At 39.6% G+C, this 144,179-nt stretch overlaps 1 protein-coding gene across 1 annotated transcript; it reads right to left on the reverse strand.

Annotated features, from left to right (window-relative positions):
• Positions 1 to 6,350: 6,350 nt before the first annotated feature.
• On the reverse strand, positions 6,351 to 89,034 carry Sh3bgrl (SH3 domain binding glutamate rich protein like). The gene is made up of 4 exons (XM_075957467.1): positions 88,564 to 89,034; positions 26,173 to 26,358; positions 16,069 to 16,149; positions 6,351 to 8,695 (listed from the first exon to the last, which is right to left on the reverse strand). Exons 1-4 carry the CDS (start codon positions 88,606 to 88,608, stop codon positions 8,663 to 8,665), a joined length of 345 nt encoding a protein of 114 aa, XP_075813582.1. The 5' UTR covers positions 88,609 to 89,034; the 3' UTR covers positions 6,351 to 8,662.
• Between the last annotated feature and the right edge of the window lie 55,145 nt (positions 89,035 to 144,179).

The following is a 144,179-nucleotide window of genomic DNA, read 5'->3' on the forward strand; positions in this document are numbered from 1 at the left end:
CCATTACATGTGCCAATAAAAATACATTAGAAATCAAACAATTACAAACCAAATACATATAGACAATTATTTATATAAATGCATGTATATATATATATATATATATATATATCAGTTGATGGATTCACAAATTCTATTCATTTAGACATATATTTAAGGCCATGATAGATAAAATGGACTCCTTACTGGAGACTGTAACAAGTAAGTTTGGGTTTCTCAAATGGGTTGTAAAAAATAATTCATATTTAAATTAGCTTCTTTATATCCTTAGAGATTGTAGGTGGGAGTAACTAGCAATATACTTGCTCTGTTTTCTTTCAATAAAGGAGATAACACACTAAAGTTAGACTACATTGTAAAAACAGTTCTAGAAAATGACAGTACTGTAACACATCAGTATAAAGCAAATTTACTGTAATAGGAGAAAATTAATAGATCTGGTGTATTCAAAAATCATACCTTATTTGCACGCGTCTATGTTTCAGTAACTTACACCTTAAATAATGATACAGTATTAAGGCTAACAATTAAATCGATCAGAAATAAATCAATAACAAATGTCTATGTATATTACATCATTTAGCTAGCTAGCTCTACCTACCTACCCACCTATCTAATTTAACTATCTAACCATGCATCTCTAGTCAATCGGTTTAATTTGATGGTGTGAATCAAACATCAAACTATCAGCCTTTAAATTAGAAGAAAGCTGTGATATCTGAGAGGGGAAAATGTTTAAAATACTGAATATCAGGGTTTCAGAGAAGGCTGAAAAGTTAAGAACACTTGTTGCATTTGCAAAGGATCTGAAATTGGTTCTCAGCAACACATAACTTCCTGTAACTTCAGGTCCAGGACACAGGACTTGCTCTTCCATCCTCCTCTGGCACACCCATGTTATGTGCACACACACACACACACACACACATAGGAAAATATGTAGCATGTCTTTCTTTGGATCACCCGAATAATGACACTGAGACTTTTTATTAACTTTGAAAGCTTGGCCTTAGCTTAGGTTTGCTTTAAAATAGCTCTTAAAACTTAAATTAACCCATTTATATTAATCTGTTTTCTGCCATGTGACTCATTGCCTCTCCTCAGTACCATATGTCTGAATATCTCAGTGTCTGGCTGACGGATCTCCCGCCTTAGAGTCTTTCTCAGACTTGCCTGGAAATCTCACCTATCCTCTTCCTGCCTAGCTATTCGGCATTCAGCTCTTTATATAAATCAATCAGAAGGCGTCTTAATCCCAACCATCCCATTTCCCCAAGTCCCCCCCCCCCATCCTCCCCTTCTCATTTTTCTCTCTCCATCTCCTCTTACCACCATCCCACCCCACCCCCAAGATTCCAATTTTTTGCCTCGCAAGCGTGTCTACTTCCCATATGCAGGAGGATAACTATATGTTTTTCTTGGGTTCACTTTCTTATTTAGCTTCTTTAGGATCACAAATTATAGATTCAATGTCCTTTATTTATGGCTAGAAACCAATTATGAGTGAGTACATCTCATGTTCATCTTTTTGGGTCTGGCTTACCTCACTCAGGATAGTGTTTTCTATTTCCATCCATTTGCATGCAAAATTCAAGATGTCATTGGTTTTTTACCACTGAGTAGTACTCTAATGTGTATATATTCCACACTTTCTTCATCCATTCTTCCATTGAAGGACATCTAGGTTGTTTCCAGGTTCTGGCTATTACAAATAATGCTGCTATGAACATAGTTGAACAAATGTTTTTGTAATATGATAGGGCAACTCTTGGGTATATTCCCAAAAGTGGTATTGCTGGGTCCTGGGGTAGGTTGATCCCGAATTTCCTGAGAAACCGCCACACTGATTTCCAAAGTGGTTGGACAAGTTTGCATTCCTGATGGAGGAAGGTAATTGGTTAATTAATAAAGAAACTGTTTGGCCTCATAGGTTAGAACATAGGTGGGTGGAGTAAACAGAACAGAATGCTGGGAGGAAGAGGAAGTGAGCTCAGACTCGATAGCTCTCCTCTCTGGGGCAGACGCGATGAAGCTCTGACCCAGGATGGATGTAGGCTAGAATCTTCCCGGTAAGCGCACCTTGGGGTGCTACACACATTAATAGAAATTGGTAATCAAGATGTAATAATTAGACAGTAAGAAGCTAGAGCTAATGGGCCAAGCAGTGCTTAAATGAATACAATTTATGTGTCGTTATTTTGGGGCATAAGCTACCCAGGTGGCCGGGAGCTGGGTGGCAGAAACGCAGGCCGCAGCTCCTTCAACACATTCCCACCAGCAATGGATAAGGGTACCCCTTCCTCCACAACCTCTCCAGCAAAGGCTATCATTGGCGATGTCCCCAGTTAGTTCCTTGAGCAGCTGAGGATAGGGAATGTGAAATGGCCCTATCCTATAGCCATACTAATGAATATCTTGCATATCACCATAGAACCTTCATCTGGCGATGGATGGAGATAGAGACAGAGACCCACATTGGAGCACCGGAATGAGCTCCCAAGGTTCCAATGAGGAGCAGAAAGAGGGAGAACATGAGCAAGGAAGTCAGGACCGTGAGGGGTCACCCACCCACTGAGACAGTGGAGCTGATCTATTGGGAGCTCACCAAGGCCAGCTGGACTGGGACTGAAAAAGCATGGGATAAAACCGGACTCTCTGAACATGGCGAACAATGAGGGCTGATGAGAAGCCAAGGACAATGGCACTGGGTTTTGATCCTACTTCATGTTCTGGCTTTGTGGGAGCCTAGCCTGTTTGGATGCTCACCTTCCTAGACCTAGATGGAGGGGGGAGGACCTTGGACTTTCCACAGGGCATGGAACCCTGACTGCTCTTTGGACTGGAGAGGGCGGGGGAGAGGAGTGGGAGAAGGGGGTAGGAGAAGGAGGAGGGGGAGGGAAATGGGATGCTGGGAGGAGGCAGAAATTTTTTTTCAATAAAAAAAAAGAAGGCGTCTTAGGCAAACGAGATAAAACAGAGATAACTTCACAGTGTACAAAAATATTTTGCCAACAAAAACAAGTATTTTTAAAACTACCTAATATGTGAAATTACCAGATTATTGGCTAATCTTTTGTTACTCAAATACAGTATCTCAGGAGACACTTGCATGGTGTTTTGAAGCAAAACAAACTCCACTATATGTCTTCAACACTAACCTTACCCATCATATTTCTTGAAAGGTTTTTAATGGATCAGGTTTTGAAACCATGACCTACTGATTGCTTCAGTATGGAAACAAACAAACAAACAAACAAAAAACCCGAGGCATGGGAAACTCCCAGGAATCTACAAAAATGACCCCAGCTAAGCCTTCTAGCAATAGCAGATACAGAGCCATCTCCTGTGACCAGGCAAGACATCCAGTGGAGGAATTAGGACACCAACCCAGCTGCATAATCATCAACCTACAGTCTTTCCTACCTATGGAATGTGCTGGGGTAAGAGTGGCTCAGAGTGGGGGTGGCCAACAAATGATTGGCCCAGCCTGAGACCAATGCCAGGACCCAGAGACCTAGGATAGAACCAAACAGAATTGGAGAAAAATGTAAATGCAATGATGCCTAACAATATTCTGCTCTACTCATAGATTGGAACCTATCCCATCAGAGATGCTTCATCCAGTAACTGATGGAAACAGATGCAGAAACTCACAGCCAAACATTAGGCCAAGCTTGGAGAATCCTGCTGAAGAGGGTGGAAGGATTGTAGGAGCCAGAGGTGTCAAAGACATCACAAGAAAACCCACAGAATCAAATAATCTGGGATCATAGGAGCTCACTGAAACTGAACCAACAGCAGGGAGCCTTCATGGGACCAACCTAGGCCCCCTACATATATGTGAAAGCTGGGCAGTTTGGTCTGCCTTGTGGGACTTTTAACAGTGGAAGCAGAAATTGTTCCTAATACTTTGGCTGGCTTTTGGCAACCCACTCCTCATACTGGGTTGCCTTGCTCAGCCTTAATACAAAGGGAGGTACATAGTATGTAGAGGAAGGAGGCAGAGGGGAGGTGGGGAGGGATTGAAAGGAAAGGAGGAAGGGGAAATTGTGGTTGTGATATTAAATTAAAAATGTAATTAATAATAAAATAAAAACCAGGTTGCAATTTGTAATATTTTTCCAGTTACTTCACAAAAAAATCTTTTTAAAAAATAACTGAAAAAGTTAAACTGAGAAAGAAACGCCAAAAATCAAAACAGTGTGGAAGTGTCATATGTACACAAGCAGTACACAGACAGTGAAGAAAGATTAATTGTTCAGAAACATACTATAACATGTAGCATTACTCACAGGAGCCAAGTAATGGGACTGATCTATGCATCCATCCGAGAATAAACAGATTGAGAAAATGTGTTGTGTACACACAATGAAACACTACTCAGTCTTTAAATAGGAGGAAATTCTGTCATTTTCATTAGCACGGATGAACTAAGGGAAATGGGTATGGCATGTTTTCTATTATGTGTGTGATCTAAAACATCAAATGCATAGACATGCGGGAGAATGGCTATTACCAGAGGCTAAGAGGTGGTGCTGGAGGACATGGGAAGAAAGATACTGGAAAAGAGTAAAGTTACATTTATGCTAGAAGAAAGAATATTTAAGGGAATAGTTATATTAATTAGCCTAATAATTCCACACTATAAAGCGTTCTATTTCCTGAACACCATAATAAAACACAATGCTACATAATTATATAATTTGTAGAAATAACTTTTAAAAATATACACTTATTTTATCTCAGCTTTAACAAAAGTCAGGAAAATTCTATAGGGATAAAACGTTTGTGGTTCTTTTAGCAAATGGTACTTGGACAAACTGAAAGTCCACACGCGAAATTAAATGACATTGAATCCTTAACCTATATAATACACAAAAAGTAATTCAAAGCATATCACACGCGTACGAAGCACAACATGAAATTATTCAATTAAAGAATAGGAGTAATGTCAACATAACTTTGGTTTAAGATTGCCTCCCCCTTTAGTTATGATAGCAAAAGTGAAAGAAATAACAGATCAACACGTGTAAGCTGACTTTGTCAAAATGAAAAACTTGAACTTCAAATACCCACCTTCTAGAAAACAAAAATTAAAAACTCATGGAATGGAAAATAACATTTTAGATCATGTCTACAATAATAGACAAGTAATCCTATTATAAAAGAAATTATTATAATCCAAAAACAAAGACATCAAAACTAAACAGAGAACTGGAAAAGAGTTTTTTCCAAAAATGGATTCACAAATGGTCATAACAGCATAAAAATATGCTCCACATATTTAGACACCAAAGAAATGTGAGCCACAGCCATGTAATAGCACCTACAATGCTTATAAATTTTTAAAAAAGATAAAAATAACAAAATTTCCCCAGCACTAGAGAATTTACAAAATGCATACCCTGGTAGTGGGGAAGTAAAATAGTGAAGACAATTTTAAAATATTTGGTAGTTACTCGAATTGTTAAAGAGAAGTACCAATGAACCACATCTGCACATATATGCAAGAGAATTGAAAACAGATATTCAAACAAAACAGTACATTGGCATTCATAGTAGCACTATGCATAATAAACAAAGGTGTATACATGTAAAATTTATACCAAATGACTAATGAAGCAAAAATGGTATTCTTTATATACAATAAATATTATTTGACAATATGAAAATGGATGCTGTATTCACCAGCGACCTACTACAAGATGTGGCACAGATGAAATTCAAAAGCGTGGTAACCAAGAGTAAAATGCTTTATAATTCTATTCATGTGACACGTGCAGAACTGTTAAGTTCATAAAGGTCAAAATTAAATCACTGGTCGGATATAACTGAGGGAATAAGAACTAATAGGTAAGAATGTTAATGTTAGATCCTGAAGTGTTGATGACTGTGCAAATCCCATGGAATTTCACATGTTTAAATGGATAAATTTTAAGGTGTATAAAATACCTCAATGAATCTGTTAAAAAAACACTCATAGCAAAATAATAATTACATTAAGAGGAGGGTTACTCTTTCAAAAATAGCCTTATTTTGTGTGTATAAATGTTTGTTGGTATACTATGTGCATGTCTGGTACCAGCAGAGACCAAGAGAGTTCATCAGATCCCCTGGAACCGTAGTTACTGACAGTTATGAGCTGCCGTGTGTGTTGGAAACAGAACATGATTCCTCTGGGAAAGCCCTAAGTACTCTAAAACACTGAGTCACCTCCCAAATCCCAAGAATGATTACTTTTTATGTAGAAATTCAAAACTCATTTACAATGGGATTGACTAGTAGTATTCAGAAACAGGAATTGAGGAAGGAAGCAGAAGACCAGAAGATTCAAATGAATCAAACATAAATCACTTAATTGATTTTATTGGAATTCATCAGAAGAAAAGAAGTGTCTGTGTTACATAGAAAAGAATTAATGACGAACTTTGTATATTTTAAACACCAATAAGTGGTTAACAAAATACATTTGAATTCTACCTTTTTACATAATGAATGAGATCTGATTTCACTCAAACTCCCTGTATTTACTTAGTCTTTCCCAATCAAAGCAATCTTTGCTTCAAAATTGTCTATTCACCTAGGCTCGAATTCCCAAAGAGGTGTTTACATTTAACAATACAATTAACAATTTATAGTGTTTTGTGAAAATGGAACTTTCTGAGGATCAAAAATTCTAAAAGGCAAATGAGCTCCAAAATATGAAATTACCAAATTACATGGTCTGATTTATAAATGCAAATATTCCAAACATAATGTAAAAAGCATCAAGGATGTTATTTCCCAGGCACATACTGTGGAGTTTCATTCAAAACTCATCTTAATCCTCAGAATTTCATTTGCTTTTCTTTCATCTCTCATCTATCTGGCAAGTTTCTCAGTTAACAGAAATAAAATGCTTCAACTGGAGAAAACTCAATTCAAACTTTTCCATTAAATCTACAGATTTAAGTTGATTTCAGGGTACTAACCGCAGATATAAATATCACCCAATGCATCTGTTTCTTTAATGTCTGTCCAAAACAGTATTATTTAATACAAAAGTTAAATTGTCCACCTAGAATATTGCCAAGTATTACCTGCTGCATTTAGCAATGTTAAGGAAAAAATAATAACTAAAATTATTTTGCTCACTCCAGAATCCATTAAAAAGCACTCTGTTTTCCAGAGTTCTCTGAGAAATAATTTTTGCAAAATGAAGAAACATAAATAAATAAAAATGGAATACTTTTGACTCCAATACATAGTCCAAAATTTAGGTCACTAAAAAAAAAACTGAGAAACTGCCTTCAAGTCGTTTTTTTGTTTGCCTGATGTTTTGTTTTTCTCCTTCCTCACCAACTATAAAAGACAATTACTCATCAAAATTACTGTATATTATTTAGAATCCAGTAACAATGTCAAAACCACTTATTTTAAAAGCATCAAATCAAGTTTGAATTTCAGTAAACAAAGCTATGGCTTCATTATATGTTGGAGTTTTGGAGAGTACAGTCTTGCAAACAGAAGATATGATACAGCAATTTTAAGTAAAAGGTGATTGTTTTAAAAAAATAAAGTAATAAAAGACAAAGGTACAAAATCAGTACCTTCTGGTTGAGTAATGTGGGTCATGCTTATCTTCAAAATATTTCAAAAGTTGTTCCTTTTCTTTGATACTTGTGCTTTCTGACAAAATCAAAGCTTTGTGATTCATTCTACTTGGACGGATGTGTTGACACAATCTGCCCAAACTGAAGCAAAGGGTTCAGCTATCAAGACACAGTGGCATTCATGATCACCAGCTATATTAAAGCAGGAGAAGGGAGCCACTAAGATTTTTTTTAGCAAACACCAAAGAAAAATAATATTTAACAATTAGGGGCAAGATATTGTGTAATGGTTAATTAAAAGCCTGAGCTTTTTGCAAGAAGGGCCAAATTAAAATTAATTGCCATCATCATTCTGTGACTTACACATCCATATTTTTTACTGAGGCAAGCCACTTAGAAGCACGATTACATTGTAACTATATACGTAAACAAGGAACAGTGGAATGCATTTGATACTTTTCTTGTGGGAAGTCAACTATCTTGATCACTGAATGTGCAATGAAATGTTACATGGAGAAACCGGGAAAACTTGAGGTTCAGGGCACACAAGTTGCTCCTATGGGAGAATAAGAATGTCACAATAACCATCACATCGTAAACATAACCTGCAAATACATTTCAGCAACAGGAACATCACACCAAAATATTCATGTTCACTAAAGTTAATGAGGCAATTTTGGAATAAGTTCTCTCTCTCTCTCTCTCTCTCTCTCTCTCTCTCTCTCTCTCTCTCTCTCTCCTCTTTTAATTCCTTGAAGTTGAAATGAAGATATCCTTAAGCAACAGTAATATCAAAAAAGAAGCATATGTTTTTTTTTGTAAAATCCTTACAGAACATAAAGTATCTTGGCAGATAAGAATACTATTCTACGATATCTACTTAAAATTTTAACTTCGTCTCTCATTTTTCTCACCATCATGTTCACATTTTAATTATGCTTGTTTGCATGCGAGAACATCAACTAATCTATTATTGCAACATTTAAGCCTATTTCTTTGAAGCAAAGATTTTTATAAAAGCAATGGAGATTCATTATTTTCCAAGATGTTGAAGGAAGAACGCGTAATATTCAAGCTTGCTGCTTTGCCTGGGCTTCTGCTTCCTGGAATCAAAAACAAACAAAACATACGTTTAAATATCACAAGACAGATACGTCTATGCATCTTTGTTAAAATAAGTTAGCTCAAATTCCTAAGATTATTCAATAGAACAGTAATTATTTCCAGAGGAAAAAAGGCTTTAAAATAATTAGGAGAAGCTTCCATTGTGCCAGAAAGTGCTGTGCAGGCTGCTGGCAGAGAGTAGCTATCAACTTCTTCTTACTCAGATGTGCACTCTGCATACCACACAGCCAAACAGGAGGCAAGATGCTGGTAAAATGATGGTAGGACTTTTACTAGGCTTGGATTTGAAGCCTGCTCCCCAAGAGAAAATTTACATCTGGTTCTGTGATCCTGGTAAAGAGCCCATGGACTGGGAGGTCACAGGTATTAGAAGAAAGGAGCTTTCTATTGTTCTGCTAAATGGTTATATTGTGCTCATCAAACTGCCTTCTAAATGTTTGCCTTTATGAGCAAAGATTAGAGTCGCTTGAAGACTTGGTCAGAGAAGTTTCTTTTAGCAGTGAGCAGCAAGTAATAACTGGCAAATGTACTAGGGAAAGTGACTGTTGAATGCTCAGTCATAAAGGAGACTTCTGTACCACCCTCTCCAAGAATGAAAGGACAATTTGGAAAAAGAGAGTGGGGGAAAAAGGGGCAAGAGGACGGGAATGTTATAGTACATCTGGTAGGCACAACATGACCTTTGCACTCAGCTCATGAACTCACAGGGTGGTTACCTAGTGGAGACGGGACCCTGACAACATTCCCTCGTGGAATTTAGGGAGAGACTTGTCAGGCCCCACTCATCCTTGAGAAGATATTGGCTATTAAAGGTGGCAGTTAACAGTTGCTGGGGGTGGGGGAAGGTAAATTTCCTTAAATGGTGCATATGCTCTGGTAAGAGCCTCCCCATCTATGCTCGCACCAGCAGGCCCTTTTGAAATTCAACGGGTCATGCACAAAGGCACAGAATAGTGGAACTGTATGGAAAGAAGCAGTTCAGGGAGAGGGAGACAAGGTATAGGCTAAATATGATCAAAACACATTATATACACGTATGAAGTTACCAAAATACTCAAAAAAATAAACAAAACTGTGAATAGCAACTAGCAGATGCAGTTGGGGAAGCAGTTATGTAGTAATGCATATGTCCTGGTCATGTGTTTCTTCACATAACTGCACATCACTTGCAAGTGAGCAGTATTGGGAAAGAGCCTAGCTTCCCTTAGTCATACTCTGGCTTTCATAATTAAAGAAATCACTGAGATGGGCATGCAAGCCAAAAGGGTACTCTACGTTCTAGGTCACTGTCCACTAGACTGTGTCACCTTACCAGGCTTGATAGCACGCGGGGGAGGCAGAGGAAGGCAGAGCTCTCTGAGTTCAAGGCCAGCCTGGTCTCTAGAGCAAGTTTGTATTTAATTTTAGGAATAAAATATAATGTAGGACAGTGAGAAAGCTCGGCAGTCAGAACTGTCCATGATTCAAGCCTGATGATCTGAGTTCAAATCCTGGAACTCACTCCTCTTCCCTACACAATGCACTGTGGCACTAGTGGTTCCTGCCCCCCCCCACACACCCTTTGCACACACACACACTGAAAAGTGAAAGAAAGAAAACAAGATCCATAAAATATATTCATTTGTGTAGCAATAGTTGTCCTCTGGTCTCCATAACACATGGGTGCCCGTGCACACACACACAGTAAAAAAATTTAATTTTAAGAAGGATAAAATATGAACTTCACCCTGTACCTGCACAGGTTTTGACTTAATTCAGGATTCAAATTCCATCTGTTGCACTCAATTATGCATTCTTGAACAAAGTTATTTAAGTATTAGTTTCTTCTGTAAAATTATTTACAGATACTTAACTCATAAAGATGATATAAAGATATATCAAAGTGTGTGGCTCAGTGCATGATCCATTATGGGCACCAATTCTTTCTTTTCCTCCTCTCCTCTTTTTTGACTAGAACCAAGTACACAGTTAGATGTTATTAATCTTGGTTAGTAATCTCTTGGGTAGACTATTTTCTATGAAAATAGGATTGTTTCACATACCACAGCTTAGGCAGATTCCATGGCCACTTTCCACCACATAATGATTCACACAAAATTAATGGAAACATTTCTCTAACCATAACTCTCAACTATGTTTGTTAAAAGGCTACTGCAGGAGCCTTTTCTAGGCAAACCATTTTCTCCTTAAAGACAAGCATCACTGGATTTATTTTTCCATCAAAGTACAAACTAGTTTATTATTTCCTATCTTAAAATCATCACTTTCACTACAAAGTAAGAACTGCCTGTGCAAGAACTACTTCTGAATTGATTTAAAAAAAGAAACTAGCAACATTCTTTCCTTCTTAACTCCACCAGGTATGCAGAATTGTCTTCGACAAGAACATGCTTAATGGAAACATTTTCTGGTGTGAGAGGTCCTTCTGTCTACGTGTTTCTTTTATTGGTTAATGAATAAAGAAACTGGCTTGGTCTATAGCAAGCTATAACTTAGGTGGGAAAAACGAAACTGAATGCTGGGAGAAGGAAGGTAGAGTTTAGGAGAAGCCATAGAGCGGCCGCCAGAGACAGATGCCGAAACTTGCCAGTAACGCACAACTACGTGGCGATACACAGGTTAATGGAAATGGGTTAAATTAAGATGTAAGAGTTAGCCAGTAAGAATCTAGAGCTAATGGGCGAAGCAGTTATTTAATTAATACAGTTTCTTTGTGGTTGTTTTGTGTCTGAGCTGCCCAGTAGCCGAAACAACCAAGCAGCTTTCCTACAACAATTTTCAGTACAGTTCTTTTAGGTAGCAAGCTCTCTATTGAATTAGTTTTCAATAATTTTTGTTTCTTTGTTTTTGAGACAGGGTTTCTCTTTAACACCCCTAGTTGTCCTGGAACTAGCTCTTGTTGACTCAAACTCACAGAAATCTGCCTTCCTGAGTGCTGGGATTAAAAGTGTGTGCCAACACTACTTGGATAGTTTTTAATTTTAAAGGGTATGAACTATTAGTTATTTGGAAAATAAGGAATGAGAGAAAGTCATTGCTATTGGCTAGTATTCCTTCTACGCTCTTTTTATCCTATTCTGAAAAGAATTAGAGAATTATCCAGTAAAAAATAAATCTATAGCACAGTTTCATATATTTTTGCCACAAGCTACAATAGTGCCCTTTTTTCAATACGGGAGATATTCCAACTTGCAGTGGACACCTGAAACCATAGACATCCTAGTAGATGTGGATTTTTTTTTCTTATAAAAAAGTTTAGCTCATAAAATAAGCATAGTTAGAAACTACTAAAAATATCTAATAATGATACATTATAACAATAAACTCTAATAAAGGCTATGTGAATGTGTTTGCTTCTTTCTCCACTGCCATTGAGCAGGAGATGAATAGAGACTGGATGAGCTTGGCAAAAGGGCAATTCAGATACTGTATGGAATAGAGTAGGAAAGTGAGGGATTTCATCACACTATTAAGATTGACAAAAACATATACATATACACTGTTTGTTCTAGAATTTTCCATTAGTATTTCCAGACCAGAGTGGACAGACCTTTAGAAAGCGAAACTGTAAAAGATGAAGTCATGATGAAATTTTTTAAATGTCAACATGAGCTCACTAAATATTTTTGTTGGATCTTTTGTTGGACATTTTTCCAACATTATTGATAACAGACATATGCATAAATGAATCTTTAAATTATATTTGACTCTCATACTTTATCCAGAAAGTTTGTTGATGAATTAATTTAGTTAACACTTGTAGTGAGCCGGACAGGATCGCCATTACAAGATGGCGCCGACATCCTGTCTTGTTGGTTATAAACAACTCCATATTTGGCTATGGCTTTGAGAGCTGCGCTCCCCGCTTCCCGCATGCGCGGTGGATGTGGATTCTTGAGCCTATCCCGATGCGGTCTGGTGTCAGCTGTTGGTGGCAGCCAATCACAGGGCGACCCGTGTGCCAATTCCCTATTTAAGCGGCTGCCTAAGTGCACCCCCTTCCCTTCGCTTCCTGCTCTCTCTCTCCCCTTCGCTTCCTGCTGCCTCTCCCCTGTGCTCCCTGCCCCTTTGCTCCCTGTCCCTCGCTTTCCTGCCCCCTCGTTCCCTGCCCCCATCAATCAAGGGCACTCCAGTAAAGCGTGATCTGAGTGGAATCCTGGTGTGGTGGTCGTTCTTCCGTCACCGGTCAAGAAGTCCGCCGCAAACACTCTTTTGAAACATTTAATTTTCTCTAAAGATTTGAGATCTTGGGTTATATTTGGATTTATGCTTTTACCCATAATGTTTCTGTATCTAGGATTACTTCATCAGGCTATGTAATACTCAGTGTGAAATTTCTGGGTGAAGGTGCAGAGTAATATTCTTGAGTTTCTTAACAAATATTTGCTCTTCTCATTTTCAAAGGAAAGTAAGAGCTTCCTCTGCCTAAAGCTCTGCCTGTTTCAACATACTTTCCCAGCACAGAGCCTTAGCATTTTGTCTTACTTTTACTAATTTCACTTATGAAAACTGCATCTCATTTTACCATATTTCATTTACTATCAGTATACTTTTCCAGTATGGATTAACTACTTGAATCTATTTTTTGGCAATATTTATTTTTATTTCTTTTAATTCTAAGTTTAGGGTGTGTGTGGGTGTGGGTGTGTATGTGCGTGCGTGCGTGTGTGTGCATGTATGTGTACCCAAGTGTCACTGCTCTCAGAGGCCAAAGGTGTGGTACTAGAGTACCATCTGCTTGAGAGCCACCTGACAGTGGGTGCTGGGAACCAAACTCAGGTCCTCTGGAAGAGCAGTCAGTATTCCTAAGTGTTCAGCCATCTCTCCAGCCATTATGTGTGAATTTCTTATCTGGTGGACTTTCTGTTCAGCCAAAGTCTAATGCCATAGTGACTGTCACTAAATAAAAGTGACCGGAATAGAAAAATGGTCTTCAGACATCAAATTGATCACTTTTGGTCTTGGCAAAGATGTGTCAACATTCAAAAATCTTTCTTTAATTAATCCACTCCAGATGACTTTTTGTTAACCCAATATATTAATTCCTTTTGCCCAACCCTTCATAACACCCAGTGCTACTGTATTCTACTTTGGGGTTTAAATCAGGACAGAAAAAAGACATTAGAGGCTTATATAACGTATTTCTGCTAATTTGCCTTCTAAATCGATTGTTCTCTTTGTTAAAGCTATTTCACCTTGAGGTCCTCTCAATTGTTTTCATGGGCCCTTAAGACATCCTGAAGTAGAAATCTGGCTAGAAAGTATCATCCCTCTAATGTTCATTGTGCAGAGAACACTCCTATTAAATTTACTTTTTTAAGACAAATTTTTGTACCAAAGTGGACAAGTAATCCCATCATTGGGAAAGCCAGGTGCTAGGATCAAGGCAGAATGAGATAAGATCCTGTCTCAAAGTAAGAATAAAAAATTATAAAGATTAAACTAAACTAAACCATGTCTTAAAATACTGAAACAATCATACCAGTATCTTGGTGTGGTGAGCACGGAAGATCAACGTGAGTTTGAGACCAGCCTGATCTACATAGTGAGTTCCAGACCAGCTAAGGGCAAAGTGAAACAGTGACTAACAAACAACGAAACAAAAATCTCACCATGGCCAAGCGGTGGTGGCACCTTTAATCCCAGCACTCGGGAGGCAGAGGCAGGTGGGTCTCTGTGAGTTCGAGACCAGCCTGGTCTACAAGAGCTAGTTCCAGGACAGGCTCCAAAACCACAGAGAAACCCTGTCTCGAAAAACCAAAAAAAAAATCTCACCACTGCTTGCCCAGATTTTCCATAGTAACTTTTGGGTGCCTAGTGGGTAAAGGTGAAGCTACCAGATAGAGCAATCATCACTTGGTCTTAACCTACCTAGCAGATCTTAAAGCTCCTAACACAGTCCTCTGTTTCACAGTCCCTATTCCGAAGTCATACTGTACTACATTCTCTTCCCTCAAAGGAAACTCAGCATGCGCAACGATATGCCCATGCTTTTCATTGCTGGCCCTGTAAAAAATGACTGTCACCTCAATAGTTTGACATTTCCAGCAGTTTAAATAAGACCCTTCTGTTAAAAACTTCTCTAATATCCTCAATAAAAAATCATGATTATTTTCCTAAATCCCTATAGCACTTTATTTATAATTACACTATAGTTTCATAGAATTTACCATAATATGTCTTCAATTATAATTACTTTAATACATACATTTATTATATAATCTTTTCCACATCTACACTCATTAGGTTTTAAAAAGAATGTAAGGATTATGTCATACTTTGTTTTTCCTCCATTAATTTCAGTGCTTGACAATTGATAAATATTTGGTGAGCAAATGAATTCTAATTTTAATTGCAGGGGCACAGTCATCAGCCACAGGAAATGGTCTGTCCTTTCTTCTGCCCTCCCTCTGATCTGTATTAATGGCTTAACTTGATCTCACCAATTATTTAAACAAAAAAGGCCACTTTACTTTTTACTTGACTCAGGTTTTAAAAAGCCTAAAATACAATGTTTATCCATGGGAAAGGAATGTTTGGCAAGGAAATAGAACGTCATAGTGAGACAAACGTATTTATAAATACCGTTTGGTGAAAACGTAGATGGCATTATGGGTTCTCAAGAGTGAAGAAGGAACTAGAGTTTAAATAAATTACTCAACATAAAATCTATTGTTAAGAGTGGAACACAGATTAGTGCCACGGGGGAAACATATTTTTATTAAATGAGCTGGTATGAAAAGCCCAAATGGAAAAGAAAAAGGTCTACTTAAAGTCCATAGCTTTGGGGCATTTCACTGGACAGGCAATTTCGCTTTTGCTTTCCTGCTTTATTTGGGCTCTCCAGGGAACACTGTCACTTGAAAAATTAATTTATCTTGGCAAGGAACAAAATACCAAATTTAGCTGGCAATTTAGTGACCAGTTTTGTAACTCAAATGTTCCTGTTATACTTGAATAGCTGACTCTATCATTTAATCATTTATTCTCAGACAGCTAATAAATGCTATTAAGGAGATTATCATAAACTAAGATGCTTGATGTCCACGTAGAACTGTGCATGAGAGTTGGCATGATGGAGGCCTACTGCTGACAATCTCTTATTTGAGAATGAATAATTCTATGTCTACTGCCTCAGGCAGTTTGACAGAGAAGTTCCACTTAATACTCTACTTCCTGCGTACATACTTTGTGTTCTATGCACATTAGTCTAACCTACTGAGGATTAAACGTACGTAGAACAAACACGGCTCTAGATTTATTATGAATAGTTTACCGGGAGAACTTTAACTGGTTAAACAACTTAGTCGCAACAAGATAGTCAACAACAAAGTAAATAGAGGGATCATACCTTTGAACCAGGTGGTGCTGTCAAGCCTAAAAAGGCATACACTGCGTTATTTTCTCGGGCTTCAAAGAAGGCATCATAGTCCTTTGTGAAAAGAAGACAAGAAGAATTAACAGTCTGCAACGGAACAAAGGAAAGAGATGTGCTCACAACGACTGGACTGGTTGACAAGATCAGCTGTCTTCTCGGGGGCTAAACTCCATAATGCTGAAATTCTGCATGGAATAATAAAGAGACAGGCAGGCTTCTGAGACTACAAGTGTGTAATACCAACTTCAGAAGCTGAGGCAGAAGGATCACTAGTTCAGGCCAGACTGAGCTACACAGGGAAACAATGTCAGAGAGAGAGAGAGAGAGAGAGAGAGAGAGAGAGAGAGAGAGAGAGAGAGAGAGAGAGAGAGAGAGAGAGAGAGAGTCTTGTAAGATTAGGGGAACAAAAAGAAAGAAAAAGGAAAAAAAGCCCAAAGGAAGCATTATGAGAGAGGCAAAAAGAAAAAATTCCAAAAGTATCAATTAAGTTCTTTTGTGATTGTGTCTGGTTTGACATCTTTAATGAGAGTTCTGAGTGTGAATGTGTATGTCTCTATAGTGATATTTTGTTGATGATCTAACAAACAAAGGTTGCCTGAAGATCAGAGAAGCAAAGCAGCCAACCACTAGAGAGCTCTTACATCTATGAAAAGAGAACGAGTTCCTGTCTCATCCCGCATTATTTTTATGTTAGACAAAAATGGGGAAATATAGTGAAATTTGTGTTTTAATGAATAAAGCTTGCCTGAAGATCAGGGTGCAAAGCAGCCACACTAGTTAGCCATAGAGGCCAGGTGGTGGTGGTACATGCCTTTAATCCCATTGGAGAGGACTATAAGGCTGGATGACACAGGAACCTACTCTCTTTTCAGTCCTCTTTAGTTATTGGCTGTTTTGCTTCCCTGATCTTCAGGAAAGCTTTATTTGTTAGATAAGAAACAAAATATCACAATGTCTCTGCATTTATAAGTGGGTTTTGTGCCTCTTCTTTGACTCTTTCTTGTCATTTGTTTATTTCTTTTAACTTATTCAGGTTTGTTTGCCTTTTATTTAATCATATTTTATTTTACTTTATTTTTTTAGATAACTGTTTGTTTCCTAACAATAGACAGCAAGAAAGGGTGTGGATTTGGGTGAGTAGGGGTGTGGAGATGACATGGGAGGACTCTGCAGGAGGGAAAATTGTAATCATATATTGTTTGAAAAAATACACTTCAATTCAAAACAACAAAATACAAAGGGAAGAGGATGAAGAAAGGGAGAGAGGGAATGTGTTAGAAGGTACATAGGTCTTTGGGGCAGAAAATGAAGAATCGTTTATTGCATATCACATAGGATTTACACCTCTTTGCACCTTCCTCCTTCACCACCCAAAGCAAGCATTTCTCAGCAATAGATAGCTTTTTCCAGTGGGAGACTAATTCCAGTTCTCCATATTTCTCTTCTATTACTGAATTTAATACTGATTTCCTCCGACTGAAATAAAAACAATATTAGGTATATACGCATAAGGCCAGAAGACCAGTGAGACTGTACTCTCTTTGCAAGGAGAATGAAGTGTTTTCAAAACATGAGCGAAAGAAACTTCCAACCTGAGACCACCAGAGAAGAATCTTGACAGGTCTCAATTTGCTTCAGCTTTACTTGCTGTCCCATAAGCCACCAAGCCTTCACCAAAAGTAGCAAGTAGACTTGGCTCCACTTGTAACTCGTAATCAACAGCAAACACAGTTAATTGTTCATTTTCTGTATGTAGCTTTGATTGGTGTGATTTCTAAACCTACACAGGAACTCTGAGATTTTGGCTGATCTGTTAAACCTGAGATTTTCAAAATGTGCTGAATTCTCTAGAAAGTGCTGTGTTACAGCTCTAAGGGGAAAGGTATCCTAACAGTAGGGAGCCAAGATCAACCACAAAGTCATACCACACAACAAACCTCACATGAGAGATTTATTGGGATGGAAAAATGCAGGAGGGTGGCTGCCTCTGCTCAGACAAGAAGTAGCAGAGAAGCAAGAAGAAAGCAGTGTTAATAAAGGATTTCTTTGGCGGCAAGGCTTTTCAGGGTGGAGATTTTTCTAGTGCTATGGAATAATCCTCTTGCACAATGTAAAGATTTGTCACTCAAATTGGTTTACTAAAACACTGACTGGCCAGTAGTCAATCAGGAAGTATAGGTGGGGTGACCAAGCTAAGGATGATGGGAAGAAGGGTGGAGTCAGGAGCTGTCAGCCAGATGCAGAGGGAGCAGGAGATAAACGTGCCATGCTAATAAAGGTACGAACATGTGGCAGAGTGTAAATAAGAAATATGAGTTAACTTAAAATGTAAGAGCATATTAATAACAAGCCTGAGCTATGGGCCAAGCATTGGTAATTAATATAAGCCTCTGTGTGGCAATTTGAGAAATGGCTGCCTGGTATTTGGGAACAGATGGTTGGGACAAGAAACTTCTTTTTACATTCTAGGGTGGAGAATTGGTGGGGTTTCAAGTCCTGAGTTTGGCTGCCTCCACTTGGAGAGGCTGGGTCCAGCTGTTATATCAGTTGGAGTGTCTTGTGGGTGGAACCTGGCAGTTGGAGATCCTCAGGGGAGGGCGCAGGCCACTCATGTGCCTCCAGTGTCTTACAAATGCCTCACCAACAGATTGTCTTTACAAGGTTGCTTTCAAGCACATTACCTTTCCACACTTGGATCTGGACCTAGAAGACACTGATGACACTAACAGTTGGATCTAACCTCAAGAAATACAAGACTACATAGAGCCAGGCATGGTGTCACAATCGGTAATCTACATTTGGAAGGTACAGGAGACAAGAGGATCAAAAGTTCATGGTCATCAGCTACATAGTAATATGTTTTGTTTTGTTTTCCTTTGTTTCTTTTGGGTTTTTTTTTGGGGGGGGGTTGTTTTTGTTTTTGCCAACCCAGACTATGTGAGATTCTGTTTTTAAAACATATACTCTTTTCTTTCCCTCATATTCTGCATAGTCTCAAAAGAAATTTTGCTTTGTGAAGGATAATGCTACGAGAATAAAAAGATGAATTACAACATATAGCAGGCTTTCTTGGACCACCAGCCCCCAAATCATGACATGGAGAGGTATTATTGATTATGAATGCTCAGCCTTATCTTACGCTGTCCCACTAGATCTTAAAACTTATTGTAACCTGTTTCTCTTCATCTACATTTTCCCTTGGGGCTTTTTTTAAACCTTTCTTTCATTCTGAATGTCCTACTTTTCTGTTTTCTCCATGCCTGGCTGCCTGGAAGCTGCATGGCTAACTAGCAGCTGGCTGGATGGCTGGCCCTTGGAGTCTCCTGTTTTCCCTCATTCTCTCTTCTTATTAAGCTTAAATTCCTCCTCCTACTTGTTCTCTCTGATGGTCAGCCCCACCTATCCTTTTACTGCCTAGCTATTGGCTGTTCATCTTTTTATTAGACCAATCAGGTGCCTTAGGCAGGCAAGGTGAAATAAATGTAACACATCTTTACTAGTTAAAGTAATACTCCTTAGCAACAACATGGAAGAAAATAATAGAAAACTGTATATGTGGCAAAATTTCACATATAAAATCTATAAAAATCATAAGGTATAATACTAATAAAACAAAATTAAATATGAGAAAATAACTAAACAAACTCTTAAAGAGGATAAAAGGATGACAAAATGTGCACAAAATGTGTGTTGGTATCATAATTTTGATCATTACATAAATACAAATTAAAATGATCAGAAGGTACCAAAACACAAAGCTACTTTGGATTGATTTAAAAGTCTGACAATAGGGCTATGAAGTAATTCAGGGCTTCAGCATTTGCCTAGCATGTGTGCAATACTGGCTGAAATATGCAGTAACAGTGAAAAAGAACAGACACAAAACTTCTGACAATACCAAGAGCTAAAGAGAAAGGCTGAATATCAGGAACCTTTAAGCAAGAACATGAACAATCAATCCAGAAACACTCCAAATTCTGTATAAATAAAAAATATAATCACTGGGTTAGGCAGTAAATCCAATCCTGGCATTCATCCCTGAGAAATGAAAATTAGTATTCATACAAAAATCAGAAAATAAATGCTCTAAATACTTATAATTACAATGGCTCAGATTTGAAAATGATGAAACTGTCTACCAATGTACAGTGGTTAAATTAAGTACCTGTATAATAATATACCACCACTCAGCTATATGAAGGAGCAGGTGTTGGTGTAGACAACAACCTGGATCTCAAATACATCCAAGTCACTGAAAGAAGCCAGCATTGAAAGACTACATGTGATATGAAGCCATTTACACGAACTTATCAAAAAACAAAACTATCTCGATGATGATAGTGTTTGCCAGGCATTAGGGGTAGGCATAGCATATACCTACAAAGGAGTATCTTGAGAGATTGAGAAATGGTTCTTTATTTTAATTATAGTACTAGTTACAGAAAACAATGCATGTGTTAAAATTCAAAGGAAACTACACATCAAAAAAGTCACTACAATTGTATAAAATTTCAAACATTAAACTTATAAAAAGACAAGTAATATAAGTACATTTTAAGGAAAATGACAAAAATTAAAATCCATAAATGAAACAAAAGTAAGTACTGGAGATGTATGTGTTGGGGGAGGGTAGATGCATGTATTTTCACCAAGCTGATTGTGAGAATTGAAGCTGACAAAGCTAAAAATACAAATAAATGTAAATTCAAGTTAACTCAATTAAAAATGAACTGAAATACCTGACTAAGACATGACTCAAATGAGTATCTACAAAAGGCCATTAGGCTTATGAAAAAAAGTCCATCAAAATGAATTATTGAGGAAGTCTAAATTAAAACCACAGTGAGATGCTATCTTTAATCATGCAAGAATGAGGTTTTTCCAAAGAACAAAAATATTACAAGGGTTGAGAAAGTTGTATAGTAAGTAAAACCTTCCACACTATTGCATGTGAATGCAAATTAGTATGGCAATTATGGAAATTTTTATATATACATGTATATATACATATATATGTATATATATAGCTTCCTCAGAACATTAAAAATAGAACTACCCTAGTCCAGTCTCGCCTACATAGCAAGTTCTGAGACAGCAAGGATTAAATAGAGATGCCATGTCTCAAAAAAAATAACTATCCCATGATCCATCAGTCACCATTGAGGCTATTTTTGACATTTACATTAATTAATTTTCATATAAGGTTAGCATTTTTATGAGCATGCAAAGTAAAAGATTTCATTATGGAATTTGTGGGTGTGTTGTATGTATGTGTTTTGTGTGTATGCATATACTTCTGTACATGTGTGTAGAGGCAAGAGGTCATTCATTGCCAGATGCGCTCTACCTTGTATTTTGGAACGGGGTCTCCCCCTGAACCTGAACATTAAAGACACCATGCTCTGTTTAGCCCCCATTTTAACATGGAAACTGGGGAGCTGGACTCAGGTTCACATGCTTGTGCAGTAAAAACTTAACTGAGTCATTTCCCCAACCTCACATTATGGGATTTTTCAGAGGGAATTTTTGTTGCTTTGCTTCCTCTACTCCCTTCCCCAACCTGCTTGCCCCCTTCCTCCTCCCGCTATTTCTCTTCTGCTTTTATGTCACGTGTATACCATTACCTTTTTTAATTTTTTGCTTTTCTTCTTACCTCCACACATGCCCTTTAAAATGCCTCCTCCCCCCATTGTCTTTTATCTAGTTTATGACCTGTATCTACACACACACACACACATTAAAAAACAGGATCCATATGAGAAGCATGAGTACTCAACTTTCTTTTCTGGATTATTGGTTCAGATAAAAATGTCCAGTCCTAACATAGAAACACACAACTGTACAAATGTACAGAGAGTGAGACCTTGGAACGCTCAGTCCTAAGTGAGATGTCTCCATCAAATCCCTCCCCTCAGGCCTCAAGGAGCTATAATGAAGAGGAGACAGAATGGAAGAGAAAGAGGGGATCGAGGACACCAAGAATACAAAGCCCTCTAAATGAACATGAGAAAAGCTCATATGACTTCAGAGAGACTGGCACAAGCCGGCCTGCACAGGTCTAAGCCAGTTTGGGTCCCAGTGCTGAGAGGGGAAGTGGGCACGGCCCCCATCCCTAAGCCAGAAGCTATCTCCAGCTGACAACAGCTTGCAAAGGAAATATTAGGTCTCCCTAGCATAGTCTCACCGGGTAGATAGACCCCATTTCTGGGCAGGCTTCATGGCCAGCTGTAGAGAGCTAAAACAAATGAACTTGATGGTATTTTTGGAGAGTTTTCTGTGTGTGTCGTAATACTTTGGACATTTTTTTCTTAGTGGTCTTTTGCTTGTATATTGTGGTTCTGGTTTTGTATTTTTATGGTGTGTGTATGTCTGTCTGTCTGTCTGCCTGTTTGTCTGCCTGACTGCCTGTGCGTTTCTAGTGCTTAGTCTCCTATTTGTCTGTTTATTTTCTAAAAGCCAGGAAAAGAAGGTGAAGTCAGATGGAAGGGAAGATGAAGGAGTTGCAGGAGGAGATCAGAAATATGATTGGAGTATACTGCATAAAATTATTATTATTACTATAACTGTTACTATTAATTGGTTTTGAGACAGTTTCTCTGTGCAGCAGTCATGGCTGTCTTGGAACTCATTCTGGAGACCAGGGTGCCCTCAAATTCACAGAGATCCGCTTGCCTCTGCCTCCCAAATGCTGGGATTAAAGGCGTGCGCCACCCAACCCAGCTGAAAAAATTATTTTCAATAGAAAATAATAGTTATTACTAATTCCATCTAGTTTTTTGCAAATGTCATGAATTTGTTTTTTATTATGGCTGGATAAAATTCCATTTTATCCCATTTTTGGTCATGTATCTGTTGATATACATCAACATATATGTTCTCACTCACATGTGAAATTTGAGCCAATGAAGTTTACAAAAGCAGAGAATAGCACCAATGGTACCAATGTATTTTTCTTACCTCTTAGATAAAATTTTGAGTTCCTTCCTCAAAAGTAAAACTATCAGGATTCTTTTTTTTTTTTTTTAACTATCAGGATTCTAACACCAATTCTATGCTGAGACTGGTAAGTAACTCAAGGTTTTAAAAAACATATACAATATCTACACTTAACCAGTTGTAAATAAGCAAAATATAATTTAAAGGAAGCCAGTGTACCAGGCATTGTGGTACATCATATAATCCCAGCACTTGACTGACAGAAGCCTAATCATGAATTCTAGGCCTGCCTGGGGCATAGAGCATCTTCTAGTCACCCTGCACTTCAAAGCGAGATCGTGGAGACCCTGTCTCAAAAGAAAAAAAAATATAGGAGCCACACAGGAAAGTATTCTTATTATCAAAAATTAATAAAAAACCTCATATAAGCCTTTAGATTCATGTGAAATTAAGAAGTTCTTTAATTTGTATAAATAAAATCTGGTAATATGATGCTATGTAGAGGATCTAATTGCCCATTTCAAGTATATCAGGGTCAAGTTATATTATCATTTGTTGGTTCCAGACACAAAAAAAAACAAAAAATGCCTGTGAATCTAAAAAGAAAAAGAATATTTTCTTTCCTAATGAAACCAGAGCCATTCAATTGTTCCACAAATATTTATTAAATATAGAATTATATAAACTAACAAGGGTCTTTTTGTTTGTTTTATTTGGAGAAATGGCTCACTATGTATTCCAGGGTGCATTCAAAGTCCTTATCTTCCAGACTTTATCTCCCAAATGAACTGGGATTACAGGTATATGCCCCCATGCCTAGCATAAGCAGTGTTCTTGGTGTTAAATATACAACGTTAAGCAAGGTAGTTTGCATTCTGGAACAAGTCTCTTAAGGGAGAAAGTGTAAAGAAACTTTAACATTAAACAAGATTGTATGACATCATATTTTGCTACATGTTAATTCTCATTTCATTCTTATGTACAAGACATTCAGAACAAGGATTCTCCTTACAAATTTCCTATCTACTATAGCAGAGTTTCACACATAAAGGTTGGATATTGGCCTCTGTCACCATCTAGTCAGATAATAAGATCCTGTGCTACAGTCCAGTGGCATTCAGGAGCAGGTAATTTCCACACAGGGGCTGACAATGCCTAGAATCATTTTTTGTTACTCAGCAACCGAGTGCCACTGTCATTACAGGGGTTGAAGCCAAGGTTCTTATGAAAGAGCCTACAATGCACAGGGAATCTACACAACAAAAGGTGTCGGCAGTACCAAGCTTGGGAAAGCCTCAGATAAGTAAAAGCAAATTAGCCTGGAAAGCTAATTACTCTATCTCCTAGTTAAAAAAGGCAAACAGGAGATAGAGAGGATCCAGAGATTAGCAACTACAAGATGTTACTAGTAAGAGAAACCCTGTTTCAAAAAACCAAAAAAAAAAAAAAGCTGTTACTAGCAAAGCTGCCTGGCACTCTAAATTGGTATGGGAATTACTATAGCACACAAAGCACAGAGCAGAATCACTAGCGGATACGTTTTTTGTGAATGACTGCTACAAGCTCTTCTCTCTGAGGCTTTATAAAATCAAAATCTTAATTCTCATTGTCATTAAACCCCTGTCTATTAGGCACAGAGCAGCACTAAATAGAAAATGGATTCCTTTTCCACTAACAGATATGTATTTGGTTTACTGAGTCTCACCTTCTGAAGCTTCACTTAAATTCTTAGTGATACTTGCCTTTTTATCCTATAAGATATTTCATTCCCCTGAAATGTAGCTTCCAAGGAAGAGGCAAACCAGACAGATGTGGCTTCTCTATGTACTCTTGTGATCCATGCGGTTTTGTTTTCAAAATCAAACAATAGACATTTCAAAAAGGAGATAGCAATAACATTTTATATTTTCTAAAAACTAGGGGGATTTTGAAAGTGTTCAACACATACAAAAAAAAAGACAAATGGTTGGAGATAGAAGATGTGCTCATCTTTTTGTGGCTGAACACAATGCACACTTGGATCAAAACATCACATGGTAAAATAAGACTATGAACCAACTTCTATGCCACTAAAAAAATAATAGTTCTAAAATGAGCAATCAAAATCACATAATGGATTATACAGGACCAACTAACCATTTTTATTGTTTTATTTTTTTAAATTAAAACATTAATTACATTGTTTTTCCCCCTTTCCATGCACCCCCTTGAATTCATGACCTCTATTTTAATTGATAAATAAATAAATGTGTGTGCATGAGTATGGTGTGTGTGTGTGTTTATGTGTGTGGTGTGTCTGTGTCCTACATATACAAATACAACCTGGGCATGGGCTGGCTGATGTTTGCAGCCCCTTCTAGCTGCTGAGAGTCAATGATTTGCAGAATTTCAAAAGAATAGCCTAAGTACCTTCACCTATCTTAGGATATAATTTACATATTGGCCCTGTGCTTGATAGCATATGAAACCTGCAACAGCACTGACAGAACTTTCCCATTTTGGTCTATACCCTTGCCCTAGACAGCACTAATTAGCAATAAGAGGTTCTTCAAAAAAAGATACCCTTTTCAGTCTTACATAAACCAGGGATGTAGAGGAATTTTACTGGTGCCTCTGAAAACGCTTACTCAAGCCTAGGTGCCGTGGAAAGCCCCTGTAATCCCAGCAATGAGAGATGAAGGCAGAAGGATCAGAAGTACAAATTCATCCTTAGCAACAAAGGAATCTGAAGCCAGTCTCAGCTGTCTCAAAAATAATAGATCTAGAAGGGAAGCCTCAGAGAAGAGAATAGGACTGTTCATAAAAGAGGAAGTCCCATAATGGAGGAACTTCCGGTGGAGAATGTACACCCCAGAAACCAGGAAAGGAGCACAAGAGAGTCCAGATTCCAGCCAACAAGCAGACCATGGTCTGGTTAGAACCAAACTGAAAACATACATCCCGTGTCTGTCCTTATACATTTATATGTTTTGTTTCTTCCTTTGATTTTTGTTTCCGGAAAGCAAAATACTATGTAATACTACAAACTGCTTAGGGTGGCTGCAGAGAGCGAATGACCGTGTGCTGGGAGGTAAAGTTGAAAGGTCTAAGTTTATTTGAGACAATATATTTCAAGACACAAGATTTAAATTGCTTTCTTACCCCACGGTACTGGCTTTCATTGAAAATCTGAGGTGGCAGGGGGTACCCTGTGGCTGGTCTACTGTTCTCAGGCACGTTTTCTCTCATCCACTTCCGATTCTCTTCATTAGCTGCAATATCTTTTTCTTCAAATCCTATTTTGTTGGCTTCTAAGAAACCAAGCACATCTTGCTGTTTCTTCTTAATCTAGAGCCAAAGGGGAGGGGGAAATTGACACTGTTTAGCAAGTAACATTTATTGTTTTTCTTTTCTTTTTTTGGACTCAACAGTTTTTTTAAGAATGCATATGTATATTCAAATCATATAAGCATGCAATAACAATTAATGAACAGAGAGGCCATGAATTGGAAGGAGAGTGGAGGGAATTGTGAGCTTGTTTGGCGTGAGGGAAGGGAAGGAAGCAATGTAAAACAAAAATGACAATGTCTTAAGAAAAAGCAATGATATCATACTAAGAGGCAAAAAAAGTCTACCTTTCAATTCTAGTGAGAGACATTTCAACAAAGTCAATGCTTCTGAGCCCACAGACATGAATTTAGACAGAGATCAAACGTGCAGTGCAGAAGATACACTTGCCGTCAACACTGGCTTGTTGATGCTGTCTCACAAGTGAAGATCCTGCAGGTCCTCTTATCCGTCTAACTTGCTCCTTTTTGCATGGAAACTTCCCATGTCAAATAACACTGATCTAACTCACGCTCTCTGCATATCACAAACTGCACCTTCGTCAGCAGAAATGACTCCATGTGCCTCAGAATCACTCAAGCCTCGCTTTTATGGTTCAGACCAAAATCTATAACACAGAAGACCTAAGCCTGCCTGTATACTAAGTTTATAGCATAACCTGTACTACTCATTAGTTCATAGTCTGTGCTACCTCATTAAATGATTACGTAGAGACTACGTGTTTGTTTTGTCGCCTTATCACACCAAGGTAATACTTCCTAGGTTTCCCCTATGAAATGCATTTGAGAGCCTGACTTCATATACCTATGCTCATACAACTATGTTTAAAGCCACTTCTTAACATACTTGGACTATATAAAGAATATGTAAGAAAAAAGATTTTATGGAATAATACTCAAAGGACACACGAGGTAGAAGCATTTCAAAAACCTCAAATCAATATCTATTATAAAGTAGTCGTCCACGCAATGGAAACGACAATGTGGAAGAAAAAAATCTCACATGCAAAGCCCTTCTCAATTCACATCTCACTCCTGGATGTGTGTGGACATGCAGGGGTTATATTTTGGTCCAAAGTATTTGTGATTATGGCTACATAATTCATTTCAAATAACAAAACCCAAGAAAAGTTTCTCAATTTACTCCAGTAGAAATTAGAATTTCCGGTCCCTATTTAGGTGGATACTAAACGTCCTTTTAAAAAGACCAATTCTTTCCCAATAAAATGTACCACACAATTAATTTTTCTAATAGTACTATTTCTTCACTGATATACAAAATTAAACTTTCATTTCTACATAGAACACTTGAAGAAAAACTATGGCTAAGAGTCAATAAGTACAAGCATCTAGTGCACTAATATACTCGCAGGAAGGCTCAATGTAGTGGCTTCCAACCTTTGCCACATAACTGGGGAGTTCGGGCAACATGAAATGTATCAAGTAATTTGTGAACTCTTAGCTTATTCCTAGATGTCAGTAGATATAAAATGTGGTACTTTCAGGAACCTAGAATGTCAACAATAAGAATTAGCCAGCCCTGGCAGATTATCATCCGAAACTATTCCTAGCAATTACTGAATAGTATGTATTCCTTAGATCCATCTTTAGTGATGAATAAAGCACTTTACCAGAGTCTCTATGTCTAAAGAAAAGCAGCAAAGATAACCCCTGCATATTACAATCTACTGGGAGAGCTAAGACATAGACATAGCTCAACTGTAACACACTGAGCTGCTAAGAGAACAGTACAGGACGGTTAAGTGAGAAGAGGCCAGTGAATGACAAAGCTATGAGAAACCAAGAGCAAACACTAGGAGCTATTATCGGTGCCTTTAGGCAAAATGTAATAACCGCAGCACCAATGAAAGAGTCTCTACCTGGCTTCATGTTTTTAGTCAAAGAAGGTGAACTTAGTAAAGATGAATAGAACTGGAGTTTGGAAGAGCAATTGCCTTGCAAGCACCGGATTCTAAATTTTTACCAAGAAACGGAGTCTTTTTTAAAAAGCTGAGCTTGAAAGAGTTGGCTTTTTGGATGGAGCCTATTCCCTATGGTGGGATGCCTTGCTCAGCCTTGATACAGGGGGGAGGGCCTTGGTCCTGCCTCAACTCTGGATGCCAGACTTTGTTGACTCCCAAAGGGAGGTTTTACCCTTTCCGAGGAGTGGATGGGAGGTTGGGTGGGGGAAGGTGGAGGGAATAGGAGGGGGGAGGGAGGGGGAACTGTAGTTGGTTTGTAAAAAAAACTTTTAAACAAAAATTAAAAAAAATGCTGAGCATGGTGGCACTCACATGTGATCCCTGGGGCTCACTCGTCTATTTGTGAACTATGAGACAGTGTGGGACCGCTCTTAAAAACAAGGCAGACAGGGAAAACACACACACACACTGGACAGCTATGAAAATTTAGCCCCAAAGTGACAACACACTGCACTTAAAACCAAACTGAAGGCTTAGTAGGACAGGATAAGCTTGGTAATGTGCTCCATTTGTGTTACTACATTTCTTACAAATGACTCAAAACTACAAATGAATAACAATGAATAGTTAATAAACAATTGAATAAATAATAAACAAACAATTGTGTGGTTAAATATTTGGTCTTTCTCAAACAAATTCAAATTTGAAACAGTCAACTCCCTCATCTACAAATTTAGATATAAAATTTTCTCTAGTTGGTTTTGTTTGTTCTCAGGAAGGGCAACCCAACAACAAAATGTCTGTCTTTGCCTACCTGTGCTAAGGGTTTAACGGTGCATGGAAATGAAGGAACGGCAGTAAGAGCTCCCTTTCCTTGCTTGGTTCACTGCATTTTCAAAGTACTCAGGTTACAATCAGCCATGTAAATAAAACCCACAATGCATACTGGTTTACAACAATGCAACAATTCTGAGGGAAGGTGAGTAGTAAGAATTCCCCTATGCCAAGAGCAAGCCGATTAGCAAGCTAAGGGTTTCACTGAGCGACTCTGCCTCAGTGACGAGGGTAGAGGAGAACAGATGAGGATGAGTCCCAACAGCCACATCAGGCCTCTACATGCATGCACACACATGTGCATGTGTGCCTACACTCGGCCAAAAATATGCGAAAACACATATGTACCCCACACATAAACATACAAACAAAATAGATGAATATGAGAGCGAGGGAGGGAGGGAGGGAGGGAGGGAGGGAGGGAGGGAGGGAGGGAGGGAGGGAGGGAAAGAAAGAATTCATGTGTTCAGGCAGAGTGGTCCATGCCTATAATCCCATCACTTAAGGATGCTGAGCCAAAGGATCACTGGATTCTGAGGCTAGCCTGGGTTAGCAGTTGGGATTTTTGCCTAGAATTCTCACTGTATAAATTCTAAATGCCATGTGGTAAAGGTACAGAAAATGCTTTGCTATGTAATTCCAAGAAGTAATTCCTAAGTCTTTCTTTATTATTATTCTTTATTGATGGTCATTTAAGATGGGAGACTACTACTTTACTGTGGAACAATCATTGTACACTGTAAATATGTATTGTTCTCATTGTTAATAAAAAGCTGATTGGTTGATAGCTAGGCAGGATTTTGGGGGCACAGAGAATGCTGGGAAGATGGAGGGCAGAGTCACAGAAGTTGCCAGGCAGACGAAAAGAAAGGAGGACATGCGGAAGAGGTAAAAGCCATGAACTTTGGGGCAGCACATGGATTAATAGAAATGGGCTAATTTAAATTGTAAGAGCTAGTTCGTAGTAAGTCTGAGCTATTGGTTGAGCATTTATAATTAATATCAAGTCTCCCTGTCTGTTATTTGGGAACTGGTGGGTGGGAAAGAAAAGTTCGCCTACATTGCTTGCCCCACTAATGCCATTCTAACATATTCATCCAACTCCATTCCCTGTGTGAAGATCTCTCTCAGTAGGATCTCTACAGTCTCCTTCTGACTTCAAGAAGTCTACTTTACCTAACATGGAGCAGTCCCACCATATCCACATAGCATTAGGCTCCTGCTCATCACTAAGACTGTAGATAAGATTGAGTTTTCATATACTTTATTTTTTTCTGGAATGTGCATAACCATAATAAAGTGTAGGTTATACATTAGGCACAGTAAGAGAGCAATAAGAATTAATTATAAAATATAACCATTACAACAATATACTAAAAGTTATATAAATGTGCTCTCTTTCACCTAGCACACCCAAAGGGTAGTGCATAGAGCATGGGTGTGCTGGACAGAGATTGCTCACACCCTGGCTGAGCAAACAGGATGGCATGAGATCTCATCACATTACCCTGGATAGCAATTTAAATTTTATGAGCTATTATTTCTGGATCCGTCAATATTTTGGACTGTGACTTGTCACAAATAGCTAGAAAATAAAGTCATAGAAAATAGGGGGGCTATTGGTGACGGTGTTTGCCAATCATTTCATACATTGATGTTATAGTCCTTTGGTGAGCTGATAAGGCACCTGGACATAGGTGACATGCCTTTAACTTCTCTCTTCCAATGTACTTAGTGCATGGGTTTGGTAATAACAAAGTTAATGGTTTTTTTTCTTTTTTTGTTTTTTGTTTTTTTTTTGATTTTTCGAGACATGGTTTCTCCGTAGCTTTTTGGTTCCTGTCCTGGAACTAGCTCTTGTAGACCAGGCTGGCCTCGAACTCACAGAGATCCGCCTGCCTCTGCCTCCCGAGTGCTGGGATTAAAGGCATGTGCCACCACCGCCCGGCACAAAGTTAATGTTAAGTACTTAATTATCTACTATAATTTTACTCTAGGTTCAAGCACAACCAAACAGCATGCTTTTATTTTTTTTAATTTAAATCAAATTTAATTTGCAAATTATCTTCAATTCACAGAAATAGAGTTCCCATTCATCTGATACTCAGTTTCCACTATTACTGACATCTCACCTTAAAGAAGTACATCGGTCATTAAGTAAAGACTAGTCAGATTAGATATCACCACTTTTTCCTATAATGCCATGTTTCTGCTCCCTTTCAGGACAACATATTATATTCAGTCATCATGTCTCCTTAGTTTCCTTTGTGACAGTTTCTCAGACAATTTTCCCCACTATTGTGGCAATTTTGCAGCACACTGGTCAGATATAAAGGATGAACAACTTTCTCATTCAACCACTCCACAGCACACCTGCTAAGAACATAACTTACTAGGGAGGTACTGACTTTGATTGCTTGGTAAGTCAAATTTTGTGGAGGCCCAAAAATGTGAGTTTATTTCCACCTTGTTTAAAGGCCAGAGAGTTTGAGGTTGCTCAAAGTTGTTGACAACAAGTGTGGCTACGCACCCTGACCTAGGGTGTGGTTACTTGGTGTTTTTGACATTAAGATGGCCCATACAGGTAGATCCACTCCACCCTGATCAAAGATCAGAGAAGGCAAGCATAATTCTAATCCTCCTTTTGAAGAATCAGAGGAGGTTTGACCTAGGGAGTGGCTGCCTTCAGAATACTTGGTCTAGGATGGGTTGACTGCCTAAACAACAGAATACTTTTCTCAAGAATAAATGACTTGATGTCTCACGTTTGAAGCAATTAACTGTTCTAGTTGCATTTTGTATCATGTTAAAGCAGCCTTTTATCTTCTCTCCCTGTTGTATTGGGGTATAAAAGTGTATGAAATATTAAGCGGGGGGGGGGGGGCACTGTTCACTGGAGCTCCCCTCGTACTATCGCATCTGTTTCGTTATTTTCACTCACGCGCTCATTCTCCTATTTTTCTAATCCCCATGGCCTTACCCTGGTAAGTGGTATGCTTGTTGAAGTTGGCTCCCCACAGGTTTCTTCCTGACTTTTTCCTTTTCCATATTGTGTACTTTCCCCCTTTCCATACTATGTATTTGGAAGTTAGTAAGAACAGCCTACACTCGAATAAACAATTCTAAAACTCCAACTTCATAGTGAAAATCTGACAGTACTTCTCAGTCAGAGAGCCTGGGAAATTCGAGAAATATCAGCTGGCTATAATTAGCAACATATAAAAGATTACTGTAAAGTGATATACATCCATCTTTGAGGATAAATATGGTGGCTTTCTCATAATTCAATTTTTATTTGAAAATGTGTCTTCAGCTGGGTAATGGTAGTGCACACCTTTAATCCCAGCACGTGAGATACAGAGGCAGGTGGATTTAAAGTAAGTTTGAGGCCAGCCTGGTCTACAAAGTGAGTTCCAGGACACCTAGGACTATTACACAGAAAAACCCTGTCTCAAAAACAAAAACCAAAAAAAATGTGTGTTCAAAAAAATCCTTGGATTAAATACCTCAGATATCGTATTAATCAAATTAGAGTGACTGGTCTAATTAGAAACATTCGTTTATAATAGCAGAGTTTAGTTATGCCTCAGTCACCTTTTTCAGTATAAGCTACTCCACCTATTCTTGAAGTAGTGCTGCCTGTGAAATGCAAAATATGCCAACCTACATTCCTTTTAAGCCAACATACATTCCTTCTAGCAAGACTTCTTGTACACAGAGAGATACTGGTAATGATCACTTTTTGCATACAGATTTTCCTCCATTCTTATATTTCCCAAAATAACACTTGCAAGTCCTAGAACAAAACTGATGAAAAGTGTGCACCTTCCCACATCCCGAGAGTTCTATAAAGTCCCTAAATTCTAACACAGTCCACATCAAGGAGATTGAAGCTGTTCTAAGCAAAAATACAGAAAGCATAAAGTCCAAAAGCTTTACAAGATTTAGAGCTTCTTGTCTTAAAAGCTATGATTTCACTTGACTAGAGAGAAACTTTGGACTATCAGAAAGTGTTCCCTGCTATTATTCCCAAACTGACCAGATTTCAAGTTGCAGCTATTCAAAAAAGCCTTGGAGAAATGAAAGAAATGGCTCCGTAGTTAGTACTACTGGCTCCTCTTGCAGAGGTCCTGAGTTCATGCCCCAGCACCTATATGGTGACTCAAAACCACAAGTAACTCAAGTTCCAGGTGGAGATCCAACACCTTCTTCTGGACTCCACAGATGCCAGGCAGTCATGTAGTGCACAGACACACATGCACGCAAAAGACCCATACACATAAAATAAACCAAAATAAAAAAGTAAATTGTTTGGAATTGGATTTGGCTTCTTATTCCGAACAATACTAGTCGTCATTGTAAATAGCAATTAAGTGAAAGTTAACATAGCTAGTGCTTCATATGTATTTTTTTGCTAGAGCTTCACACTACCCTGTAGTGTAGATATCCTGATTTTCACATTATGGATTAGATTAGTGAGGTTCAAAGAGGTTAAGAAAATTTACCAAAATTCATAAAACGAGTACATGACAGAACTAAAATTCAAATTTAGGTATCCTTTAACAACAAATCTTACACTATTTCACTACATTTGCCAGTCTGTTGAAGAAGCTGCAGGCTGCGTTCCTGCCGCCCGGCTCCCAGCCACCAGCTAGCTTTACCCGAAATAACAACACACAAACTATATTCATTTAAACTGCTTGGCCCACTAGCTCTAACCTCTAACTGGCTAATTCTCATATTTTGATTAACCCATCTCTAGTAATCTGTGTGGCTTACCCGGAAAGATTCAGCATGTCTGACCTGGCGGCTGGCTACATCATGTCTGCTCTGGAGAGCAGAAGCATGGTGTCTTTTTGAGGCATCTTACCTCACTTCCTCTTCCTCCCAGCATTCTGTTCTGTTTACTCCACCCACCTATGTTCTAACCTATCAGGGCCAAGCAGTTTCTTTATTAATTAACCAATGACCTTCCTCCATCACCAGTCTTCTCTCATTTTACCTTCTACATTTATTTTCTTAAGAAATTCTTAGGCCAGCAATATGACTTATTAGGTAGATACTTGCAGCCACGCCAGACAGACTGAGTTTGATTCTCAGGTCCCACATGGTGGAGAGAATCAATCTCCACATGCTGTTCTCTGATATTTACAGATGCATGATAGGTGGATAGATGGATGTATAGATAGATAGATAGACAGACAGACAGACAGACAGACAGATGACAGATTACACTCAGGGGGCAAAGGCAAGTAGATCTCTATGAGATCAATGAGAGCTACTTCTAGGGCAGGCTTCAAAACTACAGAGAAAACCCTGCCCAGGAAAAAAACAAACAAACAAACAAAAAGAAAAAAAATCTTATAAAGAGTAATACTCCCTGACATAGCGGCATGCAAGTGATAGTCCCAGGTACTTGAGAAACTGAAGGATGACAACCGCGTGAGCCTAGGACTTGAGACCAGCCTGGCAGCATAGTGGGAGAAACTATCCCAAAGGTAACAATTTTTTATGTGTTCTTTTTATATGTTAATTGCAAATTCAATATATAGAGTTTAATTTTATTGTTCAAATGACTATGTGCCAAATGAACAAATTTTCATAGCATGCAAATTTTTTTTTAAAAAAAAATCTGAAATAAACACTTCCAACTCAGGATCCTCTAATGGTAGAAAGGGTTCAACATTTGACCTGTCTGGTAATGTTATAGGATTACCAGTTAATTGAAAATGTTACTCTTAAATACAATTTAGGCCTCAAAGTCACTTACTGCTTTTGTACAATAAAAAATAGCATAGCGTCTGCAGTAGTGGCACAAACCTTTAATCCCAGCACCCGGGAGGCAGAAGCAGGCACATCTCTGATTTGGAAGCCAGCCTGGTTTACAGAGTGAGTTTCAGGACAGCCAGGGCTGTTACACAGAGAACCCTTGTCTCAAAAAATCAAAACCAAAATAAATAAATAAATAAATACAATCAAATAATAATAATAATAACAACAACAATTTTAGAAGCTGAGGGAAATTATAATTATAAAATACAAATCCTAAACTAATCCATGATTTTAAATGATTAAGGGCTCTAACCAGCCCTTAATCCAAGTCTGGCATGATGCTGCTTCAGGGAAGTAGATGAACTAAGACTAGAATGATAAGGGGAAAGCCCAGCTACGCTGAATGAGCTAGCACTAGGCTGTGCGCATCGGGTCCCTTTTGGCACTGCACCACATGTAAGCTCGCTGTAAAGTATAATGTGATAATTACTATTTATCAAGCATTTCCTATGAACCAGGCACTGTGATAAGCTCTTTACATGTTTATTTTATTTTATTCTCACCATAATCTTCTGAAGCAGCTGGTATTATTTTCATTCCAGACAGTCTGACAAAGAAACTAATGCTAAGATGGATTAAGGAACTTGTTCCAAATCACATACTTGTCCAATCTCTGCCAGAGTAAAAATCACCACTTAGAAACTAAGTATACAGAATAACAAATAATGTACTGCCATGCTTGGTGCCTCCCGCTAATTAGATCATCTGTTGACTTACTGAAGTTGTCTTGAGCACAGATGTGGCTCATAATAATGTTTGTATCATTCTTCATTTCAAAGCCTGGTCTAAAGTAACAGCAAGAAAACCTGGAGATCATTCGTCGTGTCATTTTTGTTTATTTTTGAGATTGGAATTTAATTACAACATTTTTCTCTTTAAGATTTTTGTTGTTGCTGCTCTCGTTTTGCAGTGCTGAGGATCCAACTCGGGGTCTCATGGACCATATGCAAGTATTCTATCACTGAAGCACGTCACTATCACTTCCTGCATTTTTTTGAGACAGGGTATCAATACATGGTCCACACTGACCTCCAACGTATGAACTTCATGCCTCAGTCTCCTGAGTCCTGGCATTAGAGACATGTACCACCATTCCCCAGCTCCCCAAGACATTTGTGCACAGTGTTAGTGGCTTGTGCCTATCGGTTTCTGCAGGAAATGGATGTCCTATGAATCATATTGCCTGCATTTAAAGCCATCTCTTGAAATCTTTTTCATGGGCAAGGACAAATGCAAGTGTAAAATGAAGAGCATTGTGACATGCTTCCATAAAAGTGTCACTGACTTATGACTACACCAGACGACAGGAAATGACTAGGCAGAGGAAACAGGGTTAACAGGTGCCCTAGGCTATTCTTGCAACTCTGGGAATATTCTTAAAGAAAAACCCTTCCTTCAAATGAATCACACTGTTAGCAGCAACTATGAAAGCTCAATAATTGGAGCCACTGCTATTCTAACATTACAGATCTTCCCATTCAAAAATTCTGGACTAGTGCTGCACAAAGATTTTTAAAATAAACCTGCTCATCTCAGCTCCCACTCTCCTGCCTTAATCACTATTATTAAGAACTCAGCAGAATGGTTTTCTGTGTAGATTTCAATCCTCTTTAGGAAATAGCATCATGATAATAGAAGAAAGAGAATTTGAATGGTTATAAGGAGCACTAAGAACAACAAAATAATGATCTTCTTTTAAAAAAAAAAGGCTTTTCATCTTATCCCTTTCTCTATGTAACAGATTCCAGCAGCAAGGAAACTGTGTCCTAAGGTCACTTCCTGCTAATGCTGCAGGGCGTCTAACTCCGGTCAGACAAAGTCACCAGGCAGCCTTCCCATATAAGGATAAGCAAAAACACAAATCCTTAACAGCTGATGTGAAGTCACAGGGCAGGCATATGAGGACCAAATATGGTAGCTAAAATCTGCAGCTCACAAGACGCCTTTTTAAAAGAGAAGGCTGGAACCATCAACCCTATCAGCTCTTGAATCACAAGAAAAGCAATATTGTTAACAAGATAACAACTATTACCCAGTCTACAGTGTGTCATATTAGCTGGCCACCTTTGCTTTTTCCTTTTCTACTGGCAGGCTATTGTGAAATGTGTGGCCAAGGGGTATGCATATAACATCAGAATGCTGGATCTGAGTGAGTAATTCATTCAATCTACCTCCTCCGAAAGAAGCAAATAAGATTTCTCAAGTGTCTCAGGAAACTAGCTCTGTCCCACTACAGGAAAAGCTCACTGTGACCAGGGGGAAAAAATCCCCAGATATAGCATAATTCGATAAGACTAAGTCCTGAGGGGATGCATGTTCTCTTCACCTACAGGTAAAGGCAGACTGAGAGAGCTGCTGAATGGCCCTGAAGAGGGCGTAACACCCACATTCCTCTCCAGCAAAGCACGAGGCTGAAAGAGCGCACACAGACATCATCCTGATTTTCAGTGATCGTAGTGTTCCAATTTGTATGAGCAAACGTGCTGCTGGTGCTGAAGGTGGTTAATTCAGAAAAAGTCTAGTGAAATCAAAAGTTTTCTCCCGGTGTGTGGTAAACAGCCATGGAAACATTCATAATTCTTAATCTTGTGATTTTGTGTTCAGATTTCTTGTTTAAGTAAATAAAAGAGGGCAACAGTATGTGCCTGAAGAAACTGGGTGTGATATTCTGGTGAATTTTGGTATGTGTTTCTTTTTAACAGTAAAGATTTGGAAGTTTTCTGCACATATAGCCATTCAGACTTAAGTAAATGGTTGTGATGTGGTTACTTGAAAGAGTACTGTATGCACACTGCAATACACTGCACACAAGCACGTGCTGTATGATTGTGTAGAAACATGGGAAAGCATCAAGAGGAAACTCTAAAAAATTATATATCTTGCAATTTCAATTGTGAGAAGCAAAAAAAAGAAAGAAAAAGAAAAGATTTGTTGTTTGGTTGGTTGGTTGGTTGGTTGGTTGGTTGGTTGGTTGGTTGTTTTGAGACAGGGTTTCTCTGTAGCTTTGGGGCCTGTCCTGAAACTAGCTCTTGTAGACCAAGCTGGCCTCAAACTCACAAAGATATACCTGCCTCTGCCTCCCAAGTGCTAGGATTAAAGGCGTGCACCACCACCACCCAGCTAAAGGTATATTCTTAAAAGACAAGCAAGATTTGAAAGAGTATTTTGTGTTTATTCCCCCAGAAATCGTACAGAGATACGCTCCCTCTGAGGGAGGGCGAACTCCTTGTTTATCATCCAGAGAATATGACAAAGGTGACAGGATGTCACTGGAATGTTTTGCTCGACAAGGTTTTCTTTACAAGACTCACACTGGAGTCTCCTTTGTTTACAATGAAGGAAACAAGTCCCAGAGTCTCAAGAAAATGAATTCTATCAACAAGCACGTGAACATGGAAGTGGATTCAGCCTTAGTGCAGCCTCCCAGTCAGAAGGCAGGACTAGCTCTCACCTGGACTGCAGAGAATTCAACTCAATACTTCAGCCCCACAGGCACCGTCATATAAATGAATAGATGTTGATTTAAGATGAAAATGACAATAATCCACTCTATGGCACAAAAAAAAAAAACAATACAGGACCAAACTAACTTGGCTTTGAATCTCTCAGAGAATGTCTACCTATTGTGTATGTCTGAGCAAGTCGATTAACCCTCTGAGTCTCAAATTCATCATGTTTGTTGATGATGATGATAACAAGAATACCTCTCAGAAATGTTGCAAAAAAATCATACATAAGAAAAGCTATGAGCCTATTTCATTACCTATTAGCTAGGTTGTAAATTACAAGTTGTCACTTAGCTGAGACCTTGTCTATTTTGCTCAGCGTATTTTCAAGAGCTACTTATTTGACTCGAATTATTTTATAAATATGTGATAAGGAATTAATAAATGAATGAAAGTAAGCTCAAATGTGTGTGTGTGAGAGGGGGGGAGAGAGGGAAAGAGATAGAGAATATCTCATCATGTAGCTCTGGCTGTCCTCTGTGTGTGTGTGTGTGTGTGTGTGTGTGTGTGTGTGTGTGTGTGAGGGGGGGGTAGAGACAGACAGAGAGAGAGAGAGAGAGAGAGAGAGAGAGAGAGAGAGAGAGAGAGAGAGAATATCTCATCATGTAGCTCTGGCTGTCCTGTGTGTGTGTGTGTGTGTGTGAGAGAGAGAGAGAGAGAGAGAGAGAGAGAATATGAGAGAATGAGAGAAAATCACTGCCCTTAAGGTTTTAAATATAATGAATGACTCCATGGTGAAAAGGCCACAATACAGGAAAAATCGCATCTAGGGTTTTATATGTGTTGATGAGGAATCAGACTTTGGAACCAAACATAATACGATTTATATGTAGAACTCAATAAAACCTTTCCAAAGATGCTGTCAGTACCAACACAAAAAAACTACGCATGAGGATGTAAGCTGTTAAAAGGGAGCAACGGGGTTGCTAGGAAGCCACTTACTGTAAGGCAAATGATATGTGCCCTGCTGGGTAAATGCCTGAGCTATATCACAGGGCTCTGAGAAGCAAAAGCCCAGGAAAAGTCTGACGGATCACTGTGCAACCAAATTCTCCTTTTGAAGCTTTGAAAAATTACAATGAAACTCCTGAAGTACAAGGGTCAGAAGTTGTATCATTTAAAGAACCATCCACAAGGTAGTTGGAACAAGACTCTATCAGAAAGCTGACTAGAATTTAAATGTTGTCAAACATTACTGTTGATAAACAAAACAATTCTTAAACTTCAAAGTCAATCATCACATAAAAATTATCTAGCCATGTTATAAAATTGCTACATTTTCTTAAATTGGCTGTTTTGTGGCAATTTACTCCAAAAGGAAAAGAACTGCCATTCCCAGCTTGAAGGTAAATAAGCAGCGGTAGAGAGTTCCTAAGTCAATCTGAATGAATCTCCATCCTCAAAGACCACCAGTCAATTTTTCACTGGTAAAATTCCACGAACATTTATGTCTGAGAAGAGGTAACAGAAAATATTGTGAAATAACAAGGAGTTCGAAAGTCATTGCCTTAACCTCAAAAAGTTCCCTAAACCGTTCTGTGAATAATAGAACTAATACCAATAATAGCCACAAAGCCATATACAAATTCTCAGAAATGCAGTTCTGAATGATTGTCCCCTGAAAGGAAATTAGCCACTGTCCCTTTGTCCGGAGGGAAAGGAAGGCACCTTCATAGTTGTCGCACTGCGCTTTATGCCATGTAAGATACTTTTCTATACACGAAATCTGTCCCAATATAATAGCCATAGTTTAAGATATTAACTTTTTCAAACTCAAAAGCAGTATTATGGTAGAAAGAAAATCAGAGGCAAAACAGAATAAGATTGAAGGACATTTGAACAATTGATAATTGAACAATCAAGCCAGGACAGACAGCATCTCAATCAACTCACTCCGGAAAACCATCAAATGTAGGAACAAATTACAGTCTTTTGCCATCATGATTAAATCCCTACAAATGGATCATAATTCCAAATCCATTTTTTTGTTGTTGTTTGGGCTTTTGCTTGTTTGCAAGGCAAGATTTTGGTATCCTTCCCTCGCTGGCCTAGTGATTGCAATGTAAAGCGGGTCGTCTTAAACTCACTAAGATGCTACCTTAGCCTCAGAGAGGAAAAAAAATGCTAGGATTAAAGTTATGCATAAGCTGGCCTGTCTGGCTTTCAGTTCAACTTTTATAATTCAATTTATTTATCCTTGATCATTACTATTTAAATGCCCAATAGGGAGGGACTTCAAATCTCTGTATACATTTTATAATTCGATAATATCTGCAAGTACTTCTTTCTGATTTTGTATATTACGTGTTCAACATTGCCAATAATGAAAACCTTGTCTAGCTAAAAAGCAAGTCATTTTTCATTATTTATTTTCGGTTTTTAATCACAGAATTTTTTTGTACAAGGAAAGATTTAGAAGCTGCTGCCCAAGTCAAAAGTCCTCCTCGGGTGTAGTTGGTTTAAGGTAAAGGAGATCACGTGGCTCTATGCAAACATTTGACAGTGTAATTTGTTTTCCTCTTAAAAGAAACTTGTTAGAAATCTCCACAGGGATATATATATTGATAAATGTTTAACAATCAAATTTTTTATTTCAGTGCTTCTTCAAGACTACACAAGCTGAGTTGGGAACAACTATAGGTCTAGTTGCACACGCACACACACGCGCGCGCGCACGCACACACATGCACCGAGGTATGCACAAACAGGAAAAAAAACGGACTGGAGATCTTATTCAGTTGGCAGAGTGTTTGCCTAGCACTGGAAGGTAAAGGCAAGAGAAGGGGGGCGGGGTTAAGGTCATGCTGAACCACACAACCAATCAGGAGCCAGTTTGGGATACGTGGGATCCTGTCTCAGAGAAGAAAAAAAAGCCCTCAGTATGTCCAAAGTCATTCTCCCTGGGCTTTTCTCCGGAAATAATTGCTAAATACGTACAAACTGGTTCTGAATCTCTGTCATATTTCTCATACTTCAAAGGCTACTCATTTGCGCAGAAAGCACTTTTAAACAAACATAAAATACCAAGTACTCTTTTTTATGACTATCATAGCTACAGTATTGGTGAACTATGTCAACAACTGGTGAGGGACTATCATTTCAAAGCGAATAAAAAGACTTTACTTCCACAGACCAGAAAATACTGTTCTTATGATGGCCCATTCATTTGCTGTAGGAAAAAGGACAAGTCTGAAGCCTGAGCTGAACAGAGTGCCCCGGATGACATTCCAGAGAGCACCACAAATGTTCTCCCACACTCAGGCCAATAAAACATGTTCCAAGCTGTCCAGCTGAGAAGAGCTGCCATACAGCGCCTAGTTAGTTAAGCAAGACCAGCAGCAAATGGTCCAGAAAGTGAGTAAGCTAGTAGATAAAGAGGGCTGAGACAAAGAAGTCCGGGCACTATACCTGCAAACTTTGTACAGTGTAGTGGCTGCCATAGTTATGTGACCTATGACTATCAAAAATGACATCATGTCCAGCCATAAGTACTACTGGCGAAAGTACTGAAGGGTCTGAAACTTTATCCTATTTATTACCAAGTAAGCCTGTAATAATTTTTAAGGTGCTGTAAGAAAACATAGAATGCCCAAGACTACAGTAGTTAGAACACCAGTATTTCCTTGTACCTCTTTCCTGTTCTACAAGTGACAAACACGGTCCATTGAAGAGACCTGTATAGTTTAGAATGAGCAGTAAGCAAACATGCCCTTTGCTCTGGAGGGAATCACAGTATGTTTTAATGGCGTCTGGATGTATAAGAAGAGAATGCTAAAACCAGTGGCTCTGCCCACAAGCTGTGCACCAAAGCAAGAGATCAACAAAGGCTACTGTTGCCAACAACTACCACTTACAATATACTTTGGCTATAAAATAGCTTCTCATTCTTGTCTTACAGGTTTTCCAAGGTGAAGCTAATCTGGGAATCAAATGCTCTGTTGGGTGATGAAAGCCTATAATTTTACCACCTGGTTAAGCAAAAACACTGTGGGAGTTAATTTGTACAACAATTAAATTAAAAAATATAAATCATGAATGCTTCAAAAATTCATGGAGAAGACTTAACTTTTTACCTCCAGACATAACGCATTCACTCAACAGACCCTTGTAAGGTGTTTATTCGTGCAATCAATTCTTGTGAGATATGTTACACTTTAAGTTTTTCTTACTCCTAAACCAAATCTCTGTATGAGCCAAAAGACGAAAGTGAATCATGACCTCACTGAAAGTCTAGACAAGCTGAAAAAGCATTTATTCTCTCTATAAGCACTTCCGTCTTAGGCACTCTGATCCTGGGTCACTGTGGAGTTGCTGAAACAAGTCTAATTTTATTCAAGTTTTTAAATAACTGGCAATTACTAAAAGAAAACCCTTATTAAAAGTAAAGTGCAAGGGGTTAGCAGTGTAGTTCAGTGGTAGAGCGCTTGCATATCCCAGCACTAGAAAGAATAATAATAATAAAGGTTAGGGAAGACAGACTCTAATGACTGGTGTAAGAACTGAAATGTTAACAAACAAACCTTTTTTTGCTTTGTTTAGTTGTTATTTTATCAACAATAAGAATATGCATAATTTAGAGGGAATAAAATTACAGTAATTAAAATATTCATTTTATATTATGTCTTTTAAAAGTGCTCAACTGATTACTATAAATGTACCTCAAATCTTTTAAGGTTGCAATAAGAATCCATATACCCCAAAGACAGAGAGAGGCTGGTTTTATGACAAGACAGTAAGATATATATTAGCTCTCTTCACTAAGAACTACACTAAGGGAGTGGCTTAGAAGGCATCACCCCGTGATCTGATGAGAGCAGATTTGCTGAAATGTATCTAATTGCCCAGTCCAATCACCTGTCTTCCAAAGCATCATACGTATAATTAACCACAGACAGGTACGGAGTCCCTGACAATCACAGCATCCTAAAAATTATGTTGCTTTGTTTCTTGGCAAGTATACAGTTTACTTAAACATATATGGCTCTTTGAAAAGACCTATATAACAAATGTTTGTCAATGATTCAGTAGAGAATACAGTAAGCCTTTAAAACTCTTTGGTGACTTTGTAGGAAAACAGCAAAAGTAACACTCTTCTAGAATGAAGGAAACCCCTAATAAATAACTGTATTTTTGTCTTGATATAAAAACACAGAAAGTATTGAAAGAAAAACTTATTTAACGCTTCCTGTTTTACTGTTCTTACCTAAATTAGGACTTGAAAAATAACTAGCCATTTTCATGGTTTTTCCGCAGTCCATGTTTATATGCAACACCCAGCAATGTGACCACCACCCCCATATTCTGTAAGGAGAATATGAAATGCGAATGCTATTTCTGTTTCATAAACATTTAAAATTTCAATTTGCCATCCTTCAGTAAGACACTTCTAAATACTGCCATGCCTGTTATTACACTAAGCACTTTGCCTGTCTTGTGCGAGTTAATGAGAAAGCAGTTTCCACAGTAGTTATCTCTCTTGCCAAAACAACACAGTCAGAAAATGGTAGAGAAGAGAATTCTAACCAAACAGACCAACATTTAAACACATAATTAAAACAAAGTGTCGTATTTACTTGAAAACCACACAGGAAATAGTTAATCTCACATAATATTCATGTTGTCATATCCATTTTCCAGGATTTGTTTATTTGTAAGTCCAAATCTGAAACTAAAGATAGACTTGAAGTGCATAAAGTCGTGCACCAAACTCTTCTTCTGATAATTAGAAGAGTATTAGGTGCTTCTTGCTTCAGGAAAGTCTTAGGCAATTTCTTTAATTATTTGGTGTTCATTATACCCAATAAGATTTTAAGATCTACATCAGAAACTCCAGACTGGAGCTTGCTATAATGAAATAATATGTTTTTTTCTCTTACCTAATGGTACGCTATTAAATACATTTTTCCCCCTCGGGGCTACCGTAAATCCATCCATTTTCCAAATAAAGACACACATTCCACGCACTCAGAAAATGTTTGCTGAAATAAATCAAATTCTACTGGACAGTTTCTACTCAAAGGCACAGAAGTAGCCATTTGCACTACAAAGTCCTTAGGGACAGCTAAAGCGTATGACATAAGGATGCGATATTCTGTTAGGACTAAAACACAGGCAGAACTTTTTTGCTTTGATTAGTTTTGATTTCATAAGTACTCAGCTCATCTCTAACGGGCACACTCGGTTGAGATAAATAATGCAGATTATTCTGTCGCTGTAACCCTATGGCATTCATTTACATGAAGGTGGAATTCGTGAGGACCTGAGAATTCTGCTTTCTTCCAGCACCCTAGGCAGCCAATTTTTACCAAAAGCTAAGGCACAAATATTTGCTGTAACTGCTACAAGTGTAGGCGTTAATTGGTAATGTTACAATTTTTTCCATGCACAGGACATCTGCAATCATTTTCCTTTTTTTTCTACCAAGACGCCTTGTGTACTGCAGTTAATTTTCCAATTTGGCTTTGCACAGAGGGGAGAGCCACACCTCCCTCAGGACTAAAAATGTATTTCCTTGGAATGGTTGACTCTAGAAAGCAATGTCTCTGGTTTTATCAACATATCCAGTCCCACACACACACACACACAAAAAGCTCTCATGTCCTTTCATCCAACCCAAGAGAAGGGAAAATGTTGGATACATACACTACATGCTTAATGCCAATAAATCTGATACCATTGGGAAGAACATGTTTCCCACCCACTTATGAACACTACTTACCGCAGAAAAAGAAAATGTAAGGACATTCTGCCTCCTTATAAAGAACCAACATTTAGTCCTAAAATTTTGTATCCAGAAAGAAAACAATTTAAATTTTGTAGCCTTTACATAAATCAGGCTTATACATATAAATGAATGATGCTATAATTAATAATTTATTATTAAAGAGGAAGAGAAACTGGGAACCACAGCGCATGTCAGAAGTTAAAGCAGGAGGATCAACACAAGCTCAAGCACAGACTGGTCTACACAGGGAGACTAAAACTAAAGTGGAAACCAAGGGCTAGGGGCATAGCTCACTGGTAAATCATTTATCTAGCAACTATGTGGCCCTGCATTCAATTCCCAACTATAAAAAAAAATTGGGGGGGGGGGACACCAAACTTGAGTTATTTTGTCTGAATCAAGAAGTGAATTTTTTGTCAATTTCTTTTGGCAGGAGGTGAGAGAGGGTTTCTCTCTGTAACAGCCCTGGCTATCCTGGAACTCGCTCTGTTGACCAGACTGGCCTCGAACTCACAGAGCCCCCCCCCCCGCCTGCCTCTGCTCCTGAGTGCTGGGATTAAAGGCATGAGCCACCACCACCCGGATTTTCTGTCATTTCATCCCCTCTCTGCTGCCCCTTCCTTCTCTTGCTGGAATCCTTCTCAGGATATTATAAATGCTCTCCCATGACCCTCTTCTCCCTTTCTGTCTTTTGTGTTTGTGTGTGATCCACTGAGTTTAATTAGAGCTGCTTCTTGAGCTTGGGTGTGAGGTTATCTGCTGGCAACTTATCAGTGTTCATGTCACTGAAGAAATGATAGCCCGTGCCCCAGTAAACATTAACTGCCAGTATGCCCTCAGAAAGAATTGAGTCTTACGAGGTCCCCAGCCTATCCACAATGAAATGTTGATAGGCCTGATACTGTGAAAGTCTTGCCTAAGAAACCACAGCTACAGTAACTTCGTGAGTGCCACAGCCACGTCATGGCCAGAAGATGTCTTTTTGCTCCACATCACCCCGTCCTTCTGCTGCCTTTTGTAAGATGTTCCCTGAGCGTTTGCAAACTTAGCATGCTTCTCTGCACTGTGATTCTAACTTCTTTGTCTCTGTTGGTTACATATACTGCTACCAGCACTACCATCACCACCACCACAGAGCTTACTGGAGTTTATTTAGAAGAATGTCTTTGCTTTTGTCTTACAGGCCTATTTATTCTAGCTCAACTTGTTCCCCCAAGCAACACCAGTTCCAAATACGGACCCTTCTTTCTAAAAGCCACTACTAATTCTCAAAATGATACTGCTTTCAACCTGTAAGACCTGGCCTAGTTTTCCCAAGTCCTCAGCTCTCTCTCTCTCTCTCTCTCTCTCTCTCTCTCTCTCTCTCTCTCTCTCTCTTTCTCTTTCTCTTTCTCTCTCTGTCCCTCCCTCCCTCTCTACCTCCCTTTGTGTGTCTGTGTGTGTGACTAATTTAACTAATATATACTTTTCATGGTGTACCTGTTGTTTAAAATATAACATAGATCCTAATCTATTAAGTCTACACCACTCATGAATAAAATTTTGAATATGGTCTTCCAAGATTTCACAAGCAGATTGCCCTCATATTGCACAGTAAGAGACAATGGAATGTTTACAGGACACTCAACATTGCTCTTCCTGTTACTGCTCTCAGCAATGTCCACTCCCTCCACCTAATAATGAAGGTCTTGCTCAATTTCTTTGCTCCAATTCCAAGACAGCCTCCTGAGCCATTTCTCCCACACCCGGCACATGTGCTCTTTCACAGGAAACAAGATGGAGGCCACTGTCCACATGGGGCACAAAGAAGTAAATACGGGATGATTATAAAGACTATGACCTTGTATAAAGACTGTGACCTTGAGTTGACTACTAATGTTTTAAATCAGATACACTAATATAAGAAACTAATACTGGCCAGATGACTGGTCAGGGTAGAAACCCAGACCACAACAAAAGCGGAAACGACCAGAAGCCAGAAGACTGAGGACAAGAAGATGAAGATGACAGAGGATGCAAAGTAAAGAAATGAAAAAGAAGTATCAGCCCGAAAACTAGATCCCTTCAGTAAGGCAGAGTCATGGATAAGCCTTCAATGAGCTAGAGACAAGCAACGGCTGGCCGCACAACTACATAACTCAGTCTTTACTGTTAATACAGTTTGCATTAAAACACTGAAAAGGTGAGGACAAGTAAGTAGGTAGGAGCAAAGTAGGCCGTGACATAGCAGAAGGACAGAGGCCACAGGCCAGATAAGTGGCCAAATGAATGTTCGGGCCGCGATCAGCATGCTTTCATTACACCAACATATTTCCAAGCCTTAATATGACCAGGAAGTATCAAGCTAGCACTAGGACCTTTTATTTTTTTAAAGAAGTCTTCTAACCGGGCAGTGGTGGTGCATGACTTTAATCCCAGCATTCAGGTGGCAGAGGCAGGAGGATCTCTGTGAGTTCGAGGCCAGCCTGGTCTACAAGAGCTAGTTCCAGGACAGGCTCCAAAGCTACAGAGAAAGCCTGTCTCAAAAAACCAAAGAGGAGGAGGAGGAGGAGGGGGAGGAGGAGGAGGAGGAGGAGGAGGAGGAGGAGGAGGAGGAGGAGGAGGAGGAGGAGGAGGAGAAGGAGAAGGAGAAGGAGAAGGAGAAGGAGAAGGAGAAGAAGAAGAAGAAGAAGAAGAAGAAGAAGAAGAAGAAGAAGAAGAAGAAGAAGAAGAAGAAGAAGAAGAAGAAGAAGAAGAAGAAGAAGAAGAAGAAGAAGAAGAAGCAGCAGCAGAAGCAAAAGCAGCCTTCTGGGTGGTGACAAACAGACAGACAGGCAGTGAATCACATGGAAAATAATGACGACTGTAGCTCATTGCTCACTTAAGACACTGGTCTGCTCCTCATTTCTTCGTAACCTCTGTCAACTAAGGCGAGTTCCAATGCCAGCCCTTCAGTCACACTCAGCCCCCTACAAAGCACAAGACACCAGTCTGCTCCTCATTTCTTCGTAACCTCTGTCAACTAAGGCGAGTGAGTTCCAATGCCAGCCCTTCAGTCACACTCGGCCCCCTACAAAGCACAAGCACTAAAAAGACGCCTTTCCTTTTGTGCCACCTGAGCTCTGATTTCCGATGCCTGAAAACTCTCACGACTTTGTCAACGAGTAAGTGCTTTCTGAGACAGATCAGGAATTAGCAGTCTGTGCCCCAAATTACAAGAATGTAAACTGTGCTGAATTTAAACACTATCACCACCATAATGAAGCTAGTCTTGCATTTATCAAGTAGCTACTATATACTACTCACAGTGTGAAATGTATCACATTACCCTTTAAACTTTAAAAGAGCTCCTTAAGGTTGGTATTAGTGTATCCATTTGGTAAAGAAATAGTATCTAAACCTGGCCTGATGGTGTACATCTGTAATCCTAACACTCAGGAGGAAGAAGTTTTGGATCAGAAGTTCAAGGCTAGCCTGAGCTATGAGTTTGAGGCTTGTGTGGACATTATATAAAATTCTGTATAAAGAGACAGTCTCTAGGATGAAACAAATTAACCACCAGTAAAGAGTAGTTTGAACTACCAAAAGGATCTGAATCCATGTAGCCAAAAACTATGCTCTGAATTTCGCAAATCTACGGTGTGGAAATCTAAATGTCTCGTGACTACTCACCGGCTAAGAGATATCAGCAATAACTACTGGAGTGAACTTAAGGTACTACCACCTAATTATGGTGCATCCATACTCATTTCTGCAGTTTTCATAATAACTAAGAAATATGACCAGTCTAGAGGTTCACCAGTGTATTAGCAGATTAAAAAAATATGGTAGATACACATAATGGAATTATTCATTCATTAAAAAAAACAAATGATAGTCTCAGAAACATGGGTGGAGCTAAGAACATGTTAAGTGAAATACAAAAACCAGGAAGGCAAATGCTGCACATTTTCTCTCACATGTGGAGTAGACATTTAAATTTGTGTGTATGTGCATATGGAGATCAGTTAACTAGAATGGGGACCCTGGGGAGGGAAGATGAGGTAGTAAGAGGGAAAAAGTGGGGGAGAAACGAGGATAGATGTGACATTAGAGCTAAAGACTGGACTGGACTAGCAAGAAGACTACAGGCAGAATGGGATAAGGCAATGAGAAAGAGGGGTGAATATATATTCATACATTATGCATGGAAACATCATAAAGACCAATTATACTGTGTGCTAACTTTAAAGATTAACTTAAAATGTTTAATAAAAATATCTGAAAGGCAACAAAAAGGGACATGGTCCAAAGCCCCAAATTACAATCCTTCATGATATGTGAACATGTCCAGGAAATTAGTATAACTAGGTACTTATGGTCTTGGTCAAACTGTTATTTATATGCCTTAAGTCCAAAAGTGCATTAATGATTTCAAAGGGAAATAGATTTATTTTTCTCAAAATGAAGGGATGAAAAGCTCTACCAGAGCCCCGCTTAAGAACTTTGACTTTACTGTAAAGCCAGCTTTTATGCAATATCATACACCCTCTTGCAGTAAATGAAGTTCATCCATGTGATAGGATTAAAACATCCATTAAGAACATTTTTCTGCTAACATAAATGGTAAAGCAGTATCATTAACAATTACTTCTGCTGGCCATATTTACTACAGGAAAATCAAAATAACACTGGAAGAAGAGAATTATTAAAATCTTAAAAATAGCCAGGTATGGTGGTACATGCCTTTATTTCTACCAGACAGTAGCAGACAGATCTCTGATTTTGAGGGCAACTTGGTCTACACAGTGAGTCCTAGGACAACCAGGGCTACACAGAAAAACCTTGTCTCAAAAAACAAAAAAAATCTCTAAAAAAAAATTACACTTAAATGTTCATAAATGTATTGTGAAAGTCATGAAAGAAAAAGATTGACCCGTGACCTTGCCCTGTAGTCAGATTGATGGCTATCTTAAATGTCACCATGGAACCTTCATCCAGCAACTGATGGAGACAGGGGCAGAGACCCACAGAGGAGCCCTTGGGTGAGCTCCCAAAGTCCAATCAGAGAGTAGGGGGAGTGAGAATATGAGCAAAGAGGTCAAGACCAAGATGAAGATACCCACTGACAGTTTACCTGAGCTAATGGGAGCTCACCAACTCCAGACAGACAGGAAAGGAACCAGTTTAGGACCAAACTAGACCCTCTAAATCATAGGTGACAGTTATATTACAGGAACAAATTGTGGGGCCACTGGCAGTGACATCAGGATTTATCCCTACTGCTTGTACTGGCTTTTTGGGAACCCATTCTCATTGGATGGATACCTTGCTTAGCCTAGATATAGTAGGGAGAGCCTTGAACCTTCCCCAAAGCAATGTGCCTGACCCTCTCTGGGAAGTGGATGGGGAGTGGGATTGGGAGGAATGTGGAGAGGATGGGAGGAGAAGGAGTGGGAACTGGGATTGGTATGTATAATGAAAAAAGACTTCTTTTTAAAAAAAATAAAATAAAATAAAGTGAGGAAAAAAGATGAAAAATACAGAAAAAAAAGGATGGACCAGTGAGATGGCTTAGCAAATAAATAAATAAAGACAATTGGCACAAAACATAATCATCTCAGTTCAATTTTGAACCCACACAGTAGAAAGAGAATTGGTTCCTGCGACTTATCCTCTGACCTCTACACATGTGCTGTGATACATACACACACACACACACACACACACACACACACACACACACACACTACACACTCCATAGACATGCTATCTTAAATGTCACCATTCACATAAATATGAAAATATGTATTTTCATATTTATTCACATTGAATATAAAAACATTTTCTTAAAGATTTAAAAGAATCTGGGCATAGTGGTGACATCTTTAACCCCAGCACTCGGGAGACAGAGGCAGGTGTTATGTACTATCTTATTAGTACATAACACAAAATTGATTTTACATTCTTTCTCAGTTTGTTTAAGTGAGAATATTAAAGCATTTTTAAGTGGCTCAACTATTTGCAATGGGAACCTGCTCTTTCAAATGTAATTTGAATACAGAGAAAGGCCTATCGAGGAACCACCTACATTATTATGACCTGCTTGATACAGCCTGTGGGGAAAAAAAAAGCAGACTGTTCTGGACCGACCACATCAAATCCTAAAAGAGAAATAGACATGATGATGCAGCACTCCAGTTGGAGACATATGGTTGAGTCTACTGTCTTTAAAACCCCAAAAGAATTTAAAAGGGAAGGAGAAGGGTTGCCACGGGTGGTGGCACATGCCTGTAATACCAGCAGTGATTAAAAAGCTGAGGCAGGAGAAATGGGAGTTTAATAAAACTGGCCAAACTGCAGAGTGAGACTACAGGGGGGCAGGCGGTTGGGGGACATAGCTCAGCAACAGATCACTTGTCCAGCAAAGCCTGATATCTTGTATTCAACCCTCGCTAGAGATGTAGAAAGGAGCCTAGGGAGCAGTTAAACATCAACACTGAAGTGGATGGAAGATGAAACAGTCCGTCAAGTGACGGCATAGGAAAAGCAGATGTCTCAATAAGATATTCAAAAAAACACGGAGGCAGTAAGATGTGCCTGCCAAGTGGGGAAATATAAAAGCAAACAATTGCTGCACATTCCAGGCGTATCAGTTCAAAGTAATACTCTATTTACCATCATTAACTATAGCTAACTTCAGCCAAGTGCTAACTTCAACCATGCCAAATCCTAGATATGGATCCTGGCCCTGCTATTGCTGTCTTTAAGACTTTAGGCAACCTAAATGCACTTGAGTTGGTTTTCTTCCGTATAAAATCCATACGGATGTGTGTAAATGAAGGGAAGAATGGGAAACTTCGGGCTTTGTGCCTAGAACTCAAAGGAACTGAGTAAGGAGGAAGTCTTGCCGCACTCATTGCTCTTTTCTTCTACCTGAGCTTCAAGCTTTTGCCAAAGTCCTATTATGCAGGAACATATTTTTCCTTCTGCTGGATTCTTTTTAAAAATACGCTTTTTGACAGCATAATACTATTACATTATTGTCTCCTTTCCTCTCCTCCTTCCAACTCCTCCCATAAACCCCTTACTTGTTATCTTTCAAATTGATGGCCTCTTTTTCGTTAATTTTTGGTGTGTGTATGTGTGTGTGTGCACGTGCGCATGCATGTGTGTGTGTTGTGGTCATTACAGTAGTGGTTGCTAATCTATAATACCAGCATTCTGGAGGCTCTGGCAGCAAAATTAAGAGATTTATCGATAGTAGTCAGGAGCAGGAATGGGGGGAGACAGTAGGGAAACAGAAGTAAGTGATTAAAAGGAGTTTGTGAAGGTTTATAGACACACAAAGTGTATGTTTTTCATTTAAATATACAACTGTTATTTCTAATTTATATATATATACACACGTTATTATATTAATTAAACTCTGAATTCATTAAAAAGCGTTACAAACTTAATGACTGCTTTAATTACTATTTATTCTTTAAATTAATGGATTGTAAAAATTCAATGACTGTGGCAGACTTCCTAAAATAAGAAAAACTGGATCTCAGTATACAGCTGTAGAGATCCTAAGGTGAAAGTTACCTTGAACACAAAATTTAAGAGGGCATCAAATTCAATAATCAGATAAAAATGTCTTAAAGACAGCATCTTGGTTTAGTTTGTGCTGCTATAACATATCACAGGACAGTTTATGAACAACAAATCTATTTCCCTGAAGTTCTGAAGGCTCAAAGATCCACTTTCAAGGCACCAGCATTTGCTAAAGGCCTTTCTGTTGCTTCTGCAAAAAGTATCATAAGGAAGAGAAGAGAGAGGGAGGGAAATGGAATAAGGGAGGAGGAGAAACAAGAAGTCACACAAAAGAGGGCTGAATGTATCCTTTTCTGGAGAATTCACCACTGTAACAGCATCGACCCATGACAAAAAAGCAGAGACCCCATAAGCTCTTGAAAGTCCCCTTCTTAATACGACCATGATAACAAATCTCTACACGAATTTGGAAACTAGCAACTACGGAAGCCACAGAAGGGATAGTCAACGTAAATTTTTAAAGCAAAAGTATATATGGAGCAGAGTTACAAAATCTCAAAGACCTCGCGTGGCAGCGCAGGCAGAGGGATGAGGCTAGAGAGGTGAGCCGTACAATAGAAGGGATCTATTGAGGATGTGACCTCAAATGCCTAGAACAGGATGAAAGGCCGGGTCACATTTCACAATACAAAAACTGTTAAGTAGAATGTCCAGCTGGACCTCCAAAAAGGTAAGCCGATCCACAGCACAGGTGCTTTCACAGAGAAAGGCTTCCCTTGGCAAGAAAGTAAGAACACAAGACAAGAGGCGGCAGGAGGGAGGGCGGGGGACTTACGTTGAGAGCCTGACTTTCCGAAGAGCAAGAGCTCAGGGAGAGTGGCAGTTAAGTAGCAAACTCTTGTGATTCAGAAAGCCCGCCACGTTGCCTACATTTCTTTTTCCGAACATCGTTTTCTCTATCATCACCACCGCCACCCATGGCTAAGAATTGTTAGTGCTGACTGTGTGCAACAGACTACATAGCAAGCTTAACCTTATTTAATCACTGTATTTTCCTGTATTACCTCTATTTTCCTTACTGAGTTTTAGAGGGAATAAAATAACATATAAGATCCCATATCTGGACAAAGATTTTAGGCATAGTACGAATTTTTCAGATAGCCCCATAATAATAACGTAAACAATATCCAGTAACACCATCGAACAGTTATTGCTATGCTAGGCATGTTGTCTGACTTTACTTCTTAACAGTAAGCTATTATAGCCTCATTTTTACTAAGGTTTAGAGTGTAATTCATGCATACAAACAGAAATAAACACATATGAGAATGAATATGAATATTCAGCATTTCTGTATAACAAAGATTAAACACAGTATTGTATACATAGTCGTGTTGAAGTTTACTTGACAGCACCTAGAGAATGCTGCGCCATTTCCCTTCTAGTGTGGTTTCTATTGCTGTGATAAACACCACGATCAAAAGCAACTAGTTCCAGGACAGGCTCCAAAACCACAGAGAAACCCTGTCTCAAAAAACCAAAAAAAAAAAAAAAAAAAGCAACTTGGGGAGAAAAGACTCCATTTCCGTTTACAGCTTATAACACACCATTCAGGGGAGACAGAGCAGGACCTTAAGCAGGAACTGAAGCAGAAACCATAGACAGATTCTGCTTAACGTTAGCTTTCTTATACATCCCAGGTCCTCCTGCCTAGTGGAGGCACTACCCACAATGGGCTGGCCCTTCTTTCATCACTGAGCAATCAAAGAAATGCCACACAGAAACACTCATGGGCCAATCAAATAAAAGGAATCCTCCAATTGAGACTCCCTCTGTTCAATCTAAGCTGTGCCATCAGGTTCACAGCTGAAGTTAGTTCGGAGATACTTTTTATTCCACATCACTACTTTTACGAGGGCCTTCTAGCAGACCTCTAGTAATCACTTCCGCCTTCACTTATCTTTAGAGACATGGACTATAACCTATGGAAGCCAATAAAGGCAAAGCAACCAGGACTGAACAAGACCTTTGGAATTGAAATGCAAAACATTCTTTGGTGGTCCTGGCAGCTCAGGCCCGAAGCAGAAGTATCCAAACTCAAGGACTGCTTATGCTACCAAACGCGAAAATGAGTCCCAGGGCAATTTAGCAAAACCGAAGGCAGGGAGGGAAGGAGGGAGGAAGGGAGGGAGGGAGGGAGGGAGGGAGGGAGGGAGGGAAAGAGGGGTGTAGCTCAGCAATCCAACCCTTGTTTAACTTGTGTGAGTCATTCACCAGTACAGGATGGAAAACCCAATCTCTCCAATTCCAAATTAAAGAATCATAAAGACTGTATGGTTCTTTTCCTAACTCTAAATATGTATTATTTTGCTATATTAGTAAACTCATTTTCTTTTCTTTGCCACCAATTGTGCATCCACTAATCAAATTACACTATTTGAGGTCGATATCTGATTCCAGAAATAGAAAGGCTCAGTCAGGAAAGACTGACTCCGTGGAGGTGCACACCAGCCCAAAGTGTGATCAGATAAACTGTATTTCAGCCTCACAATTACAGATTCAAGGGTTTCCACAGCCTCCATGGCGACATAAATGAGAATGCCCCCTCCTCATAGACTCTGGCATGAATACTAGGTCCCTAGTTGATAGTGCTGCCTTGGGAAGCTTAGCAAGTGTGGCCCTGCTGGAAGAAGGGGTTTGAAGTTTTAAAAGCCAGTATTTCCAGTTTGCTTTCTGCTTCCTATTTATAGGAAGTTCAAGATGTGAGCCCTCAGCATCCTGCTCCAGCCTGTTGCTATGCTCCCTTGCCATGATAGCAATGGACTTTTTTTTTTGAGACAGGGTTTTAATGTGTAGACAGTTCTGCCTGTCCTACAACTCGCTTTGTAAACCAGGCTGGCCTTGAACTCACAGAGATCAACCTACGTCAGCCTCTCAAGAGCTGGGATTAAAGGCGTGTGTATAGCACCGCCCAGTCACTAATAGACTCTTATCTCTCTGGAACCATAAATCCACACAAATACTTCCTTTTATAAATTGCTTTGGTTATGGTGTTTTAGCATAGAAACAGAAAAGTAACTAATACAGCCTCCATTTGGGATCAATAATCCACTATGGCAGCTCACAAAGCTGAGAAAAATGTTCTACTTGCCATTACAATTTGCTATAAGAAACAGGACTGAGCAGCCAGGTGGCTCAGGACAGGAGGCTACCTGTAGAGTCAGTGTACTTTGTCCTCCAAGCATGGGACCCAGTCCTTGTCTGGAGGCCAGCCCCACCTTGAAGCCACACAGCCATAACTCCACCATTTCCTTATTAGCATAAAGTCATAACAATTCAAAGAAAAAACAGTCTAAAGTCTTGCAACTGAGAAATTTTCAAGGATTGTAAGAGCTTTATGTCAGACACCAGGAATGAACACACACACACACACACACACACACTGGTAGTCTAAAGTATAAATAAGTAATTTTGAAACGTGTTAATACACATTAATTTTGCACAAAATAGACACTTTTTTGATTCTTTGAGACAAGGTTTCTCTGTGTAACAGCCCTGGAATTCACTCTGTAGACCAGGCTGGCTTCGAACTCAGAGATTCACCTACCTCTGCCTCCCGAGTACAGATATTAAAGGTGTGTGTCCCATGTCCGGTGACACTTTATTTTTAATGCAATAGAAGACTGTCAGAAAAACCTTGACCGGTTCTTCAAGCAATTGATTATCATCATCTAACACTGCTGTCCAGCCATCTCAAACAGTAAGTTACGTTAGGACTTGCAACTATTTCTTGACTTCAAATTTACAAACAGCTCTGCAATTTAAGTCCATCTTTTAGATAGCAGCCTAGTGAAATGCCAGACTCTTTACTAGAAAATAATTTTTCCTGAGCAACGGAGCTCCCAAAGACTCTGTTGATCGGCTTCTACTCAAAGTTAGAATGTATTTATACATGACAAATTTTCAAAACAACACAATGTGACTTTCCTAACTTCTCCCTGAAGAAACACAGAACAGCAACTAGCGAGAGACTTAGTTCATCACATTAGCATATTGTTCTGAGCAGCAATAACTCAGGAAACTAGTCAGAAATTCCCAAGTGACAAAATTCGTATGGGGGAGGAGTACAGAGTAAATACAGGATACTTTAGAATTTATACCAGTGAGGGAAATTCAGTTTTTCCCTAGTTTGGCTCAGAGTCAAAGTACAAAGGCAGGCGCCCAGCGGATTACCTTCTGTGTCAAGAGCCAGTTGGAGTCACTCACTACAGACGGGAGAGAACACGGCTTTCTGTCAAAAGCACTAAAGTCAGCAGTACTAACAATGCTAGAAATGTGCAGATTTTAGAGCTCACAGTGTCCGCCACTATGTCCGCAAGGCTCTACAGAGCTCTCCTCTGGCTTCCACACCAGTTTCATTCTGTATTTTCAAGCTGTTACAGCCACAGGAGATATTGCTGGTATTCCTCAAATAGGCCAACCTCATTTCTTTCCCTAGCTCTGCCAGTGGCGATTCCTTGTACCGAAATTTTACCTTTACTGAATACTGGTCACCTGTTTTTTACATCTTTCCTTACTAAGCTTAAGGATCTTCACAGTATAACTTTCCCGGACCCCACTTTTTAAAACAAACCTCTTGTTATGGCCCTCCTACTAAGCATTGTCCTATTATTTTGTGACACTAATCACAAGTTGAAATCATAAAGATGAAATCACATTCTTTCGTTTATGCATTTGCTTCTTCGATGTCTGTGACTGTCTTTGGATGCATACCTAATTGAAGGATATCTATGTTGTTCCCTGAAAAAACCCGGGGTCTCTAACACAAAAGCAAGTACTTTGAAAATACTTAAAATATATTCGTTGTTATGACAACAATTACATGGAATAAGTGTGGAAGTGCTTATATTCTCATTTTCAAGCTGAAGTCATGGGGGTTAGCAGAAACTAGGGAACTTATGAATCATGGCATTGAAACTCAACCACTAAACTTCCTACTCCGTGTCCATAGTCCTTCCTTGCCGTGACAGGATGAAAATCTCCCTAACTGCTAGCAACTTCACACCGTATAATCCCTGACAACTTTCCCAGCCTATGGATATTAGTTCCAGGAAGCAGATATGAAATCAAATTACACAGTTATGTTTCTAGAGATGTGTTTTGGTGTTTATGTGTGTGCTTGCAGGTAATTGTGGAGGTCAGAAGCAGGCATCAGACCCCTGGCCCGCGAATTACAAGCCTCCCAATGCAGATGCTGGGAATCAAACTCCAGTCCTCTGCCAGAGCAGGAGGTACTGTTAACTGCAGAGCCATTTCTCCAGTCCCATAACTCTTTTTTAAAAAGTTATTAGTTTTTTATTTTCTTTTCAAAAGAGGGCTGCAGTTCTAGCCAGACCACCACATAAGATTCCTAATCTAGCCAGGCCTGATGGTATACACCTACAATCCCAGTTTTTGGAAGGCTGTAAGAGAACCATCCCTAGTTGAGACCATCTTGGACTACATGGCAAGATCCTGGAGTACAAAATAAAGTTACCAAACTTTAATAATAATAATAGTAATAATAATATGACCTCTGGCTTATATATGTAAATCTTCCAAAATAGATTTCATGCAGTTGTAGCCATAAGGCATGTGTGCGATGATTTTGGATGTAATTTTTTTAAGAAATGGAGCTCAGAGTATATACCTAAAACAGATGAATAAAGCAATATAGATTAATTATAAATTATTGCTTAAAATGGGCTGTTTATTCTCAAAAATTTATTAGTAACAAATACCACCAGCAAAGAAATAAAAATTTAGAAGCAGCTATGATAATCCTACTTCTGAAATTATAGTTATTTTAAACTGTCTATATGCTGAAATGTATGACAAAATAAGAAGAAATAGAATCGCAGACTAATTTGGAATACTGCATGACCTTGTTAGAAGGTACAGAGGTGTAAGAAACAGATTCCTTCACCATTTGAGTTAATACTCTAGGCATGAGGTCACCATTCATTGTATTTATTATGCTTTTGGTTTAGCCTCTTTAACAAAGATCAAGGAAGGTTACTCTCAACATTGCCCGCATCACAGATTTCAAGCCCACTGGGGAGGAAGTTATAAACTTGTAGATGGACTAAATACTTTGGGTTTCTCAAAAAGAATATTGTGAAAAATAAAATGACATCAGCCAAACATTAACTAATCCAGGCTGGTAGACCCCCACACCAGTTAAAAACATGCTACATATTATTCAGTTAGTTTAAATAGTTAAAACTGCTACATTTGGGACTAGGGAAATAGCTCAGTGGGGAAAATACTCGCCTCCCAAACATGGGGACCTGAGTTTTACTCCCACCACCTAAGTAAAAAAGCCAGGTAAGGAGGTGCACTTAGAATCCGAGTGCTGGGAGCATAGAGACAGATGTGTCCCTGGGGCTTCTCTGGCCCAACCAGCTTGGCCTAGCTAGTTAGCTTCAGATCAGTGAAAGAGCTGTCTCAAAAAAAGGTAGGTGAGCATCCAAACTGCCTAGGCTCCCCCAAAGCCTAGGCAGTTTGGATGCTCACCTTAGGAGACCTGGATAGAGGTGGGTGGTCCTTGGGCTTCCCACAGGTCAGGGAACCCTGATTGCTCTTCGAGCAGATGAGGGAGGGTGACTTGATCGGGGGAGGGGGAGGGAAATGGGAGGCGGTTGCGGGGAGGAGGCAGAAATCCTTAATAAATAAATAAATTTAAAAAAAAAAGGTAGGGGCTGGAGAAATGGCTCAGTGGTTAAGAGCATCGCCTGCTCTTCCAAAGGTCCTGAGTTCAATTCCCAGCAACCACATGGTGGCTCACAACCATCTGTAATGAGGTCTGGTGCCCTCTTCTGGCCTGGAGACATACACGCAAACAGAATATTGTATACATAATAAATAAATAAATATTTTAAAAAAAAATTTAAAAAAAAAAAAAGGTAGGTGGTTCTGTAGGAACAACATCCAAGATTCTCCTCTGGTTACCAAACACAATTGCTTGCACACACACACACACACACACACACACACACACACACACACCACTCCAATTTTTTATCTTTAGAAGGGCATTAGAGACACTTAGAGTTCTATTTTGTTTTCTACTTTAAATCCACTGAAATGTTCTCTCCTTCACCCTCCAATCACATGTGCCCTTCCCCCATCACTCTACTTCAGGACAGACAGTGCAGCTTGCAAGAACTGAAAATCAGCAAAATATAGATAAAATTCCACAATTTGAAAACTAGTTTAACATTTACAGATTATTAGTTACATCTTTAAAAAATTAAATAAAAACATTATGTCTTTTAGAGACTTATCTAAAAGAAAAGTAAAATTGTAGGCCTGGTTTCCTTTAGGCTATGAAGCTGGTAACAGTCTTAGCTGAGAGTTTGTTCAAATTTCATTTTTCAGTCTTCGCAAAGTCTTTAAGCCCAAGGGTTTGCAAGCAAGGGGACAGACTCCTGTGTTCTAAAATAGGTCCCTACAAAGTACGGGTGGATGGAGTGGTAAGTATACAGAAGAAAGCATCTTGGTGGACTTAAAGTAGAAAAATAAAATAGAACTCTTAAGAGACTGATGACTTTAGTGATGGCTCATGTGCTCCCCTTCATATCAGAATAAAATATAGGACTTTTCAACCCATGGAGAAACTGAAAAATTCACATCATGTTTTTCACTGGTGTAGAGGTCTAATAACACAGATTAGCTAATATTCGTCCTTTGTTCCTCCACTTTACAAAAGAGCATTCTTTGCAAAAGGCAAAAGAAATTCTCCCCAACAGGCTTGGAATCTATACTAGATCTATACTAGAGAATGTTAAAAAAGGACTTTACTTGAGAGAACGAAAAGAGTGGCAGAGCTCGGTGAAATGTTCAAGAATAGATGAGCTATAACAAATATATAGATACGGCAACTAGCTACAGATCTGGCAATAGTATAGATATGGGAAATCTATGGTGGTTCCTGGAAGATGCATAGCAAACTTCCACCAGCCGCGGGACTGGAACCCATGAGGATTTTTGTCCCCTTACAGCCCTGGAGGTCAGTTTGGAATTAGACTAACAGGGCTAAAACCGAAGCGGTAGCCCAGCTGTTGACTTCTAACAGCTGGTGGCAATTCCATTTTCTTTGGCGTTCCTAGTTTCTGGAGCTTGCCTACATTCCTCACCCTGTGACCCCTATATTGCATCACTCCATCCTCGGACCCCCAGAGTAATATCATCTACTTCCCCTCTGCCAATACATCTCCCTGTGCCCTCTTATGAGAATACTTCTGATTACGTTTATGGCTCATGTAGACAACCCAGGAAATTTATCCTATCTGAAAATCTCCAACATTCAACATTCCCTTTGCTCTGTAAGACACACAGACAGGTTCCATAACGTAGGAGCTGGCTATCTCTGGCAGGCATTATTAAAGCAAGCTACAGAAGAATGAAGCGATGCACACTTCAGATGCAGCCACTAAGGCACGAGGATCTTTCCCACAGCCATATGGCTGTGGCAGGTTGTTACTTGTTTCCTATGTGACTGGGATTCTCAGAAAACAGAGTCGTCATCCGTCCCCTCTCTCCCACACACTGTCTGAAGAGAAATTACTGATAAAAAAATCTTCAAATATTCTTTTGAAAAACACAATAATAAAAATATGGACAACTGAGCAAAACACTTTCATGGCAGAAAAAATAAATTCCTTTATAGCTTCGAAATAGTTGTCAATAGTCCAGATTACATTATGTAAGCTAAAGTCAGACTTATATGCCCAAAAGTAAAGAATTAATTATCTAATGAATTCAGATATGGCAACTTCAAAACACTGAGATGAAGTGGAAAATTCTTCATCCCTACTCTACCCAATCCCCCAGATAGCTTTACTTATCTCTATATATTAAAAAATGGTAAACATTCCCTCCGAGTACTGAAGATGGAATGAAGTTTTACCATCAGCAGCATATGTAAGATTTAGGAAATTTGTGGGAAAATGTATAAATCTGGAAAATTACTAAGTAGGAATAACCCAGTATAGAAAGAAAAACACCACATTTTCTCTCCTATGTAGCTCTTACCTTTGAACTTTTAGATTTGGTTGGTAATATGGCATCTAAGTACCTAGAGGTCAGGAAACTCGAAAGGCACGTGAAAGGAGCAGAGGCTGTAAAGCACATGCAGGGTGGGGTCCTCGGAGCTAAACTTCATGGGTAGGAGAAGGTAAGGAGCCCACTAACTAACACTGAGGCAATATGGAAAGCCGATGATTTGCAAGCTATTTACAAAATATGTATTTTTAAAACGTCAGAAATTTCTCTGGGCAGCAGTGGCGCACACCTTTAATCGCAGCACTCAGGAGGCAGAGGCAGGCAGATCTCTGTGAGTTGGAGGCCTGGTCTACGAGAGCTAGTTCCAGGACTGGCTCCAAAGCTACAGGCAAACCCTCTCCCCCCCAAAAAAAAATCAAGAATTTAAATAAAGATACCCTTACATGGGTAGACAGTGCAGTCTCAGAAGACATGGGTTAATAAATGAAAATCTCATTGCCCAATGTGGGATTACACCCCCCATAAATCTTTGACACAAAGAAGTGCTAGAGGCTATCCAAATAACTCAGCTCTTGCCACTGCTCTTAGTTAGCCACTACAATAGATAACAAACTCCTGTTGAAGATACCATGCACTTCGGTTGCAGGACATGGAGACATCAAGTTGGAACTTCCCTGGAACCTTCCTACCTGCTAACTGGCTTTCACGGTGCCAAAAGGTACTGTGCAGGTCACTGTGGTGCAAAAGATATCAACAGTCTTACCCAGTGCTGTCATCTGCATGCTACAACATGAACCTACTAAAAAAACGTGACTACAAACTGGTGCAATCTTGGCATAAGTATTACTGGGTAGCTGACTGCTTTTGAGGTCTATTCCACAGGAAAGAACTCACACCTCTGCAAGCCTAGTCCGAAGCCCATGTCTGGGGAAGGCATAGGCCCTGAGGGAAACCAACTACTGTTATTTTTGCTTAAAGGTCACGTTACCAAACTGCCTTTTTAATATTTTATATTCATACCCTACTCTCAATCTCTTCCTTTTGCAGTGGACAGTAGCCACTGCAAAGATGTATAACTGGCCAAAGTGCCAAGAATAGAGTACTACTGAGAGCATCATCCGTAAATGAGTTCTTTCTCTTACTTCCCCAGCCCTGCTAAAGCAGCTCAGGAGACATCATCTAAGAAGGGCTTGGAGTATAAGAACTGGAGGATGGGAGCATTTGATGAAGTGCTGTCTTCGGGGCACTACAAACCATAGTGCTCATGAAGTCACAGCAAGTGTGATGACCTGCAGAGGACTTACAGCAGATCAAGGCAACAGACAATTGACCATGAATGATACAGGAGCTTGGGGTTCTACCCCATGTTGAAGAGCTATTGGTAACTGATGACTGCTTGGTGTGGGAGCTCAGGGTTTTTGAGGAGTGTGTCTGTTGGTATATAGCCCATAGTCTGGATGATAGAGCCATGCTCATGCCAATGTGGGCAGCACCAACGCAACTCAGTGGCTTATTTAAAAAAAAAGAGTGCAAGGGAGACATATCTGGGGATCCAATGAGAGAAAGAAGAATTTAGGTTGGATATGATCAAAATACAGTGTGTACATATATGATGTTGTCAAATAAAAATATTCTAAAAGAAAAAAATGAGAAATATGAAAATAATTTTCCACTTAACTGAACACAGTGTATAACTCTTAACTGAAAAACAATGTCTTACAATCTATTTTAATGATGTTTTCCTCCCCTGACTCCTCACAGAGCTTTCCCATCTCCCTACCCACCCAACCTTATGCTTTTCCCGAACAAAAACCAAAAAAGACACCAAACCCCCACAAAAATGCAAAAATGAAAATCTAAATAAACAGGCAAAAGACCAACAAGATAAAAAAAACCCCACCAAAACAAAATAAAAGCCCATGAAAATATGTTGAGCTTGTTTTGAGTTGGCTAAACTACTCCTCAGCCTGGAGCCTGCCCTAGAGTGAGGCCAATAAATGCTGTGCCACTCCAATAGGGAGAACTTAGTTCTACTTTTCCAGCAGGTATCACCTGCAGAGAGCTTCTTGGCTGGAGGTGGGATCCCCACCTCACTCCCCCCTTGAGAGGATCCCATCTGGCTTAAACCTGTGCAGGTCTTGCACAAACACAACACTTAACTGTAATATAACATTGTGTGTGTGTGAGAGAGAGAGACAGAGAAGGATAGAGAGAGACAGAGAGAGATAGAGAGAGACAGAGAGAGATAGAGAGAGATAGAGAGAGACAGAGACAGAGAGGGAGGGAGAGAGAGAGAGAGAGAGAGAGAGAGAGAGAGAGAGAGAGAGATTAAATCACCCATAGGTGATTAAAGCCTTTTAAGAGAGTGACAGAGAGACATTTAAGAGTTATATTCGGGAATTAAAATTCTGACTGTGAAGGCAATCTGTCCACAACATCTGTCACCGCAATCACTGTCAGGTTTAATCTGGTTGCACTGGCTGGCTAAGGTAGCCCCGTCTTCCTTCAGGATTCCTGCACATCCCTCCAGAATGTGGGGACTTGTCGAAAAGGACACCCTTCTGCCGGAGAAAAGAACAGTCCTCTGGTCATGAGTACCCAAGCAACTGCAGTTCCCTGGTAGGAATCTCCAAATAAGTTCTGAAGGAATAGCAAATTTGAAAATCATTTGTGAGACTCAAATTCTAAGGCAGCTGCAATAGTGGATATAAAACATATGCACCATATCTGTAAGCAAATAATCAAACACCACTTCCAGAAAACTAAGTGTTGGGGATATAGCTCAGCTGGTAAAGGGTTTTTACCACACAAGCATGAGGAATAGGTTTCCATCCCCACATAAAACACCAAACACAGTGATTTGGAATCCTGGTGCTGACTTAGGAGAAGACAAGAAGAACCCTGGGGATCACTGGCCCAGCCTTCCTAACGTAGCCAATGAACCCCCGTGTCCCAATGAGAGACTCTGTCTCAAAAATAAAGGAACATCTGAGCCTGACATCCAGCCTCCGCATGCGTGCACATATACATACGCATGCCACACTTAGCATGCAAACATGTGTACGCACACACATACACAAGAAGAAAACTTGAGGGAGACATGACAGGCTCTTACGTTAAGTGAAGGGTTCTAATGTCATTTTGGACCTCAGAATATAAAAATCCAGAGCACTGGGTAGAGGTCAGAAAGAACAGACATTTGGCTTAGTTTAATCCACTAATAACTGGGGTTATCTAACAGTGGGAAAACTTTCCTTTCTGAATAATTATTTCAAATATGAATAGAGCAAGTAAATATTTAAATAGCTGCGAATTGTCAGATGGGGTGCTAGTTCATGCTTGTAGTCCTTGCACTTGGGAGGCTAGTGCAGGCTTCTTGCGATTGGCCATCCTGGAATACACAGTGAGTTCCAGGACAGCCTAGACTCGATGAAACCGTATCTCAAAAGCAAAACAAAACACGACTATAAGTTGATGTTCACATTAAACAAGATGTTTAATGGGGTGCACTAAAGGTCCATTTCACCTCCAAGAGTCTTTTGATCTAGAATCAGACTTAACAAATTATTTCCACCAAACGATGACATCAACATTCCTCTATATGTTAATGCAACAGGGCCATCAGGAAAGTTAAATAATTCATCAACAAATATTAGAGAATATATTTTCCATGCTAGGGACTGATGATACATGACACAGTCCGTTTTTACAGTTTACTACTTATTAGCCATGAGATTAACCGACAATAGGATTAGTCTCCCTTTTGAAATTCAGAGATCAGAAACACCAATTCAGTCTGCTTCAAATGTCTGCTCTATCCCCTGCGGGGGGCCTCAGTTTCCTGGGAGGTTTGTGCTTCTTTCTGCACTTTTCCGCAGACTCATGTGTTCACCATTCAGGGCTCAGCTTTTCTTCTGCCAAAGCCTTCTGTTGTCCTTAGCAGCCAATACCAAAGGTCTGAGCCATGGCCTTGGAAGAGATTACCACCACCAGAAAATGGAAGATTCCTTCAGCCCACATCAACACAAGGGCAGTTTCTATGGTAACCACGGTGACGCAAACTGATGGTGGAGTATGAAGGTAAGGTCAGGAATTGGAAGCAAGGAAACCACTGCCACCTAGATAACATTATACAAAAACACTCGAATCATCACCAGCCTGAGTCGTGGAGGCCACAGCCAGGAAATGAGGTCTGGGGGAAGCTACAAGGATTCATACAGCCAGCCAGGCAACCATGAGATCCACAGCCAGATGGTCCTCTGGGACATCAACAAGGAGATCCTGACCAGGAGACCCTGACCCCCTTGTCAGCCTCCAGGTCACATTGGTCCGTAATCATTTTAAGCACAGCATTTGCTGTGGGAAAGTAATGAAGACACCAACAGGCAGATTGAGGTGGGAGGTGATGCCAGCTGTGACATGTGCAGCAAGTAGGAGCAGAAGTGCCAACTGACAGACCCAAGAGAAAGACTTCTCTGTCCTTGTGCTGTCCTCAAGCAATAACGGAGATGAGATAGGGCGGCCAAGAACAGACTCAAAACTCACCTCCTGATTAGTCCTGGTACCAGTTGAGGAAGAAACTCCCTCCTGAAGTTTACTTAACCTTGATGGGTCCAACAGTTAGCAGAGTGCTCTATTGGTGAATCTAGTGCATAAATATTAATTGAATAGCTGACATATACATCCCGTATTACAGAAAAAATAGCCAATCAAATAAAGGGAAAAGGATATAGACAAAAAGTGGTAAAGGAGTTGGGCGGTAAATAGAATTGCACCAAGAAAGACTTTGTTAGTGAAGAGAGCATAACGATGGATAAGAGAAAGAGCTGTGGGATAGAGGGAGGAAAATTCACTTGCAAAAACACAGAAGAGAAAACAAAACTTAGTTATGCAAAAAGTAAAATGCCCAGATGTTTGGATCAAACGGTGCTGTTAATGCAGTGTTTCCACTGACAGCGCCTGGGAGGATTCTTAGCTTTGAATGAGCAGGTTTATTCAATTGAACATATTTATGCTAATAGGTAATAGCTGAGCATTAGCACATCAAATCCGTTTCACCTATATTATTGTTTAGAATAAATCAGTTTGTTCGTGCATGCGCTCATTCATGCATTCCAATTCCATAAATGAATATTCATTCTATACTTGCCAATGACCGAGCACGATGTGGTAGTCTGAAAACACAACAGAGATCACCGTCAACAACTTTACCAACTTATGAGGAAGAAACATATGAGAAAAGCTGAAGAACGAAGAAAACAGTGGGCAAGATGCAACCGGAGTGTAAAATGTAAATCTATGGAGACTGTTAAAGTGCTTTTGGTTAGGAAGTGAATTCGTGGGAGGATGGTTTGCACAGGGAAACAACTGAGAAAATGCTTCGCTTAGTGATCAACTCAGCTGCAATTCAGTCTATAATTCTCAGCGACAGAAGCAGTTATCAAATGGAGGCGAACATTCATAAGCCCTGTCCTCCCCCTTACATGGAGCACTATCAATATAATTTCACACATCACCTTAAAAACAAACCATTACAGGGGCAAAGGCCATGCTAATTTTTACAAACCTACTCGCTCCCCCCAAGGAATATCCAAAGGAAGCTGGAGCTGAATGTAGATCTCTAAATCTCTGATTAAGGTTTAATATTACAAAGAAACTCCTGGGCCAGGGAAATGGCCCAGTGTGTAAAGACCCATGCTGCTGGGCCTGATGACCTCAGTTTGAGGCTCCCGTGGTGGAAAGGATGAGAAGCGACTCCTTCAAGTCCTTCTCTGACCTCTCTATGTACATCATGCACACACATACACTGAGAAAGAGAGAAAGAGAATAAATAAACAAAAATGGTACAATTTTTTTTAAAAGAAACTCTTCCTGACAGATGAAAATTAATTTACTTCTCATGCTGAGGCCGAGCTCTGGCATTCTTCTTTCTGAGGCCTTTACCTGACTTAAACCAAATTGATAATGCAAAATGAAATAGCTTTTAATTTTGGTTAAAATTTCAACTATAATTATTATGATGCTCTTAGTCTTGGTTATATAAAATTACTAGAATTGGTAGCGGATATGGCCTGAATGACAGCATACTGAGTAAAATACTGTACACAAGCACTCACACATGTGCACACACACACACATGGTTGGGAAAGGAGCTAGATGGACTAAACATTCTATATAATCCATCTGGTCATTATTTCATCCACTTCCTTTGGAAAGACTGAAACTCAGTCAGTTTTGGCCTCCCACTTGGCAGCGACCTTCCTGCTTCATTATCCCCAACTTCGGGGTCACAGACATGAACTACCAGGCCTGACACTTGCATCACCTTTAAATTAGGAAGATGCCAGAAGAAACTGTAATAGCCCTTCATGGTTTCTCTTAAGCACGCTTTTCTTTAAAAGTGTTCCCAATTCCAGAGGTGAAGGCAAGGAAGGAAATAGAATGTGGACAGAAACGTGTGAAGGAAGGCTGAACCACAGTTCGTTTATGATACTATATGATACTAAGTCAAAAATGGAGTTTAGGCTAAACATAATGGAACTGTGAAAGGGGCTCAAAGGAAATGTTTTATATAAGATGAAATTAGTAAATATCAATTCTTATTCTCAATTTAATTTTGACTAGAAAAATAATATGTGGCATGATTAAAAACCCAGAGACAGAAATTGGAGTTCAACAAATTGGGGCTCAGAAAAGCAAAATAGCCAGCCACTGGCTCTTACCTCGACCTCACTCTGAAACGGCGATCCTGCCTCCAGGAAATCTCAGAATGAGTCTGTGTGAGAGCTGTCTCCTCCCATCTAATTTTTGTCTTTAGGGCTGGGATTAACGGTGTGCACCACTACTGCCCGGTTTCTATGGCAAACTAGTGTGGCTACTGAGATAAGTGTGTGCCATCACTGCCTAGTCTGTAAGGCTAGCCAGTGAGGCTGTTTTACTCTCTGATCTTCAGGCAAGTTTTATTTATTAAAATACAAATGAAATATCACTACAATAATGATGCTGTTTAATTAATATCTCTTCATGATTCATCCTTCACCTTCTCTCCAACTATGTGGTTTGGGGGTAAGTACATGATCTGTCCCTCAGCTTATCTTCTTGACTTTTAAAGTAGCCATGGTTGGGAATGTAGCTCAACAATGGACTATTTCTCTAGCACCCCGGTTCTTAAGCTGTGGATAACAACCCCATGTTCGACAGCTTTATAACCAGGTTTGAGACTACTGCACATTAAAAATGTATTTTCACTGTGTAAAACTCTCTGTTCTTATAGAAACATAATGATTTAATCATAGAGAGGAAAACAGTATTTTCATGTTGTCATTCTAGAGCAAAAGTACCAAAGTAGTGTATCATTAGGTTGGATTATATTAGAATGTTTGATTTTTAAGATTGCTTTTTGAGTTGAAAACCTGAGTTTCAAGAACAAACTGTTAATTAAATTTTGGCTTGGGATTAAGCCAGAATTTCAAACCATTTCTGAAATGGCCTTGAAAATATTTTTGCCATTATATAACACATTTAGGTGAAGTTGCACATTCAGTATTAATTTATTAAACCAAACTTTTGATCAGATCTGAAAACATGGGAGATGCTCTGCATTCTGTAGCATCAAATATTTAAACAGTATTTAAATCCTTATCTAAAAATAAGCACATCTTTCCTTATATGAAAACTTGCTTTCATCTTTAAAAAATGGTAACATTATACATATATGTCAAAAATTGTTTTAAGATAAATTTATGACTTATTATCAGTAAATATTTGACTTTTTAAGACAGAAAACAATTCTACTGAGGATACTGTGGAAGGCGCTAGACTAGGGAGTAATGAGTGCGGACCGTAGAGTAAATGCTTGATTTATATACCTGGGGTCATGTTAAAATTCCTCAGGAAAGAAAGAATGGTAATTGGAAAAGTTTAAAAAGCTGTGGTTTATAATATCAGTATTCTGATAAGTGCACATAGCAATATACTGCTGCCTTAGTTGTCAACTTTATGCCCATAAATTAGTATAACTCTCAACCCTCATCAAAGAAACCTCTTTTTACAGTGGATGGCAATTAATATAGAGACCCACAATAAATCTATGTGCAAAGAATAAGAGACTGTGAAGTACTCAGCTCTAACAAAGACATACTTCCTTCCATAAAGCCTCGGAATCATTGCAGAAAAGGGAGCTGAAAGGCAGTAAGAAGCAGAGGTAGTGGACATCTACAGCAACAAAGTATTTGCTGAACACAACAACAGGTCCATGGTACACATAAACCCACAAGAGGCTGTGACAAGATCTGTACAAGATCAAACCAGCCAAATACCAACATGACTATGGAAAGGGCTCATTAAGTTCTCCCCTTAGGTAAGAATCTATTTACAATCCCTGGGGCACAGTCACTTCTCCTCAGGGATGTGGCCTCTGAGAGGCTACTCGTGCTCCCACGGATGGTCTTACACCCATGCACAGGCAACACCAAGTGGATTCAGTCAGTTAAAAAATAAAGCACGAGAAGTTAGGGGACAATGGCAGTGGAAGATAGGGGAGGAATTGCAGAGAAAAGAATGGGGTGCATATTTGATCAAAAATGCTATATTTGTGTATGGAACTCTCAAACAATTAAAAATTAGTATTAATCTCAGTGGAACGAGGTACTGACATTACCTACTCTATAAGTTTATAAACCCAAGATTTACGAGCCCCTCTTTATCAACAAAGACTCTACTTGCATTTCTATCAGGCTGCTTCTGAAACCTCCTGAAGTCTACTTGGGATTTTTAACTTGTAGTCACTCTGTAAAACACACATATATGCAGATAGACAAATACATAGACACATACATACATGCATACAGAGACAGATGGATAGACTGATTTACTGTGTGCTGTGAGATACGGGAATGAATATCAACAAGTAAGATTCAAATAATAGAACTTGTGTTTGCCTCAGCCAGATTGCTGAGGTAGGTAGATTATCTGACAAATTTAAACTAGTGTTATTAAACTGCTGAACCTCATAATTAGTTGTTAGTCAACAAATTCTGTATTGTGAGAAGACAGAGAAGTCTTAGTCTAGCATATGTTCACCAACTCAAGATACCTTACTTGTATGTGAACATGCACATACATACCCATCCACAGCTTGGAAATCTTAGGTTGCCATATTGGGGATATGTATGGGAGACACGCACACTTTTAGAGATAATTGAAAGATAGTCTAGAGAGTGAAACCTACTGCAGATGTGACTGAAAGAGCTGTAAAATACTCTTCAAGAAAAGATGTTTAATATTGTAGGGATTAAATATTAGCTAACAGACTCAGGAGAAATAGAGGATACGAAAGAAAACAGGCAAAAACTTAGCTAGACCACCAGGGAAAACCAAATAGCAAATTTCCAGTAGCACAAGATTCCTTCTCAGAAGACAAAGATTTGGAAACGAAACTGTCAGAGGCAGCACAATGTCTTGTTTTCTGGGGTTGCCGTCCTGTATAAGCACCTTGGGGCCATTTGCCTTGCCTCAATGAAGTACAATTTCTTTAGGACACAGACTTTGTATCAAATGTCACATTCGACTGACCACAAGTCATTGTGCACTGAGGGGACTGAATTTGGAGCTTCCCCAAAAGTACTCTGGAACATGTCCAGTCCCCTTTTAACGTTTGAAAACTTGTTTGTTTTTGAGATAGTCTCACTATGTAGTTCCAGCTGTACTGGAATTCAGTTATGTAAACCGGGCTGGCTTCAAACTTCCTGTGATTCTCCTCCCTCTGCCCCGGTCCCTAGGAGTGCCACTGGACCCTCTTACACTGTGCGTTCTTTCATGACCATAGGGCTAAAAACAGAGCAAGAGTCAGAAAAGGGACGAGGGCAGGAAATAAAGGAAGAGGAAAATAGAGAGGGAGGGAGAGAAGGAAGGACAGAGGGAAAAAGGGAGGGAGGGAGGGAGGGAGGGAGGGAGGGAGGGAGGGAGGGAGGAAGGGAGGGAGAAGACTGAGACTATTTCTTCCCTCAAGAGACTAGCTCACTTACAATGGAAAGGAATAACAGGCCTCTCTTCTGTGCTAATATTAGTATTTCCAAACAAAACAAAAAACTGACATTCTCATGAACCATATCTAGAATATCTAGAAACATAGGCGGAACTACAATTTCTATCTAGAAAGAGGGAAGACATTTTATTCAGCTAACAATTTGAACCAATTTATTGGTCGGTGGTGAAAATTTTTCTTCTTTCAACCAAATTCAAAGTAGTTACTATTACTCCTGTTTTTTTTTTAATCCAGCATTCCCCAGGATGCAAGTTTAAAGTCTTTTCTTTTCACAAGGAACGTGCATTCCAGGGCCTAAGGCACTTCTCTAAGCTCCTTTCTTTCCCAGTGTCAATCGGGGCTCCCGAGTTGAGTAGGAGCTGATGATAAGAAAGACTGCTAAGAAATTATCATTTAACTACCTTAAAAACTCGCCACCTGGAGTTCCAAGTCCTAAGGCAGGTATTTTTCTCTACAACAGAAGCAGTTTAGTTGAAAAATTTGCAGCAGTTCTTTTTCTAGCAACTGAACCTTTTAAAGGCATGGCACTGGGGCTTAAATTAGTCTTCTCCTGTAATTTTCTTCATTAGTAATGCCATTCAGCTATGCCCAGTACTTGCGCATTAGGGACCTACAAATTTAAAATGTTTAAAATATCTGTCTTAAAATTTATATAAATCCAGTAAATCCCAAGCCTCATGAAAGGACCACCACGTGGTAGTGGTAATATCATCTTATGCTATGATATTATAATGTACCAATTGACAGGCATGGGCAAGATACAGAACGCTTCCCGGAAAAAGAAGAACAGAAGGGAAGAAATCAAAATTATGGGGCTTATTTTAACTTTCTCAAAACACAAGTTCCGGGCTCTTTCCAAAAATTTAAAAAAAAAAGGCTCTGCATATTATTTTAGTGGCTACTTGGGAACTATTTGTTCAGCTGTTACCAGGTGAGTGTGCATGTAGCACAGTCCTTTACTTCCAGCGCATTTGCTTTCAAGAATCTGAGCTCTCTCACACAAGAGAATGGACACACTATCTTTCACAGTCACCCAGATTTCTGTGTTGTACCCCTAGAGTCCAGAGAAAGAAGGGACATAGAGTAGGATCCCAGTGTATTACCATGGGGGAGAAAAGGTTTCTTTCCTGGGAGAGTTTTCTAAGAGAAAAATGGATCAGAATCTTTCTGGGCCAGCTCCCAAGCACTCCGTATGTGGATGGGTTGGACGACCTGCTATGACCTCACCTAGAAAGATGATTTTAAGAGCTTGCTTTCAATTTGATGGTCCTAAAAACAGAAGCGAGTAAAAGCTGATTTTTATCCAGTAGACACAAAACATCGTGTGGCATAGTCAAGGAGTCTTAATAACAAAGGAGTGAGTAGGAAAGACAAACTGCTTCCACCGGGATGCTTCTACCTGGGCGACACTGGTGATGCTTCTACCTGGGCGACACTGGTGATGCTTCTACCTGGGCGACACTGGTGATGCTTCTACCTGAGCGACACTGGTGATGCTTCTACCTGGGCGACACTGGTGATGCTTCTACCTGGGCGACACTGGCGATGCTTCTACCTGAGCGACACTGGTGATGCTTCTACCTGGGCGACACTGGTGATGCTTCTACCTGGGCGACACTGGCGATGCTTCTACCTGGGCAACACTGGCGATGCTTCTACCTGGGCGACATTGGCAATGCTTCCACCTGGGCAACACTGGCGATGCTTCTACCTGGGCAACACTGGCGATGCTTCTACCTAGGCGACACTGTTTCAGTCCACCAGTGCAGTACAATTACAAAAAAAAATCTTATATTTGAGATACTATGTTAAAAGGAGCAACCCTGGTTCGAAAAGAAAAACCTATCCACGAGAATAACTGGCTTCAGATGCTACTGACTCCCAGGGAGAATGCAAGAACACTTTCTGAGTGGAGCCACTGTATTGAGCTGAGCTACAACTATGTTGAAAAGACAGAAATTGTCTACTTATCGAATGATTTAGTGGAAACGTAAGAAAAATACTATTTCAGCACAAAGATTACTTTTTTTTGGTCATATAGTTGGCCAAAGACCAACATACTGAACAACCCACCCCTATGTTGGAAATTCTAGCACAAAATATAACTCTTATCCAATTTAGCTGGAATATAAATAATGAGGCAAACAGTTGTGCGAAACCTGAATTAAACCTCAACCAAATATTTGGGAATCCTATAAGCTTTAGAAAAGCAAAGGAAAGAGCCAGGGAGAGCAGGAAGGATGAGACTAACCTATGGTAGCTAGGCTTTCATAAGTAGTTAAGGGAGCCAGCTCAAGTTTCTGTAAGGAATAAGTATATATACCCCAGCCAGGTTGATCCCAAGGTGAAGGGAATTGAAATAAGCCTGAATAGGATTTGTCCAATAATAAAAGAATGTCTTAGTGTTTTTCCCTGAAATTCCAAAACACTGACAGAAATAGTAGGGCAGAAAACCCACAAATCTTTCAGCTTGTCATCACAGCTACATTTTCCCTTAATCAGAACTGACCTTAATCATGCCTCTGCTGCATGTTCAAGTACAGAAAGAAACCGAAATAGAACATTGTACTTAGAGTCTAATTCCCACACCTTTCCAAGGAAATGACAAGAAAACAGGGTAAAAGTTCAGCTGAAATAATAAGTTATCGTTTTAAAACAACTATTCACAAAGACATAATGGAAAGTAGACCAAAAAAAGTATCTGAACATCTGTTAAAGACACGGACTTCTGTGAGAGTTTGTCAACATACTGGCAGAGACGCCCCAAATGGATGTTGGACTCTGAACACTTCATATATTCTCATTCCCAAAGCACATAACTTCGTCCTCTCAAAGGACATCCCCATAGTTTCCCATTCTTAGTCTAGGATCTGAGAGACACTATTCCAGGTTCTGTCTTGTCCTTGAGAACTAAGGCACATAATCTACTCCAGCGACTGGTATAAATGCTTCTTAATGAATGTGTGAATTAGAGCGTGGAAGGAAAACAGTTCACAGCGCAAATCTTAGACTGAGAATTGCCAGAACATGGCCTAGCTAATCTATTCAAAATGTCCGGTCTTTAACAAGGATCTTTATTCAGGTCTCTCAACTATTTCTATGACTTTGCCGTCATCCACAGGCTGTCAGGTAAGTTCCATGTACAAGTAGAGAGCCAAGGCTCTACAAGCGCTCAGATCTAGACTCTTAACAGTTTTGTTTATAGGGAATCTCAAAGAATTGCATTTATCTCTTTATCTTCTTTGAATTCCGTGCACAAGATTCCAAGTCTGCCCCCAAATCTGAAGGTTACAGAAACATCTGCTTACTGATCACCCAACCTGCAGCCTTGGGGAGCTTCCATTGACATTGGGAATGAAACTAAGTATAAACAATTCAAGTTTCTGAAAGAAACATTGCATGAGCTGCACTCTTAGAACTCCCAAGTCATTTCCAGTGCAAAACACAAACATCCACAAGGATTTATTTATTTATTTATTTTTATTTTCAGGGCTTGGGATGAAATCCAGGCCCTTGCACATACTAGGCAAGCACTGCCAGCAAACTATTATTTTCTAAAGAGCCAATTTTGTTAATTGGTTTGGCAAGTAAGGGCAGTGGAAATTGTCCAGCCATTCATACTTATGTAAGAGCCGTGACTTTCCTGCTTCTTCTCTTACAAGAGCAATTTAAAACAGGCCAGTAAAAATAAAATCACTCTCTTCATGGTCAATACACACTTTACAGGGAACTTAAATTAGTAAGGATAATGGTTCGTTGTTGTTATTACTTGAGAAAGGGTCTCATTGGATATCCATCTCTATAGCTTTGTCCCTAGCTGACATGTTCCTCACTTAGCGAGAGCCTTTCTTTTTATCACACCAGTGAAAAACTGGACAATACCTGTCTCTCCTTCTTTGTGGATTCTAGTCTTAGTCCTTGCAAGCAGGTCATTGCTTTCAGCATGCCACTGAAACGACTATGCCCAAAATCACTAATAATTTCCTGCTTTTGAATTCAATGGCATTTTATGAATTTTCACAGTTCTTGTATGGCACTACCGAACAATGCCTAAGCTCCCTGAACACTGACTGGCCTCTGTCCTAGCTTCGAATCCAGACCTCTCTCCTCTTCTTAATGAATCTCTCTCTTTTCTGTGCCTTTCACCACTTCCTGTGTGTACATTTTCAGCAAGGCTGTATCCTCATCTCATTTTGTAATCCCTTCCTCTTAGTTCCTTTCTTCACATAGTTTCAGAGAACACCCTGTCAATGACTCCTGCGCTATTAAATTTCTAGCCGCCATCTTTGCCCCACTCCAGTCGTACGTTTCTGAACACCAACCACAAATTTCCAACTGGTAGCCTCCCACATTTGAATTGCAATATGCCGTCTGTTGATGCATCAGCAAGTATGTAGAATCCTACTCCATTCTAATTATATTCTGGGTAGTAAGAAGTAGAAAAAGTAAATAAATTATTATTCAAGCCTCTGTTGCATTTTATAATAGTTCTCAAGTAGGGCCCTACAAACTACTTCTAACACTCAACAGACATCAACTCAAAGTTAAGAAATGAAAACACTTGACCTAGCCTCAAAATCTATTCTACTCTTCCTTCTGAGGTTTAAAATTGTTATTAAAATAGAAGGAATTCCTATAGCTTGAGAAAATTTTTAGAAAAACACATTTAAAGTTATCATATAGAATATCCCTATCCCAACTGCTGGAGAGATCGCTCAGCGGTTAAGAGCACTGGCTGTGCTTTTTGGGGTCCCAGCAACCACATAGTGGCTCCCAGCCATCTGTAAGGAGATTTAGTGCTCTCTTTTGGCCTGCAGGCATACATGCAGGCAAAACACTGTATACATAATAAATAAATAAATCTTTAAAAAAGAATATCCCAACTGTCTTTGTATCATATACTTTCACACAAATGACTCACACATACATGCCATTGATGATTGTGCATATATTGTAATCTCAACCTCAGTTACCTAGAAAAGCCAGCCTGGGGGCTGCAGGAAACTCTGTCATAAAACAAAAACAACAAAAAAAGCTTAACATTCTTACTTCAAATATTTCAAAGAAACCTTGTGATGCCAAATGGTAGTCCTTGTGGATGAAGAGATGGCTCACTGGTTAAGAGTGCTTTTTGCTCTTACAGACGACCCATTTTGGTTTGCAGCACCCAGCAATTTACATCCATGTGTGACCCCCAGTTCCAAAGGATCCACTGTCCTCTTCTGATCTCTGTGGGCACTGCGTGCACATGCTACACACAGACATACATGCAGGTAAAACACACACATAAGCAGAAAATAAAAAGAAATAAAATGGTGATCCTTTTCTTTTTTTTTTAAAGATTTATTTATTTATTATGTATACAGTATTCTCAGTATTCTGCCTACAGGCCAGAAGAGGGTGCCAGAACTCATTACAGATGGTTGTGAGCCACCATGTGGTTGCTGGGAATTGAACTCAGGACCTTTGGAAGAGCAGGCAGTGCTCTTAACCACTGAGCCATCTCTCCAGCCCTGGTGATCCTTTTCTTAAGTGTACGTCAGTAGCAGTACTTTCTTTACAAGTTAAGAGATCATCTAAGAAATTTTACTCCTAATTATTTTCAGATCCATCCATGTTTGAAGAACCCAAGGAGTTCTTCATGGATCTCTTAGGTTGTGCTTTTACATGATATAGTATCTCATTTTTTCAATAGCTGCTCTTTATATGTTTTCTCTGTACTGTAAAGTAATATAGCATGAACGATCATGCTTAAATTAATCTTAAAGCAAAACTCTTAAGACATCATGCCTAACCATGGGGAACATCTATCTCTGTAAGTTAATGATTTTCAAAAGTTATTATATATTGATGTATACTAAATCTGCTTGAACATCTATGCATAAATTATTATTTAGACAAGCTTGTGTTATTTTTGTTTTTCACAAAATGTAGACACACTGACTTTAAAGTGGATACATGCTATGTGGCTGGCAGGGTAGGCCTTTCTCGTGGAGACTCTGGCATTTGGGTAAGGCTAGGATCCCTTGGCATATGAAGTTTGGTGTTCACAGTTTTCTAGTTGTCAGATTCAGTTCTCAATGGAATACACATCCTTCTCTTAAACTCCTCATACAGTATAAACATATAACAGTATAATATAATGCATAACAGTAAATATAAACTCCCCATATAATATAAACCTAACAGTATAATACAATATAAAACAGTAAAATGTAAATATAAACAGTATTTGCAAAACATACTAAATAAAATCCGTTCTTCAATTTCAACTTCAAAATTAAATCAAATCCCTTATCTGCCTAAATAACAACTAGATATTTTATCACAGTTTCATCATACATGTCTTTCAACATCCTCTTAAAAATAATGACCCAGGCCGGGCGATGGTGGCGCACGCCTTTAATCCCAGCACTCGGGAGGCAGAAGCAGGCGGATCTCTGTGAGTTCGAGGCCAGCCTGGTCTACAGAGCTAGTTCCAGGACAGGCTCCAAAGCCACAGAGAAACCCTGTCTCGAAAAACCAAAAATAATAATAAAAATAAAAATAATGACCCAGAAATTCAAAAGTGCTTGACCTTATTTTGGGTCTTGTCACACTGCTTACTTACTCCCTTAAAAGTTAAGCAAGGATTGCTGGTGGGAGTGCAAGCTGGTACAGCCCCTTTGGATGTCAGTGTGGCGATTTCTCAGAAAATTAGGAACCAACCTTCCTCAAGACCCAGTAACACCACTTTTTGGGTATATGTTCAAAGGATACCCAATCGTGCCACAAGGACATGTGCTCAGCTATGTTCATAGCAGCATTGTTCATCATAGCCAGAACCTGGAAACAACCTAAATGCCCCTCGATCAAAGAATGGATAAGGAAAACGTGGTATAGTTACACAAATGGAGTACTATACAGCAGAAAAAAATAATGACAGCTTGAATTTTGCAGGAAAATGGATAGATCTAGAAAACATCGTTTTGAGTGAGGTAACCCAGACCCAGAAAGACAAATATCATATGTACTCACTCAAAAGTGGTTTTTAAACATAAATCAAAGAAAACCAGACCACAAATAACAATCCCAGAGAACCTAGACAACAACGCACACCCTAAGAGAAACATACATGAATCTAATCTACATGGGAAGTAGAAAAAGACAAGATCTCCTGAGTAAATTGGGAGCATGGGGACCTTGGGAGACGATTGAAGGGGAGGGGAGAGGAGGGAGGAGAGCAGAGAAAAATGTAGAGCTCAATAAAATCAACAAAAAAAGAAGAGTTGACAAAGAAAAAAAAACTTAGCAAGAGTTTGTCTTATGATGTGGTAAACTCACACCTGCGACAACTTTCCTCCCCCAGCCTTCAGAAACTTTGTTCCCTTGAATTCACTTAGAAATTTTAATTTTAATCTCTTTATTCTTCATTTTGAAGTAGAAACTCACTAGAAAAGCTACATCTCAAATATCTGTCTTAAGAAATTCAAAATCCTTAGCTAACACCACAAGGCCACCTATATGTAAGTTTCTGCAATAATGAGATCAGTTTCAATAATTTTCAGTAATGATTTCTTCTAACACTTACAGCAGCTTTCTTCCATGGCTCCCTTCATTTCACATTACCCATATTCAGGGTGTGAGGACAGCAGTCAAAGAAACATGCAGAGGCCCACTCATGCCAAATAAACAATAATATAGCTCACCTTCAAAATCCATTCTCAGACCAATTTGATTCATCTTATTGTTGTTAGGATAGCTTATACAGGGTGATTTTTTTATACTGACCTAAATTACGCATTTTGTTTTCTACCTGATCAATATCAATCTTGAGAGATCATGGCTTTTTCTGCTCGGAAGAATTCTAAGTTCCTTTCCATATTATACCGATAAGAATGGCCAAGATCAAAAACACTGATGACAACTTATGCTGGAGAGGATGTGAGGTAAAGGGAACACTTCTGCATTGCTGGTGGGAGTACAAACTGGTACAACCTTTTTGGATATCAGTGTGGTGATTTCTCAGAAAATTAGGAAACAACCTTCCTCATGACCCAGCAATACCACTTTTGGGTATATACCCAAAGGATGCTCAATCATACCACAAGGACATGTGCTCAACTAAGTTCATAGCAGCATTGTTTGTCATAGCCAGAACATGGAAACAACCTAAATGCCCCTTGACCGAAGAATGGATAAGGAAAATTTGGTACATTTACACAATGGAGTACTACACAGCAGAAAAACAACATCTTGAATTTTGCAGGAAAATGGATAGATCTAGAAAACATCATTTTGAGTGAGGTAACCCAGACCCAGAAAGACAAATATCATATGAACTTACTCATAAGTGGCTTCTAGACATAAACCAAAGAAAACCAGCCTACAATTCACAATCCCAGAGAACCTAGACAACAATGAGGACTCCAATAGAGACATACATGGATCTAATCTACACGGGAAGTAGAAAAAGACAAGATCTCCTGAGTAAATTGGTAGCATGGGGACCATGGCAGAAGGCCAAAGGGGAGGGTAAAGGAAGGGAGGGGAGCAAAGAAAAATATATAGCTCAATAAAAACTATTTTTAAAAAGCCAAAAAAGAATTAGAAAAGAAAAAAGTCCTAAATTCCCTACTTGACATAATAGATACCCTTAGAATTAATTGTTCCTGATACTACTGTATGCCAATTAGTTATGAGATATTTTCATGATTCTTCCAAGATCAGCAAAAGGAAATAGCATAGTGACATATTCAAAAACACAGTAATATTAAATATCAAATCTGTAGGGAGATTAGCATACAGATTAACACCAACGGTTTCAGATCAGACAAATCTAGGAGGTGGTTTCCTAGTTCTGTGGCCTTGTTAACTTTTTTAGCCTGTTTTTGCTTCTTAAGGTTGGGGGCCAGGCACCATGGTGCATGCTTTTAATCCTAGCATGTGAAAAACAGAGACAGAGAGACCTTTGTAAATTCAAGACCAGTTTCATTTTATAGTGAACACCAGGGCAATTAGGGCAAGACCATGACCTCAAATAAAAATGGGGACACTAGACCCTGGTGTCAGACCGGACTGTCATCTCTGCAATAAGGGTGCTAAAGATAGAAAAAGACAAATTATGGGCCCACACTAGGCCACATTGTGAAACTTTATCTCAAAAAAATAGATTTGAATACTGATTTCACTTAGTTGTTAGAGAATTAAATGACAAACTTCATTGTGTGAGGTATGTTTAAGTGCTCCATGACAGACAGCAAGACAGCTCTTAAAATTATTTTCGTGACTTTTTTTATAGAGTGCTAGGGATATATAGCCCAATACTCCACCCATCTAGGACAGCGTTCCCCCACCGAGCTGGACCATGAGTCTCTTTACATAGTACTCTCAACTACAGCTGACTAATTACCTGCACTAGAAATTAAATCAATGTAATTCATCATTTTTTAACAATAAGTAATTATCTACCCAAGTTTTCCTTCTAAATCAACTTTCAAATGTTATACCAGAGATAACGGTTTCCAAAACCATACGACTTGATTAACTCCATACGGTTACAATTTTAATAATAAGAACTCTGCCACACTTATGACGAAGCAGCTGCATGAAAGGCAATGGTGAAATACACAGACCAACGTGTCTCATGCAATAGCTGTTACCTGAGATGAATACTGTCTGGCGCTTAAAAAGTGAAGTTTAATTAGTCTTGACTCATTGTTGGAAATCTCCCAAGCATAAATGTTTGGCTCCAACCCAACTCTGCGATAGATTTTTATTTCCAGAAGAGCTAAACCAAAGAATATAATTCAAAGATGAGAATCCAAAGCCAAAGTTTATAAATCATAACAGCACTGCTTTCGAATATAGTCACAGACTCATAAAAACCTACATCTCTTTTTTCCCGTGCTAGTTTATATTCATAAAATACATGTTTTTGTGGTTGTTCCTGTACTTGGGGGTTGGGCGGGTATGTTTTGTTTCCTTCATTTTTCTTTTATCCTTTTTTTCGTTTTTGACACAGGCTCTGAACATGGAGCCTAGTCTGGCCTGGCACTCACTATTCTTGTACATCAAACTTCCAGAGTTGCTATGATTATCAGTTTGCACAGCCATGCTAAGCAAAGGGGATAGTTTTAAAAATGAGAATCAAAGTCCTAGAAGTTCAATATGCAGCACAAGCCCCTACAAAAAGGGGTAAAGACTACTTAAACTACACCCCTGGTGGAGCCTATGTGTGTATGATACACCCCTGGTGGAGCCTATGTGTGTATGCACGCATGCGTACAACGTTGTAAAAGAAAATCCAAGTGCTTTTATGTTGTAAAAGAAAATCTTAGTTGCCTGTCTCCCTCCCATCTCATTCTCAAGCAAGGGTCACAGATGAGAACACATTTACCTAGTAAGAGGATCTCCCGAGTATTTTTCTATTGTATGTGCACATGTGCATGTATATGATATGTATATATGAATGCAGGTACCTCACAGTGAGTGGTAGAAGGGCAACTTTCAGAAGTTGGGTGTCTCCTTCCATCTCTCTGGGAATTCTACAAATCAAAGTCAGGTCATCAACATAGACAGCATTACAACTTTGACCCACTGAGATATCCCACTCTCCCTACTTAAATGGTTACTTGTTTTTTGAGACCGGATTTCTCTGAATAGCCCTTGAATTCACTCTGTAGACCAAGCTGGACTTAAAATTAATTGTATTTCTAATCATAAATCAAAATTTCTATGTACTATCTACACATGTTATTTACATGTTATTGTAAATAACAATTCTGGGGGTTCTGAAGGCAACAACCTGTATTCGTTGTAATCCCAGCTCTGCCATTTCTAGCTCTTTGGTCTTGATCAATATATAGCTAATATCTTTCTTGAATCTCAGTGAAAGTCACATAAACCAGTCTAATAATAACACCTCACAGTTACTTTAAGAGTTAAATTAAATGCAAGAATGTATGAAAAGCAGTAGGCACAGTGCCTGGCGTGCACAACGCAGAAAGAACCCATGCCAGTTTTTACCACTCCTGCAGCCAAATCTTGAACAGCCATGCTAACAAAAAGGTAGCCCAAGGAAAACAAAACTCCAACAGTGCTAAACACTTTAAATCTACAGCGTCTGAATTTGCTGTGGTATTTTTAACCTTTTATTTGAATTTTTTATTTCGCTCTACAAGTCTACAACCTTTCAAAAAAAACATATATCAAAAGGTAAAGCATCAGGCTAGAAAACAATTCCTTTGTTTTCAACTTTTCTGGCCCGGTCAAGTGTTAAATGTCACCTTTGTCTCCCATGCTAACAAAAACACTCGCCATAAAAGAGTTGCCCTTTCTGTCTCAAAGTATGTTTGTTTCATCTTGGTCTAGATTGAGGGAAGTAATTAAGTTGTAATTTTCAAAGGTCTCTAGGTAGGTCGCAATGTAGAATTGAAGGCCAGCATTTCGACAGACAGTCACTTACAGATCCCCTCTAATCTATTTAATTTTGCCAATAAAACACAATATGATATTAATCCTTGGTAATTCCGTTAAGACAAAATGTATTCCATAAAGACACAGAGTTGTCAGGAACTGCGGCTGCCTGAACAACTTCAAGCCAATCAATATTCTAACATGGATGGCAGAGGAGCTCGTGCGCCCCTCCCCCCACCTGAGTCGCTCCTGACAGTTGGCTGCTGGCAGAGAATTTCCTTTAAAGGCATGGTGCCCAGTAGGTTTACCAGAGTCCAGTGGACGGTCCACACCCATTTACACAAGAGCAATGCAAGCTGCACTTGATAGGCAATATAAAAAGGACGACAAGAAGTTGGGAGGAGTTGGGCGTGAGAACTAGAAGGAGCTGAGTGGGAGGAAACGAATATGATCAAAATACATTGCATGCATATATGAACTTCTCGAAGGATAAATATATATTTTAAAGATACATAGTTGATTGGGCAATACATGTTTTAGAAAAAGACACTTGAGAATAGCCACAAAGAAGTACAACATTCAGCCTGTCTTTAACACAGGCCATTTTAAGAGAAGGGTTGATCTTAAGGTTATTATTCTTCCTCAACTGAATAAATCTTTATGCTAAAGATAAATTCCCATTATTGTTTTCATCTACAAAGTTATGAGTCTTACTTAACTTTCATAACACATTGTGCCATAGACTGTTAGACTTTCAAACATTTTCAATTGCACAAGAGCCACCACCATTGAGATATGTTTCCTGTCTAAGGCCACACAACCCTGAACACGTCCAATTTCATCTGATCTCGGAAGCTAAGCAGGATGGGGCCTGGTTAGTACTTGGATGGGAAATATGTTTGCTAAGCTATTTTAATTTGGACCAAGTTATTCCAACGGCTTTACTATGGTTTTAGAGAAATTGGCTTTCAAGTATTAGGTACCAAATTGATCTTCATTCAGTCTTTGAATTTGACACTTGAAAGTCACCCTTCTTCGTTGCTTGGGGTTTCCAAAAAGCATGCCTATTCATTTGATGGGTTCTGATTTTGACCTTCTAATTAGTTTATGAATAGTTTTAAATAAACACCACTTCAACAAAGCTTGACAGCTATGGCATGCACCAAAACATATTTCAAGCCAGTGCTCAATTTATATATACAAAGATAAAACAGCAAAAAACAATCTGTGACCTAAGATAAAGATTACTTAAGAACCACATGACAAAGAACAGTGGCTTGCTGCTCTACATGCCTATTACAAGTGAAGAAAATACTATGACTAGTGAGCTGTGATTTGGTGACCAAGAGTGCTCGGTCTATTCATGTCTCTTTATTACTTGAGAGTTAGCACCGCCATAGAATCCACCCTAAAACTAGCTCCATTTCAGTAGCTATAAGAGAAACAAGAGAGAGAGAGAGAGAGAGAGAGACAGAGACAGAGAGAGAGACAGAGAGAGAGAGAGAGAGACAGAGAGAGAGACAGAGAGAGACAGAGACAGAGAGAGAGAGACAGAGAGAGAGAGAGAGAGAGAGAGAGAGAGAGAGAGAGAGAGAGAGAGAAATTATTGCATACGCTATCCCCTAAATGAGATTCTCAGCAACCACCTAGATACCATAACCATCAAGTGTCTGCGCCAACACACACAGAATGCATAGAGGACATAAAATGGAACTCAAATAAGAATCTTGGAGAAAGAGTTAAGTGGAAAATTCTCTTAAGTAAACAAAACCTTGTCTCATCATTCTAACAATTCCAACCAAAAATCAGTGTTGGTTTTAGCTAAAAGCTACTGCAACTTATGAAGTTATTTAGACATGGAGTTTAATATTTCATTTTCTTCTAGATATGTAGTATACATATGCTGCTACATGACATCATACCAATAACAGGCACAAACAATTCTAAACGAAGGAGGGGGTAGAAAGCCAGATGTTGTGGCCCAAACCTACAGTAGTCCTGGCACTTGGGTGGCTGAGGTAGGAGGATCATGAGTTTGAGTCTCACCTGGCCTAGGTGATGAGTCTCTGTCTCAAAACTAATATTAAGAACAGATGTTAAGTTCAACTAGGAAGTGACAAGAAATAAAACGTGAACATGCAGAATTCACTTGCTATTGACAGCTGGAAGCTACATTCTTGTTAGATGCCTCCACCAAGAGAAATAGAATTGTCTGTCAGAGCTTCACCTAAAAAATATTAGGATTCCCAAAATGTGCCTATGTCTTCTCCACTTTCGTAGCCTTGAATGAAGAAGCCACATACCCCACTTACTTACCTTCACTTACAGACACAGCATCCCTCCCCTACCCTAGCTCCCCATTTTGCTATTCCCACATATGGGCATGCCCAGGCACTTCTTCTCAACCTGCAGGACTTATTCATTCTCCTAACATCTAAGGTCATGTTCAAATTTTTGTCCTCATGCCTACTAACTGCGTTCTATCATTGTCAGCATGCATTTCTTTATGGTTACACACAAGCTTAAATTTAAGCAGCTTTCCCTGCGTTAAAACTCTATGGCTTTAGTAGCTATGTGACACTAGGGAAGTTGTTTAACCTCTCCATGTCTGCATTTCCTTTCCTGAAAGAAACATAATCATGAGATTATTATCAAGAAAATGTAAGGTAGTGCCTAAAACAACTTAAGCATTCCTATCAGCTGTCCTTACTGTAGTTACTACCAAGAATCCACTGCAGCCGGGTAGTCTTTAATTCCAGCACTTGGGAGGGAAAGGAAGACTGATTGCTGAGCTCAAGGCCAGCCTGACCTACCCAGTGAGTTCTAGGACAGCTAGGGCTACACAGAGAAACCCTGTTCTGAAAACAAACAAACCAGCCAAAGAATCCACTGCAAAGTCTAACACATTTGATTTTATTTCTAACCTTGAAAAGCAAGTGCTACTCCTGTGTATTGGAGCAGAGACAAGGAAACATTTTTTAAGTTGTTTTTTCAGCTAGGATGAGAAATACAGGAAGTTTTAGCCTATAACATTGTTTATTATTGTTGTTCTAGATTAGTAGCAGAACAATTAGCCACATAATGTTGCTGATTTTTATAGTATTCAGGAAAAATATGAAAATAGCTTTGGGGCTGGAGAGATGACTCATCAGTCAAGAGAACATGTATTGCTCTTGCAGAGGACTTGAGTTCAGTTCCCAGCATCCACATTTTGGCTCAAAAACATCTGTAACTCCAATTCCATGAGATCCAACACCCTCTTCTGGTCTCCATGAGCATCAGGCATGCATATAGTATGTGCATATGCAGGCAAAACATTCAATACAGATCATTAAGCCAAAGCCAAGAAACTTCAAACACTCATCAGTCACATAATAACTCACAGAAATATATCTTTTCAATATTTTTAGATTCCATCAGAACATCTGCCTTCAAATTTCTAAATAATTTGCTTAAATGACAATGTTTTTGCTATGTTAAAGGAAAGTTTTGCTATCATAAAAGAAATTTCCTTTCTCCAATAAATAACCAGCACCCCACTCACATAAAGAAGGGCTCCTCAAAGACACTCTCTTCATACTAGTTTAGTTTTTTTAAAAAAATGCAAGATTATAATGAAGAAATCATTTATTTTGGCACTATGAAATAGAAAATGGGCATTTTCATAAAAATGGAAATTGTGAAAGAATGGACAAGTCCTTAAAATCCATGAAAAAAAATAGAAACTAAACACAAATACCATGAATATCCATCATGTAAATAATGTAATAAAAGTCTTAATCTCTTCTTGGGCACTTAGAAATTGAAGTCTTAAGAAAGAAAGAGGGTATAACTCTAGTAGTTGATGAAATTCTTAAAGCAGCTTTTCCTTGAGTTTACTTCTGGAAGACAAATAAAAGAGAAAGAAAGCAAAGAACAAACAGCAGTGTTGAAACTGCAAGCCACCACATTAAAAAAAAAAACCTACATGCTTGAGAGGTTCAACCTAATAAGGATTAACCAAAGGCATTAAAGTGGTTCTTGAAAATGCAGTTATTGTAGTAGATTAATATTTAGTCACGCATGCTTTACTTTGAAATATCAGAATGTTATCTATGGAGGCCAAGAGGCTTCTAAAATGGGGTCCCAAGGAAATAACAAACACTTCTATTTTTTCAAACAAAATGCTCAATAACTCTCGGGGTAAGTTTTCTTACATGCTAACATACAGTCTATGCGCACCCACACGTATTGGCAAGAGACAAAGTTCAAGGTTCAAGGTTCTGCTGATTTCATGTAACCGTCAGTTCTATTCCAAATCCTCTTAAATGTAAAGATAAACAACCCAACAACCTATCCACCACTCTAAAGCTAGAGAAGATTTCTACATTCCAATTCCAGAGCCCACACATCTGCTCTGGCCACTGCTGGCCTTTTTTTTCCTGGGATTGCAAGAACAGAACAGAGGCTCTTTCATTTACCAGGAGTATGTATTCAGCTTTCACCTCAGTTTACCCAATCCTCCTCAGATATGCTAAAAACTGGTATTCTAAGTTAACAGTTGGCAGATGAATCGAGGAAGAAAATCATATCCTAGGAAGAGGCAGCAACTCAGTTGCCACGTGTTCTTTACCCAGTCTCTTCAAGTAGTGGTTTTTAAAAATTTTTTGAAGGAAAAGAAAAAGTCAAAATAAGAGCCAATATGGGCGACATGTCTTACACTACATTAAATAAAAACACCCACCCACACCAAAAGAAAGAAGAAGAAAAAGAAGAAGAAGAAGAAGAAGAAGAAGAAGAAGAAGAAGAAGAAGAAGAAGAAGAAGAAAAAGAAGAAACCATTTATATCACTGTTCCTGACTTTCTGTTTTCTTTTTTTCTTTTAGTGTTATATGCCCTGTCTACATGCTCTCAAAATAATGTCATTACAGTGATTTCACAATAATCTGAGTGCCTCGGGAGTCTTTCAGTCCCTTCCCATCAGTGGCTCCATCCTTTACAGAAACAGCACTTCCCCTGAACTCGGTACTTAGGGCATATTTGTTAAATACCTCACTCTTGAAAGCCTGAAAGGCACTGTTTTTTATTTCACTTGACTTCACCTAACCTTGAAATCCATAAAGCAGTTATCTCCTCCCATCTACCTAAACTCAGTAGTTTTCTTCCTTTCTTTTTTTCTTTATTTTTCTTTTAGAAACGAAATATGGTACTAATGTCTCAAGGCGAACAAAGCTAACTCCACGAAAAAAAAAATGAAATCGACGCAACAAAGGAAGAAAGGAAAGACGAGGGGGAGGGTGTAGTCGGCGATGCTTGCGTCTTCGAAGGAGAAGCTTCCAGTGTAACTTCTGCAATTTAACGGTTCTGGGGCAGAGGAGGACTAGTGTGTTGGAAAACAACAAAGGTGGGCTCCCACTCTCCTTACCGCCGTAGAGCCAGAAGAAGATGCAATATATACACGGATCACCATCCTGGAAACAAGAGCTTGAGGTCGGTCGCTGGAGTCTTGAAGAGGGTTGAGAAACAGCTGCAGCAACGACTGGAACAGCAAGGGGCCAAACAGAGGTTGGAAGAGGAGGGTGGGGGTAGGTCGAAGGGGAACTGGCCAGAGCCCCGCCTCCACCAGTGGCTGCTTTCAATGAGCTTCCAGCACTGCAGTCCCAGCCCCAAACCCCGGAAGGCTCAGGCTCATTTGCATCATTTCTAAATTGTTTTTTTAAAACACAGGATCTCGAACAGCACCGCGAGATCTGTTGAAACAATTCTTTTTGACTATTCCCTCTCCTGGAAGGGGGCGAGGGGGGGGGGAATAAGGGGGAGGGGGGTAAAGGATCCTGAATTGCACTTGGTTAGAATAAAGGACCTTTTCCCTTGGACACCAGAAGTTTTGCGTGTTACTTCCTGCTGAGAAATGTATGCAAATAACACAGCTGAAAGCTAGCTTTGTGTTGAATCGGACACTAGTTTAAATTTTTTAAACCCACATTATCAAAGCTTTGTGTATTTTAAGACACCTAAATGAAGTGATTTTTTTTTAACCTTAGTCGCAGGAATTCAGTGTGTTCTGAAAGGCTGCGCGATGTGGAGGAGGGCTGGAGAGAAGTTTCAAGTTTCCCTAAACCGGAAATGGCAGAATAGGGTTTCTTTTTGTTTGGAGTTTTGTTAAAATAGGAAACAGTTCTTTAGTGGGAATTTGCAGGAGATATAATCAACAACTCTAGGATGAAGGAGGAAATTGCAGAGAAAAAAATCATCTGAAAATACTTTGAAAGAACTTTCTTCCCTTGGTGCCTCACACCTGTAATCTCTGCACTTGGAGGGTGCGACGATTGCCAGGAGTTAGAAACTAGACTACGCTACCAAAACAAAACCAAACAAACTTTCTAGAAAGTATCAGGTACAGTAAATTAGAGTAATCTAGCTACCATCCTCAATATCGGCATAGCGGCTACTACTTATTTTATTTCCCAGATCACATGACAAGGAAAATTTTCATAACTATAAATCAAAATCATAACCATGATTTTGGAAAAATCTATATAGTTTCATTTACATTATCATTAAACAGCTTCTCTCCTTTTTGGAGCTCTATATTAATTTTTGGGGCACTTAAAATAATGGGGAAAGGAACAGAAAGTACAAACTATTTCTATTTGGTCTATAAACTATTGAATATGATTAATTATTCCCATAAAATTGAATAATGGCATTATCAGAGAATCTGGTAGGACTTATCTATGGCATAGAGACACAAAGACCCAAGGTTGTATCTCTGGTACTACAGACACAGACATGCACACAGAGAAAGACACATACAGACACACACGCACACTCTCTCTCTATCTATCTCTCTCTATCTCTCTCTCTCTCTCTCTCTCACACACACACACACACACACACACACACACGGACACCCTTGTTAATAGATGATATATTTGTCTTAGTGAAAATGAACCAATAAATTGTTCTATAAATAAAATCTGCTGATTACTAATGATAACACTTCTGGTAAATTTTTAAGGAAGACTGTTTCCATTATTTCATTTTTTTCCCTATACAAATTTTTATTGATTTTTATTGAGCTCTACATTTTTCTCTGCTCCACTCTCTGCCTCTCTTCTCCCCTTCAACTCTCTCCCAAGGTCCCCATGCTCCCTATTTACTCAGGAGATCTTGTCTTTTTCTACTACCCATGTAGACTAGATCTATGTATGTCTCTCTTAGGGTCTTCATTGTTGTCTAGGTTCTCTGGGATTGTGCTTTGTGGGCTGGTTTTCTTTGATTTATGTTTAAAAAAAACCACTTATGAGTGAGTAAATATGACAATTGTTTTTCTATGTCTGGGTTACCTCACTCAAAATGATGTTTTCTAGATCTATCTATTTTCCTACAAAATTCAGGATGTCGTTATTTTTTTCTCCTGTGTAGTACTCCGTTGTGCAAATGTACTACATTTACCTTATCCATTCCTCAGTCAAGGGGCATTTAGGTTGTTTCCATGTTCTGGCTATGACAAACAATGCTGCTATGAACACAGTTGAGCACATATCCTTCTGGTACAATTGAGCATCCTTTGGACATATACCCAAGCGTGGTATTACTGGGTCTTGATGAAGGTTTTTTCCTAATTTTCTGAGAAATCACCACACTGACGTCCAAAGAGGCTGTACTAGCTTGCATTCCCACCAGCAATGAAGAAGTGTTCCCTTTACTCCAAAACCTCTCCAGCATAAGTTGTCATCAGTGTTTTTGATTTTGGCAATTTTTACAGGTGAAAGATGGAATCTCAGAGTTGTTTTGATTTACATTTCTCTGATGACTAAGGATGTTGAACATTTTCTTAAGTGTCTTTCAGCCATTATAGATTCCTCTGTTGAGAGTTCTCTGTTTAGGTCTGTATTCCATCTTTTTAATTGGATTATTTGTTCTTTTGACGACCAATTTCTTAAGTTCTTTGTATATTCTGGAGATCAGACATCTGTCTGATGTGGGGTTAGTGAAGACCTTTTCCCATTCTATAGGCTGTCATTTGTCTTGTTTACGGTGTCCTTTGCTTTACAGAAGCTTCTCAGTTTCAGGAGGTCCCATTTATTAATTGTTTCTCTCAGTGTCTGTGCTGCTGGGGTTATATTTAGGAAGTGGTCTCTTGTGCCAATGCGTTCAATTGTCCTTCCCACTTTCTCTTCTATAAGGTTCAATGTGGCTGGCTTTATGTCGAGGTCTTTGATTCGTTTGGACTTGAGTTTTGTGCATGGTGACAGATATGGATCTATTTTCATACTTCTACATGTTGATATCCAGTTATGCCAGCACCATTTGTTATATATTCTTTCTTTTTCCCATTTGATATTTTTTGCTTCTTTGTCAAAAATCAGGTGTTTGAAGGTGTGTGGATTAATATCTTGATTTTCGATTTGGTCCATTGGTCCTCCTGTTGTTTTTATGCCAATACCAGGCTGTTTTCAGTACTGTAGCTCTGTAGTAGAGCTTGAAATCTGGGATTGTGATGCCTCCAGAAGTTCTTTTATTGTACAGGATTGTTTTGGCTATCCTGGGTTTTTTGCTTTTTTATATGAAGTTGAGAACCATTCTTTAGAGGTCTGTGAAGAATTTTGCTAGAATTTTGATGGGCATTGCATTGAATCTGTAGATTACTTTTGGTAAGACTGCCATTTTTACTACGTTAATTCTACCTACCCAAGAGCATAGGAGATCTTTCCACTTTATGGTGTCTTCTTCAATTTCTTTCTTCAAAGATTTAAAGTTCTTGTCATATAAGTCTTTCACTTGTTTTGTTAGAGTTACTCTGAGATATTTTATGCTATTTGTGGCTATTGTGAAGGGTGATGTTTCTCTGATTTCTTTCTCAGCCCATTTATCATCTGTGTACAGGAGGGCTACTGATTTTTTTTTTTTGAGTTAATCTTGTATCCTGCTACATTACTAAAAGTGTTTATGAGTTGTAGAAGTTCTTTTGTAGAATTTTTGGGGCCGCTTATGTAAACTATCATATCATCAGCAAATAGTGAGAGTTTGACTTCTTCTTTTCTGATTTGTATCCTCTTGATCTCCTTTTGGTGTCTTATTGCTCTAGCTAGGGCCTCAAGAACTATATTGAATAGATATGGAGAGAGTGAACAACCTTGTCTTGTTTCTGATTTCAGTTGGATCGCTGGGAGTTTCTCTCCATTTAGTTTGATGTTGGCTGTTGGCTTGCTGTATATCGCCTTTATTATATTTAGGTTGTTCCTTGTATCCCTGCTTTCTCCAAGACCTTTATCATGAAAGTTGTTGAAAGATTTTTCAGGATCTAATGAGATCATCATGCGGTTTTCATTTTTTAGTTTGTTTATATGGTGGATTACTTTTACCGATTTTCATATGTTGAACCATCCCTGCATTCATGGAATGAAGCGACTTGATCATGGTGGATCAAGTTCAGATGTGTTCTTGGATTTGATTTGCCAGTATTTTATTTAATATTTTTGCATCAATGTTCATGAGTGAGATTGGTCTGTAATTCTCTTTCTTAGTAATGTCTTTCTGTGGTTTGGGTATTAGGGCAATTATAGCCTCATAAAACGAGATTGGCAATGTTCCTTCTGATTCTATTGTGTTGGATAATTTGAGGAGTATTGGTATTAGTTCTTTGAAAATCTTGTAGAATTCTGAGCTGAAACCATCTGGTCTTGGGCTTTTTTTGGTTGGGAGACTTTTAATGACTGTTTCTATTTTTCAGCAGTTATAAGTCTGTTTAATTTGCTTATCTGTTCTTGATTTAATTTTGGTAAGTGATATTTATCCAGAAAGTTGTCCATTTCCTTTAAGTTTTCCAATTTTGTGGAGTACAGGTTTTTGAAATATGACCTGATGATTCTCTGTATTTCCTCCATGTCTGTTGTTATGTCTCTCTTTTCATTTCTGATTTTGCTAATTTGGATATTCTCTGTCTTTTGGTTAGTTTGGATAAAGGTTTGTCTATTTTGTTGATTTTCTCAAAAAACCAACTCTTTGTCTCATTGATTCTTTGTATTGTTTTCTTTGTTTCTATTTTGTTGATTTCAGTTCTCAATTTGATTATTTCTTGCTGTCTAGTTCTCATGGGTGAGTTTGCTTCTTTTTGTTCTAAAGTTTTCAAATGTTCTGTTAATCCACTAGTGTGAGATTTTTCCAACTTCTTTATGTAGTCATTTAGTGCTATAAACTTTCCTCTTAACACTGCATTCATTGTGTCCCATAAATTTGCGTATGTTGTGCATTCATTTTCATTGACTTTTAGGAAGTCTTAAATTTCTCCCTTTATTTATTCTTGACCCATTGATGATTCAGGTAAGCATTGCTTAATTTCCATGTGTTTGTGGACTTTCTGGAATTAGTATTGCTGTTGAATTATAGTTTTAAACCATGGTGATCTAATAAGATACATGGGGTTATTCCAATTTTTTTTTAATTTGGTGAGGTTTGTTTTGTTACCGAGTATGTGGTCAATTTTTGAGAAGGTTCCATGAGGTGCTGAGAGGAAGGTATATTCTTTTCTGTTTAAATGGAATATTCTATAGATGTCTGTTAAGTCCATTTGAGACATCACATCTGTTAGTTCCTTTATTTCTCTGTTCATTTTTTGTCTGACTGACCTGTCCAGTGGTGAGAGTGGAGTGTTGAAGTCTCCCACTATTAATATGTGGGGTTTAATGTATGATTTAAGCTTTAGAAGTGTTTCTTTTACATATGAGGGTGCCCTTGCATTTGGGGCATAGGTGTTCAGTATTGAGATTTCTATTTGACAAATTTTTCCTGTGACTAATATGAAATGTCCTTCTTTGTCTCTTTTGATTGATTTTAGTTTGAAGTCTATTCTGTTATATATTAGGATAGCTACACCCGCTTATTTCTTAGGTCCATTTGATTGGAATATTTTTTCCCAACCCTTTACTCTGAGACAATGTCTGTCTTTGAGGTTAAGGTGTGTTTCTTGTATGTAGAAGAAGGATGGATTCTGTTTTCATATCCATAGCCTGTGCCTTGTTAAAGGTGAGTTGAGTCCATTTATAGTAAGAGATATTAATGATCAGTGATTGCTATCTCCTGTTAATTTAGTTTTCACTGATGGTGATGTTAATTTATACACTTTTCCCTTCTTCGGGATTTGCTGCTATGAGACCATCAATTGTCTGTGTCTTTGTTGATGTACCCAACTTCCTTGGGTTGTAGTTTTCCTTCTAATATTTTGTGTAGGGCTGGGTGTGTGGCTAGATATTGGTTAAACATGGTTTTGTCTTGAAATATCTTGTTTTGTCCTTCTATGATGATTGAAAATTTTGCTGGGTATAGTAGTCTGGGCTGGCATCTACGGTCTTTTAATGTCTGCATAATGCTTGACCACAACCTTCTGGCTTTCATTGTCTCCAGTGAGAAGTCAGGTGTAATTTTGATAGGTGTCCCTTTATATGTTACTTGGACTTTTTCCTTTGCAGTTCTTAATATTCTTTCTTTACTCTGTGTGTTTAGTGTTTTGTTTATTATGTGGCTAGGGGACTTTTTTTTTTTGATCCAGTCTGTTTGGTGTTCTTTAAGTTTCTTGTATCTTCATAGGCATATTTTTCTTTAGGTTGGGAAAGTTTTCTTCTATGATTTTGTTAAATACATTTTCTGTGCTTTTGAGTTGAACTTCTTCAACTTCTTCTATACTTATTATTCTTAGGTTTGGCCTTTTCATAATGTCCCATATTTCCTGGATGTTTTGGGTTAAGTTTTTGTTAGACCTAATATTTTCTTTGACTGATAAGTCTATTTCCTGAGTTGTATCTTCAGTGCTTGAGATTCTCTTTTCTATCTCTTGTATTCTGCTGTTAATGCTGCGTTTGTAGTTCCTAATGGCTTTCTCATGATTTCTGTTTCTATAATTCCCTCGACTTGTATTTTCTCCATTGTCTCTATTTCAGTTTTCAAGTCTTGAATAGTTTCTTTCATATGTTTGATTGTTTTATCTTAATTTTCTTTAAGGGATTTGCTGATGTCTTCCAATTTTTTGTTTGTCTTTTCCTCCATTTCTTTGAGAGAATTTCTCATTTCCTCTTTAAGAGTTTCAAACATTCTCTTGATTTTTTTAGGTCATTTTCTTCTGCTTCATCTGTATTTGGTTGTTCAAGTCTTGCTGTTGTAGGTTCTTTAGGTTTTTGTGGTGTCATGTTGCTCTTTGTGGTGCTGTGTGTGTTCTTACCTTTTCTACTCATCTTTTCCTCTAATATAAGTGTGTTTGGGCTGTCTGTGATTCTGTTGATTAATCTTATAGGTGCCAGTGAATCCAAGGCTCAAATGGTTGTTCCTCATAGTACAGTCAGTGGCATGGTTCTATTTACCACGTTGGTTACTCTGTGTTCCTGGAGGCCACTCAGCACTCCCAGGCTTTGCTGCACTCCTTTGGAGTTTGCTGTCTCAGGTCTACTCTAACCTAGGTTGTCTGCTCAAACCTATTTCTGTAAATGCCCCTGGTCTGGATCCATTCCTGAAGAAGTCCCTGGCTTGGGGTAGGTCCTTTAAAAAACTCTGGCTCAGCTGAGGAGTTCCATCTGGACGGACAGGAACAGTTCCTGCTTCTACACTGAGGAGATCCACCCAGAGAGTCAGTCACAGCAAAAACTGGACCAAGACACCAGGCCTCTCCTGGCTCCATTTGAAGAGATGGGCAGGAGCCAATGCAAGAATTCCTCCAACAACCTGAAAGGCAACATGACATCACCAGAATCCAGGGAACCTGAAACAAGAAGAATTGAACAAGCTACTACAGAGGAAATAGAAGAAATCTGCTTTAAACAGAACTATATGAAAATAATAGAGGACCTTAAACAGGAGGTAAAAAAACTGCAATAAAGAAATAGAGATGACAAACAAAAAGGTAGAGGAAATGAATAAATCTCTCAAAGATACCCAAAAAACCAAGAGAAACAAGAAAAAGCAATCAAACAGGTAAGGGAAACGGTTCAAGACTTGAAAAATGAAATGGAGGTAATGAAGAAAACATAAACCGAGAAAAGGCTGGAGATGGAAAATCTGGGTAAACAAACAAAACTACAGAGACAAGTATTGCCAACAGAATACAAGAGATAGAAGAAAGAATCTCAGACAATGAAGAAACCATAGAGAAAATAAATGCACTGATCAAAGAAAACAGCAAAGCCAACAAATTCTCATCACAAAACATTCAGGAAATCTGGGACACAATAAAAAGACCAAACCTAAAAATATTAGGGGTAGAAGAAGGAGAAGAAGTACAGCTCAACGGTCCAGAAAATGTATTTAATAAAATTATAGAAGAAAACTTTCCCACCCTAAAGAAAGATATTCCTATGAAGGTTCAAGAAGCATACAGAACACCGAATAGACTGGATCAAAAAAAAAAACATCTCCTCACCATATAATAATCAAAACACAAAACATACAGAATAAAGAAAGAATATTAAGAGCCGCAAAGGAAAAAGGTCAAGTTACTTATAAAGGTAAACCTATCAGACTTACACCTGACTTCTCTATGGAAACCATTAAAGCCTTCTGGATAGATGTACTGCAGAAACTAAGAGACCATGGATGCAAGCCCAGACTCCTATACCTAGCCAAGCTTTCATTCACTATAAATGGAGAAAACAAAATTTTCCAGGATAAAAACAAATTTAAACAATACGTAGCCACAAATCTAGCCTTACAGAAAGTAATTGAAGGAAAATCACAACCCAAGGAGTCCAACAATGCCCACAATAACTCAGACATCTAATGACCCTTCACCAGCACAACTCAAAGAAGGTAACACACAAACTCTACTACCAAAAAAAAAATGACTGGAGTTAACAACCACTGGTCATTAATGTCACTTAATATCAATGGACTCAATTCACCTATAAAAAGGCACAGGCTAAGAGATTGGATACGAAAACAGGATCCAACATTCTGCTGTTTACAAGAAACACACCTCAACCACAAAGATAGACATCTACTCAGAGTAAAGGGCTGGGAAAAGGTTTATCAAGCAAAAGGACCTAAGAAACAAGCAGGTGTGGCCATACTAATTTCTAACAAAGTTGACTTCAATCTAAAATCAATCAGAAAAGATGGAGAGGGACATTTTATACTCATAACAGGAACAATTCATCAGGATGAAGTCTCAATCCTGAATATCTATGCCCCTAATATAAAAGCACCCACTTATGTAAAAGAAACATTACTAAAAATTAGGCAGTCATCAAACCGCACACACTAATAGTAGGAGACTTCAACACTCCTCTCTCATCAATGGACAGGTCAATCAGACAGAAACCTAACAGAGAAATAAGAGGATTAATGGAGGTAATGAACCAAATGGACTTAACAGACATCTGTAGAACATTCCACCCAAATAGGAAAGATTATACCTTCTTCTCTGCAGCTCATGGAACCTTCTTGAAAATTGACCACATACTCGGTAACAAAGCAAACTTCCACAGTTACAAAAAATACTAGTAACCACCTGTGTTTTATTGGATCACCATGGATTAAAGTTAGAATTCAACAACAATGCTACCCCCAGAAAGCCTAAAAACTCAGGAAAACTGGACAGTCAACTACTGAACCACACCTGGATCAAGGAAGAAATAAAGAAAGAAATTAAAGTCTTTCTTGAATTCAATGAAAATAAAGACTCAACATACTCAAACCTATGGGACACTATGAAAGCAGTGCTAAGAGGAAAGTTCATAGCACTAAGTGCCCACTTAAAGAAAACAGAGAAAGCACACATTGGAGACTTAACAGCCCACCTGAAAGCTCTAGAAAAAAAAAGAAGCAGACTCACCTAGGAGGAGTAGAAGACTGGAAATAATCAAACTGAGGGCTGAAATCAACAAAATAGAAACAAAGAAAACAATCCAAAGAATCAATGAAACAAAAAGCTGGTTCTTGGAGAAAATCAACAAGATTGATGAACCCCTATCCAAACTAATCAAACGGCAGAGAAAGAATATGCAAATTAACATGGTCAGAAATGAAAAAGGATACATAACCACAGAAACAGAGGAAATTCAGAGAATCATTTGATCTTACTACAAAAGCCTGTATGCCACAAAATTGGAAAATGTAAAAGAAATGGACACTTTTTTAGATAAGTACCATATACCAAAGTTAAATCAGGAACAGGTGAACAATCTAAATAGACCTGTTAGTCGCAAAGAATTAGAAGTTCTTATCAAAAACCTCCCTACCAAAAAAAGCCCAGGACCAGATGGTTTCAATGCAGAATTCTACCAGAACTTCCAAGAAGACTTAATATCTATATTCCTTAATGTGTTTTACAATATAGAATCAGAAGAGTCATTGCCAAATTCCTTTTATGAAGCTACAGTTACCCTGATACCAAAACCACACAAAAACTCAATCAAGAAAGAGAATCACAGGCCAATCTCACTCATGAGCATCGATGCGAAAATCCTCAATAAAATACTGGCAAACCGAATCCAAGAACACATTAGAAAAATTATCCATTATGATCAAGTAGGCTTCATCCCAGGGATGCAGGGCTAGTTCAACATACAAAAATCTATCAATGTAATCCATCATATAAATAAACTGAAAGAAAAAAACCGTATGATCATTTCATTAGATGCTGAAAAAGCATTTGACAAAATTCAACATCCCTTTATGATAAAGGTCTTGGAGAGATTAGGGATACAAGGGTCATACCTAAATATAATAAAAGCTGTTTACAGCAAGCCGACAGCTAATATCAAATTAAACAGAGAGAAACTCAAAGCCATCCCACTAAAATCAGGAACACGACAAGGTTGTCCACTCTCTCCATATCTCTTCAATACAGTGCTTGAAGTTCTAGCAATAGCAATAAGACAACATAAGGGGATCAAGGGGATTCGAATTGGAAAGGAAGAAGTTAAACTTTCGTTATTTGCAGATGATGTGATAGTGTAAATAAGTGACCCCAAAAACTCCACCGAAGAACTCCTACAGCTGATAAACACGTTTAGTAGCATGGCAGGATACAAGATCAACTCCAAAAAAAATCAATTGCCCTCCTATACACAAAGGATAAGGAAGCAGAGAGGGAAATCAGAGAAGCATCACCTTTCACGATAGCCACAAATAGCATAAAATATCTTGTGGCAACTCTAACCAAGGAAGTGAAGGATCTATTTGACAAGAACTTTAAGTCTTTGAAGAAAGAAATTGAGGAGGATACCAGAAAATGGAAGGATCTCCCATTGGATTGGGAGGATCAACGTAGTAAAAATGGCAATTCTACTAAGGGCAATTTATAGATTCAAAGCAATCCCCATCAAGGTCCCATCAAAATTCTTCACAGATCTTGAGTGGACAATAATCAACTTTATATGGAAAAACAAAAAACCCAGGATAGCCTAAACAATCCTGTACAATAAAGGAACTTCTGGAGGCATTACCATTCCTGACTTCAAACTCTATTATAGAGCTACAGTATTGAAAACAGCTTGGTATTGGCATAAAAACAGAGAACTCAACCAATGGAATCTAATAGAAGACCCAGATTTTAACCCTCAATCCTATGAACACCTGATGTTCGATAAAGGAGCTATAAGTTTACAATGGAAGAAAGAAAGCATCTTCAACAAATGGTTCTGGCATAACTGGATGTCAACCTTTAGAAAAGTGAAAATAGATCCATATCTATCACCATGCACAAAACTCAAGTCCAAATGGATCAAAGACCTCAATATCATTCTGAACACATTCAACCTGATAGAAGAGAAAGTGGGAAATGCTCTACAACATATGGGCACAGGAGATCACTTCCTATGTATAACCCCAGCAGCACAGACATTAAGGGCAACATTGAATAAATGGGACCTCCTGAAACTGAGAAGCTTCTGTAAAGCAAAGGACACTGTCACTAAGACAAAAAGGCAACCCACTGACTGGGAGAAGATCTTCACCAACCCTGCAACAGACAAAGGTCTGATCTCCAAAATATATAAAGAACTCAAGAAACTAGACTTTAAAATGCTAATTAATCCAATTAAAAAATGGGGCACTGAACTGAACAGAGAATTCTCAACAGAAGAAATTCAAATGGCCAAAAGACACTTAAGGTCATGCTCAACCTCCTTAGCGATCAGGGAAATGCAAATTAAAACAACTTTGAGATACCATCTTACACCTGTCAGAATGGCTAAAATCAAAAACACCAATGATAGCTTTTGCTGGAGAGGTTGTGGAGTAAGAGGTACACTCATCCATTGCTGGTGGGAATGCAAACTTGTGCAACCACTTTGGAAATCAGTGTTGTGATTTCTTAGGACATTCGGGATCAACCTACCCCAAGACCCAGCAATACCACTCTTGGGTGTCAGGAGCCAATTTCCTCCTAAAATCATTACAGGAACCATCACCCTGGGGAGTCTGCAGAGAACCCCACACCCCTAATTGTGTTAAGAATCGTTCTATTGACAGAGCCTACCCCACACCCAAATTGGCTGTTAATGAGAGCTATCTGTTAGCAGAACCCACCCCACATTCCAAACTATCTAGGGAGCTAGGTGTGTCAACTTCTTGGCCTACAGTGACCTGACAGAAGATAACCTCCTGGCTACGTGACCAACTCAGACCATGTGACCAACGTGAATCACGCCGGCAAGAGCCCAGGCCCCTGTGCCCATCCCCCAACTCTTTACTCTATATAAGTTGTCCCCCATCTCTAATAAACGGAGGCTCTGACAAACTTAGCATGGCCTTCTTCCTGTCTCCTAGCCCATATCTTACAGGTAGTGCCTCTCTGGGACCCTGGAATAACTGACTGCCGGGTGGGTTACAAACCCCTAGACTAAGTAACCCGCCAAGGCAATCTACACTTGGGAATATACCCAAGAGATACCCTATCATATGACAAAAGCATTTGTTCAACTATGTTCATAGCAGCATTATTTGAACCCAAAGAAAAACATATAGTCATCCTCCTGTATATGGGAAGTAGACAAGATTGCCGGGCAAAAACTGGGAACTTGGTGGTGGGGTGGGATGGAGGTAAGAGGAAATGGGGAGAGAAAAGTGAGAAGGGGAGGATGGGAGGGAGATTGGGGGAATGGGATGGTTAAGATAAAGGAAGGGTGGGTATGGGAACAGGGAAGTATATATCCTAACTAAGGGAGCCATCTTAGGGTCGGCAAGAGACTTGACTCTAGAGGGGCTCGCAGGTGTCCAGGGAGATGTCCCCAGCTTGTTCCTTGGGCAACTGAGGAGAGGGAACCTGAAATGACCCTATCCTAGAGCCATACTGATGAATATCTTGCATATCACCATAGAACCTTCATCTGGCGATGGATGGAGATAGGGACAGAGACCCACATTGGAGCACCGGAATGAGCTCCCAAGGTTCCAATGAGGAGCAGAAGGAGGGAGAACATGAGCAAGGAAGTCAGGACCGCGAGGGGTGCACCCATTCTCTGTGACAGTGGGGCTGATCTATTGGGAGCTCACCAAGCCCAGCAGGACTGGGACTGAAAAAGCATAGGATAAAACCAGACTCTCTGAACATGGCGGGCAATGAGGGCTGATGAGAAGCAAAGGACAATGGCACTGGGTTTTGATTCTACTGCATGAACTGGCTTTGTGGGAGCCTAGCCTGTTTGGATGCTCACCTTCCTGGACCTGGATGGAGGGGGGGAGAACCTTGGACTTCCCACAGGGCAGGGAATCCGGACTGCTCTTCAGACTGGAGAGGGAGGGGGAATGGAGTGGGGGAAGGGGGAGAAGAGTGGGGAGAGGAGGAGAGGAGTAGGGGGAGGGGGAGAGGACTGGGGGAAGGGGGAGGAGTGGAAGGAGGAAGAGGGAAATGGGAGGCGGGGGGAGGTGGAATTTTTTTCAATAAAAAATAAATAAATAAATAAATAACTCTGGCTCCAGTCTACTCCCTCAGAGTTCCCAGGCTTGGGTGCACCCAGATCCACAGAGGATCTGGCTCAGGCTTACTCCCTCAGAGGTCCCAGACTCATGTTTGGACCCACAGAGGTTTCTGGTTCCTTCCTATTCCCTTTGATATCCCAGACCAATGCCCAGACCCACAGAGGTCCTGGCTCAGTCTTACTCCCTCTGAGGTCCCAGACTCACAACTGGACCTGCGGAGATCTCTGGTTCCTGCCTATTCCCTCGGAGGTCCCAGGTTCACTCATGCCCAGACTGGCAGAGGTCCTGGCTCAAGCCTAGTTCCTTGGAGGTCCTAGACTCAAGCTCCGACCCATGGGGATCCTGGCTTAGGTCTACTCCCTTGAAGGTCCCAGATTTACGTCCGGACCCACAGCGGTCTTTGCCTCTGGCTCACTCACTCAGCAGTTGCTCCCCTGTACCTGTTCCTGTGAAGTTTGTTGTCTCAGGTCTGCTCTGGCCCAGGTTTCTGGCTCACTCCTGGTCTGCAAATGTCCCTGGATTGGATCTGCTCCCGCTCTGTGGAGCTTGCTTTCTCAGGCCGACTCCAACCTAGGTGGCTGGTTCAGTCTCACTCCCATGGAAGTCACCACCTCAGGCCTGCTCTGGCCTAGGTCACTGGCCAAGTCTTGCTTCCACAAATGACCCTGGTCTGGATCTGCTCCTGCTCTCATGGAGTTTGCTGTCCAAGACCTGCACTGGCCCGGGTCACTGGTTCAGTCCCACTCCTGTGGAATTTGTTGCCTCAGGCCTGCTCCAGCCCAAGGTGTAGTTTGTTGCCTCTGTTTCCATTATTTCTAAGTTAAAGATAATGGATACTATTATTATATTATTAGACTTTTTCTTCACTATATTTACCTAACCTTAAGATGGGTATTCTGAAATGATCATTCTAGAATGGTCATTTCTGTTTAGTTTTTCCATTGAGAAATTGTCCTAGATCACTTGCTTTTATTATTTGGCTGGAAAAGCTACAGTCTGAATGAACTGGGGTGGACCAAAGAGTTTTCAGATAGCACATGTAATCTATTCCCATAGAAAACCAAGATAGTCAGTTGTCAATGCATTTCAAAAATTAAAAATAAACCCATACTATGTACAAAAAATTAGAAAACATTGAACAGCGTGGCATGTACCCAGAGTCCCTGGTACTCATCTAAGAAGTTTACCATGCTCAGGAGTTCCAAGCCAGCACAGGAAACAATGAGTTCTTGTCTCTTAAATGAGCACAGCCAGAGTACCTACAGACAATTTCTACTATGTGACAACATATCAGTCTTTGCAGGCAGAGGGGATAGGGCAAGGCACAAGAAGTTGAATATAGTGGTGGGGATTTAAAATTTTTATTTATTATAAAATGCTATTTTGGAAAAATTTACCTGCAAAAATAAATTTATGTAATTCCTCCATGTTAGAAAATATGATTTTGAATGATTTTATGTGTTTCAAATTTATAAGTACATCAAAATTTATATAAATAATAGTCATGGCTAGTGATTTGCCAGCTTGATCAAGCCAGATTTATCTGGGAAGAGGCACCTAAAGTGAGAAAATTCCTTCATCAGATTAGGAAAGCCTGTGGAGTATGTTCTTGATTAACAATTGCTATGGGAAGCCCCAGCTCATTGGGGGAAAGTGCCACCCCTGGGCTGGTGATCCCAGTTACTACAAGAAAGCAGGTTGAACAAGTCATGGTGAGCAAGCCAGTAAGCAGTACTCCTCCATGGCCTCCGCATCAGCTCCTGCCTTCTGGTTCCTGCCTTGACTTCCCTCAGTGATTGACTGTTACCTGACAATATAAGACAAAACAACCCCTTTCCTCCCTGAATTCTTTTGGTTATAATTTTTATCACAAAATAGAATCCTAAGACAACAGTTCTCTATTATTAAACATATTGCTTGTTTTAAATTATTCCATTATATAGTAATGTTATAGTATATATCAATAAATGGTTATCTACCTCTCTAATAATTTCTTAGGAATTTTATAGTGACATGGCTATGCCAGTAAAAAGCCTTCCTCTTAGTAAAAAGTTGGCTCCTGGAACCCATAAGGGAAGGAGAGAACTGATTCCTAAAAGTTCTTCTCTGATCTCCACATATACACCATGGCACATGCAAACATAAACAACTCACACACATACATCATACATCATGCACATCATTCACATACAATAATAATAATAACAATAACCATCACTGTAAACATTAAATATTTAATGCAGAACTGCTGGCAAACTGAATAGACACTAGAGATTATAGTTACAATGTTATATAACATAAACTCAGTATCACCAGTGACTAGGATAGAAAAATGCTAATTGAAAAACTAGTAAATGTTACCCTAGTTATGATGATTGTATTGTGGAGATTTGAGCTATGTCCTTACATTTAGTTGGAAAGAATAGTCTGAATACAATTCTTTTATATTTATTTATTTATTTATTTGTATTTAGTGTGTGTGTGGAGTGTGTGTCAGAGTGTATGAGTGAGAGTGTGTGTATGTGAGTGTGTGTGAGTATGTGTGTGTGTGAATGTGTGAGTGTGTGTGTGTGGATGCGTGAGTGTGTGTGTGAATGTGTGAGTGTGTGTGTGTGTGAATGTGTGAGTGTGTGTGTGTGTGAGTGTGTGTGAATGTGTGAGTGTGTGTGAATGTATGAGTGTGTGTGTGTGAGTGTGTGTGTGTGTGTGAATGTGTGAGTGTGTGTGAATGTGTGAGTGTGTGTGTGTGAATGTGTGAGTGTGTGTGTGTGAATGTGTGAGTGTGTGTGTGTGAGTGTGTGAATGTGTGAGTGTGTGTGTGTGAATGTGTGAGTGTGTGTGTGTGAGTGTGTGAATGTGTGAGTGTGTGTGTGAATGCGTGAGTGTGTGTGTGTGAATGTGTGAGTGTGTGTGTGTGAATGTGTGAGTGTGTGTGTGAATGTGTGTGTGTGAATGTGTGAGTGTGTGTGTGAATGTGTGAGTGTGTGTGTGTGTGAATGTGTGAGTGTGTGTGAATGTGAGTGTGTGTGTGAATGTGTGTGTGTGTGAATGTGTGAGTGTGTGTGTGTGAATGTGTGAGTGTGTGTGTGTGAGTGTGTGAATGTGTGAGTGTGTGTGTGTGAATGTGTGAGTGTGTGTGTGAATGTGTGAGTGTGTGTGAGAGAGAAAGAGTGTGTGTACATGTCTGTGTAAGTGTGTTTGTGAATTTTGGCTTGCAATCACAAGAGATCTTAGAAGAAACTGTGGGAGTTAGCTCTCTCCTGCCACACTGTGTCATCCAGGAATCAAACTTAGGTCAGAAAGTCCACCTGCAAGGGTGGAAGCCAAAGACCTCCTGTGTGTGCAGGCCAGAAGGAGATCAGAGGTTATTTAGAGCTTCTTGTGCCAAGAAGTTCAACTGTTTGGACCAAGTAAGAAAAGAACATTTTCAGGACTAGCAAGATGGCTCAGTGGGTAAAGGGGTTTGTCACCAAGACTGGTGACCTGAGTTTGATACATGGGATTCACATGGCAGCTGGAAAGAAAAGACTCCCGACCTCCATTCCCATAGTATGCTTACATGCACAATATGCACACACACACACATACACAGCCAGGGACAGAGATAGGGGAGAGAGACAAGACAGACAGACAAAGACAGGAAGAGAGATATTCAATAAGCAAAATACAACAAAGAGAAAAGAAAAGGTTTTCTTTTTCTCAGGGTTTGTGTGTGTAAAGATGAATCTCCCTAAAATTTGTATTCCTGAGTAGGATATGAAAGTATATAAATGGTGTCTGCTTGAAAAGGAAGACGTGCTATCCTGAAGTGACAATCAGTTCAGACAATGGAATGGGAAGAACATTAAGGGGAAAAGATTGTATGCAGGCTATTACATGTAACCAAAACTCCCACCCAGAGTGTCCATCCTGATCATGCTCTAGATTCCATTTTATTACTCCTATTAAAAAGTGATCTCTGTACTCACTTGAGAGTCCACTCCACAATTAAATGATTCTCCTTCTAATTTGATCTTTTCCCCTGAATGTTCTTCCCTTTCCATTGTCTGAACTGATTCTCTCTTCAGGATATCATGCCTTCCTTTTCAAGTTGCGTAGGCCCAAAAATATGAGCCTATTTCCACCTTGTCTGAAGGTCAGAGAGTTTTAACTTGCTCAAAGTTGTTGACAACAAGGCTACACACCTTGACCTAGGGTGTGGTAACTTGGTGTTTTGAACATTAAGATGGCCTGTACAGGTAGCTCCACTCCACCCTGACCAAAGGTCAGAGAATTCTAGCATACTTCTTTTGAAATAGGTGGTTTGACCTAGGGAGTGGCTGTCTTCAGGATGTTTGGTCTGGGGTGGATTTACTGCCTAAACAACAGAATGCTTTTCTCATGAATTAATGGCTTGATGTCTCAGAGTATTGAAGCACGTAACTGTTCTAGTTGTCATTTGTATCATATTAAAACAGTCTTTTGCCTTCTTCCCTCCCCAAGTGTATGGAAAATTGAATGTGGGTGGATTTCAATATTCCCTGGAACTCCCACCGAGTACTATCCTATGTTTCTGTTTTATTATTTTCGCTCACATCTTTGTTCTCTTTACTTATTTTTCTAATCCCCATGCCCCTACCCTGGTAAGTGGTATCCTTGTCGAAGCTGGTCTCTGACATCAAGCAGAGACCATTTATATACTTTCATTTCCTACTCAGGACTACAAATTCCAGGGAGATTCATTTTTATACACACAAACCCCAAGAAAAAAAAACCTTTTCTTTTCTCTTTTTTATATTGTTTGTTTATTGAGTCTCTCTCCCCCTGTCTTTCTCTGCTGCCTGTCTCTCTGTCTCTCTTTTTCTCTGTATGTGTGTGTGTGTGTGTGTGTGTGTGTGTGCGCGCGCGCGCGCGCGCGCGTGCGTGCGCACACATATAAGCACATACCAACAGCATGCTATGAGAGTGGAGGTCAGAAATCTTTTCTTTCCAGCTGCCATGTGAATTCCATGTATCAAACACAGGTCATCAGTCTTGGTAACAAACTCCTTTACACACTGAGCCATCTTGCTAGTCCTAAAAAAATGTTCTTTCTTACTTGGTCCAAACATTTGACTCCCTTGGCAGAAGAAGCTCTAAATAACCTTTGACCTCTGGTGTGAGAAGTCCTTCTGTATATGTGTTGCTTTTATTGGTTAATGAATAGAGAAGCTGTTTTCATCCAATGGCTTAACAGAATGTAGCCAGTCCTGAAAAGATAAAGAGAGTAGGCGGAGTCATTGAAGTGCCACGTAGCTGACAGAGGGGAAAGACTCTAGCTGCCAGCTGGAACTTTGCCAGTAGGCCACGAGACTCATGGTAAAATATGAAATAATAGAAATAGGTTAACCAAAGATATAAGAGCTAGCTAGCAATACACTTAAGTGATAGGCCAAGCAGTGATTTAAGCAGTGATTTAAGGTTTCTGTATGGTTATTTCAGGAATCTGCTTGGCCGGGGAACAAACAAGTGGCCTCCTTCAACAGACCTCCTTGTGACTGCAGTTATTTTCTTCCTTCTTTCCTCCCCCCCTCCTCCCTCCCTTCCTTTCTTCCCTCCCTCCCTCCTTTTTTTTTCTTCTTTTTAACAATTACTTTGATAGGGCTGGAGATATGGCTTGGCATTAAGAGCACTGGATATTCTTCAAGAGGACACAGGTTAAATTCTCAGCTCACAACATTTTGTAATACCAGTTGCAGGGGGTCTGATGCCCTCTTCTGGATGCCATGAGTACTGCATGCACATGGTGCCCCCCCCCAAAAAAAAGCAAAACACCCATACACATAAAATAATTACAATTTTAAAATCTCAAAAAATATTTTGAAAAACTCGCATGTATATTTTACCTAAGTTCACATTTTTCCCACTAGAAGTCAAAAACAAACACATATGGATTCTGAGCTTCAAAATGTGGAAGAGGTTTCTTTTGCTGGGGACCAATTTCAAACATAAGCCTCCGTGAACTCTGGATACTTGAGCCAAGAACTCTACTCCAAATATGTTATCTTTAACCATAATAAAACAAACAAGAGCATTAAAAAAATATTTTGAGGACAACATGGACTACACAGGATAGGAATTTGTTTGTTTTAGAGTTTTTATTTTATATATGTGTGTTTTGCCTGCCTGTCTGTTTGCTTGTATGTTCACAACCAGTACATACAATGTCAGATGGCTTCAGAGTCCAGAAGAGAGGATCTGACACTCTGGAACTGGAGTCATAGACAGCAAATGCTGGGAATTGAACCTGGGTCTTCTGCAAGAGCAGCCAGTGTAATTCTCCAGGCCATACTCTGTTTCTGAAGAAGGGAGCATGAACTTCCCTTGTCCCCACAACCACCTGACATGAACATAATGCATAGATATAAATGCAAACAAAACAACCATACACATTAAAATAAATAACTTAATATATAAGTATGTATTTGTTCTTTGATAATTCTATACATGAAAACAGTGTATTTTGATCATATCCACCCACTACTCTCCCTTCCAACAACTCACAAACCCTTCCCATCACATTTCCTTCCCAACTTTTCACCTTCTTTTTTTAACCCACTCAGTCCAATTCATACTCCTAATGCGTGGATGCGTAGGGCTGCCCCTGGAGCAGAGGAATCCTATTAGAGGCCACAGTCCTAATATGTGGATGGATAGGGCTGCCGTTGGTGCACAGAAACCCTATTAGAGGCCTCTGGGTGGGAAGAGCTGCCCCTGGAGCATACACAGTCTTGAAGTAAATGTACTCTTAGTTTCTGTGTTTGGTTTTGTTTTTAAATTCAGGTAAGCCACTACTTCCTTGTTTAGGTCTTCAATATTTTGTGTTTTTTATTACCTTTTATTTATTTTAGCTGTGCATTGTGTGTACATTATGTGGGCACACAACAACTTGTGGGAGTCATCTATCTAATTCTATCCTGTGGGGTCTGGGGATGGAACTTGGGTCACCAGGATTGGTGGCAGATGGGCCTGCACCTGCTGAGTCATTTTACCAGCCACCAGTCCTGGACAGTTTCCTGTGTTTCCTTTGCTAAAGGGTCTCAGTATGCAGTCTTAGGTGGCCTGAAATTGACTGGGTAGACCACGTTTGATGTGGGAGTGTCATATATCAATCTGTTGATTTCATTGGCTAAGTAATAAACAAACTGCTTGGGCTCATAGCTTAGAACATAGGTGGGTGGAGTAAACAGAACAGAATGCTGGGAGGAAGAGGAAGTGAGATAAGACGCCTCAGACAGAGACGCCATCCTCTCCTCTCCCGGGCAGACACATGCGATGAAGCTCTGACCCAGGATGGACGTAGGCTAGACTCTTCCCAGTAAGCGCACCTTGGGGTGCTACACACAGATGATTAGAAATGGGCTAAATTAATATGTGAGAATTAGCCTAGAAGAGAATGGGCCAAGCAGTGTTTAAATGAATACAGTTTGTGTGTTGTTATTTCAGGCATAAGCTAGCCAAGCAGGCGGCCGGGGTGCTGGGGACGCAGCCCCGCCACTCTTATTACTACACACGTTGTCAGTCAACATCAAACTCATGGAAATTTCCTTACTTCTACTTCCAAAGTGTTGAAATTGAAGATGGGCACCACCACAACCCACTTTGTCTTTGATATTTTAGAAAAGCTACAGAGAAACCGTGTCTCGAAAGGAAGGAAGGAAGGAAGGAAGGAAGGAAGGAAGGAAGGAAGGAAGGAAGGAAGGAAGGAAGGAAGGAAAGAAGAAAAGAAGGAAAGAGAAAAGAGAATGAAAAAGCCCCAAATAGCTAGCAGCCCTGTGCAGAAAGCTGCTGGGCCCAGCACTTTGAGTCAATCCACCCCAACATCTCCCCCACCTATGAGCTGCTAGAGCCTGTGAATGAGCCGGTCTTGAAGAACCAAAGCTGCAGTATCCCCATGACTCTGGCAATAGCAGGATATGCAAGACAAGCGAGTCTCGGCAATGGTCCAGTGTTTATTGTGCTTCAGGACCAGAAACCTTGAACCAGGCCAAAGACTCATTTTAATGAATATTTGCATGAAAGGCTGTCTGGGATGAATGCGAACACACGCGAACACACACACACACACAGAGAGAGAGAGAGAGAGAGAGAGAGAGAGAGAGAGAGAGAGAGAGAGAGAGAGAAATACACTGTAGTTTCCAATGCCACTAGGACAAACGAATATTCAATGGAGAGGTAGGAGCGATAGAGGAATGGAAATAGTGGAGAGAGGTGGAACTAGAGATGTGATAGCAGTAGTAGATGTGAGAAGCCTGTGGTAGATAGGAGACCATGCCCTTGTTGCCCAGTGGGGCCGACAGGGCGGTGTGAAGCAGCCTGGACCTTGCGCACTCGACTCAGCTCCCCAACACACTGCCCAGACAGCTGCACAATAGCCGTGGTTCGGAGCAGTGACAGGATGTCCAAGATGACAAATGGTTCGTTTTCTGGATTGGACCTCCTCGGGGAACCTCTATGGTCCGTGCTGCCTGGATCCAAAAGGCTTTGGGTAGGCACGTGACTGTAGCCATAGCTGTTGCAACTCCATTCGCCACACTTGGCTGCTGAGGGAGGCCCTGCTTGGGCAAATCAGCTCCACCTCTAGCATAAACTCGTGCTGGAGGGAAGTATACCCTGCTTAGCCTAGGGGATAATTACCCACCCCGGGACAGCTTGTCTTTACCTGTATTGTTTTACCATGGATATCTTACATAAACGGCTTCTTGGGCTTGAAAGCCTTCCAGAAGCTCCTTAGCACACACTAGGCTTTCTGCCAGTAGTTTCTCCTTAGGAACTCTGGTTTGATGCAAATCTTTCTACGTTTGACTTTGAGTAACCCAAACAAATCTCTTCCTCGGCTTTACCTTTTCCTTTTCCACCTATGTTTCTCTCTCACCTTCGGACATTGTATCCGTGCTGCTCTTTGGACCCATCAAAGCCTTCCCTACTTTACAGAGCTCTACCACCAAAGGCCTCAGCAAAGTCCCTAAAGCTCCATATCAGTCCCCAGGTCCCTGTTGAATCCATTCCCCACCCCCAAGGCGATGGTAAACCCTAGCCTATCTGGCCCAGTGAATGGGGCGTCATATGTGGCTTTCCTTTTACCTAGTTCCCTTCCCTACTCTGTGTCTCTCCAGCTCCTGATGTTTATAGGGACTTCAGATGGCGTTCCTGATGGCTCTGACAAGCAGTCCATGAAGGACTGATTTCCCTCAGATTGTCTCAGGTTGTGTAGTCTTTGCCTTAAGGAATGGTGTTCATTTTTTTTTTCTGCCTCCAACAGTAGTTAGACTAATTCCATCTGCTCCCACAGCCTCACTAGGTAGGCTGTAATAGGTTCTTTCATTGCTTAAAAGTCTTATACACAGGGCTGGAGGCAAGGCTCAGAGGTTAAGAGAGACGGCTGCTCTTCCAGAGGTCCCTGGGTAGAGACCCAGCACCCACATGGCACCTCACAACTATCTGTAACTCCAGTTCCAGGGAACCCAACACCCTCTTCTGGCTGCTGTGGGAACTGCACATATGTCGTGCACAGACATACATGCCCACAAAACACCTATACACTTGAAAATAAAAATAAATCTAACTCTTCCCAATTCCATCAGTTAAAGTGCTGAATACTCATTCCGTGGTTACCAGTTTCTTGTACTGGACTATGGTTAAAGCTCCTGTCTGCATGATGGATCACAGATCTCTTCACCTCTCTTCACCAGAGTCTTCTCTTCTTGTCTCGTCTCGTCTCTCCTCTCCTCTCCACTCACCCCTCCTCTCCCTCTCTCTCTGTCTCTGTCTCTCTGTCTCTCTGTCTCTCTCTCTCTCTCTCTCTCTCTCTCTCTCTCTCTCTCTCTCTCTCTCTCTCTCTCTCTCTCTCTCTCTCTCTCTCATAGAGATTAGAGGTTAGACCTGAAGTGTATCTTTTTATCACTTCTATCATGTTCTCTTCCCCCTCACTCTGATTCTTTCCAAGTTCTTGGATACCAGAAAGGGATTGGGGCATGGATTGAATTTGTACTCTCTATTCCCTTCAGCTTCCAAGCCTTAAGAAAACAGTAGAAACACCTGTCTTAGCTAAGGTTGCCATTGCTGTGATGAAACACCGTGGTCAAAGCCAATTTGGAGGGAAATGGCTTATCCATCTTCCACTTCCACAGCACTGTTCATTATCAAAGGAAGTCAGAACAGGAGCTCAAATGGGATAAGATCCTGGAAGCAGGAGTAAATGAAGAGGCCATGGAGCGGTGCTATTTATTGGCTTGTTCCTCATGGTTTGCTCAGTCTGCTTTCTTATGGAACCCAGGACCACCAGCCCAGGGATAGCACCACCCACCATGGGCTGGCCCCTCCTCCATTAATCACTAATAGGAAAAAAAGCCTTGAAGGCTTGCCTACAGCCTGATCTCATGGAAGCATTTTCCAAACCCATTTTCTCTCCTCTCAGATGACTCTAGTTTATGTCAAGCTGACATAAAACTGACCAGCACACCGCCGCTGTCTGATTTTTTTCATTTATCGAGTTTGTTTGATAGAACAGAGGATAGCACAAAGGATTCTAACTTCAAGTCCTTTTTTTGTTGCAATTTCTCCTTCAATCAAACAGGTTCCCGCTTGGCTGCCATCTCTTACTATACACAGCAGTGACTAGGCAATTTCTGATGCTCCTTGCCAATGATCTCCACCCATGGCTGTGAGTCCCAAAGACTGCAAAATTGACTATCAACACTCAACCGGTTTCAGAGCATCTCTGTCTCTGTACTCATCCTGCAGGCATGCCTCCCCATCCTGCCTAGATGAAGACTGCCTTCTGTCCTGGGATTTCACCACAGATACTCCTAAGCCTAGTGAGTCAGCCTTAGTTGCTCATCTCACTACCCACAGCAACAAAAATGCAACCACTCTCGTAGCACAAAGGCACATTAACACACACCATATGGCTGTATCGGAATTTCCTCTTAGGGTACTCCCCCTTCAGGCTGCTCTGCCTCAGTTGTGTGCCTTGCCAATTAGTCACGGCCAGGACACTGCAATCACTCCTCTGAAACTTGTCTTTGGGTCTGTCCTGTCCCTGTTTGGGTGTTAAGTGTTATGAAATAGGCATTTCCTGGGGGAGAGGCAGCACACACAATGTCTACTTACCCCAGAAAGGGAGCCTGCAACTGGCGAAAATAATGATTACACAGATGTCCAGTTTGTTGAACCACTGACTTTTTTATTGGAGTTGCTCACAAAAGTGGGGGTGAAGGTTTACTTACAAAAAGCAAGAATAACTCAAAAGCAGCTGTGTTACCAGGAAACCACCTGAACAAGGATGGTAACCCTCAAAGAAGGCACTCTGGAGCTCTCTGCGGAGCTGCGCACCGCTCCGCAGTCCAACACCCTGCCTCTCTGCAGTCAGGCTGCTCAGAGTCTCCCTCCTTCCTCCACCGCCAGCAACTGTGTTTCTTCCTATTTACTGCTGGTCCAAAGCCCTTAAGAACACACCAAGTGGGGCTGGAGATATGGCTCAGTGGTTAAGAGCACTGACTGCTCTTCCAGAGGACCCGGGGTTCAATTCCCAGCACCCACATGGCAGCTCACAACTGTCTGAAGATCCAGTTGCAGGGGATCTGACACCTGCACACTAATACACATAAAAATAAAGTTAAATAAACCATAATATATATATATATATGGAAAAAAAAGAACACACCAAGTACTATATTCCATCTCCCACAGGACACGAGACCCTGTGTTTACCTGCTGTTTGCCTCCTAAGACTACTGAGCTGCCCCTTTCTTCCTTGGGCAAATGTCTCAATTTGGAAAGAATATCACAATTGGGAGAACATGCCATATAACAACACGCCAACTCACGGCAGCTGTGATTACCTACACAAGACCTGCATCAAGCTAGTCAATATCCTGACATGAGTGGGAGAGGAGCTCATGAACTTTCACTTCTGAGGGCTTCCTTGGGAAGGACAGTATTTTTAGGGGTGTGGTCCCTGGTAGTTTGATCATATTTCAATGCATAGCCCCATGCTTAGGAATATATATGCTTAGCAAAAATTGTACTTACTACATTATTTCTTGAGAGGATGAGGTCATGAAGTGAGGAGGAAATGGATAGGAAGTGAATATGATCGAGTATATTGCATGGAATTCTCAAGAAGCAATAAAACGTATTTAGTAAAGAGCAACGTGTATATTCTTAAGAGTCGTGTAACTGTAGTAGGCTACTGAACTATAATTATGGCATCTCATGAAAGCATTCCTAAGAATATGCTAAAGTGCTAAAACTGTCTTGGGTAAACTGGTCTTTGGTCACTTAGAAAAAGCCATAAATTCCTAGAGTAATCTGGTCTCTGGTCTAGCCATAGACTCGTAGAGTAAACTGGTCTCTGGACCGGCCATAAATTCCTATACCATGTGTCCCTGACCTAAAGGTTATGAGAACTGCCTGACTACTTAACTGCTATCTCTCTGTAAACAACATTTGCTTGCTGCAGATATCCAGAGCCGCCTTCTGTGTGTCACCGTTATAGTTTTTGTCTTGAAAAACTCAAACTGGAGGTCGAGGCTGCTTCCCACTATTTTGCCTGGGACAGCTCAGCCTGTGGTAAATAAGACTCCATATAACTTATTCGGGTATTTGGGGAGCTTTTATCTTCAAGTACCCCATGACATAATGTTATTTTTAAATTGCAAATTGTGGGGGCTGCTGGAGAGATTTAAGAGAACTTGCTGTGCAAACGTGGGTACCTGACTTTGGAACCAAGTACCTAGGCTTTTAAAAACAGCCTGGGGCCACACTCCCCTGTAGCCTCTGTACTGTGGGAGATGGAGACAGGAGGATTTCAAGAGTTTGCTGGCTTCAAGTCTAGCTTCAGGGTTTGCAAGGAACTGTGCCTCAAAAACATAAGACAGGGAATGATAGATCAGGGTACCCACACTCTTGCCCTGGCCTCTTGTGTGCACGAGCATATGCAACCCCCATGTGTATACATCATACACACATACACCGTTCTCACACTCCTATACTCTGTTCTCTCTCGCTCTCTCTCTCCCTCTCTTCCTTCCCCCCTCCCTCTCACACACACATGTACACACATGCTCTAAAAGTATCTATCCAAAAAAGATTGTTTAACCTGTGCTTGGTTGATTTGTGTGTAGTCATTATATGTATTTAGGAATACTGATTTTGATATTGTGAAAATTTCAAACATTATGCTTATCTTTATTGTAATGTTATCACCTTTTGTCTTCTTAAATAGTTAATATTTCTATTTTCTTAAAAAATTAAAAAGAAAATTTCTGCTTCTAGAAATAATACGCTAGTTCACTAGGAACAACACTTTAATAGAATATTGGTTCCTTGAGAATTTGTACATGCCTACAATGTACTTTATTCATATTCAGCTCTCACCCCTGCCCTAATTTCTGCCATATCCTCCCCCTCCTCACGCCTCCATCACTTCCCAGCTTCAGGTCCTCTTTTTTAAATAACTCACCGAGTCTAATTTGTGCTGCCTGTGTACGCTCAGGTGTGTGGCCGTCAGCTAGAGCATGGTTGACCCATTAGGGACTGCACTGATAAAGAAAAGCAATGTTGCCTCCCCCAAACATCCTTTAATCGCCAATAGATTCTTAACTAAGCGTGAACACTGCTGAGCCATGCCCCTCCGTGCTGGAGTGTTAATTGGCTTGAGCTTTTGCAGTTCTTTCAAAGGTAACGGGGACTGTTGTGAGTTTATGTGAACAGAGAACCTGTTATGTCCTGTCAAGTTGGACCTTATCCAGTCAGAAACACGTTCATTAGCACCATAAAATTCATGTCATTACTGTGCGCATGGACAGACCGTGTCATGTGGGTCATTACTGCCGTCTACACGGTGCACAGCTCGATGAGATTGTTGATGACAAACCCTACCCAGTAGCCTATCTAGCACCTCTGGTACTGAAATTGCTGTCCACCAAGGAGAAAGCATCCAGGTCTATGCCATCTTGAATGGTGCATGTCCTGTGCCCCAAGTGTGTGACGTCTTCAGCAAAAGGGGCTTGCTTAGCATCAGGTTCTGCTGGGCAACCAGGAGCAGTGACAATAGGGGGTACCATTTGAGTGGCCTCTGGGACGCCCCTTCACCAAAAATTTTAGGGGAGTTATCTCAAACCTGGCACTAGGATTTTTATTTAGCAACATATGGCTTCTGGGAAGAATATATCCCGTGTGTAGGGTACCTCCAATCAAACATTTTCAATGAATATATATATATACATATATATACATATATATATATAAATCTGATACTTAGATTAAAAAGCTATTGGTCCAATCCTCCTTCACCAAATCCCATTGATTCCATAAAAGACAAAGGTTACATATATGACCTTTTATATATAAAACAGTAGATTTTTTATGTATTTTTTTAATTTATTCAATTTTTATTGAAAATTTACACTTCCTCCCCTCCTCCCACTTCTCTCCCCTCCCCCTTCTCCCTCCCCCTCCCCCTCCCCCTCCCTCTCCAGTCCAAGGAGCAGTCGGGGTTCCCTACCCTATGGGAAGTCCAAGGTCCTTCCTGCTCCCCCCAGGTCCAGGAAGGTGAGTATCCAAACAGACTCCCACAAAGCCTGTCCATGCAGTAGAATCAAAACCCAGCACCATTGTCCTTGGCTTCTCCGTCAGCCTCCACCATCAGCCACATTCAGAGAATCCAATTTGATCACATGCTCCATCAGTCCAACTGTCCAACTGTCCTTGGTGATCTCCCATTAGATCAGTCCCGGCGACTCCCTCGCAGTCCTGACTTCCTTGCTCATATTCTCCCTCCTTCTGCTCTTCATATGGACCTTGGGAGCTCAGTCCAGTGCTCCAATGTGGGTCTCTGTCTCTCTCTCCATCCATCACCAGATGAAGGTTCTATGGTGATATGCAAGATATTCATCAGTGTGGCTATAGGATAAGGCCAGTTCAGGCACCCTCTCTCTGCTGCCCAAGGAACAAGCTGGGGACATCTCCTTGGATACCTGGGAATCCCTCCAGAGTCAAGTCTCTTGCCAACCTTAAAATGGCTCCCTTAATTAAGATAGCTACTTCCTTGCTCCCTCATCCACCCCTCCTCCATCCCAACCATCCCATTCCCTCAAGCTCTCCCCATCCTCCCCTTCTCCCTTCTCTCTCCCCATCTCCCCTTATCCTCACCACACCCCCACCCCCGTGCTCCCAACCCCTGTTCGGCAATCTTGTCTACTTCCAATATCCAGGAGGATAACTATATGTTATTCTTTGGGTTAACCTTCTTACTTAGCTTCTCTAGAATCACAAATTATAGGCTCAATGTCCTTTATTTATGGCTAGAATCCACTTATGAGTAAGTACATACCATATTCATCTTTTTGGGTCTGGGTTTAAAAAATAACCTTAGTATTAGTTATCCCTCCTCCCACTCCTCCTCCTTCACCTTTTCAAATCCCTCTCCCAACTTAAATCCCCTTTTCCATTGATCTTAATTCACTTTCTATTGCTTGGACAAAACATCAAAATCAAAAGCAACATGTAGAGGAAAGAGATCACCACTGGGGGCAGCCAAGGCAGGAGCCATAGCAGAGAGACTGCGAAGGAACACTCACTGCTTTGCTCCCCATGTCTTCCTCAGTTTGCTTCTTATGTAATGCACGACTATATGTAAAGGAGGGGACATTACTCTCAGTGGGCGGGGCCCTCCTGCATCAATCCTTAATAGAGAAAATCCCCCCACAACCTTGCCTACTGGTCAATTGAATAAAAGGCATTTTCTCAATTGAGGTTTCTTCTTCCCAGACGACCTTGGCTTGTGTCAACTTGAAAAAAAAACCATCCTAATCACCTCCAATATCCCCCCCTTTCCTCTTCACACCACCTATGTTATCCTACCCTCGCCCAAGATCTGTCTTTCCCTTCCCCTTCCTAGTTTCATAGCTCCTACAGTTAGACCAAATTGAACAGAAATCTAAAGACTGGGTACGAAGATCCACATCTGACAGAAATACGGAAAGTCTGTCTTCCTAGGGCTGCTCCCTCACTCAGAATGATTGTTTCTAGTTCCATCCATTGCCTGCAAACTTTCATTTTCTTCATAACTGAATGTAATTTCAGTGTATAAATACCACATTTTCATTCCCCATTCATCGAGGGATGAACAAATAACATACATATTTCAGGTGTGTATTTAGAATTTTGAGTACACTTATTCTATGTGTTCAATGTATGGTACATTGGTTGTTTCAAAATAAAATAATAATCTGAATGGCTTTCAAAATTCCTAGATTGTTGCATGGATCATGAGCAATGTCATTCATAACACCTGATGTCCATCTTCTTGCCTTCCCTGAAAGATGGCAGGAAAGAAATATGGCACATAGACATCAACATGTAAATATTTAAAACACACTCACACAGCACCCACTACATACACTATATTTTGCTGGACTTCCTCTTCTTGCCAACAGTCAATACCGAGACTATCGGCAATGGAACTCGGGTGGATTAACATAAAATGTTTGCCATAGTAATTCTTAGCTTTTATTCCCCCACCTGGGATGAGGTGGTGTGCAACAGAAACCACAACCTTAGGACGCTTCCAGGAAAGTATTGGGTTCAGGGTTCTGACCACATACAAATTGTGGTACATCGGTACAATCACTAGAGGGCACCACTGGCTTATGGAAGAGAAATGTCTCGCACTTGAAAAAGCAGAGACTTTTCGAGAATTTTTACCGCTCTTCACAGAATTTCAACAGAAGGATAGAGTGTCTTCTCCTCTATTATCCCAGAGCAGTTACAATGAAGGGTCTCAGGAAACAGTAAGATTCCAGGCAAAATCAACAACAGTTTTCAAAACATTCTGATACTTAGCGGGGGGAAAATCTGATACTTAGATTAAAAAGCTATTGGTCCAACCCTCCTTCACCAAATCCCACTGATTCCACAAAAGGAAAAGGTCAATTCAGTTACCATAAGAAAAAATTAACTAACACAATGCTGGAGAATGATCTCCTGGGTTTTAATTCTTCCAAAGATCCTGGTTTGAACCCCCCTCCCCCATCCCACACACTTCATAGAATCTTTTTGACTTCTTAATTTATTTTTTTGGTTATGTATTAATTAGGGTTTCTATAGCTGAGCCATGACCAAAAGGCAAATTGGGGATCAAAAGGTTTATTTGTCTTATATTTCTATATCACCTTCCATTTTGAAGGAAGTCAAGACAAGAACTCAAACAGGGCAGGAACCTGAAGGTAGGAGCTGATACAGAGGCTATGGAGTGGTACTGCTTACTGGCTTGCTTCCAATGGCTTACTCAGCCTGTTTTCTTATAGAACGCAGGACCACCAGCCCAGCGATGTAATGGAAAAATAAAATGCTATAGGTTCCCCTGAGGGGCCCAGCAGGCCATGAGACTACACTGCCGAGAAGAGAGAGAGAGAGAGAGAGAGAGAGAGAGAGAGAGAAACAGAATAGAAGAGGGAAGGGGAGAAGTGAGAGACAGAAGCAGAAAAGAAAAAAACTCAGGCTGGAAGTGGGGGCACTTGTCTCTTAAAGGGACAGACCATTACAAGGAATGACACCACCTATAATGGGTTGGGCCCTCCCCCATCAATCATTAAGACAATTAGGGCTGTCCTGACAGAGAAACCCTGTCTTGAAAAAAAAGTCTTGGTGTTAGATGCCTTGGTTTTTGATGCCTCAAGGAAAAATTTTCTATTTTCTAAATAGAATAATTCATGTTTAGTTTTACAGATTGTTAGTGTAATGATCAGTTTTATAGACTCTGGAGATAAGTTTCTGAATCCAAGATTTTGCAATTATCTTATGACCTTGAGCTAGATTTAATTATTCTGAAGTTCAGCTTCTTTATTTGTGAAGAATGATCATAATACGACCCAACTCCGAAACTGATAAGGATATAAAATCATGTAGATAACACTCTTAATACAAACAGTAATGTGGTATACAGTCAACGCATAGCTACATATTAATGATTCTGTAACACGCTTATGTATTGATATGATCTCATTAAGTAAAAGCTGTTTATAATGTTGGATGTGATCTTCTATCACCTGTTCAGCAATAAACTTTGTGTCTAAATTTAAGATGCAGTAAAATTTACTAAGAAAAACACAAACCAATTTTTACAATCATTTGAGTATATTTCTAATATATAGTACTCGTTATATTTAGAACAGAATAGCAATATGATAATTATTTTCATAATAGCAAATGTTTTGCAAACATCTACTTACAAATTGCATAGTTAATTGAGGTAGACACTATTAGTACCCATATCATCAAGGTTCAGAAGATAGACTTTCAATATCGAGGTATTTTTCCAAGATCTTTTAGATGATACACAGAAGAGTGGGGATCTAAGGGTTTTAAAACTAGTTTGCTTTTTTCCTTTCATTACAAACAGATTTTTTTCTCACATAATATGTCCTGATTACAATTTCCCCTCCCTCTACTCCTCCCAGTTTCTCCGCACCTTCCATCCCTCTGGATTCACTGCTTTGTTGTCTCGCATTAGAAATCAAAGACATCTAATGAATAATAAGAAAATAAAACATTGCATTATAAAACCAACACATTACAATTGGACAAAACAAATACACAGAAGGAAAAGCATCTACAAGAAGACACAAGAAAGAGAGACCCACTTGTTCTCCTATAAAAACACTAAACTGGAAACCATAGTGTTTTTAAACATATGTATAAACCATATACCCCCACACACACATATATACACATATATATATACATACATATATATATATACATATGTAAATGTAAAAGGCCTTGGTGCAGATCCATGCAGGCCCTGTGCAAGCTACCTCATTCTTTGTGAGCTCATCTGAACTTTGATCACATTGACTTAGAAGGCCTCATTCTCCTAACGTCCTCCATCCCCTCTGGCTCTCACACTCTACCTACTTCCTTTTCCCCCCTACCAGGGATCCCTGAGCCCTGAGGGGAGGAATTTGAAGAAGCCCTACTGTTTAGGGCTGAGCATTCCAAGGTCTTTCAGGCTCTGCCCAGCCTCTGGTTGTAGGTCTCTGTCTTTGTTCCCAGCTGCTGCAGGAGGAATCTTCTCTAACATCAGCTGAGACACTAATCTATGGTATAGCAGAATGTCATTAGGAGTCATTTTATTTTGCCTTTTTAGAGCAGAAGTGTTTGGTTTTAATGTTAGCCTTAGTCCTTGAGCTATCTATCTCTGGTTCTTGTCACCCAAGCCAGTAAAGTATGGAAACCTTAAGTCATGTTTAGTCTTTCCCAAAATATCAGTTGGTTTCTCTCACAAGCTCTACGCCACCTTTGCCCTAGCTCATCTTGCAGGCAGGTCACCACTGCAGATCGAAGGGTTTGCAGCTGGGTGGGTGTTTCTGTTCCTCTTTTGGCAGTATGCAGAGTACCTTCTTGTACCAAAATGCTAGAAGGTAGGGGTGAAGGCTCTATGTAGGTACCAGCTCAACTTCTCCATAGCCAATGAATAGTGTAGATGTCGTCATCAGCAAACGGCCTTGCCATCAGTTTGTGGCAAGCAACCTATAGTCTTGGCAACAGCCTGGGTGGGGCTAGAAGATTTCCACTGGGCCCCTTTGGCCAACTCAATTGAATGTAACCCAATCCCTGCACTTGGAGATAGTCACCTGGGGCTTTGTCTCCCCCATTATTCGACAATGTCATTTAGATCACCTTCATATATGTATATGTTTTAGGAAGCTTCCACTGTATTAGGTTTCCATATTAACCCTCAAACCGCCCTTAATTTAGCTGTCTCTCCTCCCAGTACTCCCTCTGTTTGGCTGGAACCTCCAGCTCACTCCGGCTTGATCAGAGAGCTCCATTTCTCTCTCCAAACCCAGCCCTCCCAGAGACTCCCTAATGAAGAAAAGCCGCCCAAAAGCCCAGTTCCACATTCTTGGCAGCAACAGCAGCTCCACCCGAGGAGTTGCCAGAGGCCTAAGCCCCCAGCTGAAACCGTCAACTTTTGACCATACTTGGCTACACACTCAAGCCATCACCTCTCGCCTACAAGGCATATATGCTCCTTGCTTCAGTTTGGCCTCAGGACTTCTCCAACCTGATCTCTGGAGCCTGAGGATCACCTGGGAGTCACTTTGCTCAAATAAACCTGTTCATTTCCTGTTTCAATTCAACTGGATCTGGCTTACTGTGTTAGCTGAGAAAACTATTATAGCATTGCAGAAAACCTGTTCTCCTCATCTTCCTTCCTCACCTCCCCAATTGATCCTCCTGTTCCACACATACTTCCTGTTCATCCATCACTATCTATTCTATTTCCATTTCCTAGCGAGATTTATCTGTCCCTCCTAGTCCCTTACTCTGTACCTAACCTCTGCTGTTCTAGGGATTGGCACTTGGTTATCATTGACTTAACAGCTAATACTTCATAGAATTATCAGCATGAAAAACAACTAAAAAGTATAACCCCCCTGGAAAAAATATAAGGAAAGTAGTTGAAGTCATCATTTTGAACAACATGCACTCTTTCATATACACATTGCCATTCTGATATTTTCGTTTGTTTAGAAGCCAGGCATGGTGACAACATACCTGTAATTGCAGTGCATGGAAGGCTGAAACAGGAAGAGCATGAGTTCAAGACCAGCAGGGCAAGTTCAAGACATGCCTGGGCCACATAAATGTTAATTAGGTCAAAAAAACATGAAGGAAGGAAGGAAGGAAGGAAGGAAGGAAATAAATATTGCTTTATAACTTTTGTCTTCCACTGTCTCTATTTCTGTATGTCCCCAGACATAGGCAAAAGCTTTCCTTATCTATAACTACCTGTATTAGCTACTTTTCTCATTGCTGTGGTAAAATAAATCAGCTAAAGCAACTGGTTTGTACCAGCAGGCATGCTGGTCAATGGTACTGGATTCGGACTGCTTGGATTCGTGACACCGGGATGAATCTGAGTCAGAGAAAAGAGGATTGATAATACTCAGCCGCTTTGTAAAGGGAGCACAAGGCTGGTTTCTGTACTTTGAATACGGTATTTTTTGTAAACTATTGTCCTTAAATTTGTGCTCTCTCTCTCTCTCTCTCTCTCTCTCTCTCTCTCTCTCTCTCTCTCTCTCTCTCTCTCTTCTCTCTCACTGTACTTTTTTGTGAATTGTAAAAGATGACTTTTTGTACTCAAAGACTTGAAGATGCTTTCATATTCATTTATAAAAGCTCCTTACATTTTTCTCTAAAATCTAACTAGAATTGTCTAAGGTATAAGGTTTCAAACCTTTTTTTAAATAGGCATATAATTATTCTAGGACTAATACACACACAAAAAAAATCCCCCCGTTACTTTTGCAGTGGCTTTATGTCCAAAAGAAAATGATTGTACCTGTATAGATCTGTTTCAGGTCTCTGGGTTCTGTTCTATCTGTCTTCTTACCCTTGTACCTCACTATGGCATCTCATATTAGAAATGTATATATCTTGACATCCGATACAGCAAGTTCTCCTACCTTGATCACTCTTCAAATGTCTTATATTTTTGTATTTCCTTTTATAAAATTAGAATATAAAAACTGCAATATAACAATACAATTGACTTTTGCATGCTGACTTTTTAACCCTCTTTTAAACTCATATTCATCACATATATTTTGTATTCCTATTTTTAAGGTCATGTTTTTTATGAAAAAAATGGCATATTTTTATTTCTAATATTAGTCCTTTTATTTGTTTTTATTTCCTGACCACAAAGGCACCTCTAAAATACTCATTCTTCCTCTTTTTTAGTTTTTTATTTCTTCATTCTTTCTCTTGCTTTTGTGTATCAAATTACTCTAAAAGTTAGCAATGTGAAATAACAATTTTACTTTCATATTTTGGGGGGCAGGAATTGAGCCAGGGGACATTGGTGCCACTGTAGCTGAGGCCTCAGAAAGCCTTGAAGCTGGGAGTCACTTAGTGGTTGGCAGTTGAAACCTCCTAAAGGCTCCTCTATTCATGGGCCCGATCCTTATCTTACAATATTTCCAGCAGTAAGTTTAGCTGAAAATGTTAACTGTGGTGCAACCTGTGATTTCATTGGAGGACTTCACCTTCCTAATGACATGGAAGCCGCAGAGCGCTGAGTTTCTTCTACTTCATGCACAGCGCTTGCAAACAAGTCCCAAATTCTGTCAGTTCTTACGATTTTACCTCAAGAGTTACATAGTATCAATTCTTCACAGAGCCGTACTCCAAAAACAAGACTGAAATATACTCCAAAGGTATGTGATTATAGATAGAAGATGAAAAATTGACTAGGGAGGGAAGAGCTGGACAAATAGATACCTGAGTAAATCTTAAGTGACCTATTGACTGTAACGTCATTAGAATAATGTCTTGTGGATTCAAAATGTATCTAAAACTAAAATAAAATCTTGGAAAATTTAAAAATTATAGATGTAGGCTGCAAAGATGGCTTGACAGTCAAGAGCACTTCTTGTTCTTCTAGTGGACTTGGGTTTGGTTCCCAGCAGGTAAATGTTGGCTCACAGCCATCAGTAACTAACTCCAACTAGATGGGATCGGGTGCTCTCTTTTGGCCTCTACTAGCACTGGGCACATATGTGGTACATTGACATATACACAGGCAAAATACCCATGCACATAAAACAAATCTATTGATTATATTTTACAATAATATGTGTAATATTAAAACACTTTACAAGAAAAAAAATAATTTTCAGTCATATCAAGATGAGTTGTATACGCATTCCAAACCTTAATGGGTATGGTACAAAAAGCAATAAAATTCTTCAAGAGCAGAAGCAAGGTGGGCGCTGGAGAGATGGCTCCGTAGTTGAGAGCACTGCCTGTTCTTCCAGAGGACAGGGTTCAGTTCCCAGCACCCACATGGCAGCTCACAATTCTCTCTAACTCCAGTTCCAAGGGATCTAATCCTTCACACCAATGTACATAAAATAAAGTTAAAAAACCAAATTATTAAAAAATATAGAGCAAATAGAATATTTTTTTAAAAAAGCAGAAACAAGTTACTACACAAAATAATATATTTTTTTGCTTTCTTGGGCTTTTGAGGTGAGAGCAACAGAGTGTTTTGTAATTCAGGCTGGCCTCGAACTTCCTGAGTCTCCTGACTCCATGTACTCAGTGCAGGGGAGTACAGGCAAGTGTTACCAGGCCAGGTTCAGGAGGGGCTGGGAGTCTGAGGCAGGGTTTCAAGCTCACTGTGCAAGCACTCTACCAACTCAACTCCATCCCTAGCACCACAATAACAATTTTCTATGAGCAAGTAATGGTTCTAAGTCATAAACAATAACCTGCACACCCATGACTAGCCCAAGAGAGGACTGCGATCACTTTTGCCCATTGCATTTGGGCTTTGAAATCAAATAAGGGATAGAACATTTTATTTATACACAAAAAAGAAAATAATCTGCTTCAATGGTGTGTGTCTGCTTGAGTGCATGTGCACGCGCACACACGCATGTATGCAGACACATGCACACACACACATACCTGCAGCTGCCTCATCTTCTTCAGCCAACACAGGGCAACTGAACTAATCACACCTCTTTTGTACCTCACTGCAAGACTCTGCCCCTCACCCTCATTTGAAACCCCATGCTGAAAGCTGAGGGCATGCCTAAGGGCCATTGATGCATGTAGTTATCAGAACAAAAGAACACTCATTTCATGTGCAACAGGAAAATACATTCCCACACAAGGTAATAAGCCCGGCACTGTCCACATGAACATTTTACCTCACAGTAAGCAATTTTTAAAATTCAACAATTCTTCATGATTAGCAACAAATGGCAAACTATAAATAAAAGAGAGATTTTTTAAAGCTATTCAAAGATGTGAACAAAAAAAACCTAAACCAAATATCATGTTCGAGTTTTCTTCTGGCAGTAATTGCAAAGGACTAGAATACTTACCTTTCTATCCAACATTGTGCTAAATATTTTTAGACAAGACTCCAAGAAGAAAACAAAGAGGTATTGTGACTTAAAGTATGTAAATATAACTTCATTAGTTGTAAGCAATATTCATATACACAAAATATAAAAATTCAAGATATACTTTAAAAAGCATATTATCACTATCATCATTATTATTTTTGGTGGTGGTGGTAGTACATGTGGGTGTGGGTGGGTGCGTATGTGTGCATGTGTGTGTGTGTGTGTTCATCAGAAGACAACTTTCAGGAGTTGGTTCACTCTGGGGATGACATCTAATATGTCATATTTATGTGGCACTTTTAGCCCATCTATTTGTTTGTTTGTTTGTCTGTTTTTTGAGACAGGATCTCTTGTTTCTAGGCTGGCCTCCCTGTGTAGCTAGGGATGACCTTGAACTTCTAATCCTCCAGCCTCTACCTTCCAAGTGTTAAGAATACAGGCATGACAAAGACTTTGTCCATGCAAGACAAGCATTCTGTCATCTGAGTTAAGTCCCCAGCCCCTAACCTTTCTTTAAATGGTAGGTTAGAAAGACAGCTGATTAAAAAATTAACATAAAAATAGAAGGGCATTCTGATATGTTTGCAGCCAGTTCAAAAAATTGAAGACATGAATTCCATTTAAAATAATGTGAAAAGTGTTGTTGGAGAGCTACATTGGAGGACTAACACTATCCTATTCCAAGATTTACTAGAAAACTACAATAATTGAGACAACTGTACTGGCGAAAAATAGACAAACAGATCAATGGAACAAAATAGGGAGCTTAGAAAATGGATATTGTCAGATGACCAATATGAGCGATCGCAACACAATGAGGAAAGATAGCCTTTCAACAATTGCTGGAGCATATGCACATGTCTATACAAGCAAAGAATCTATACACCGATCACATACACTTAACCAAAAGTGTCTCAAAACACCCTACATACCTGTAAATGCAAAAGTAAAGCTCGGCATGGTAGCTCACATCTGTTCGGTAATCCAAGCACTTCCAGGAAGCAGATGCTTAAGGACTGCTGCCAGTTCCAAACCAACCTGGGTTGGGTCTGGAGGGCCGGCTCGGCAGCTAAGAGCACTGGCTGCTCTTTCAGAGGACCTGGCTTCAATTCCCTGCACCTACATGGCATCTCACAGCTGTCTGTAACTCCAGTTCCAGGGGATCTGACACCCTCTTCTGCCCCCCATAGCACTAGGCACACATATGTGCACTGACACACACACAGAAGAACCGTCCACAACCACAGAAGTGAAGTAAAAAATAAGCTTAGTTGGGCTACAAAATGGCTGGTAAAAAGCAAAACAAAATAAGCCCACAATCCAACTAATCAATTGCCTGATCAGTCAATAACACAGAAATGTAAAAGTGCTAGAAGACCCCATTTAGGGTTTGTTGATGCCTTTTTAGAAATGGGACTGAAGGAAGAATCCATAAAAAGAATTCATGAGTTGAGTATCATTTTAAAAGATTCTGTCAAAAGATACAAAGAATACGTGGACCAGGAGAAAATATTTGCAAAGGATGTACTCGTTAAAAGAGTTAAATGCAAGATATACGGAAAAGCACTCCAAAGTAAACAACGGAGCCCAGCAATCCAATTTAAAGACGCGCCAAAGACTTTGACAGATACTTTATGGAAGAAGATACACAGATGTCAATTAAATGCATGAAAAATATGTTCCACCTCTTAGGTCATGAGACAAAAATGAAAACAACAGTGAGTTACCACTACACACTGAATCCAATGACCAAAATCCAGAACAGTGACAAAGGCAAAGCCAGGTGGTGATGAGGAGCAAAAAAGATCGTCATTCTTGTCAGTTTAAGGGCCAGGGAGTGATGGTACACGCCTTTAATGCCAGCACTCTGGAGGCAGAGGCAGGCAGATCCTTGTGAGTTTGAAGCCAGCCTGGTCTACAGTCTTAGTTTACAGGACAACCAGGACTACACAAAGAACCCCTACTTCACAAAACAAAGCAAAACAGGAAAAAGAGAAGAAGACTGCCATTCACTGGGGGAACATAGCACAGGCACTTCGGATGACTTGTTTCTCAGAAAACGAAGCACACTTATATCAGATGATCCAGCAACTGTGATCCTTACTCTTTACTGACTTACGTCCATAGAAACCTGTACACCAATGTCGAGAGCAGGTGTGTACATAATTTCTAGCACTAGACAACAACCAAGTTGTCCTTCAATAGGTTCATGGGGAAATTCTGGTTCATCTGAAAATGGAACATTATTTAATACCAAAAATCAATGAGCTAACTTGTCATGAAAACACACAGGGGAAACTTACATGAAAGAAATTAGTCTCAGAAAGAGTTTGCATTGTGAACATTGCCCAGAGGTCTTAGTGTTAAGGAGTGGGTGTACGTGAGGCCAAGTGTTAGGAAGATAGGATGTTGGAGGAACACATTTGAAAGAGCCATTGACACCCTAGTTTTTCTCATGTTCGTTTTACTAGCTGGCTGCCATGAGGAGAGCAGCGTTCTCTGTCCTACCTTCATGACATGCGAACTGCCATACCACAGTACCAAAGGCACCAAACAATAATGAACTGAAACCTGCCTACCTGTGAAGCAGAGACAGCTTTCTTCTTTATCAATCCGTTGTCTGTGTTATTTTGTCATGTTGGGTTAAGGTAAACAACACAATAACAAATATCGAATAATATGTCCGTGCACTTGTGAGGCCAATTTTGCAAAAATAATTCAAGCAATTAATCCAACTCCAATTAAACTCAGAGTCAAAAATACCAAAAAGAAACATGAAAGGAGGAGAGACTAAGAAATGGGGTTCACCCCCTTCGTCTGCCATGCGGTGGCACGGGTGAGGGAAAGAGACCTCCCACTCCGCTCCTTGCTGTGGCCCGGGGAAGAGAGCTGGTCCTAGGGTCACGAGAATGAGAGAACTAGCCCTGTCCCACACCATCTTCGATGCACGGGAGAGAGGGCCCTATACCCCACCTGGGCAGCACACTAGAGCTGACTCTGTTGTTGGAGGTGGGGGTGCAGGTGAGTCAGCCCTGAAGGAGTGAGATCCCCAGAGCTAACATGCCCCCCATACCCACTAGAGCAACCAGGAAAGCTTGCTTGTACTTGTCTGGGCAAAGCAGCAGAGCTGGCCCTGCTGATTTGAGTGAGAGGGCCCAGGATCTGAGGGCCAGAGAGCAGGAGAACAGGCCCCACTCCTTCCTGCAGACTGCACTGGGTGAGGCAGCCAAGGCAGTGCTGGAGAACTAGCTCACTGAAGTAGCAGTGACAAAGACGGCAAGCTAGCAAGCGGACCGACCCAGCTATCTCCTCGACCCAGCTATCTCCTCGTCCCAGAGCCAAGGCTATGAGTTGACCCACCCCAACATCCCCAAATCTATGAACTGGTGGTGGAGCATGTGAAGAAGACGGAACTACAGAGCTAAAATAGCAAGATCTCCATGTCAAAGGACAACAGGATATGCAGGAGCCCCAGCGAGGGCCCATTATCAGTGATGTAGCCAGAAACCAGAGGCCTCAAGCCAGACCAATGACTCCAGGCAATGAACACATGAACACTAGCAAGTAAAGGTAAATGGACTAAAGGGTAAACCGTGTGACTCACGGCGCACACTACAGCTTGCAGGACAATAGTTTTCTCATTTTCTTATTTTTGTTTAGTTTAGTTTGGTTTTGTTTTTTGTGTTACATTTGGTTTTGTTTAGTGAAGAGGTTGCAAGGGCAGAGGGCAAATGTGAGGAGACCCGGAGATGAGTGAGATCAGAATGCATGATGTGAAACCCACAAAGAATCAATGAAAGGAGAGAGAGAGAGAGAGAGAGAGAGAGAGAGAGAGAGAGAGAGAGAGAGAGAGAGAGAAATGGAGTAATGGAGTTCAGGGGGAGAAGAAGGGAGACAAGAGACTAATTCTTGGTGCACATAATCACAATACATACATACATACATAGAGACCGACAGACAGACAAACAGATAGGCAGGCAGACAGACAGATTGATGAAACTGTCTAAAAATTATCTTCTTGAAATAGTTCAGGCTGGCTAAAACCTTGCTACTTAGCTAAGGCTGGCCTTGAACTCCCGATCCTCCTGCTTCCACCTCCTAAGTGCTAGCACTATGGTCATGTACAGACTACCATGTCAGGCTAAAAGACATTTTATAATGGAAAATGATTGACGTTAACTTTATACTAACACTGTCTACATCCATACAGAATGCGGTTATGTGGTACATATCCTATGAAGACGAAAAATATTATTATGAAAAAGTACTCTATAAAAACCAACTTCCAATTTCTGTAGCATAAGACTAAAAATAGACAATTTTCCCAATGTTTATTATTTTCTAAGCAGTGTGTATCACTTTGTGTGTGTGTGTGTGTGTATGTGTGTGTTCATTATTTCACTTAACTCTTCATGACCCCCTATGCAGCAGTCATGACTGGGTTGACAAAGGCTGAAACTGAAGCACACGTTGGGAATAACTTATTCAAGATTATGGACGTGGTAAAGAGAGAAGCACTGCTTTAACAAAGCCTTATTCATTTAATATTATAGCCTAACTATGGTAGTATACTGCTTCCCTAAAGATCCTTTTTTTATTTAGATTTATTTGTTTTGTTTAATGTGTGTGTGTTTTCCTCCATGTGTGTCTGTGTACCATGTGTCTGCTTGGTGCCTATGGAGACCAGAAGAGCAGACCAGAATTCATTTTTTTCTTTTTTCCTTTTTTTAAAAAAATATTTATTTATTTAAAATATTTATTTATTTATTTATTTATTTATTTATTTATTTATTTATTTATTTATACAATATTCTGTCTGTGTGTATGTCTGCAGGCCAGAAGAGGCCACCAGAGCCACCATGTGGTTGCTGGGAATTGAACTCAGGACCTTTGGAAGAGCGTGCAATGCTCTTAACCACTAAGCCATCTCTCCAGCCCCCCCTTTTTTTCTTTTTTTATTGATGTTTATTGAGCTCTACATTTTTCTCTACTCCCATCCCTGCCTCTCCCCTCCCCCTTCAACCCTCCCCCAAGGTCCCCATGCTCCCAATTTACTCAGGAGATCTTGTCTTTTTCTACTTCCCATGTAGATTAGATCCATGTATGTCTCTCTTAGGGTCCCCATTGTTGTCTAGGTTCTCTGGGATTGTGTGGTTTGTAGGCTGGCTTTCTTTGCTTTATGATTACAAACCACCTATGAGTGAGTACATGTGATAATTGTCTTTCTGTGTCTGGGTTACCTCACCCAAAATGATGTTTTCTAGCTCTATCCATTTTCCTGCAAAATTCAAGATGTCATTATTTTTTCTGCTGTGTAGTACTCCATTGTGTAAATGTACTACATTTTCCTTTTGCATTCTTTGCAGACCAGAATTCTTAAAACTAGAGGTACTGTAAGCTGCCATGAGAAAGTTCACAATCAAATGAGGTCTTCAGTCATAGCAGCAAGTGTAGCACATGTTAATAGGTCTTACTAATACAAGCCCAGAGTCAGATATAGGGGAAAATGCTGAGAGATCAGAGAGATGAAGGAGCCAAACCACAGCCCCCTCACCTACTCACCTTCTTCCCTGGCCAACCAAGTGCTTCTAACTACTGAGCTCTCTCTCTAGCTCCATATTTTATTTCTTTTCTTTCTAACTTTTTCCTTTATTTCGTTTAGTGTACCTGGTGTTTGGCCTGCATATATGTCTATGCATCACCTGTGTGCACTGTCCTTAGAAGCCGGAAAATGAGTGGGACCTCCTGAGACTGGAGTAAACAGATGGTTGTGAGTTGCCATGTGGGTGCTGATGCTAGAACCCTGGTCCTCTGGGAGAGCAGCCAGGGCTCTTTCCCCCTGAACCAGGACTCTAGCCCACTTATTTTATTTCTTAATATCTCAACATATCCAGAGTAGTAGTTTGCTCAAAAGGTAATTCCTAAACGTGGGTCAGTGAGATGGTCAGAAGGTCAGGGTCTTTGCTTCAAAGCCTGATGACCCGAGTTCAGTTCCCAGAACCAACACAGCAGGAGACCCAACTTTAGGAAGTTGTCTTCCAACTTGCATGTGCACCCACCCCCCACTTTCCACCCCCACCCCACACCATACCAATAACTCCAATTTTTTACTAAACGAATACTTGTATAAACAAACACATTTAGGCTGGCTTGAATGGCTCACATGCCTTCCAAGCATTTATACGCTCTAAGAAAATATTATCAGTCTCGGAACTTGATTTGTGTTTATTACTGCCGTTCTGCCCTTGACAGTTTATGGAAGTCTGTACAAATACCACTAATGTCTTTCGAAATTAATCCTTGAAACTCTGGAAACTAAAAAAAAAAAAGAGCTTTTTTAAAAAACAGCCAGATTTCTGCATGTCCTTGGATAAAGGACTGAAGGATATACAATGAACAAAGAAATAATCTGCCTCCAATGAGAGTGTCTCATTTTATTAGAGAGTTATCTTAGATATGACAGTACTGGCACCATTTCCTAACTTCGGAATAACTAGAGAAAAATTATGCCTTGTTTTTCAAGGTCTCTCAATTCACTATCTTAATTGAACACCTACTACATCTCCAGGGATTTACAATCTTTCAAACAAAAAGAAAAAGCTAAGTAAAAATTGTACTACATGAGAAGGAAAACCCAACAAAATAGAATCAAACAAAACACTGTGGGTGGATCCTAATTAAGCCAAGGAGGATCTGAGAAAGCTACATTTATTCAAAACACAAGTTGCTGTGCAACTGCCACATGCCAGGCACTGTGATGCTCATGAGACCAACGCAGACGTATTAACACAGGATCTCCACTACTAAGATGACCAAAGCTTTGCGGGAATAAGTAATGAGAAAATAAAACCTACAGTAGACTTGGGGAGTGTTAGGAAGCAATGCATAGAAAAGAGACTACCAAAATAGGATGATAATACAATGAAGGGAGAATTTAAATCTTGAGGGAAATGGAGTACTTTATCTATTTAATATTTATAATTAACATTAAGTCTCCAAGTCAATTATTTGGAAAGTAGCTGCCAGTTATTTGGGAGCAGGCAGTTGGGACAGGAAAACTTCACCTACTTATATTTATATTGTTTTTATTTATTTATTTTTATCTTAAGTACGATGGTGTTTTGCCCGCATGTAAGTCTGTGTGAGGCTGTTGAGTCCTGGAGTTACAGACAGCTGTGACTTGCCATCTGGGTGCTGGGAATTAAACTTGGGTCCTCTGAACGAGTAGCCAGTGCTTTTAACCACAGAGCCATCTCTTCGGCTTCCTGGGGTTTTTTTGTTTTTTTTTTGTTTTTGGTTTTGGTTTTGGTTTTGGTTTTTCGAGACAGGGTTTCTCTGTGGCTTTGGAGCCTGTCCTGGAACTAGCTCTTGTAGACCAGGCTGGTCTCGAACTCACAGAGATCCGCCTGTCTCTGCCTCCCGAGTGCTGGGATTAAAGGCGTGTGCCACCATCGCCCGGCCCGGCTTCCTGGTTTTATTTTTTAAAAGACAATCAACGTGAAATTGCCATGTTTAGCACAGAGAAAAAGTGAAAGAAATTGTGTCCTTATTGCCTCCATTTACTGCCCTGAATTAGTGACTAAAGAAGAATATTTCTTTACATATTTTCAAGGAAACAAAGGCATGTGTCATGATTACTTACCCCTCCTTCATACAAAGAGGTATGCGATACATACTGTTCCTTTCCTTGCTTTTTTTCCACCCAGCTTTATAGTGTGAGCTCTTGCTATGCCATTTTATATAGAGAGGCAAAGAGTCCTCATTCTTTATTAAACAGATTCATTCTTTGTTGGAAGAATAAGCCACAATTTAACCAATTCTCTAGTGAAAGAAACAAGTTATGTCTAGTGTCTTTCTACTTCAGAAAGCACAACCAAAAATAGCTTTGTATTTATATGTAGGTATACCTATAGACATAAATTTCAGTATAGTTATTTAACCAAAGGAAAAAATCATTTGTATTTTGTAAATAATGCCAAATTAATTGTCATATGGATTACACCCACCAAAATATATGAGTTCTTGTTTACCAAAGGTGATTGGCAAAAAATGCTCTTGTTGTGGTCTAGTGTGTATTTATTACAACTGAAAATGAACACTTTTTGCTGTGGAATAACCCTTCTGTACAGTGGGTGAATATATGTTACTTTGGTTGGTTTAATAAACAAGCTGACTGGCCAATAGGTGTAGCTCGAATTCTAACTGGTCTTAATAATAAATACCTTGAATTTTGTCTTTAGGATTCAGTCTGAGGTTTTGTAGAGGTGGCATTCAGTCTGAGGACTTGTAGAAACAGGAAACCCCATCTGGTCTGAGGATTTCATAAAGGTAAGAACTAGTGACTGACTGCTCTGCTTCTCTGATCTTTCCACTTTCACCCCCTAATATCTGATTCCAGGTTTTTATCATTAAAACCAATTAGGCCAGGCGGTGGTGGCACACACCTTTAATCCCAGCATGCCGGAGGCAGAGGCAGGCAGATCTCTGTGAGTTCAAGGCTAGCCTGGTCTACAAGAGCTAGTTCCAGGACTGGTTCCAAAGCAGCACAGAGAAACCCTGTCTAGAAATACAACAACAACAAAAGAAACAAATAAAATCCATTAGAATTCACACTACAAATAGCTGAACTGGATAAAGTTAGGCAGGAAAGCCAAACTGAGAAAGATGGGACACAGAGAAACCCTGCCTTGAAAAAACAACAAAAAAAGTTGTAAGAGCCAGTTAGTAACAAGTCTGAGCTATCTGGCCAAGCATTTATAATTAATATTAAGTCTCCAAGTCAATTATTTGGAAAGTAGCTGCCAGTTATTTGGGAACAGGCAGTTGGGACAGGAAAACTTTGCCTCCATTTTTTATGTATGAGCAATTTGTACTTTTTTTCTGGGAACTATGCATTCACATCTTACTCCCACTTTTATTAAAATGCTTCTCTTTTGACAGTCAATTTTCACAATTTCTTTTTATTGGCTTTTTAAAATATAATGTATTTTGATGGTGTCCTTTCCCCTAACTCAGTTCCTCCCAGATCCTCTTTACCTCACAACACATCCAACCTTTTGTTCATGATCTCTCTCTGCTTTTCTCTCTCTCTTTCTCTTTCTTTCCCCCTCTCTGGAAAAATACAAAGAAATAAAGCAAAAGAATAAAAATTACCAAAACAAAATGAAGAAACAACAAAAGCACACACACACACACACACACACACACACGTGGAGTCCATTTTGCATTGGCCAACTACTCCTGACATGAGACCTTTCCTCGAGTGTAGTTGATACTTCTTTCTAAATTGTGTATGTTAATTCTATACATCAGTTCCAAATACTTTCTATAGTTTTTTTCACTTGCCATTAAAAAAAAAATCTTGGAGAATCTGGTGGAATTAAGATGTTTGCTTTTTGCTATAACATTTAAATAAAATTCCACATATTATGTGAGTTCTTCAGTGCATTTAACTAAAAGAATTTGTTTTTCCACATAACCACCATGTTATTATCACACTAACAAAATTGAACAATTACATAATACTGTCTGTTGTCAATACCGTGCAAACGTATTGCAGATTTCTTTTCATCCTATTGTGCTCTCTTCCCTTGCCATGCTCATGTTATTATTTACTTCTCCCTCTGCTGTCTTCCGACCTGTTGCATTTGTCCGCTTAGTGACAGAGAGGAGATTAAGAAGGGCCAGTGTCAGGCTTTGAAACTGAATCTAGAGCACTCTAAAATTCAAAGGAAAAACACACGTTAACTAAACAACATTTTGCTTTGTTCAGAATATCAACCATGTGATTCCAAGCAGGACTTCGGTTTTGATAAACCTGAACTTTATGGCAGTAATCTAGCATTCTTCAAATAAGTCTCTGTAAACATACTTATCAGTTCTCAATTTATACACATTGTTTCATTTTAAAGACTTCCTACCAGGAGGACAAAATCATTCAGGGGGGCTGTGTCACTCCACAGCACAGTACAATGACCTTGAAGCGATGTGCTTAGAGTGTGGCAGTCAAGGGTTGGAGTCATTTGAAATGAAAGGCAAAAGGAAAAGCACGTTGCAAATGCAGCAGAGCTTTCTAGGCCATTGAAGTTTAAGGATTTTTCTACTCAGAACACAGAACAGCATCGAAACTTTTAAATTATAGTTGTAGTCCTTGAACTTAGGACAATTCTGAATATGGTGTGTGTGATTAACTAGTCAACATAAAAACATACAAGGAAATGTAAGCTATTTGGCTCTCATCCATGTTTATGTGAGAAAAAGTAGATGAATTCAGATTGTAACTGCTAATAGAAGCTTTAAGAATTTAAAATTTTCTATTTGAAAGAAAATAACTTCTATTTGTGGAAAAAAGAAAATTCATTGCTTCGTTTTATTTTTAGATGGTGCTCGGTGCCATCCATTTTTCCTCCTGGTTACCTAAGACATTATTTCTGTGACAAAATGCAAACTAGACTTGCACCACCAGGAGTTGGTGCATTGACCAAATTCCACGCATACAAATCTCCAAAACGCCTGTTCATCGTTAACTTAGTCTCCACCAACTGAAATCCAAAATATTAATAAAAATAACTTAGATGATTAAATAAAATTTCATCTACATGAGTTGCAATAATGTGTTGTAATTGTGAATGCTGTATCCATTTTCCTTGCGGAGAAAGGTTGATCCATTTGTTAAAAGTTCTTGCTCCCAAGTCTGACGATCTGAGTTCAGTGAGAACTGACTCTTTCAAGTTGGTTTTGTCCTCCACACATGTGCCATAAATTTTGCCTAGACACACACACACACACACACAAGCACAAACACACATAGACATTGCATTTTTAAAAATGCCATTCTCGGAAAGAAGCATATGGTAATATCAGGACTGAAAGCAATCAGAATAAAATTTCTCAGTTCTATTGTAGCTTCTTAGTATACTTCAGAGCCACAGTTTTTCTTGACCTCAGTATTTTTCATTTACAGAATAAAAATAGTAATATTTACAGTGCAGAGTTTCTCGGTGGGTTGACTGAGATAGCGTATATGAAGCACACACTCAATGTAATTAGGACACTATGTTAAGGCACTTGAGTGGTAAATTTGAGTAATTTCAGGTATATTCGCAATTTTCAGTTAAATACTCGTTAGCTGACAATTCTTAGTGATGACTGATAACTTCATCAATGATATATCACATTGATATCCCTAACCGACAGTTTTTTAAAAATTATTGGTTTTGATCTTTATGATTTTAATGAATTGACATATTGTAATTAACAGTTATCATTATTAAACAGTGTGCCTAATTTTACTTTGTGTTAACAGATTCACATATTTACCTACTGAATTTTAACTAAAGAAGAAAGATAACCTTAAGTGACTTTCCTCTTCCAAGTTACATAATCTTGAATATAAACCAGAGTTATGCTAACAATTGTCTATTTGTATTACTCTGAACATATTTACTGTAAAAAAAAATTGAGTGCCTATTCTGTTTCACACCACTCATAAAGCCAGTGCATCAAAATAGGCTTAAGAGTACTGAAGGGCCATTTCTCAAATACCACATGAACCAGTTCTCTTGGATTCCACATAATGTCTCCAATTTTCCTCCCCTTCTTGCTGCAATATTGCCTGCTCTGTCAAAGTAAGTTATGGAATCTGCTGCCTCTTAAGGCAGCACTTGTTACTAATGACTATTGATGGTTCTTTCTGTTACAGGTACTCTTGGACATTTTTAGATGGTAATTGCTGATGTCCTTTTCTGAGAGGGCTATAAGGACTGAAGGTGACATTTCACATCCATGATTTCTGATATTAATGTTCCTTGCATGTCCGTTTCAGGCTTAAACACTATGTCATGTAAATATATATATATGAGACAGCTCGTCACATGTGCTTCATTTTAAACTTTTCTTCTTTCCTCATGTCCCTTTAGTACTAAAATACAAGTAGCTATGAATAAGCTGAGTCACTGACTGACTGGCTAATGTACATCTATGCTGTAATTGGGTTCATCTTTTTTAATGGAACTGACCTATTTATCTTTGAGCACACACTGAATTCTGCATCATTTGCTTCCCTAAGATTTCATTTCCAGGAGGTTATTTGGCTCCTTGGGTAGTTAGCCTCCTGGTATACTTACCCAAAAATCTTTCTAATGTGCTCACAGATGTCGACAGCTCAAATGGAGTAGAACTTGAGAGCATATGGAGACAGCCCACGCCCGCTGCCAGGTTTCTCTTCCTTTGGAAGACGTCTATACCTACATGCTACATTCAATGCATCCATAGCCTCGCTAAGCAATCCATTTTTGCAAGAAAGGAAAAACGTGCATTTCTTTGTCTGGAAAATCTCAGTTTGGGCCACAGACACAAAGTTTCACATGCCAAATCGTCCTAGGTTTGTGGCACCCTACTTTGGCACCCTGTCCAGTCTGCAAATGGCCTCTATTATGAATTAGCATTCTTTTGCAAGATAAGAATTCTTCCTTCAGTTCCTCCCCCTTTCTAGAGAGAAACAGAAGCCAGGTCCTTTGATTTTTTGAGAACTTAACGATTTTAAATGAGCTACGTGTTTAAAAACTTTGTTTCATTAATAAATCAATCTTACAGGGGCCAGATAAGGAATTGCTCATTTTTTTGTTCCTCCAAGGTTGGATTTTTTTTTAAAAAAAAAAAAAGATGCAGACAGTGTGAGGCTTTTCATAAGGAAAGAAAAGCCTTAGTTTCAAAGAATCGGCCTTGCAGAAATAATAAAATTATTTTATCCACGCTTTTATAGGTGACATATTTATAAACTCTTAAAAATAAATTCTCTGTACAAGATATACCTCATCACTGTCAGGTCTTTAAGTATAGACAATAGCTTCAAATTATTGCCCCATTAAACTGGGCATAAAAATTCACCTGCCATTCCTTTTCTACAGAACCAGGAAGCCCAAAGTCTGGAAGAGTATTCCTCAACCATCTTGAAGTTCCTGGAACTGTACTTGTGTACTGAAATGATATTTCATCTGGGAGTTGCCTATAGTATCTCATTTCATAAAATTACATGCTAGGTCAAGTTTATTGTATCTCTTTTCTTAACACACCCCAGATTTAAGATGTATAGATAACAAAGACTCCAAACAAATACTAAAGAACAAAGAATAAAAGAAGTGTTAGCCACATCTTGTCTCCCTCAACGTTTTTACTCGACGTCCTGTATACCAATTCTTGAGAGGTATCTAATCAAATCTTTTGTGATTTGAAAATTCTTACAATCATAATGGTCTAGTTTTGAATTTGTGTGTTTATATAGCCTAGAGGTTGCCTAGAATACTTTGCTTAAACACTTAACTGGATATAAAAGATACATTTCTTCCTAGCAATCTATGCAATGGGGAAGATGGCCCTTTCACTTGGAGCATGGTAGACGAGATAATCATTTACTTGTAGCTGCTTTCCACAAATCTGTTAGCTTGGCTTTTGAAACATAATGTATTTGTTCTTTAACTCCACGTGCTTGGTATTATAGGTTTTTTCCAGAGAGGCTGTTAGATTTGGAGGTCTTTTGCAGCATGCAGAAGTTTTACAGTGGATTTAATGACTTCAATCATCTTTTGCAAACAAAAGAAAATTCAGGCCAAATGATTTCTAAGGCATTTTGTCTTTTAAAATACAACCACCGCTCAGTACTCACAAATAAGTACATACTGACATTCTGTGAAAAATCAAATGCGTAAAAATATCAGAGGCTTCTAGTTTCTTAGCACAGGTCACTAAAAATCTTGACACAATTCAGGGCATCTGTAATGATACTTTCAAATCATATTCTTTCATTAAAATTTTTTATCCTTTTGTATCTTATTGAGATTTTTCATACAATATATTCTGATCACAGTTTCCCTTCCCATAGCTTCTCCCAGATACTACCTACTTTACTAAAATCTTAATCACATGATTTTGAACTATAGGTCCTTCATAAACATTATACTAGGAAGATATCTCAGAGGGCCACAAAAGGTATTTTTATAAAGTGAATTAAAATAAGACTGTATTTTTCATAGGGATAGCTTCTTTCTGTTTGTTGAGGACCTGAGATGAAAGGTAGGCATATATACATCTGCATTACCAATCTTTGCACTGTCATATAGATTAAGTCTATTAAATATAGTCAGGATCATCTCTACCTCCTTATTCACAGCAACATCTAATTCTAAAAGTAGCATTCAGTTCCTACTCCAAGAAGAGATAAAAATGAAAGACAGTGAAGACCAAATCAGGACGCAGCGGCCAAAGAGTTGTACCACCGACGATAACTGACATGATTATTTGGGATCTTGAAGGTCATGTATTTGGGCCAGCTAGGGAGGGCCTGGACTTCTCTGAGGCTTTTTTGTGTGAGTTCTTCTTAAAGAGCATACAATGAAAATACTGTTTCTTTTGTGTGTGGGTGAGGTTGTTTTGCTTTGTATTGTTTTTATGTTAGAGAAGGTCTAAAATAACCCAAGGTGGCCTCACATTTGTTGTGCAGTTGAGTTTGACCTTGAACTCCTGATGCCTGCCCTGTCTTGATCACCCCCAGGCTGGGATTATAGGCCCGGACAAGTTTTATACCAGGCTTCGTTTTATCCAGTGCTGGAGACTGAACCTAGGGCCTTTTGCATTTTAGGCAAGCACTCTGTTGACCGAGATACACACCTCAGCTCCAGAACTAGTACTTTTCTATAGCTCTTTTAAATTGTCTACAAGTTGGCCAGCATCCTTATTTTTCTAGTGTTCTGACCAACAGAATGCTTCTGTTTACCACTACTAATCTACTTAATGCAGTCATGGAACCTATCACCATTTTCTTATGCATTTGGAAAAGCAAAAATGTGTTTTTTCTATGAAAAATTCTTTTAAACTGATAAAAGTGATTTATTATCTTCTTCAGTTCACACAAATTGGAGAAGCATAACTAATAAATGTAATTATTTTTGGTAAGAGATCCCATTCATATTCCATCTGTTAATAGTAATATCTATATTCATTCATAATTTCTTGAGGCTTTTTTCTTATCCTCAGTAGATGAGGAATAGAAACAAAGAAGAGTAGAGGCAATAATATCATTGGCCTATTATTTGTCAGTATGATTTGTATGGATCTCTAATAAAGCAACCCTCCCAAATCAGGTGCTATAAGCTGGGGGGGGGCAATTTTGACATTCAAGTAGCTTCTAACAGTATTTGTAAACATTGTCACTTGTCAAAAATAAGATGCTGCTACTATTAACACCTATTGGCTAGGCCCAGGGTGTTGCTAAACATCATACTACATATGGGCAGTCCCTCCCTCCCTTCCCCTACAGAATTATTTAGCCCAAAATGCCAGTGGTGCTGATATTGAAAGTTTCCAGTAATGTTATCTGATCTTTACATTGTTCATTAAGCCACCCAAGCATATAGTGAGTTAATTCTTTAGTCTACCTGTCTATTTACAGAGACTTACCATAACCTCAAGTTTGACCATCCTTTTCAATCTCATATTCTACATTGGAGAGTTTGGAAAGACCCTGTTCTAGTTTGCTTCTCTGTCGTCGTGATAAAAATAATGGCCAAAAAGAAAGAAAAACTTGGTGAGGAAATGGTTTATTTAGCTTACAAGCTCTATTCCATCAGTGGAGAAAGCCAAGGAAGGAAGCCATGGCAGGTACCTGGCGGCAGGAGCAATGTTTCATACTGACTTGCTCTTTCTGACTTGCTTAGTATTGTTTTCCAAGTTCCCACAGCAGCAAGTTAAGCTCTGAGCACTCAGTGAAACTTCCAGCATATAGCTCCAAAATCCTTCACCTTCCTCCCGCAAAACATCCCAAGTCATAAAAGCCACAAGGTCAGGTCCATCACACCATCATCGACTCTCTAGTACCAATTCCTCCCCAAGCTGCCTATGGCATGCTGTTTATTGCCGTGACAGAAAGAAAATTATGACAGACCTTGAATTCAAAATAAAGTTAAGAGATCTTAAAATTTGAATTTTAGTAAATGATGCTGGAGAGGAAGAAAGAGATTGAGAACTGTTTATATCTCTTCATAACTTCTGGTGAGCGGGTGTATATAAGACAATGAGAATTTTGTTGAGCATCTATTGTCACTCTGCAGCTGAAGTACTCTAGTACTTCAGAAGGCAAAAATTATCCATAATCAATGCTATACACACCACAGCAGGGTTGATTCGGCTCATCTCAATGGCGTATATGGGGGAAATATAATGAGTTCAATTTTGAATATGATGAGTTTGGGATGCCTCTGACTCATTCAAGTAGAGATGTCAAGTAGGTAACGGTGAATATAAGGAATTGGAGGCAGAAATAGAGAGAATAGAGAATCGGGTTCATCAGCTTATATATGGTAATTGAAGCATGGATGTAAATGGAATCAGCCTAAAGGGGAGAAAAACATAGCTTTAAAAGATAATATGGTCCACACTGAAATCATTGGTAACTCTGATGTTCAATGTCGGATAAAGGATGAATCAAAAACCAATGCTCTTTCTACAACATCAGGCTGTCTCCCAGACAGAAACTGTCCTGATTTAAATATTTCAATGAAATTTTAAATGAAACACCTGCTATATGTCAGACAATACTGTAGACACATCAGTAAACAAAACTGGCAATAGTCCAAACTGTAAAAAAAAAAAACTTGTAGTCTCATGACTGTCTTTATAATGAAACAGGGACAGCGCTAAACAGTTCAGTTGGTAAAGAAAGGGGCTGTAGTGGCCACAGTATGAAACAAGGGTTCCAGATGTTCTTACTACAAAGTCTCAGGATTTCAGTCACCCCCGTTTTTTATTATGAAGATTTCCCAGATGACGCCTAATTGTCTCCTTTCCCACACTCTAGCTTCCTTGTTTAGTGTTGCATGTGATTCAGCTTTTCTGCATTTGGTAGTCATCTGGAAATAAATCGTACACCCATCTAGAAGTTAGGGAGGTGGTGATCTAGCGACAAAGAGTAAAAGGATGTCTCAGAAAACAGAATGTGAAGTGTCCATAATGAAATATTAATGTTAGAGACCAAAGTTCAGGTAAATGAACAAAAAATTCTCAGTTCTTAGATTGACAAGCTATCACAAAGATGGAAAAACATAGCTACACGGTGTTGGAGGGAGTGAGTCTAAGGGTGGCCTTGACTTGATAATAGCAGCATGTGTCATGAAGAGAAAAATAGCAAAGAAGGAAGTCAGACTCACACTATAATCTTCTAAAGTCTTTATCTTTTGTCCTGTGAGCTTGGACTTCACTTTTCTTCCATCACGTAATAAACTGATGTGAGTCAGACTACATAATAAATGCATTCAACTAAAATCTGGTGAGAAAACTTTAGACTTGCTCAGGCAGCATTTTCGAAATAGCTGTGCTATTTGATAGAACGCGGTTCACTAGAGGGGAGAGCTTGGGACCCCTTAAAGACAGCTTTTCTGCTATTGCTTAATATGGCTTTAATTATGTGTGGCTTCTGTTGTCACTGTACATTCCTGGCATTATATACTAATGCAAAGACTGAACTTAAACAAAAATGAAACTCCAGAGCTTTATGTGGCAATCCAATGGCACTTATAAAATAATTTTTGTTCCCAATGATTGATTTCTTCAGTTGTTGCTGATATTCTTGGAGGCTGAAAATTAGAAGCCTGCACAATGTAGTGTCTCCAGTGTCAGAAGAATATTATTGTGTCAATCAGTGAATCTCAAATAAAGGTCCCATAAGAATATCCAGAATTAGGGCTTTTCTTTTCAATAAAAATACATCTTGCCTTTGTGTCTAGTGATAAAACCCAAATACGCATTAGAGTTCCAACATTTACATGTGTTCGAAGGGTTGAAAATGATAGGCATGTTTGACAGCTTTACTTTGTGCCCCAGATATATCTAACAAACTACCAGTAAAATCAAGAGTGACTTTTTCATAACAGTATTATTTCCAAAATTAAAAACAAAACAAAACACAAAGCTTGGACTGGAGAGATGGCTCAGCAGTTGCGTGCACACGTTGCTCTTCTGGAGGGTCTGGACATGGTTCCTAGCATCCACATGGTAACATGGCAACTCACAACAGCCTATGACTCAAGTTTCTGGGGTTCAACACCCTCTTCTGATCTCCACTGTCTCCTAAATACATGTGGTATACATACATAAACATGGATGTAAGATAGATAGATGATAGATGATA

The sequence above is a fragment of the Microtus pennsylvanicus genome, chromosome X (assembly GCF_037038515.1).
Source record: "Microtus pennsylvanicus isolate mMicPen1 chromosome X, mMicPen1.hap1, whole genome shotgun sequence".
NCBI lineage: Eukaryota > Metazoa > Chordata > Mammalia > Rodentia > Cricetidae > Microtus > Microtus pennsylvanicus.

What these genes read in the sequence shown, in the direction of transcription:
- Sh3bgrl (XM_075957467.1), bottom strand. Translation starts at nt 88,608, where the DNA reads ATGGTGATCCGTGTATATATTGCATCTTCTTCTGGCTCTACGGCG. An exon ending in ATGAAAGCCAGTACCGTGGG is followed by an intron (nt 16,150 to 26,172) that starts GTAAGAAAGCAA and finishes CTTTTCACAAAG; the next exon opens with GACTATGATGCCTTCTTTGA. An exon ending in CAGCACCACCTGGTTCAAAG is followed by an intron (nt 8,696 to 16,068) that starts GTATGATCCCTC and finishes TTTTGATTCCAG; the next exon opens with GAAGCAGAAGCCCAGGCAAA.